We start from the raw sequence: 144,179 nt of genomic DNA, 5'->3' as shown, positions 1-144,179 counted from the left end.
TCCGCATGTTATCTATGAAATGGAATTAAGTTAATGAATTTGGTAATACTTCGAGTACTAAAAAGTGGGGTGTGACAACTTGGTATCAGAGCGAGCCGGGTTTGAATACTTTGGGCTCGTGAGAAGTGGTTTTTACCACAGTGGGTTTACTATGTATAGTGAGGATGTTGCATATAGATATCATGAAAGTTAGGATTTGTTGTTGCATTTATGTGAGCATGGGATTCAGTCTCCTGGGTAGTATTCATAGCCAGTGAACTTGCTTTGAGGTCCTTTCGGAAACATGCCTGATCAACGTGGTTTCTGATGGGAATTCCTTGAGAGTTCCGGGATGAGTGGCTATCTTTGTGGACTTGATTCGATTATGTGTTTATATGTTTAGATGATTATATGCAATAGAGATGTATATTTTGTGACTAAGTGAGTCTTGTGACTTAATAGTAGTGGTGTGTGCCTCGGAGGAGGCTATTGTGTTGTGCACTAAGCGTGGTATTTGCTTTTGTGCTTTAAAGGATGTCTACGCAAGGAAGTAGAGGACGGTTGAGTAGTAGGAGTGTCGGTAGGGGCGTAGCAGTTCCTTTAGCACCCGCCGTTGCAACATCGGCTGTCGGCGAGGATGTTGCATGTGAGATTGTGAGGGTAGTGCAAGACGCCCTAGCTTGCACTAAGGGCGGCAGCGGGCATGCTCTCAAGCTTACTAAAGAGTTTTTCCGCTCCGGCCCACCAGAGTTTGTGGGGGAGGCTAAACCGTTGGAGGCAGAGAGTTAGTTGGAGCAGATTACCAAGACTCTTGATATACTCAGAGTCGAAGAGGAGGAGTTGAGGGTTTCTTTGGCAACTTTTCAATTGAAGAGCGATGCGAGTTATTGGTGAAAGTATGCTAAGAATACCGTAGGTAGCACGTGGGTTGCTTTTACCGAGGCCTTTTGGGCCAAGTATTTCCCTCCTTCTGCTCGGGAAAGGTTAAGGGATCAGTTTTTGGAGTTGCGTCAGGATGATACTCCTGTGGCATAGTTTGAGATGCGGTTTACTAGTTTGTCGAGGTTTGCTCCAGAGTTGGTGGCAATAGAGGAGCGTCGTTGTTATGAGTTTGAAAGGCGGTTGTGTTTCGATATTCGGGAGAAGGTAGCTGGATCCTTTTGGAAGGATTATTATAATTTAGTCGAGGCAGCGGCCTATGTGGAGGCCATGGTTGTGAGTGATGATCGGGATAGGGAAGAGACCATCTCGGTAAGTCCTTCGGTTCCTAAGCGCTCTAGGCTTGGTAAGGGGTGGAGGCGGAAACATGCTCAGTCAGGGGCTAATTCCTTTCTTTCGCCTGGGGTTTTAGACTCTTCTGTTGGGGGGTCCGGGGAGATGCAGGTTTCAGACCAGTCTCAGAGTAGGGGGTCTGGTGGTTGTTTTGTTTGTGGTCAGCTGGGCCATGGTAGACGTTTTTGTCCTTTGCGTGTAAATTCTTCGGGTGGTTTAAAACCCAGCCAGACTCAGTTGTACCCGTCCAGTCAAGGGCGCTATCGGTACTAGAAACGGGCAGGCCAGGCTTCGAGAGCCTCTCGAAGGGCGACTTATTAGCTAGCCCTGTATTATTACCCTAGAGGGGGGACTTTTGTGTTGTTGACCGGTGATGTATTATATGAATCGTTTTGTGGTTGATCGGTATACTGTTGGATGCTGAGGCACCATGTTTATGTATCGCATATGTATGCATAGTGTTGTTTGTTTAATCCTTATGTATTGGGGAGTATGTATGGAATTTTGAAACCCCTATAATATCTATTGAGAAGTTGTTAATGGGATCAATGATCCTGATGTTGTTACATGCTTGGTACTGTATGTTGAGATAGTCTGGTGACGGCCTGTGGGCCTTGTTCACTTTTAGAGATTATTTGTTGAGATCGGAAACCCGTGGGTGAATGTGACTGATGTGATGGTTTTGAGAGTTATGTAGTATTGATAAGTTATGTGAGAATGTTCGAGGGAATGTGAGATTTGTATCTCGGGTTAGCGGGAATAGTATCTGTATGTTGATTAGGAAAAACTGAAACTAATCGAACATGTTATGCCATTGCATCTGACGGTTGGAATAATACATCAAGTTTTGTATTGATTGATTGAACTTGTATATGATAATTGCTTATATACATTGTATTGTGTGGGAGGAGATGAGGGATGTACTCCACGGTTTATTGGAAGATGGGGGATGAACCTCTAAACCGGATTTGTTTGATTTGATATAGCACTAAAATGTATATCGTTATCAATTGTGAAGTATAGAAGTGTTTCTATGTTATATTGATACAACACCAAAATGTGTATCATTTGTGTGTTAAGGAGGTATTGTTGATGTGAGATGTGATCTCTTTTAATTGTTGGCCAGGTTCTGAGCCATGTATATGATTTTAAATTGGTTAAGTAAAGGAAGGTGGAATGAAATTGTAAAATCATGAATTTCTTACGCCTTGTGTGTTGATAGCACTGCTGTTATTTCTATTAACTATCATTATAGAAATGTTATGTTTTGTGTTGGTTTTGGCCTCACTGTGTGAGTGATGGTTGTTGATAGTGTTTTTCTTTGGAAAGAAATGGAAAACAAAATTTTCCTAGTGTTTGGGCCATCTAAAGGCGTTGTTGAGAAATTGATTTAATTCAAAGGTTTTGAGGAATTCCAAATGGATCTTTTGGCAAATAAACTGTGGATGACTATGTATTTTGGATAACACCGTGTTTGTGAAAAACGTTTACAAAACGTTTACAAAACTTTTGAGTTTCGCATAGAAAATGAAAGATGTATTTCGGAATGTCAACATTGAAAATTTGACTATCTTTGTGAAATGTCTCATGAAAAAGAAAATGTTTTCCTTATATTAATGCAAAAGATTTGCTTTGCTTACCATTTTATCAGAAATTATGGTTGTTGAGTAGTGACTTAGCTTGAAACACTAGTTAGATGTTGGTAAACTGTTTCGGGGAAGGTTTGGTTTTGTTGTAGCTTTTGTGCCTACAGTGTTGTCGTTTGGAATGTGTTCCCTCGGTTAGTCTCTTCCTTGGTAAGAGTGAATCGAAGGTTTGTAGGGAGAATAGTTCCTCTCCTAGTACTCGGGTGTTGGTGTTGTGCGATCAGTTGGCCTTGTGTTTTGGCATATCCTTAATTTTGGGGACGAAATTCTTTAAGGGGGGGAGGTTATAGCGATCTCGATTTTCTCTGTTGTTGTTGAACTGTAATCCGGACTTGGTTCCGTAGATCTGTTGTTGTCTTATCCTCATTTCTATCCCTTACTCTTTGTTTTAGAGTTTTGGTTTGTGTTGGGCGTGTTTCGAACGGGTTGGTTGAGCCTTAGTCCCATTCCTTGTCGCCCAAATTTTTTGGTGGTACGCTCGAGCGGGGTTTTCATAGTTCCAGTATTTCGTGCCTCTGCAAAACTTCTGCAGGTGTGTTTTTCACGCTCGAGCGAGTTTCCTTACGCTTGAGCGGGTTGCGCTCGAGCGAGTCTGTTGGCACTCGAGCGGGGTGAGCATTGTCGGTGAAGATACTGAGAGAGAAGAATCTACGCTCGAGCGGACTGGTTCTCGCGCTCGAGCGGGTGTGTTTTGTTCTTGTATCTTGGAGTTCGAGCGGGACTTCTTGCGCTCGAGCGGGTCCAGTTTCTGTACTTGACCCTCGAGCATCCTTTTATCTGCTCGAGCGGGAGAGTCGTATATCAGTTGGCAGCTAGGCTATTTTAGATCACTTTTTACATCCTCTCTCTCTCTTACTTTTCTAAAACTCCATTAGAGAGCCTCTCTCACTAGAAACCCACATTCTCTCTAGGGATTGATCTAGTTACAGTATTCTCTACCCTTTGGCCTTTACAAAAAATGTGTTGATCATTGAGGGTTACATTTTGATCCAAGAAATTTGGTTCTTCTCCTTGGGTTCTACATTTGAGGTAGGGATTTCCTTGTTCTTTTTCAATACTTCGTCTATAGATAGATATGTGGTAGTTTTGTATTGCATGAAAATCATATCCTCGTTGGATTTGTTTGAAATCATGAGAAGGAACTTAGGGTTGGTTGTTTAAAAAATGGTTATTTTATCAGTGATGGTTGTTTTGGGCTAATTAAAATGTAATTAGCATGTTATAGTTGAAAGAAGAAAAAGCTCTAAATTATATTTTGATTTGGTAAATTAAAATGGAGGGTAGTTAACCTATGTTGTAATTCTCTATTGTTAACGTGAGTTGGGTGAAGGTGTTAATGCCTAAGGGGTTAACTTTGGCTTTGGAATGGTTTTGAAATGAATGTAGTGGACTAATGTGAGTTATAGCTTTATTATCCACGGATTTGGTTTTGTGATAACAAAAGGGACGGAGTTGGTTTTGTGAAAACGAAAGGAAATGGAACTTGTTTTGTGAAATGGGAAAAGTATTTTTGAAATACGTATGAAAATTGGATTGTTGTTTCTTGAGTGTTGAGCACACACATGTGAGGGATTGTATCTTTAACTACCATGTTAATGTTGTTGTTGGGTTTGTGGTCTCATAGTGATTGAGTCTTTAATAGATGTACTAAATATTTGCATCTAGAGGTTTTGTCCTTGGTCATCGGTGGAGGATGACATGGATGTGTTGGATTGTTGTGTATGCATTACACCACTGTTGATTGAACATTGTATGTGAGGAAGTGCTGAGATACATTATATATGTATACTTGCTCGGGGGGAATTAATTATGTGTTCATATACTTTAACACATTGCTTGTATCTTGATGGTTTATGTATATGTGTTATACATGTTAGTTGTGCCCTGTTGTATTTTGGTTGGTGGTGTTATACCTTGCGCTAAGAATCAGAGGTACCGAGACCTTCCAGCTAGCGCCTGGAGAACTGACTGTGCTGAGAATCTAAGGTACCACACCCTTCCAGCTAGCGCCTGGTAAACTGGTATGTTGTTGTGAGAGATGTATCTTTGGCTTACTACGCACATAGCTGGTAGAGCAAAGTTTTGTTGTTGTAGTTCCATTGTATCTGTGGATATCATGGATTTGGTTGGTTATAGTTTCGGAGGGCCAAGTTACCTCATTGGTTGATTATATACATGTTAGTGAGTTGTTATCTCCCTTTTTATAAAAGTATGCATGTATAGTTATGATTGTATTGGAAACGAACCAAAATGTCTTTTTGTCATTTGGAAAGTGTGAGGGAGATCGAACATCTTTAAAAAAAAAAAGTTTTGAAAAGGCACATCTGTTGTATGTATGGAAAATGGAAGAAAGTAATGGGCTTAGTGAAATTATTTCCTAAGTAATTGTTAATGTTAAGAAAGATTGGGAACGAGGATTAATGAAAAGAAAAAGGAAAGATGAATCGCCTATGGCGTTGATTGGTATGGTTGTTTTCGAGAAAGTTCATACTTATGTATATTTTGTATAAACTGCCACATTACTATTCTAGTATAAGATTGAGCATCCATGATCATGGCTATCGGTAAGTTGTTATTGTTGAGGGCCATGTTGAGATCCTTACTGGACTATATGTTCATCTCACATTGTTGAATTGTTTTCAGGTGCAAAGCAGGATGTGCTACAAGATTTGGATCTTCTTATTTATTGGCCACGGGGCCTCTATTGTGTTGGCGGAATGCCATATGTGTAAAAGGGTTGTACCTTTCTTCTTGATTAATTAAGTGATGTAAGCCCAAGGGCAATTTATTCAGCATGCTCATGTTCGATTAACTTTGCATACGAATGAGAGTGTTGTTATTCACGTCTACGAGTTGAATGTATGAGTTTATTTCAGCATGTTATCTGTGAAATGGAATTAAGTTAATGAATTTGGTAATACTTCGAGTACTAAAAAGTGGGGCGTGACAATTCGGACCCTCTTGCATGAGGGCAAACGTGTAATAATCTGTGTATGTTTTCCAACCTCCATTTATTTCTCCCTTTTATTTATCCGCTTATGATGGATTGCATATAGCAGAATATTTTCCTAAAGCATTTTTCATGACTTGCATCCATTCGTCTTGCATGCATAAGGGTTTGGCTCATCATACTAATCAATGTCACTTTCAAATTTCTTATTCGAATACGTGCTTTGTCGTATGCCTTAAATTGACTCGCATGCCATCCTAGTAGCCGAGCCTAGTAGTTGCATTTTGTATGTATTGCATTAGTCACTTGCATATTAGAGCTTGCATTTTTCTAATTGTTTTATTTCTTTTGGCTTGCCTTGAAATACTAGGTGAGCATTTCTTATTTTAGCATATTGCATGTATGTTCGTATTGCTATATCAAGCGTATTTATCATGAGGCTAAGTGCTTAGTTGATATACCTATTTGAATGCCAGTGGATGAAGGCTTTTTCGCTTAAGTTGAAATGATTTGATTAATGCACATATGAGATCACTTTTTCAAGTGGTACATATTCAAGCACTTTTCAAAACAAACATGAAATCAAAATATTCTAAATTGGGCGAATTAGTCTATACTTGTTTGACATCACACAAAAACGATAGCATAATAACCGGAACAAGAGCATATAATGTAGATAAAAATCACATCATCATTAGTAGAGGCTGATCTTTGATCGGGTGAGTGGGGTGCTCAATTCATGACCTTTCCCTTTTATACCTAAGTTCCCGAGCCGAGACACTTCGGTGATGACGGACACGTGGCCTTTGGCACAAGTCACGGGTTTCCTAAATTTTTCAAAAATATTTAGATGGCAACTCTGAAATTTGGCAATGCAGTCCATTTTTGACATTTTTTATTCAAAATCGATTTTTCAAAAAATTTACCGGATTTAGACTCATTTGAATTGCACTTTTGAAATCAGATTTAGAACCACGGGAGTACGAACTGTAGAGCTAATCGTATCCGAGAAGAGCACGAAAACCAAGCTACACCTCCTAAATTTTTAGGAGTGGTTAAGGCTTGCCTTATCTATCAAATCTAAATTAGTTTATTTAATTAATTAATCAACCAATCAATTTAGTTAATTAATAAAATAAAATAAAATAATTCCCTTTTGCTCCACCAACATTTGACTTCGATGATAGGTCTCACAAAATTATTGGCTTTTCATCTTCCATCGCTACATGGCACAAATAATTTAGGAAAATTGCTATGTGGCAGTTTTGCCGAAAAAGGTTCAAACAAAACCTTAATCTTTTGACGTGCTTTTATTTTAAATCATTTGCATATTTTTGTTTGGAAAAATTGAAGGAAAGAAAGTATTTTAGTCATTAAAGTCAATAAAAAAAAATAATGGTTAATTGGTGAAAAGTCTAATTTCAAGAGGGGGTAAGGCATTAGATCTAATGAAAATTCTTTTTTTTTTTGGTGATAAGGACATTTGTTGGTTAAAAGGACATTACTACCTATATGTTGAAAATTTTATTTTAACCTATCTGCTTAAATCTTTTTTTTTATCTGTTCAATTTTTTGAAACTATATGTTTAAATTTGTATCTATCTATCAAAATTGTTTAATATTTTTAATCTATCTGTTGAAATTCACTGAGCCTATTTTTCTTATCTGTTTAATATTTGGGGAATTGGTCCGTAAATCCAATTTTGAATTTTTTTCGGCCAAAGGTCTACACTCTAAAATACTAACAAGTTGTTGCAAAATGACTAAACTACCCTGTATATGTATATAGTTTTCCAAGCAAAACCCTAACCAAACCCCTCTCTCTCGCCTCATCTTCTCTCTCTCTCTCTCTCTGTCTCTGTCTCTCTCTCTCTCTCTCTCTCTCTCTCTCTCTCTCCCCTCTTATCTTCACCACGCCGATCATAACCTTTACAGTGGTGGTGCCGCTGCCACCATCGTCGTCCCTTCCTCCACCGCGCAGCCTCAACTTTTTCATGCTGGTCGTGGAGTAATTCTTCTACTAGACTACCGCCTACTCTCTCGATTGCCACTGCCTCCGATATGAACCCAAGCCCTCTTTCTCTGTCGCTGTCGCCACTTCTGGCATTGCTCTGAGAGAGACCGACAATCATGAACTGATCGTGAATTGTCAGTGACACCGATGATCTCGCCGAGTGAACTATAAATGACACCGACGATCTCGACAATCTCGATAGTATCTTTCTTCAACCCTAGCTGACTCTAACTCCCTCTGGTAATTTATTTTCACATTCTTTGTTTAATTGCTTAGAAAATCTCAAAAGTCTGCTAGCTTTCCTTTTGTTTTCTTCAATTTTCTCACATATTAAAATGATTTTAGTTTTTATTTTTTTATTCACTATGTATTTAGGGCTACGCTCCACTACTTCAGTATTGATTATTCCGGAGAGGGGTTTGGGCTATTCGATGTATTATGATACTTCATGGGAAGGTTTGAGTTGTGTATTGATGCAAGAGGGGAAATTAGTAGCTTATGGCTCACGGCAGTTGAAAACACATGAGAAGAACTACCCTACTCATGACCTAGAGTTTGCAGTAATGATCTTTGCTTTGAAAATTTGAAGGCATTATTTGTATGGTGAGAAGTTTGAAGTATTTTCTGATCACAAGAGTCTGAAATATCTGTTTACACAGAAAGACTTGAATCTGAGGCAGATGAGGTGGATGGAGTTTATAAAAGATTATGACTTCGAGTTGCATTATCATCTGGGGAAGGCCAATGTTGTGGCCGATGTCTTAAATAGGAAATCCATTAGTAGTGTAGTTTGTATTGTCATCCAGGAATGGGAGATGTTAGGTGCTATTGGCGAGGTAGACTTGCATCTTGGCGAGTGCATTGAATCTGCAGTTTTGTTTTCAGTAGTTGCACAAACTACGCTTGTGAGCCGAGTTATAGAAGCACAAATGTGTGACCTTGAGGTAAAATCCCTCCGGGAGAAGATCTCTAGTGAGAAAATAGAGAAGGGCTTGAACGTGTATTCTGACTCGACTGTTAGATACCTTGACCGTCTTTTCATACCAGAGTCTTGCCAAGAGAAAGTACTCCGAGAGTTTCACCATTCACGCCTTGCAGTGTATTCGGGAGGCACAAAGATGTATCATGATCTTAGTCGTCAGTTTTGGTAAAAGGGGGTGGAAAATGATATAGTTGTGTTCGTGTTAAAGTGTCATACTTGTCAACAAGTGAAGGCCGAGCATCAGAGACCAGCGGGTTTGTTGCAACCCTTACTTATGGCCGAGTAAAAGTGGGAGCATGTCATGATGGATTTTGTGGTGGGTTTTCCAAGGACTCAACAAAGTAATGGCGCCATTTGGGTGGTAGTTGATTGATTGACCAAGTTAGCGCACTTTGTACCTATGCGCACAAATGACTCGGTAGATTTTCTAGCCGACCTTTACATTAAGGACATTGTTCGACTTCATAGGGTCCATGTGACTATCATTTCAGATAGAGATCTACGTTTTATGGATCGATTGTGGCGGAGCCTACATAATGCCTTGGACGGTAGGTTGACTTGTAGTACCACCTATCATCCTCAGATTGACAGGAAGTCTAAGCATACTATTCAAATCATTAAGGATATGTTTTGGGGTTGTGTTCTTGACTTTAAGGGGTTGTGAGAGAGACACTTGCCCTTAGTGGAGTTTGCCTATAATAACAGTTTTTAGTCGAGTATTGGTATGGCACCGTTTGAGGCCTTATATGGCCGACCGTGTAGATCTCCTGTGTGTTGGGCCGAGGTAGGCGATGCACCTATGTTGGGTCCATAATTAGTCCGGAAAATGATGGAGAAAGTTACACTTATCCATAAGAGGTTGGTCACGGCTCAGAGTTGTCAAAAGAGCTATGCCGACCGTAGAAGGAGACCGTTATCCTTTGAGGTAGAAGATCATGTCTTCTTGAAGATATCATCTAGACGGGGATTGATGAGATTTGGGAAGAGTGGAAAGTTATCCCCCAGATTTATCGGCCCTTTTGAGATCCTAGAGTGGATTGGAGAGGTAGATTATTGCTTGGCCTTGCCGCCATGGTTTTCCGGGGTTCTTGACGTGTTTCATATCTGCATGCTCCAGAAGTATGAGCCAGATCCATCACACATGTTAAACTGGACTGAGTTAGAGATAGATGAGAATGCATCGTATGAGAAGAGGCCGGTGAGAGTCTTGGATACTCGAGATCATGTCTTGCAAGACAAGACAATTCTTTTGGTGAAAGTGTTATGAAAACATCATGGAGTTAGGGAAGCAACTTGGAAACGTGAGTTGGAAGTCTGTGAGAAGTATCTGAACCTATTTGTTGGTACTTGAGCATGTTTTGAGAGCTTTGTTGTGTTAATATAAAGTGAACATTGTGTATGTTTTGAAATTGTGGATTGTATATTCAATATTGAGGACATGTCTATTATTGTATTGCGAATGAAAGATCGGTGGATGGGTAAAGATGATAAATTTGATTTACTATCATTTTTATAATTATTTTAAAGACGGTTTTGTCATTGAAAGTTTAGGGAATGAAATTCCTTAAGGGATGGAGATTATAGTGATCCTGATTTAGACCTGACCCATTTAATACTTTTGAATCCGGAAAACCATATTCGTGATGGTCGTTCATTTCTCTTTATGTTTGGTTTTGGCTTCAGGGGTCGACACCATCCTTGTTAGTGTCGACACTGCCTCATTTTCTTTGTCTTATTCTGTTTCTAGGGTCGATACCAGCTTTGGAGGTGTTGACACTATCTTACTGCTTTGTTCTTGGTATAGCCACTGAAATTTGGGGTCGACACTAGCCTTGGTGGTGTTGACACTTGTCTTTTATTGTTGGCCTCAAGGGTTGACACCAGTCTAGGAAGGGTCGACCCTTGTCCACTGCAGAATCTAGGTTTAGTTACTGAAATTTAGTGTCGACACCTTTGGTCTAAGGTTTGACACCTTGTCTATTGCCAGCATTGTCAATTTTTGTCAATTCTTCTTGAAGAGTCGACACCACCGATATAAGAGTCGACCTCTGTGAGTTTTTTCTAGATTATAGTTCGGTTTTGGGCCCTACTTCTTAGGGATTTTGACTCGTTCTTTTGGGTTGACTTTGGAACTTTATTTCACTTTAATCTAGCACTATAGATAGGGCCCTCACTTACCATTTTCTTTACTTTATCTTCTCTTTCCCCTCTCTAAACCGTGAGTCACTCTTCTCTCTCTCTCTCTCTCTCTCTAAACTCACTTTTTCGCTTAAAGATCTTCAGATCTACTCACTTAGAAGTATCTCCTCACCTTGCTCCTTTGAGATTAAGTGTAGAGGTTGTCGAGGGTTTTGTTTTGATCAGAGAAAATCGTTGTTTGGTCACCATTAACTTTTGGGCTTTTCTTCTTTCTTTCTTTTCTAAATTTGAGGTAGGGATTCTTCACACTTTTGTATGAGTTTTACCTTAGCTATTTGCTATTCTAAAATATTATGGTGTTTTGGGAGTTTTTGTCAAAAACCTAGGGTTTTCAAATGGTTTTAAGAAAAAGGTTGTGACTATGAATTTGGGGTTTATATATGTCAAAATGAGATATTTCCTACATTGAAATGGATGTTCAAAGAGAAATGGGGTTTTTGTCCTAAAATGATAATGTTTGAGATTGTAAAGAGAAAGTGGAATTGATATGGAAATTGTGAAATTGAAATGATGATAATGATGAGGGTAGAGTTGGATACGTATTATTATTACCATTTTGAAATTTTGGAAAAGTGTATCATTAATGAAAATTATCTATCTGTTTAAAAATATTTGTTTTGGGCTATCGGTGGAGGATAGCTATGAGTATTGTAGAAATTGTATGAGAATTAGGTGAACTAAAACTAATTTCTCATCCATATGCATTGAACATTTTGTTTATTTAATATATTGAAAATGTATGTGATTTTGAGAAAAATGGGTGAACGTTAGAAAGAAGTGTATATTACCAAATCAAGTTAACTTGTGTGTCCGGGGTGAAAGTCTCGAAAAACATGCGTATACATGGGTGTCAGTTCTCGCGGACGAAATATCCATAAAATGGTAATAGTAGCACTTGTATATGCTACGTTTACATGGGTGTCATTTGACGGTTTTTTGCGGACGAAATATCCGTGAAAGGTTGTACTGGTTTGAGATTTCCCTCTTGTTTTTCTATTGTAAAGGACATGATTCGAGAATTATGATATAAACTTGGCATGGCATGGTTTTGGAGAGAATTATAAAAACATTTTGGTACTGGGTATGCATAAAACCTTATGGCTTTGTTAAGATTTATACATTGTGTTATAGTCTTTTTACTGGGCTTTGGCGCACCCTATGTGGGAAAACCATTTTCAAGTGCTGGTGATATGCCTCTACCAAGGACTTAGCTTAGGAGGACTATGGAGCTGAAGGCTCAGTGTTGTATTTTGTGTGTAATTTTGTGTAAGCCTAGAGCTTTATATGTATTGAGCTTAAGACTCACTTTTGATGTACCTAAGTACTGACTTCGAAAGATGTAAGCCTTTAAGGCATATGATTATCTTTTTAGCTTTTATTTCTTTTCACCATCTGGTAACACATGCTATAGATTTAGGATGTACTGTTTATCGCATGTGTCACTTTTTGCATATCAAACTCTAATTAATGAAAACTTATCAATTCATTTATATTGCTACTCATGGGTTATTATGAGATGAGTATATTGTATTTATTTCGGGACGTTACAACTTGGTTTTAGAGCATACCGGGTTTGAATAATTTGGGTACGTGAGAAGTGGTTCTTGCCACAATGGGTTTATCTTGCTTGATAGAGATGTTTGTATGTTTGTAATGCTATGTGATAACATGCTTATATTATATAAGTATGGGATTTCATTCCTAAGATATTGATTGTGTCTACGGGTTCCTAGAAGTCCTATTAGAAGAGCACTTGATCACTGTTGTTTCTAATGAGAACTCTGGCAATGCCGCGGGACGACCATTATCTAGGAAAGAAATTCGTATGTGTTTATGAGATTATGTGCTTATGTGGATTGAATTACTGTTATCCACCACATTAGAATGCAAGTGAGTTAGCTTGGATACATTTGTAAATATGCTAATCTCATTTGTTACCTTTATTAAGATGTCAGGACGTGGTCACGGTGATAGGCGTGGTAGGCCTAGACGGTAAGAGGTGCCGATACCGGATGATATTTGGCACACGAGAAGGGAGTTGATCAGGCCAATGTGGTCGAGCCGACAAGTCAGCAGGCCATGGGTGCTTTAGCCTGCGAGATGGCTAGAGTATTACAAGAATCCATAGATATTCTCAGAGCTGAGAATCAAGTCCAGGCCCATGTCTTTGAGACAGGGCCATCTTTTCTGAAGCGAGAGTTTTTTCGATCAAATCTGGATGAGTTTTTGGGTGATCCTAAGGAGCCACTGAAGGCGGATGAGTGGCTAGAGCAGATAGTGAAGACATTTGAGATGCTTGGCATCGAGGGCGATAGACTAAGAGTGACCTTGGCATCCTTCTGGCTGAAAGGGGATGCAGGTCAATAGTGGAAGTATGCGCGTGGGCGCATTGGAGTGACTTGGAAGGCTTTTGTCAACACCTTCCAGACCTCCCACAATTAGGGAGAAGTTTAAGGAACAGTTCTCAAAGCCCAAGCAGCTCAACATACCTGTCGCCGAGTTTGAGGTAGCCTTTATTAGCCTTTCTAGGTTTTCACCGGAGTTAGTGGCGACAGAGGAGCACCGTTGTGTGGAGTTCGAGAAAAGGTTAAGGATCGGTCTTCTTTTCAAGGTAGCTGGTTCAATGATTAGAGATTACGGGCAACTTGTAGAGTTGACGGCTCATCTTTAAACCACAATGCAAATGAAGAAGGAGCCGATGAGGGGCTCTAAGAGGAGTTAGGATGTTCAGGGGGACAATAAGAGGCAGAGGGGTTCTACCCCACAGTAGTCCCAGGGAGCTCAGTCGAGGTTCACTTTTCCAGTATCGAGTTTGGCTTCTAGGAGAGGTGGTCAGGGAGATTTCACTTGCTTTAAGCTGGCCAGTTAGGCCACAAGTCTCCAACTTGCCCATAGAGGGGAGGAGAGTCGCGGTCTACATCATCTTCAGCTCGTTCTCAGAGCCAAAGTTAGGGGAGAAGGTAGCCACCTATTTGCTACCAGTATAGGCAGTCAGGGCACATGAAGAGGTTTTGTCCACAGTTGGATAGCACACCCGGTGCGTCTGGTACGAGGCAGACATAGAGCCACTAGTCTGCACAGTCAGTACAGGTCTCGAGGGTCAATTAGGGAGCCTCTTCTACTCAGTCAATACATCAGACGTATGCTCTGAGGAGTAAGCAAGTAGAGCAGAAACCTACAAGGCGTGTGTATGCTATTACTATGCCAGGCTTAGTGCCAGCACCTTCAGCTGTGAGAGGTACTTTCTTATTATGCAATTATATTGCCACTGTGTTAATTGATACGTGTGCATCCCATTCATTCATGTCATCTACATTTGCATCGGCATTGGGGGTTAGAGTTGGCTCGATTAGCATCTCCACTCAGTGTAAAGTCACCTATTGGTGGTGAGATTGTTTTGGAACAGGGGTGTCGGGGTTGTGACATAGAGGTTGCCGGTCGCCGACTTTCTTTTGCATTTGTGTTAATTGATATGTCGAGTTTTGATGCTATATTGGGTATGGACTGGTTGTTATCGTATCGGGCTGTCATAGATTGTTACTGCCAAAGGATCACTGTATGTACCTTGAGCGGTGATTGTTTTTATTTCATGGGGGATAAAGCTGATAGAGCTTGATCACCAATGTATGATTTGCATGGTCGGAGTGAGCTTAGTTGTCTTCTTGCGACGTTCTTGGGTTGTGAGTGTAACAAAATCCAAGTTGATTTGCTGAGGGTAGTTTATGAATATCCGAATGTTTTTCTTGAGTATCTCACTAAATTACCACCTCACTGTGAGATTAAGTTGTCAATTGATTTAGTGCTTGGCACGACATTGATCTCTATGGCACCGATCTCTATGGCACCGTATAGATTTGCACCCATTGAGCTGAGTGAGTTGAAGATTCAACTCCAGGAATTGTTGGACAAGGGTTTCATCTGCCCTAGTACGTTGCTTTGGGGAGCACCGATTCTCTTTGCTAAGAAAAAAGATGGTGCCTTACAAATTTGTATTGATTACCGAAAGTTGAATCGAATAACTGTTAAGAACAAGTACCTAATGCCTCGTGTAGATGACTTGTTTGATCAGTTGAAGGGGTCTTGTTGTTTCTCTAAGATAGACCTAAGATCGGGTTATCACCAGTTGAAGGTAAGAGAGGAAGATATCCAGAAGACGACATTCCGTATGCGATATGTCCATTATGAGTTCCTAGTGATGCCCTTTGGGCTAACTAATGCACCCGCCGTGTTTATGGATTTGATGAATCAGATCTTTCACAAGTTCCTAGACCGTTTTGTAGTGGTCTTTGCTGATGACATTCTGATTTACTCACCTTTCGAGAAGGAACACGAGGAACACTTACGAGTTGTGCTCAAGTTACTTAGAGCCCACAAACTGTATGTTGTTAAGTTCAAGAAGTGTGAATTATGGTTGAAAGAATTTAAGTTCTTAGGCCACGTGGTATCCGGAGAAGGAGTGACTGTAGATTCATCCAAGATAGAAGTCGTACAAGATTGGGAACAACCTAAGAGTGCCTTTGAGATCCGTAATCTCTTGGGATTGGCTAAGTATTACCGTCAGTTTGTGAAGGATTTCTCTAGATTAGCTTCACCATTGACTAGACTGACAAGAAAATGAATTAGGTTTGTGTGGAGTGAGACCTGTGAGAAGTCATTTCAAGAGCTTAAGGTTAGACTTACCACTGCTCCAATATTCATTATTTCAGAGAGGGATTTGGGCTATTCAATGTATTGTGATGCTTTACGGGAAGGTTTGGGTTGTGTATTGATGCAAGAGAGGAAAGTAGTAACTTATAGCTCACAGCAGTTGAAAACACATTAGAGGAACTACCTTACTCATGACCTAGAGTTAGCAGCAGTGATCTTTGCCTTGAAAATTTGGAGTCATTATTTGTATGGTGAGAAGTTTGAAGTATTTTTTGATTACAAGAGTCTAAAGTATCTGTTTGCACAGAAAGACTTAAATCTGAGACAGATAAGGTAGATGGAGTTTATAGAAGATTATGACTTCGAGTTGCATTATCATCCGGGGAAGTCTAATGTTGTGGCCGATGCCTTAAGTAGGAAATCCATTAGCAGTGTAGCTTGTATTTCCATCATAGAATGGGAGATGTTGGGTGCTATTGGCGAGTTTGACTTGCATCTTGGTGAGTCCGTTGAATTTGTAACTTTTTTTTTCAGTAGTTGCACAACCTACGCTTGTGAGCCAAGTTATAGAAGCACAGAGGGGTGACTTTGAGGTAGAACCCCTCTGGGAGAAGATCTCTAATGGAAAGGTAGAGAAGGGCTTGAACGTGTATTCTGACTCGAGTGCTAGATACCTTGACCGTTTTTTCATGCCAGAGTCTTTTCGTGTTTGACAATTTTTCGCGGACGAAATATCCGTGAAAGGTTGTATTGGTTTGAGATTTTCTCATTATTTTTTTATTGTAAAGGACATGATTCGAGAATTGTGATATAAACTTGGCATGGCATGATTTTGGAAAGAAATGTAAAAGCGTTTTGGCACTGGCATTGCATACGCATAAAACCTTATGGCTTTGTTAAGATTTATACATTGTGTTGTAGTCTTTCTACTAGGCTTTGGCTCACCCTATGTGGGAAAACCATTTTCAAGTGCTGGTGATATGCCTCCACCAAGGACTTAGCTTGGAAGGATTGTAAAGCTGAAGGCTTAATGTTATATTTTGTGTGTAATTTTGTACAAGCTTAGGGCTTTATATATATTGAGCTTAAGACTCACTTTTGATGTACCCAAGCATTGACTTGGAAGATGTAAGCCTTTAAGGCATATGATTATCTGTTTAGCTTTCATTTCTTTTCACTATCTTGTAACACATGCTGTAGATTCAAGATGTACTGTTTATGAATGTGTATCGCATGTATCACCTTTTGTATATCAAACTTTGATTAATGAAAGCTTATCAATTCATTTATATTGCTACTCATGGGTTGTTATGGGATGGGTATATTGTATTTATTTCGGGCGTTACACATACTCCGTTTTTGAAAGAACAATGTGACACTTGAATCTAGCTCTCTTGAACCTTGTAATGTTAGCTTCTACCGTCTTGCTAGGAACTTGGATGATTCTTGACAAGTTGGACATGATAATCTCTGGTTTGGTTCTAAAGAATTGTTGGTGGAACATCTCTTCCATCTGCTACCAAGAAAGGCCGTTCCAGTTAAGGAATTAGCGAAAAACTTCAACTTCAAGAAGTCATTCTTTCCTACCTTGCCACATTGTACAGTAAACCTAGCAGCATGCTTAACAGTGGAATAATAATATTCACTAGAAAATAAAATAAAATCAGGAACTTTATACCCTCTAGGAAAAATTGTAATTTCTGTTTATTTCTTCTGGATAAGGCTTTCAATAGATGGGCCTGCCAACACGTCTAAGTACAAGACCGCATTGTTCCTTGATGAGATCCATAACCTAATCCTTGTTCATGGCCGAATTTGGTTGATGTGCCCCCTGATAAGCTCCAGGAGGTGGTTGGTTATAGAAATTCTGACCCCTTTCTTCAGGAATTGACGCAAAGTTCTGTCTTCTCTGTTCTAGAATTAGAGCAAAGTTCTGGCCTCGTGGATTTGGACAAAAATTATGCACTCCTTGTTCAGGAATGGGAGTGAAGTTCTGTCTCATCGGTTTAGGAATCAGAACATAATTATGGTTTCTTTATTTAAGAATTAGAATAAAATTATACCTTCTTTGTTCAAGAGTCGGAGCAAAATTCTACCCTCTCAATTGCGGAATCGAAGCATAGGGATGCCCTCTATGTTCAGAAATCAAAGCAAAGTTCTGCTCTCTCAGTTATGGAATCAGAGTGTAATTTAATTCTCTCTGTTCTGGAACAGTGAATAGAGGGTTAACTTTTGACCAACCTCGTTGGAACTCAGGCTGATCGCTCAACATAGGCCTATGACCAACATCTTAGACGTTCTGCAGATTTTGGTTCTGAAGGTTCTGGTTGTAAAAGCTCTAGTTTCGAGGATCCTAAAGTTGTAGATTCTGCGAGTTTTGAAGATTCTGAGGAATCTGGCTGTCCTTGATTTTGAACGATTGAAACCCAAGAAGTTGCCCCACAGTCTCAATGAAGATAACTTTTAACAAATTTATAGTGCCAAAGATAATTAGACTAAAATTGTGACTTGCATTGATTGAAAATAAAGTACAATTGATAATCTAAGATAACTAAGCTATGAAACTAAAAGAACCAAACTATGAAGCTATGATAAATAAGCTATGACGCTAAGCTAAGATATTAATCTATGAAGCTAAGCTAAGATAATTAATCTATGAAGCTAAGATAAATAAGCCATGAAGTTGAGATAAATGTATTGAAAGACTCTTGGTCAAGTGTTTGGTCGGGTATCCCTTCAAATGTTGCTCTTGGAGCCCTTTATATAGTGTTGGTAAAGCCCTTATTTCTGCTCAATTGTCAGGAACATGACAGCTCCTTCTGGTGACATGTGTCTTTGATCCATAACTTGATCCCCCAAGAGTAGGAACAATTTTGATCTTCAAAGGCTAATGCCTATCTCCATCACTTTGAGTTGGTCCATTGAGTTTCCATAGGCCGCCACGTGTCCTTCCATATTTGAATTTGAATTTATTCTGCTTGATTTGTGGAAAAAATCTCCTCTGTTGTTACATGGATCCTTTTCTCTTTAGTGTGCATGTTTATCTTCAAGAAATTCAAAGACCCAATTTTGCTTCATTTGGGAAAATAATTCCTTGATTGTAGCATCTTGTTGATCTTGCACATCTTCATAGGTTAACATGTGTCCCATCAAAAACCTCTTTTGACTTGAGTCGGAGAAAATAGTTCCATTGCTGTAGCCTTATTGTTGATTTGCAAAATCCTTAAATCCCATATGCAATCTTTATACTTATCAATGATTTACCAACAATCTATGAGATAAGACACTTTTTAGGAGATAAGCCTCAACAACCTTCTAATTTTTTTGGAGTGGTTAAGGCTTGCCTTATTTATCAAATCTAAATTATTTTATTTAATTAATTAATCAACCAATCAACTTAGTTAATTAATAAAATAAAATAAAATAATTCCCCTTTGCTCCACCACCATTTGACTTCGATGGTGGGTCTCAAAAAATTATTGGCTCTTCATCTTCCATCGTTACGTGGCACAAATAATTTAGGGAAATTGCCACGTGGCAATTTTGCCAAAAAGGGTTCAAACAAAACCTTAACCTTTTGACTTGCTTCTAATTTAAATCATTTGCATATTTTTGTTAGGAAAAATTGAAGGAAAAAAATATTTTAGTCATGAAAGTCAATAAAAAATAATGGTTAATTGGTGAAAAGTCTAATTTCAAGAGGGGGGGTAAGGCATTAGATCTAACGATTTTTTATTTTTTTATTTTTCATTTTTTTTGTTTTGTTGAAGGACATTTGTTGGTTAAAAGGACATTGCTACCTATATGTTGAAATTTTTATTTTAACCTATCTATTTAAATCTTTTTTTATCTGTTCAATTTTTTGAAGCTATCTATTTAAATTTGTCTCTATCTATCAAAATTGTTTTATATTTTTTAATCTATTTGTTGAAATTTTCCGATACTATTTTTCTTATCTGCTTAATATTTAGGCACTTGGTCCATAAATCCAATTTTGAATTTTTTTCGGCCAAAGGTCTACACTCTAAAATATTGACAAGCTGTTGCAAAATGACTAAACTATCCTGTATATATATAGTTTTCCAAGAAAAACCCTAACCAAACCCCTCTCTCTCTTTCTTTTCTCTTCTATCTCTCTCCTCTCGTCTTCACCACACCGATTAGAACTTTTAGGTGGCGCTGCCACAACCGCTGTCCCTTCCTCTACCGTACAGCCTCAACCTCTTCGTAGAGGTTGTGAAGTAATTCTTTTACTAGACCACTGCCTACTCTCTCAGTTGCCACCGCCTCCAATATGAACCCTAACCCTCTCTCTCTGTCGCTATCACCACCTCTAACATTGCTCCGAGAGAGACCGACGATCATAAACAAATTGTGAACTATCAGTGGCACTGATGATCTCACCGAGTGAACTATCAATGACACTGACGATCTCGATGATCTCTTTCTTCAACCTTAGCCAACTCTAACTCCCCCAAACAACCATTTGTCATCGGTAATTTATTTTCACATTCTTTGTTTGATTGCTTAGAAAATCTCAAAAGTCTGCTAGCTTTCTTTCTATTTTCTTCAATTTTCTCACATATTAAAATGATTTTAGTTTTTATTTTTTTTATTCACTATATATTTAGGGCTACGCTCTTGCTACGATTGATGCGAAATAAATTTTAGTTTGATGAAGTGGTATTTTGATTTTTCATGTTTTGTGAAAATTGAGTAGGAGTTTCGAGAGGTACTGCTTCTGGTAAGACCACAATGTGTGACATGATCATTCAACAACTTCATGATCATTGAGTGATTTAGATCTTGCCTACCATGGTGCTTAGTAAAGCTGCACATCTCCAGCAGTTAATCTTAGCCTCATAGGAAGGAGTAGTCGCTGTTGAAGCAAAACTTGTTGCCAATTCGGACGATCTTGTCGAGCTTGTTTCAGATTGTGAAGTCCCACAGAACTAAAAGTGTATCCACAGTGAGAAAGAAATGTTGATTTAGGAAGACATGAAAGATTTGATGAGTTGAAGAATAGTGTTCTTGTTTATCTCTCTGTCTCTCTCTATGATTTCTTTGTGTTTCTTTGCTCCAAATCAGATCCGAACCTTTTTTTTTTTGTAATTGTTAATCTATTGTTGTTGTTGTTGATGACGATGATAATGATTATGATAATCAAACAAATAATTTTTTTTTTTTTTTTTTTGTGTGTGTTGAACAAATAAGGATGAAAAAAAGAAAGAGAGAGAAGAAAGATTTGAACAGATAATAAAATATATTTAAAATTCGAACAGATAAAAAAATTAAATAGATAAAAAATTAAACATATAGTTTTAAACAAATAAGTTAAAAAAATTTGAACAGATAAGGGGGAAAATTTGAACAGATAGAATTTTTTTGAACAGATAAGGAAAAACTTTGAACAAATACGAAAAAAATTTGAACAGATAGTCAACGAAAGTCAACAGATAAATTAAGATGTAAAATTAAAAACAAAATGTCCTCCAAAATTGACAAAAGGACTTCTTTCCAAATTATTTCACAAATGGTGGACTTTTTACCAACAAAAAATATCCACTATACCTACTGTCTTATACCTTTCTTACATTGGACTTTTCAATAATTATCTCTTAATATTTTTATATTCCACGTGTCCCAAATCTCCTCACTCCATATTTAATATTTTTATATTTCACTATCTGTATGCCAAATCTCTTCACCCTCAAAAGCCATAGCAACAAAGTTAGGATGATGGAGTAAGTGACGTAGGGAGATCTTAGTAATGAAGATGGTGAAGCATCCCAACATCGTCGAGATCAAGATCTACTTCACCATGGATGCCACAACCTTTAACTTTATTTTCAGATATAATCAAATACATAATAGTTATAATCAATGCCACTATTTCACTCTCGATCTTATCACTTCCTACGAAGCCGCTTGTAAGTTCGATCCAAACTTTAAATCCTTCAATTCGACCCTTCAAGAGCGCACTAGCAAAGTCATTTCTACTATCGTCATCAATGTCGAGGTCAGATCACTCTCCGCCAACTCCCTTTGTGAAGTCAGTGATTGTTTGCTCAAGATTCATATATGAGGTCTTCAGATTTGAAGGTAGCGATGAAGGCGAGCACTGACAGAGAAGGAAGAAAGAGAAAAAGAAACAAGAGGAAGAAGTACAAGAGAGTAAGAGAAATAGCGTCACGATTGGCCAACGCCGGACGGCGCTTCGATGGTGATTAAGTCTTCCATTCGTTCTCCATTGGAGAGAGAGAGGGAGAAATAGAGAGAGATGGGTTTGTTTGTACAGCTAAAGAATGGTATCCTTAGAGCATCTCTAACGGTGTATCAAATTTTTCATCAAATTTGAATAAAAATTTGAGTAAAAGTTTCATTTGATATCAAGTGCTCTAATAGAGGTTTTTGAAGCTTCATCAGAATGCTAGTCGACCGAGTGGACGACCGAACAGATATCCAGCCAGTCAACCAGCCAGTGTAAATTTTTTACAAATTTTTACCTTGAGGTGGTCATCTGAGGGATCCATTGGGTGGATGACCAGGGAGACGACTGGGATCGATCGGTCACTGTAACTTTTTCACAAATTTTTGCCTTGAGGTGGTCATCCAAGGGGACATCTGGTGGTGAAAATTAAACGACTATGAATAATGATTTGATGAAAGGCACATTGGTCCTCAGTTTGATAAACGAAAAGTGAAATTTTGGATTCGATACCTATTTGATGAAACTGTTGGAACAGGAAAATGAGTGATTTTTTGCCAAATTCAAATTTGATAATAGATTTGAGTAACCATTGGAGATGGTCTTATGGACGTAAAAATGCCCCCATGGATTTAGGCTATGTTTGGCACAAGTTTTTTCTGGCTATTTTAGCCATAAAAGATAAAATATGCTAAAAAGTTAATAAGACAAAATATCATATCCTAACTATAATCATTTCATTTTTTCTCTCACAAAAGTCAAAAAAGCTAAAAAGCCCATCCCAAACAAGGCTTTTTAACCCCAAGCTAAAAAAGCTAAAAAATCAAAAAATCAAAAAGTTAACTCACATCCCAAACAAAGGGTTAATAGTTTCGCGTGTGGGTTTCTGGATAAAATAAATCTAAATTTGAATTTTTATGGGTTGAGCGTCCTAAAAAAAATGATATTTTAAACATTTTTTATATACTTATATTGAGTATAATATAATAATTAAAATATTATTTTCTCATCAATTTTAGTTAATAGAAATAGAGAAATGATTTAGAATGAAAATAAGTTTACATTGATAAAATAAAATAAAAAAACTCAAAATTTATTTTGTTATAGGGGTCAAATGCTAAAAAATTTTATAATTTTTTTTTCTAAATAATTTATCAATATTTATTATGACTATATTTTATCAAATTTATTATGGATTTTGTTAAAATTCCGACAAGGCTCAAGAAATTTTAAAATGTTGCACATGTTGTATGAAATAAAATAAAATAAAATATATGTAATATTTTAAAATTATTTTAACATGGGTTATCAACGTAGATGTTAGGGCATCTCCAATGAAATTGTCAAAGGAGCTGCCAAAGTTATAATTTGGCAAGAGTGACAAAAAAAGGTTCTCCAATGGCCTATTATTCTTCTTGCCAAAGATAGTAGATGCCATTTCTGTTCTCAAATTTGATAGGTTGAATAGAAGGTGCCAAACATGCCACATCATTAAATATCAATAGATTTTTGGCTTCAAATTCAGTTGAAAAAATAGAATTCATTCAGTAGAAAAACCTCCCAAATTTCAAAATTAAACCCAAATTTCATAATCAAACTCAAATTTGAAAGGAGTTGCCAAATTCACAAATTTCATAAATAGTAGAAAATATTTAAAATAAATAACACAAATTTTAGAATCAATTTAGAACAAATCAAACCCAAAAATTAGTCAAGAACAAATCAACCCAAATTTCACAAATTTATATAAATCTCATAAACAAATTTAAAAAATAAATACCTAGATCGACCTCTAGGGTTTCTTCTTCATCGACTTGTAAGGCTTGTTCCTAGACCAATCGAGCTCCATTGAAGTCCAAACAGCGGTGTTCATTCAAACACTGGAGTTCCATTGAGAGAGAGAGAGAGAGAGAGAGAGAGAGAGAGAGAGAGAGAGAGAGAAAATTGGTTTCAGAGATCGGAGATCGGCGTTGGTGGTGGTGATACAAATCACAGATAGAGTGACAGAGACAGAGACAGAGACAGAGAGAGAGAGAAGACTGGTTTTGGAGATCAAAGATCAATGATCGGTTTGAGGACACAGAGAGAAAGAGAGAAAATATACCATCTTAGCCGACTAGTTTGAGGACAGAGAGAGAGAGAGAGAGAGAGAGAGAGAAAGAGAAAGATGCTCTTGAGATCAAAGACGGAGACAGAGAGATGAGAAGACACTATCTCAGCTGACTAGGTTGAGGACAGAGAGAGATGCTCTTGAGATCCAAGACAGAGACAGAGACAAAGAGAGAAGACACCATCTCAGCACCGATCAGTTTGAGGATAGAGAAAGAGAAAGGCTTCTATTTTGAGTTGATATAGGATCGTTCTAGAGGGAAGATCTCAGCCGTTGAATTGTTATGCAATCAACGAATGAGATCTTGTTCAATAATCAATGACTGAGATGATTATTATTGTGCAATTTTGTTCATTAAAAAAATAAATAAATAAAACACAAGTGAAACAGGAAAAAAATGGTCAAATTTTATTAACGGTCAAATTTTTGAAAATTCTCAACGGCTATATTTAGAAAAAAAAGAAGAAGTCATATTTTATAATTCTATAAATATAAACCCTTTTGCTCAATTTCATTTCACAACAAACCTCCCAAATTACATTTTTATTTATAGTTTTTTTCCACATAATCACTATAGAAGGTTCATCAAAAATAAAGGGAGAATAATCATTCACCATTGGTGAAGATGTGGCACTTTATAAAGCTTGGTGTTACATTTTTGAATATCCAATTGTTGGCAATTCACAATCTTATGCTCACTTTTGAGAGAGAATTTATGAAAATTATTGCTCACTTCAGAATGATTAGTTAAGAACATAAGTGTCTATCCAATCTCAATGAGGTATAATGATAAATTTTTCCAACAAATTTCGTGGGTATTTAGCGCAAGTCGAAAATCTACACCCAAGTGGGATGCCTCAAGTTGATATAGTAAGATTTTATTTTCATTTATTATGTTAGTTTTTTGTTTATTTTATTTTGTCTCATGTAAAAATTAACTAATTAATTAATTTAATATTTTATTGATACAAATGCTTCAAGCAAACAAACATTTGCTTTTGAATATTGTTACCAAATCTTGCAAAATAATATTTGGTGGCAAGATGTAACTCCTACGAACGCAGTGAAGTCAAGGATACATGCACCGTTTTCTCCTAATTCAAGGATACATACACCGTTTTCTCCTAATTCAGCCCTCGAATCCCTTATGGATAACTGCATTTCTCTTAAAGACAACAACAATCCAAGTGTTGGTAATAATCCAATCAGTGAGAGTAGTGTCTCTGCAAGGGGTAAAAGGCCTATGGGTAGAAAATTTGAAAAAGAATTGGTTCGGAAAAGTGAAACTGTTCACACTGAAATCCACAAGTATAACAATTTGTTAGAGACATTTAACCAATACCTTACTGAGAAGGAAATGAAAAAGGTTGAAAGAGAAGAAAAAAAGATTCAAGCATTGCAGGAGATGAAAGAACTGAACATCAAAAAGGAAGAATGTTTGATAATGACTACAAATATTTTTCATTTAAACCCTCAAACGAAAGCATATTAAATGTGCAAAAATGAGATTTTCGTCAAGTGGTCCGCACATGTCAGCAACTCAAATTACTATTTTTCCCTGCATCCTAATGAATAATTACGGGAGAATATATTTTTTAATTTTGCAATGTCATTTATTTTTCAATGCAATTTTGTGTATTTTAATGCAGTTAATAATTTTATTTTTTTTGGTGAATAATAGATGGTTGTTGGTGGGTAGTTGATAATTGTTTATTTTTTTAATGTAGTTAATATATATATATATATATATATATTTAGTGGTATGTTTTTTGGTGGGGTGAATTATATTTAAATTTTTTTTTGAAAATTTTTCAATTCTTTTTTTTATCTATTTATTTATTTTATATTTGTCTAGTCGAGTATAATCTGAATGTATAATATTTTTTTACAAAGAGTTGAACAAACGTCACAAAAAAAAAAAAAAAAGATTTACTAAAAAACCTATATCTAAATAACACCTACAAATTTAAAGAGAAAGTTGGTTGAAATTTGTCAAAATAGTATGTGACCATTGAAGCGTCATTGTTATAATGTGGTAAAAAAACACTCTATTCATTGCCAAATTATAACAATGGCAATACTATTTTAGCGAACACCATTGGAGATGCTTTTTTTTTTTTTTTTTAGGTCTCCCACGGTATCCCCAGATTAAAGCCTCGAACTCGAGACATTTGCTTAAACGACCCAAGTCCCTTTCCACTTGAACCAACCCCCATTGGTATTGGAGATGCTTTTAAGGGCATCATAAAATGTATAATTTTATTATCAAATTTTATAATATCAATTATAATATGTGAAACTTTATAACAAATTGATGTAACAAAAAATGTGGTAACAAATTTTTACAACATTAACTACAAAATTTTAGATATTTTTATTATTCCAATTTATGCTAAAATTGCACATTTTATAATTAATATTATTAGACTTCATGATAGTACATTTTTGTGATAGTATATACCCTAAAGAAGTACACACCATAAAATTTCCCGTTAAAGAATACCCATGACAAAAATGAGTCCCATTAAGATTGTAAATGTGTGGTTAAATCTAGCGTGTGCTCTACAATAGACAAATTAGCAACTCATTGTCAGACCCCTCCAACCCACATAAATTGCTTTTTGGTTTTTTTCCTCATTCATCATAAATTGCTTCAAAATTCTAGCCAAATTGTAAAAAATAAAAAATAAAAAAAAGATGTAACATTTCTTTGGTTTGCCATCATTGAAAATACCAAATTTGAAAAAATAAACTAATTTGAGCAAATGAAACTTCAACTCAAAACCAATTTTTGATGAAAATCTACAAAGTAAACTTGGAACATTTGGAAGTCCCCAAAAAGATTTTCTTCTGTTTATTCCAAAGATATATGTCTTGCACAACCACGGTTCATTCACACAAACACCAAAATAAAAATAAAAAATGACAGACATGTCAACATTAAAGCAACTTTGAAGGCATGGAATAACATAGATAATGACATAACAACAATTCCATCACCAATTTTAAAAATCTAAACTGACAATAAATTCATAAAAAGAAAATTCTGATAAGCAATCTCTCATCAAAAATAAGAGAAACAAATCTCCAGGAATCATTTAAGAGATCATAATTTGCTGCAAACAGTATAGGAAAAAACATACTTGTAATGCTATATGCCTATAAACTGAGTGGATCAAATCTTCAGTGGGTACAGAGACTATAAGAATACCAAGTATATATTGTTTCTACCAAGAAAAATATAGTTACATTTAGAATCATTGCAAATGCAAAAGGTCTGAGTTACTCCCATGCACCCTCTGATTGATGGTCAATCAGTTTAGTATTAATGCTTGTTCTCCTATTTGTGTAGAAACCCGGGAACGTTTATTTACAAGATGGAGCTGTTGAAGGATGTTGCCGTAAAGCTTTTATCAACATCAACCTGCAAACACCAATTTCACCTCTCTTCCCTGCACAAAATAGATGTATGTTTTCCGGCAGTAGCTGCATCTATATTTATTATTTAATGATGTATCAAGTAAGCATTTGCATTGAACTTGGCAATCTTCTGGGGGAGAATGAAGGAGAAGACTAGCCTATTTGCAATTATAAATAAACATACAGGAGTTTAGTATGAAGTCCACTAGCTCTGAGTCAAAAGGGTGGCTAATAATGATCACACTTTCTTTCTTTTTTTTGATAAATGGCCAGCAACGTTACCTTTAAGCCAATCGTAACATTATTACATCACAAAACCTCTACTACGAAGGAAACTCTCACAATTAGACACATATTGACTAGACATTCAAATGAAATCTGAAGGGTTTTTATTCATCTCTAGAACATACCTAATGAAACACCAAACCCTGATGGTAAATTTGCAGCTAAATGTGCAAATTTTCTTCCTAGCATGACGGAATATTTCTACAGTTGATAAACCACCGATGCATCCCTTCAATTACAGCAGCAACACCACATGAACTAATAATCATCATAGTCACCAGCACAAGCAAACATACAAAGAATGTCAATAAATATCAAAAGAATGATATGGAAATACTACAATATATGAATTGTTTAGAAGAAAAGGAACGGTTGTAAATTCATCAGATTATATGAATTGAAATTTATTCTCTCTGTTCTTACCTGCAGAGAGAGAAATCAAATTACTAAATACATAGACTTGATTCTTATTATGCAGAGAGAGAAATCAAATTTCTAAATACAGATTTGAAAGTGTCAGAAACCTCAATGTGTAATTTACTCAAATAAAAATAAGAATAATTTGATGCTTGTTGTGCTGAAAAAGGCTGCTTCCCTTGGGATGTAATGATTAGGTATTAAGCTACACTTGCCTTGTATGAGGAAACAAACAGCAGAGATCAAGCTCCTGCAGTTGCAGGTACTTCACAAATTCCTTGATTCCATAAGGAATCCTTCCCAGTCCAAGGTGATACAGCCTTTAAAACTCCATCAAGGATTTGAATAATCTCCATAATCAGCACCCGGGTCCTTTAACAAAGTCCCCGCACCATTATCAGAATGAGGGTGCAAATTAAAACTAGATCGATGAGTCCAAACCTGATCCTTAAGGGCCCTTTGCTTTAGCTTTGTAGAGCATGCTGACACTCTATTTGATCAAGTCAATTACCAGTACATGACCTTCAATTGGAGCAAAAACATGAATGACCTTCTGATAGTCATCACAATCAACACAAGAATATATAGTGTGCTAATAAATACCAATAGAATAAGATAAAAATAATATTGTATTTGAAATAGCTTAGAAGAAAAGGAACAGTTGTCAATTCAACAGGAATTTTCTGTTGCCATTGAATTATGTCAGCACCGGCGTATGTGAGTGGGGTTGCTTAGCGCAGCAGCGGCGATATGAACCTTCAAAAGAGGGGAATCAAAACTTTTGACAGGGTGAAAGAATTATGAAGCATTATGCACAAGATACATAAATGGAAATTATAAATCAACAATAGGCATTCGAACAATGCAAGAATTGCCTCACCCACTACTGGGAAGAGTATCAACTTCTGAATGGTTTATTCATTGATCTTTTTATTTTTATTTTTTTTCTTCCATTTAACAATGAAAATCTTATCTATCATGTAAAGCCTCTCAAGCTTTGTATAGATCTCATAGAGCACAAAGACCAACCATTACCGTAATTTGTAACCAATTTACCATACCACAACAGTTATGCCTCTTCCAACACCACATTCAGAGATATTTAATCTTCTACACTACTAATACCATAAATTCTCCTTCAGAGAACTAGTTGATGACCATATACCTAAGAAAGAAATCTCCAAAAGTACCACTGGCTGTCATTTGTCCTAAATCCCTAAGAAATGACCACTTGTACATAATTCAGTGGAGACTGAAAAAGAATCTACTTGAATTTGTTACATGTGAATTAAAATCCTGCAGAGAGAGAGAGGTAACTAACGAATAGTCTACAAGAATCTACAACATGTGAAAATAATGTTGCAAAGTCATGTAGCAACAAGTCCAAAATAGTTGATGGAGATGCATAAGCCCATGCCAATCCATAACAAAAAAAAGAAAAAAGAAAAAAGAAAGGCGCTTCACTTAATAATATATAATTTAATATGTGTGTAGCACTATGAAGCACGGACACGGACATGGACACGGACACGGGACACGGCAATTTTAAAAAAATGGGGACACGGACAAGGCTGGGGACACGGCAAATTTTTTTTTATATAAATATTTTTATTTTAATACAAGTTAATTATTTTATTTAATTATTATATTTTTAAATAAATATGATTCTATTAATTTTTTATTTTATTTTATCTACTTTTTTTTTTGATTAATATATATATATATATATTATATAAAATATAAGATATAAGATATGTTTTTTTATTAATATTAAATAAATACATATATATATATATATATATTATACCTAATAGATACATTAATATTAAACCTAATAAATATATATATATATATATATTATATGAATCAGATTAGATTAGAGCAGAGAGAGCGATCGACGCGAGAGCGAGAGCGAGAGCGAGAGACGCGAGCGAGAGGGAAGGCGAGAGAGAGGGACGAGAGAGAGAGAGAGACTTACGGATGGAGGTCGACAGGCGAGTCAAGGTCGAGGTCATGGATGGAGGTCGACAGGCGAGAGAGAGAGAGAGAGACTCACGGTGGTCGACTGGATGGAGGTCGACAGGCGAGTCGACTGGATCGCAGACTAGGTTTGTCTCTTGACCTTTGCTCTTCTCCTTTACTCTTCTCTTTTGCTCTTTGTGTCCAGATTTGAACACGCGTGTTCCCGCCGTGTCTCCGCTGTGTCCCTGCAAAAAAAAACAATTAAATTAAAGGGACACGCCATCCGGCGTGTCCCCGTGTCAGACACCGCCACGGCATGAAATCTGGCGTGTCCATGTTTCATAGGTGTAGCATTACCTTCATAGCTTAAGAAATTTACTCTATATCATGCACATTCCATGACTATCTTTTGCCATGAACTTCTTTATCACTTCTCGGAGAGCAGGATCTTGTCCTATAGTTGAGAGTATATCTACGATCAAGGAAGAATTGGATGCATCAACCAAAATACCCCTTTGAACCATTTCCTCAATATGTATTAATGCCTCATAGCACTTGTGTTGTCCAATAAATCCTCGGATAATAGTGTTGAATTTGAAAACATACAGAAGCCTAGCCCTGAGACAAAGCTAATAAAGATCATATTTTTCTTTGACTAGACATTCAAATGATATCTGAAGGGTTTTCTTCTTCTTTTTTTTCCATCTTTTGAACATACTAGCAATGAAATCTGGTGTTCTACACCTACAACTAGTAACATAGTTCAAACTGAAAGCAATGCAAAAGGGGAATGCCAAAATGAACTAGGATTAAGGAGATCATAAGGTGTATATCGTTTATAATTCACCATACACCACAACTAGCCCACAAGTTGGCCTCCTACAGTTGAGCAGCCACTATCCACTTTGTTAGTACTTGTGCCTTGATAGTTCACTTCCACTTTAGCCACGTCGCAGTTCCATATCAGTATCTTTTAGACTCAACAGCCCCAATATCAAAAGGATACATACCAAAAAACTTTAAAAATCACCCCAAGGGTCATATGAGAACAACCGAATCTGCAGTTAGCTCAATAAATGCAAGCTATATATAACCAAATCTTATCATAGTGCCATATAGCACTACTAGAACCCCTTAGTTGCAAACCAATCTTTCCTTCCAAAGAGTACTTAATAGGTAACATCAAAATATGGGCTAATTAACCAAGCAAGCTAAAAACCTAGTCAAACATTTTAAAAATACACTTGCAAAAGGGGCTCACTAAGTTATCTTAATCCATCTTAATCCGCATTCCATTAAAAAACAGTGACGTATGAAAAGAATGAAAGATAAAACTATGAAAATGGTGACTAGCAAAAATGTATCCATGTTATAGAACTAAAGTAATTTAGGTTACATGGTTCTCAAGCTGGGTTTTCTGATTTGCACATTGCAAAAAGAATTCAAAAGCTGGTAGAAGCCAGACTTTATGTAACTTTGAGTCATTTATTGAAACAAGACAATGGCTCTGTCTTCTATTTCATGCAAAGAGCAACTAATATAGCACTGTAGGAATTACACAAGAAACAATTCCATGACCAATCTTCTTTCCATAGAGATCAGTCTCAACCCATTTAATTTTTACCAATAATTTCATCCTAGTGTAAGAGAAGAGGTGTAATAAAACATAACCAATGTCGTTAATATTGTACCGCTTAGTGTACTGCATTTGTCACCAGTGTAGTACATACCGGTACAGGCAAGACGCAACATCCATGCACATATTTAAAAGAGTTTCACCAAATGACAAAAATTTATGAGCATAAAAGGCTACACGTTTAGTATAATGTAGATTTACCTTCACAGCTTAAGCACTTTATTCAATCTCTTGCATTCCATGACTATCTTTGGGCATAAACTTCTTTATCACTTCCTGGAGAGCAGGATCTTGTCCTTTAGTTGAGATTATATTTATGACAAAGGAAGAATTGGATGCATCTGCTGAAAAACCACTTTGAACCATTTCCTCAACCAGTATTAATGCCTCATAGCACTTGTGTTGTCCAATAAATCCTCGAATAATAGTGTTGTAAGTTACATCATTTGGCAAACAACCATTCGGTACCATTTTAACAAACAACTCTTTGGCTTCATGCAGTAGGCCTTCTTCACAAAGACCTTGTATCATCGTATTGTATGTCTTAACATTAGGTTGTAATCCCTTGGAAGAAAGGTTATTGAAAAAGGCCCTTGCAGTATCAAGCTTTTTATCCTTGCAGAATGCATCAATAAGAATATTGTACTTAACAATATCAAGATGTAAACTGTTGCTTTCCATCATGTGGAATAATGACAATGCTTTAGAAATATGCCTGTTTTTGCATAGCCCATCCAACACGATACCATAAGTTTGAGAATCTGGATTTATGCCTGCAACTTGCATATCATTAAAAAGTTTTTGAGCAGCTCCACATCTACCTGTTTGAAACAAACCCTGTAACAAAGCACTGAAAGTTCCATTGTCGGGTTTTAACCCCCTTTGAGGCAATTCTCGAAAGAGATGCATGGCCTCATCTATTTTCATTTTCTTGCAATATCCATTGATTAGAATGTTATAGCTAAAAACATTGGGGTGAAGGCCCCTAGCCACCATGGTATTGAACACTCCAATTGCTTCATCCATTTGGCCTTGCAAACAATATCCATCCATTAAAGCACTGTATGTGACTACATTAGGATCTACATTTCTTTGTATCATGACTTCAAGTACCCCCTCTGCCTCTTTCATCTTCCCTTCCTTGGTACACGCATCCAGCAACACACTATACATATGAACATCCGGAGCAATACCACTATCCAACATTTCTCTAAACATTCCGGTAGCCTCCTTCCACCGGCCAAAATTACATAGGCCATGAATCAAAGAAGTATAAGTGACAACATTTGGGAAAATACCCTTTTCATCCATTGTAGAAAAGAGTTTGAGAGCATCATCCAGCATTCTATCCTTGCAAAGACTGTCAATGATCGTGCTATACACTACGGTGTTAGGTTTACAACTTCCCTCTTCCATTATCCTAAGCAAAGTAACAGCCCTGATAGTGTTCCCCGTTCTGCAGAGCCCATTGACAATGGTTCCATACATAACCACGTCGGGTTCAATTTCTCTAGTTCTCATTAATTTCTTAAATAACTCCACAGCTAGAGGAGTTTTATCTTGCAAAATAAGTCCATTAATCAGAGTTGTGAAGGTAGTTACATCAGGTGTATAACCGCGTTTGAAGAGGGTACCCAGAAGAGACAACCCAAAATCGACTCGACCAAGGTGGCAGTAACAGTTAATAGCAATGCTGAAGGTGCAGATATTGACCTGAATGCCTTGGAACTGTTGCAACTTGTTATGAATAAGAGAAAGAGCAGTGGCGTAATGACCCATTTTCAAAATAGAGCCTAAAGCTTTGTTGAATTGAGAAATTGGGGGCAAAGGTCGCATTCGGAGCATGCGATTGAAGGAGATTAAAGCAGAATGAAGATGATTGGGACCCAAATTGCATGGTTGTTTGGGTAAGGCTTCAGGTTTAGGTTCGCGTCCTTGAGGAGGAGAAGTAGGGTTTTTGGTGGTGTTAGAGAGAGAACGAAACAGAACAAATAAGAAACAAGAGGGTTGATTAACCTTAAAAAATTTCGATTTCGATTTGGAAGTACCTTCTAAAAGCCAATTATTGCAGTAAGCTATTCTTGGTCCAATAATGGAAGAGATAGAAATTCTTCCTCTTCTGCTTGACATATTCTTCAAGCTCACTCTGTGTGTGTGCGAGGAGAGAGAGAGAGCAGTAGATACTGAACTGTGGGCCAATTTCCCTCATTGTTGCATTTTGAATATTGAAAAATGTTTGAGGGTCACAATTTGACTTAAAATTGTTAAAATGATATTGTTTTAGGTGTAAAACACGTCAAAATAATGTCGTTTTGATAATTTTGAGCCATTGTAACCACAAAAATTATAATCCTCTAACATTATTGTTGAATATTTTAGTCTGAGTCTAGGGCGCGTTTTCTACTTTATTCCCAATAAAGGCTGAACTCGTTTTCATTAAAACAACATTGGTAAAGCCGTTTTTTATGAATAAAAAATTAATAAAATTTTTCTTTATAAAAATGATTTTTGTAAAATCGTTTTTACTTAACACTTCATTAATTTTAAGTTTATATAAAAAGATTTTTGTAAAATCGTTTTTATTTTTTTTCAATTTATAAATATTGTTTGCCTAAAATATTAATTTGAAAATAAATAGAAAACGGTTTTATTTTATTATTTTTTTTTTTCAATTTAGAAATATTGTTTGCCTAATTTAATATTTTTATCATAAATAGAAAACAATTTTCGAAAAGCCGTTTCATTTTAAACAAAACCCATCTTTTTCTTCTTCTCCCTTTACGAAAGTCGTTTCTTCTTTTCCAGCCCATCTTCTTCTCCCTCACTCAGCCGAACTCCGAAGGGAAGACTGACGACGAAGAGGAAGCAACGAACAACAGCCAACAATACACCACCGAGAAAACGAGGAACACCTTCATCAAACACCCACATTCAGGTTGTATCGCATAAATTAGGGTTTTCATTTCAAATTAGGGATTTTAAATTTCGAAATTAGGGATTGCTGAATCTAGGGCATTGAAAAGTTACAAATTTTGTTATTCGTAGGATATAGTTTACGATTTTCTGTATCTCTGTTCACTCCTTTTTTGTTTATCATATAATATCCTTATTTTCCTCTTTTTCAATACACTCTTAGCCACAAGATGTAGTGGAATTTTGAAATATTGAAATCTTGAGACATAATCTTGTGTTTGGAAATGTATTGGGAATATAGGGCTAAATTTTAGAACAAAAGTAGGAATAGCAATGAAGTAGAGTGGGATTGGATTTGTGGTGTTTTATTCCTACACCATTCCTAGTTAGGGCAATACTACTGGCCTTGGCTCATTATTAGGATCCTTGGGGCATCTCCAATGGAGATGCTGAGCATACTACACACAGATTTATACAAGTATACACACCACACGTTTGGCCATAAGCTAATATACCTAAAAAGTCACTTTTTTTAAGGTCTCTGATATTAAGATTTTATAGCATAAAGAACATTCAATATTCGCATAATGTCTAAGGTCCCTCAACAATATTTTCATATTGTCTAAGGTCTCTCAACCTTGATCCAGAGAAATTTCAGTGCAGAGAAAATTGATTCAGAGAAATTCTGAATTTCTCAGAATTTCTCTGGTCCAATTATTCTTAGAATTTCTCTGGCCCAATTCTTCCTAAAATTTCTCAATATTTCTCTAATGCATTGGCTGAGTCCAGAGAAATTTTGAATTTCTCTAGTCCAATTCTTTTCAAATTTCTCTGATTTGCAAATTTCTTTAGTTTTTCTCCCAAGAAATTTCTAGAATTTCTCTAGACTCCAAACCAGAGAAAAGCAATGCACACACAAACACATTAAATAGAGAAAGAAAGAGAGGTGTTAAACAAATGTTGATACCTGGAGAACAAATAGAAGAGACCCAACTAACCTGGAGACATGAAAGCAAATAGCACTCAGGAGAACAAATGGTCTTACTTTATTTATGGTTTGGTTGAGGAGACGATAGTGTAGTAAGTTTGGAGAAAAGCCAAGACAAGAAGACAAGTTGCAGAAGCGAAAATTCAGTTTAAAAACCAGAGAATTTCTCTGGTAGACCCAAATCTTCATTACATACTATTTTTGCTGAATCTTCCTCCAATCCAAGCTGCCTGGACAAATCCTCCAGCAAACTTCTTCTCACGGATGGTTCGGGTTCTTTTTTACTACTGTCAACCTTTGATGGGAACGGGTCAGATTCAGTTCTAGATAGACTCACTCTCACTTTTTTCGACCAACCTTTTTTTTGGTTAGGCACTTGTTTTTCTAAACTACTTTGCTTAAGTTGTTCTACCTTGTGCAGATCTCTCTACTTTTCTTCCCAATAGCTGTCGGGTACCAAACTCAGAGGAGTTCTTGGAGAAGTAGAACCTGATGATAGGCTATGACCTCTCTTCTGGTGTGTATGTGAATGTTAGTAAATTGATTTTTCGGAGGATGTCCGGGTTCGGAATATGGAGATGGAAGACCAAGCTTAGAGAAATGACAGTCACATCGTCAACATCTTGGGTATCTTCAGCATCAACGTTGAATCATCATCGGTTGTCTCAGATACCGAATCGATCCTCGAATTGTCTTCTTCACATGGGTTCGTATCAGATTCAGCCGACGAGGACGAGGACGAGGACGAAGATGTCGGAGTCTTTGATCGGAGGAGTTCAGGCGCAGAGGTACAAATGGATGTCAGAGTCTGAGAATCGAGAAGTTTAGAGAGAGAGAGAGAGATGAGTTTTGATTTGGTAAGGTCAAATTTCTCTGTGATATGTTTAGGGACCTTAGACATCAAAAAATAATTTTGTGGATCTCTTCCATTACGAAAAGTGGGAGAGGGACCCTAGACTAATTTTTCCTAGTTTTTTTTACATCATATTTTAGCCAAAAAATTAAAAAATTACTAAAAAAACATGTTCCGAAACAGGGCCTTCGAATTTTTTAGTGTGTTGCATTAAAGTTACGTTATTGGAGTGTTACATTGAAGTGTTATGTTCTTATTCGTAATGTGAGATTTGTTCTAGAATATTGCCCAAATGTATAATTTCACATTTAGATAAACTCATTTTTATCCCTCAAAAATTAAACCCAAACGTGTAAGTGACTACTCTTTTTGTGTAATTTCTATTTTAATGGGACCTTTGGGTTCATGAGAAGAAAAAAAAGGAGGACTAAATAATTTACAAGATCATATTTGAGATTTATTGGTGTTTTACTAAAATATAAATATTATTTTTTAAAAAAATTAAAAATTATTTCTACCTTAAGAAATATAATATAATATGAAATTTATGAATGTTTTTAAATTTTAAATTTTTATAAAAATATTTCAAAAAAATATATTCCAAAAATTAAACCAGACAATATCTCTCTCTCACACACACACACACACACACACACACACACACACACACACATACATATATATAATAAAAGTAGTGTTTTTCTAAATTAAACCAGACAATATCTCTCACACACACACACACACACACACACATATATATATATATATATATATAATAAAAGTAGTGTTTTTCTTGTTCTTATGTGACAAATTTCTAAAGGCTTATTTTTTACATTTTATAGACTTCTTTTTTAATAAAAAAAAAAGTGACATCATCATGTCTTTTTTATTTTCTACACAAACTCAATTTTAATTATAATAACCAAATTTATATGGATTATATATGAGGAATACTTTTTTTTTATATATATAATATTATAATTTAATTATTATGATATTTGAAAAAAAAAATATTAGCTTGACATACAAATAAATCTATATAATAAAGCAGGACTATTTTTGAAAATGTGTCAAAATGTCTAAGTCACCCCTTTTATGCATTCTCTCTCCTGCCCACCTTACTCCCTCCCTCTTTCTTTTTTATTTTTATTTTTTTATTTTCTCCTTTTTATTTCCTTATTGTATTTACACTGTGCCTTTAGACACACGCATACACTTTAAACAAAAAAGACAAAATGTGCTTAATTATGTACATCACATGGATCAAATTAATTTTTTTTTGTATTTTTTAATTTTTGTCTATCTTATTGATATCTTAATATTAATTTATATTTAATTTTTTATTTAACATGAAATTATTTATTACAAAATATTTATATTTTATATACTTACACATAATATCTATAAATAATTCAAAAAGAATATTAAAGAAAAAATCAAAATGGTAGCTAAGACGGAGAAGAGGCAACTGGAGTGAGCAGTCGTTGCCATTATTGGGCCATGAAAGCAGGATGAAGGTAGAGATGGATCGCCGATGTTGTAAATGGTAAGAGAAAGTGTGTCAGAGTTGGTAGTGACTCGTTTGGTACAATGGGAGTGAGAGTAGGGTTAGGGTTAGGATTTGGATATGTTTTTCGGAGGTTAGAAATGATAGGAATAAAATTGAAATTTTGTATTGGGTTAAATTTGTAACAAAAAAATGAAAGAAATTGGGATCTAAAAGGAAAAAAATGAGATGCTGATGGTAACACCCTTCATAAAATAATGATTTAAATTTTACTTACCTATTAACCCATTAAATAACGGATCAAATTGAGTTTGCAAGTAGGTGGATAAATTCTAAACCATTGAATAAAAATACCAAAGTGGCACACATTTGAAACCCGGACTAGACATCCAGTTCAGTTCCTAACAGCAAATTCATGATTTATAGGGGATTAGTAAAGAACTTAATCCCTTGCTGGAGACTTGCATAGCTTTGGCCACCATGCAATTCTATCCGTCCTTTAGAGAGAGAGAGAGAGAGAGAGAGAGAGAGAGAGGGGAGGAGGGGGAGGAAAAATTAAGAATCACAAAATCCCAAACTTCATCCACAATTCTATGGCCATTATCCTATTACTTCTCAGGAATATCAATCAACTAGAAATACAAAAATGAATTACATACTACACAAAGTACAAACATTACAACTGGAGAAATTTCTCCCAGTGCACACTGCACAACCTCACTTACTATCAACAAATACTAATAAATCAGCACAATTCTATCAAATTTAGATTTCCAGTAGAAGCGATCAACATACTTTGCAATAAAACCGAGATTTCCTTAAGTTTAATTCGGGCTGAAGGAAGATTTTCCAGGATCCAAACATACTAGAAAGTCATCATTAATTTGTCTTTTATGATGCAGTATAACCAGCAAGAAAATCAAGAAGTCGAAGGTGGCCCTTACATATAACAACAACAACAAAACCATGCGCTTAAAGATCAAGAAAGCAAAACCATCATTATTACAACCCCGATTCTTAAAGTTACATTGCCTTGGCAAATTGTACTACACAAAACTGAGACTGACATTATATTTTCAAGACAGCTAAAATTGCCACCGACAGATCATGAGACATACATACAATCTGCTAACAGACCCAGATCAGTAAAACAGGTACAAAACATTGCCATTCAGCCTTTGGATATTTATATCATTAAAGGCATGAAAATCAGAGGATGTTATCCTTTCATCTGGCAATACTCTCCGATTCTACAGCTGTAGCGACATTTCTATATCCTTGAACTAGTGAATTTCGGAGCATGCCGTGAGAGCACTGTCAGACTTCTCATCTATAATGCTGATGAAGAAACACAGATATTCAAGTCAGATGTCAACCCAGTAACCACAAATTGGAGATCTTACTTGTTGAGGGGATAAAAGAAAGATACATGCTACATGGCAGCTTATACGTGGTGCTCAACACTACAACACAAAAGCTCATTTTTCTTGGTTCTTCATGACATTTCCTGCAGCAATTCCTACAGTTTTGGAATTGACATCATATGACGACAGGACCTCTCTCTGAAACAGTCAATGAAAATAACTTTACTTAAGAAATACACGGTCACAGCAAGCTAGAACTTTTTAGAAGAGTGACAAGCAAAATATTAAACATTAACAGTACTGCCAGAGTTGTCACATGAAGCATTTCACCATATCATTGAAGCAGAAGAATACTTACAATTGGCTCAAAATCAGGGCTAGACAAGTTGATGGTGAGGTTCCTCATCGGCAACAAAGCCTGTACGTAGACAGAACCCAAAAGGACAAAGATGTTCAGTTGCAAAGCAATATCCTTCCAATTGAATGACATTAATAAAATCCACATTGACCCAACTGATGTCAAAACACTTAATCATGTAACTAACAAATACAAGGAAAATCATCCATAGACAAGAAGCTTAAGGTTTCATGCCAGAGATCAAAGGGGCCACTGTGCAAATGCGAGCAATAGAGAGTGCATGAGTACCTGCCATTGCTAAGAATCATTTGCCTGTTTGGTTTTTAAATTAAAAAAACTGTTTTTTGAGTTTTTTGCTTTTTGTTTTTTTGTCATTTTTAAAATATTTTCATCAATTATTTTAACTTATTAGATACGCTTAATCTAGATGCTCCTAAAAGTAAAATATTTCTAAAAAAAAGTTCATTAAAGACCAAATAAAAACCACCGCATTTTTGCTATTTTTTTTTTCCCTTTCCTTTTTTGGGTTAATTACATTTTACCTCCTTGTTTAGCCAAAAAAACACATTAGTTCCTTGAAGTTTAAAGATATACACTTAACCTCCTTATCATCTAAGGTAAAATGCAAAGCTAAACTCCGTTAAAGAAATTTTACAAAATGTCTATACTGCCCTTTTTTTTTCCTCCAATTTTCTTATAAATGCCAACGTCACTACAAACTCTCTCTCTCTCTCAAAATTATACAGCATCAAAAACCCACACCCATCTTGTTCTTTCCCTTAAGAAATAATCCATATAGGCACTTATGGCATTTCCATTAACTTCTCCAAATGGTACAATTTTGGATTTGATGGTTTTGAATCTCTAACTTTACAAATAAACAACAGCTGCCGCATTGAAAGATGCTCCTGTGTGTTTAGTTAACATTCTAAAAAAAATTATTGAAAAAAAAAAAAACGCTTAGCTTTTATCTGCACGTCATTGTCAAAGAGAAAGTTATCTTCACAAGTGTGTGAAGGTACATGTGCAATTGAAAAAAGTATTGGCTCCTTTGGGTTACTTGATTGAGAAAGGTGGGAGTTGTGTGTAAGTGCCTCTGTACACGTGTGTGTAATGACAAGGAAAAATGATGGTTTCAGCAATGGTGGGCTTGGGTTGTTGGAGGAAGTGAGGGAGACTAGGAGAAGAAAGAGAGGAGATGGAGCGTGAACTGTGCAACAGTGAAGGGGAGGAGGTGGAAGGAACAAGAAAATGAAGAAAAGAAGGGAAAATAATGGGGCAAAAGCTCGTATATCACTCATGTCCTGTCACATGCACTTAATTTAGTGCATGTTACACAAACAGTTAAGTTTGACAGAATTTGTTACTCTTGCATTTTACTCTGAACTGCAAGGAGGTTATATGTATATTTCAAAAACCATAGGGAGGTAATGTGTTTCCAAGCTAAACCACAAGGAGGTAAAGTGTAATTAACACACCCCCCCCCCCTCCTTTTTTGGTCTTCAATTAACATTTTTAGTCAAATATGAAAAAGTTTACTAAAGACAACTAGAAAAATGAAAACTCAAAAAAGTTATCAAAAACTAACCAAACACACTTTCTTCCTATGATGCACGGACACGGACATGGGACAGGACATGACACGGACACTCGGACATGCAAATTTTCAAAAAATGGGAGACACAACAGGCTGGGGACACGTTTAATATATATAATTTTATTCATCTATTATATATCTAAAATTAAAAAAAAAAATCATTGGTTCCTATAAAAAGAAAATAAAGGAAGGGAAATAGACATCAAAAAAAAAGGGAGGGGAGAGGAAAAAAAAGGAAAAAGAAAAACGAAAGAGGGGAGAGAAAAAGAAAAAAAAAAAGAAAAGAAAAATGAAAGAGGGGAGAGACACAGAATTAGAAGAGGGAGGAGGACGAGAAGAAAACAAACATAAGAAGAAGACAAAAGATGAAGAGAAGAACAAAGAAGAAGACAAAGAGGAGAAGAAGAAGAACAGAGAAGACCAAGTCGCGAAATAGGTTAGGATTTCTTTGATCTCTAACCTCGATCTATCTCTCTTTCTCTCAATCTGACTCTCTCTCTCTCCTCTCCAACAGGTTTAGGGATTCTTCGATTCATCTCATGCGTGTCTGAAACGTGTCATCGCATGTCTGACGGGAAAAATTTCAAAAAAAAGGGAGACACATAGGGGAGAGTGTTGGACACGTGTCCATAGCGTGTCCAACACATGTCCGTGTCCGACACTCGTACACAGGGCAGATAAATTCTGGTAATAGTCACGAATATAATTAAGACTACCTAAAAACCTCTGTAATTGAGTTTTGTCTTTAATTTCATCTGGAAATTTAGAGGCAAACTCCATGCTTCTGTTAATGGGAATAATACTACCATTACAAATATTATGTCCTAAATATCTGATGGTGGTTTGAAATAATTGCATTTTTGGTGCAGATAAGACTAAACCATTTCTGATTATAACATTCTTAAAAATATTAAGATGTTTCATATGCTGGTCAATTGATGAAGAGAAAATTAAAACATCATCAATATAAGAAAGAGTAAATTCTGTAAACGGATTAAAAATATCATTCATAATATGTTGAAATTTTGAAGGTGCATTTTTTAGTCCAAATGGCATAACATTCCATTCATAATGCCCAAAGGGTACGGTAAAGGCTGTTTTATAGCGATCCTGTTCAGCAATCTCAACTTGCCAATATCCTGATTTAAGATCAAATTTGGAAAAAATTATGGCATCCTGGAGACGATCTAAAAGATCTTTTTTGTTCGGAATAGGATATCGGATCCATTTTAATTTTTCATTTAACGGTTTATAGTTAATCACAAGGCGTGGAACACCTCGCTCTAACTCTGCATTTTTATTAACATAAAAAGCGGTACAACTCCACGGGGAGTGACTAGGACGGATGAGTTTCTTCATAAGAAGATCTTGAATTTCTGTTTTACACATTTCCATATATTCCTTTTTCATTTGACTAGGGCGAGCTCTAGTTGGAATATATTTTTCATCAAAATCTGGTTCATATGGTAATGTTACAATATATTTTTTGCGATTCCAGAAAGCATTAGGAACAGTACCACAAACTTCTGTTTGAAATTCTTTTTCAATTAATTTAATTTTCTGTTGAAAAGAAGATTGTTGTAATCTTTGTTCTGTTGTCAAAAAGGAGACTTCTTTTTGAATCAAATTTATCTGGTTTTGTTTAACAGAAATTAAATCACGAATTTGATCTAATTCTTTTGTATACGGTTGAGTGATAAATTCAAAAATTACTGATTTTCCTTGTAATTGGGAGTAAATACCTGTTGAATCAATTTTCTGGATAGGCATTAAAAGACAAAGAAAAGGTGTGCCTAAAATGATATTTGTAGCAAGATTTCTGACTAGCACAAATGATGTAGGAAGACAGAGATCTTCATTACAAATATAAGCTTCTGGAATTTTATACCTGATTTGGAGAGAATTCCCACTTGCACTGGTAAGACTCTGGGTAGTTTTTGCAAAATACCTGGTTGGGACTATACCTTCTTGAATACAGTTCATATCAGCTCCACTATCAACTAAGGCAATAGCATCCTTAATGATAAAATCCGGTTTGATCATGAAAGAGATTTTTATGTACCATTTCTGGAAAGTAACTTGATTAACTAACAACAAATAAGGAGTCGAAGATTCGGGTTCTTGTTTGTTAAAATCAAGTTTTTGTTCAGTTTCTTTTTCTTTCTGTTTAGGAATTTGGGTATGAAGATACTTAATATCTTTAATAGCAGCTTCACTAGCAGTTTGCAAGTGTTTAACTTCTGTTTTAAGGACATTAATTTCCATTTTTAAATCCTGTAGAGTAGTTGGTTGTTCTACTACTGATTTGGTCTGAATTCGGTTAATAACTGTTTGGAGATTATAAGAATAATCTGGAATGGGTGGAGTGTCTGTTATTGTCTCCTCTCTAGCCGAAGCTGCAGAATTAGTTGCATATCAGGATGTTAAACAGGCCCTTGATAAATGGACCATACCAGCTGTAGATCCCTACACCATATACAGAAAAGGAAAATTTCAATTTCTTAGCCGAACAATAATCAAGACATTTGAACATGCATCTTGTATTCAGAATAATGATGAAATTATTAGATTAATTCATGTTAATGATTTTGTCCCCTTTCTGAAAGATTATAAGTACATCCATATAGGATTGGTACAAATTACTTTTAAACCCTTGACCCTTCTTGGTCAAAACACCAGTATCCAATGCACCCTTCGTGATGGGCGCTGCCTTGATTGGCGAGCCTCACTTATGGGAGCAATTGAGACAAGTTTGTCTCATGGACCAGTATATTTTGATATATATCCAAATCTCAGTGTTGCACTTTGTGACGCTAATTTATCCAATGTTTTAGAACTTAGAGTTCTAACCCATGGATATAATTATAAACCAGGTACTCCACTCTTTTCTGTACACTCCCGAATCTACATAAAGGCTTTAACAACTTTAAATCCTTATGTAAAGAAGAAAACAGAAACAGGCCAGACAGTCTTAATTGAGACTAACCTCTACAGTAGCCAAGTTGCTGTCCCCAAGATGATTGCTTGGAAAGACATCACTTTTCCAGATAGGTGGGAAATTCCTAACGCCGTACCACCCAAACCAATGATTCAACACAACATCGATGATGTTATTCAAACTCAAGGAGGTAATGTTTATCTCCAATTCCAGAAACCTTTGCTTACTCGAAGCAATTCTTCTAATGCCAGTTTCCGAACAGCACCCAGAAGCTTTTCTAACAACAGCTTTAGATCTATCCCTCCTTACCAAGTGGACTATCCAGAATCTAGCCGTCAATCTGTTGACAATGCTCCAACCAGAAGACAAATAGAAAATATACTTCAACAAATACCCTCTAGGCCTCCTAGTAGACCACCTAGTGATCCACAGGAAGATCCTATGACATCAGAAATTCAAGGAATCCGTCTTTCCCAAAATAAAATTCCACATGGTGTTTATACTGCACCCCCAGTTCCAACACCTTCTCCAGATAGCCCTACGGCCAGTGATATGAATTTTGATCTTTAATGGATTTTACACCAGGAAGTGAAAATAGAAAAATCTTAAACCAGGAATTTAACCAGGAAAAATATAAAGAATTTCGAGATTGGTATTTTACCAACCATACCCCTGACCAGTTAGCTAATTATAAAACTCAATACTACCAACATCTTGAGTTACACCAGACATTAATACCGTTTGTAGAATGGTATAATACGGTTACCCAACCAAAACTAATAGTTATTGAAGACCAGTACAAAGCTTGGACCACAACTGAAGGCCAAGTCATCCATTCTCTTCATCCACCTGCTCAATCCTTAGAGTTGGTACCTAACGGTGAACTTACCAAACAACCTTTATCAGCCACCGCATACATAGATGCACAATCCACTAAACTTAGTCGAGCTGAATCCTCTTTAGCCAGACAAAATAATTATACCAATCTTATCTGCCAAACTATCAGTAAGCAGCTGACTCGAATTGAAGAAGCTGTGTCTACTTTCAAGGATCGAACCCTTGCTCCACCTGTTACAGGAGTCTCTACTCTCCATCCAGTATCCATTAAACCTTCTTTAGACATTACTAACTTTAAGTTAAAATCGTCTAATATTGAGTTTATGGACACCCTCTTGCAGCGAATGCAAAATTTAAATGTTCGTCCTCCTGAACCTCCTAAGCCTCCTACCGGACAAACCAGCAGTGGATCTATCCACATGCTTAGAGCTGACACCAGCCCTGACCAGGATATTTTATCTCCAGACCAAATTCAAGAAATTCAAATGAATTTTCAGGAACCTTCATCAGTCAACAAGCTTAACTATTATAGTTCTGCTAAACCAGGATTTTTACCTCATACCAGAAATTACTATTCCCGACCTACTCCTCCAGATATTCTTTATGAAGAAGCTTATCTGAATGAACAGAATAGTTACCATGGTAAAACTATTTATGAATGGAATATTGATGGTGAATCAGAATTTGGTATTTATAAAAAACTCCACCAGATGATGATGTATGCTACTGTATGTCGTCAATACAGTAATAATGATCAGGCCATAGCTAAGTTTATTATCAATGGCTTTACCGGAATCCTTAAAGGTTGGTGGGATAATATTATCACTCCCCTACAACAAACTGAAATCTTGACCGCTGTCAAAGTAGAACTTGATCCTACTACCAACCAGCAGGTCCAACAGTCTGATGCAGTGTACACCCTCATCCAAACAATTATCTACCATTTTGTTGGCACCAGTACCTCTACTCAGGACCGTGGTCGTGAGTTACTCCAGAATTTGCGTTGTCCTTCCTTAACCCATTTCCGATGGTATAAGGATGTTTTCCTTCTTAAGGTAACCCAACGCTCTGACGCTAACAGTACTCATTGGAAAGCTAAATTTATTGATGGCCTTCCTACTCTCTTTGCCGAACGTGTTAGGAAAAAACTTCGGGACCGCCATGACCGGATGTCTATTCCTTATGACCAGTACACTTATGGACAACTTGTGTCCATTGTTACAGATGAAGGTCTTTCTTTGTGTAATGACCTCAAACTCCAGTATCAAATGAAACAACAAAACGTAACCCAACTTTCCTTTTTCAGAATAACGACCACGGTCCTGAGTTACTCCAGAATTTGCGTTGTCCTTCCTTAACCCATTTCCGATGGTATAAGGATGTTTTCCTTCTTAAGGTAACCCAACGCTCTGACGCTAACAGTACTCATTGGAAAGCTAAATTTATTGATGGCCTTCCTACTCTCTTTGCCGAACGTGTTAGGAAAAAACTTCGGGACCGCCATGACCGGATGTCTATTCCTTATGACCAGTACACTTATGGACAACTTGTGTCCATTGTTACAGATGAAGGTCTTTCTTTGTGTAATGACCTCAAACTCCAGTATCAAATGAAACAACAAAATTTAACAGGCAGAAAAGAATTAGGAGAATTCTGTGACCAGTTTGCTTATGAGCCAGGAATTAAATACCCTGCTAAAACCAGAAAGATATCTCATAAGAAATCCTCTAAACCTTACAGAAAAAAGTCTTATCCCAAGACTAGCCATCCGAAACCTACCAAGAAGTTTTATCCGAAGAAATCTACCAGTAAACCCAAAGGTAAATCTAAATCAGAAGTTAAGTGCTATAAATGTGGCCAAACAGGACATTATGCTAATAGATGTAGATCTAAAGCTAAATCTAAGGTTAATGAATTAAACCTTGATCCAGACATTAAAGACCAGTTAATCCAAGCCTTAGAAGCTGAAGAAATCTCAACTGAAGATGAAATCCCTTCTGATGATGAGCTTAACCAGTTATACTCTTCCTCCTCGGATGAAGATAATCCAGAAGCGCTATGTCCCTGTAGTACAAATCAGGAACAAATATCAGAAATTAATTACTGGAAATCCATAGTGGAAATGAATGGTTTACACTTAGGAGAACCAAGTAGTATAAATGTTTTAACAGATACCCAAAAGGATATGCTTGCTGTAGCAGATCAGATCCAGGATCCAGAAATAAAAATCAAGTATTTAAAAATGTGCTATGAACACCAACAAACAATAACAGACACTCCACCCATTCCGGAGATCAATATCCCGGGTAGTATGCGGATGGATGCCCCAAGTAGCAATGGGCATAATATTACGGATAACCATTTTACTGAATTGGATTGGACTGGCAGTCTTGTTGGCATCATGCAAAGTATGCTTGATTTCAACGGCTCCAGTTTCAACGAGTATTTGTTCGTAAATATATCTGTATTGATCAAAATGAGGAGGTGACTGTTGGGTGGTGAGATAACGACGTTTAATCTCCCACGGGTCTGTCATCCACTGTTCATCTGACGGTTCGATCCAAAGGACCGTTTCATCAGAAAGACTGTTAGGAGTATACGGGTCTTCTGGCCTCAGGAGAACATCCCTTGCCGTTGGATTACTGGTTTGACCTCCTCCACGAGAGAGGGGTGGATATTCGGATGGATCATAGCGAGGATTAGAACCCCGGCCACGACCTCGACCTCTTTGGCCTCTACTGGTCATTTGCTGATTTCTGCAAGTATTCACGGGTCAAAAAGTCAGGCAAAGAGTTAGTTTCTCCTTTAATATATTCAATATCAAAATCAAAATTGGATAAATAACCCTGCCAGCTTACGAATATCTGTTTTGAAACAAGATTTTTAACATCTTGTTTAAATATCTGTCTAGCAGCAGAGCAATCAACTCTGATGATAAAATGCTGGTTTAATAAGTCATCCTGGAATTTCATAACACATTTTACAATGGCTAAACATTCCTGTTTAATGGTCGGATAGTTTAAAGCAGCTGGATTCCAATGCCCAGAATGAAAACGTAAAAGTTCTTCTTTCTGAGTCTTGGGATTAAACTGTTTTAAAATACCACCAAATCCTTCATTGGACGCATCGGTTTCAACAATTTTCTTCCACTCAGGATTAGGTAAATTTAAACAAGGTAACTGTTGGACTTTAGCTTTAATTTTCTGAACAGCTAAAGTATGTTCTGGAGACCATGGAGGTGGATTCTTTTTTAACCTGGTATACAAGATGTTAGCATCTGCAGATAAATTCTGGTAATAGTCACGAATATAATTAAGACTACCTAAAAACCTCTGTAATTGAGTTTTGTCTTTAATTTCATCTGGAAATTTAGAGGCAAACTCCATGCTTCTGTTAATGGGAATAATACTACCATTACAAATATTATGTCCTAAATATCTGATGGTGGTTTGAAATAATTGCATTTTTGGTGCAGATAAGACTAAACCATTTCTGATTATAACATTCTTAAAAATATTAAGATGTTTCATATGCTGGTCAATTGATGAAGAGAAAATTAAAACATCATCAATATAAGAAAGAGTAAATTCTGTAAACGGATTAAAAATATCATTCATAATATGTTGAAATTCTGAAGGTGCATTTTTTAGTCCAAATGGCATAACATTCCATTCATAATGCCCAAAGGGTACGGTAAAGGCTGTTTTATAGCGATCCTGTTCAGCAATCTCAACTTGCCAATATCCTGATTTAAGATCAAATTTGGAAAAAATTATGGCATCCTGGAGACGATCTAAAAGATCTTTTTTGTTCGGAATAGGATATCGGATCCATTTTAATTTTTCATTTAACGGTTTATAGTTAATCACAAGGCGTGGAACACCTCGCTCTAACTCTGCATTTTTATTAACATAAAAAGCGGTACAACTCCACGGGGAGTGACTAGGACGGATGAGTTTCTTCATAAGAAGATCTTGAATTTCTGTTTTACACATTTCCATATATTCCTTTTTCATTTGACTAGGGCGAGCTCTAGTTGGAATATATTTTTCATCAAAATCTGGTTCATATGGTAATGTTACAATATATTTTTTGCGATTCCAGAAAGCATTAGGAACAGTACCACAAACTTCTGTTTGAAATTCTTTTTCAATTAATTTAATTTTCTGTTGAAAAGAAGATTGTTGTAATCTTTGTTCTGTTGTCAAAAAGGAGACTTCTTTTTGAATCAAATTTATCTGGTTTTGTTTAACAGAAATTAAATCACGAATTTGATCTAATTCTTTTGTATACGGTTGAGTGATAAATTCAAAAATTACTGATTTTCCTTGTAATTGGGAGTAAATACCTGTTGAATCAATTTTCTGGATAGGCATTAAAAGACAAAGAAAAGGTGTGCCTAAAATGATATTTGTAGCAAGATTTCTGACTAGCACAAATGATGTAGGAAGACAGAGATCTTCATTACAAATATAAGCTTCTGGAATTTTATACCTGATTTGGAGAGAATTCCCACTTGCACTGGTAAGACTCTGGGTAGTTTTTGCAAAATACCTGGTTGGGACTATACCTTCTTGAATACAGTTCATATCAGCTCCACTATCAACTAAGGCAATAGCATCCTTAATGATAAAATCCGGTTTGATCATGAAAGAGATTTTTATGTACCATTTCTGGAAAGTAACTTGATTAACTAACAACAAATAAGGAGTCGAAGATTCGGGTTCTTGTTTGTTAAAATCAAGTTTTTGTTCAGTTTCTTTTTCTTTCTGTTTAGGAATTTGGGTATGAAGATACTTAATATCTTTAATAGCAGCTTCACTAGCAGTTTGCAAGTGTTTAACTTCTGTTTTAAGGACATTAATTTCCATTTTTAAATCCTGTAGAGTAGTTGGTTGTTCTACTACTGATTTGGTCTGAATTCGGTTAATAACTGTTTGGAGATTATAAGAATAATCTGGAATGGGTGGAGTGTCTGTTATTGTCTCCTCTCTAGCCGAAGCTGCAGAATTAGTTGCATATCAGGATGTTAAACAGGCCCTTGATAAATGGACCATACCAGCTGTAGATCCCTACACCATATACAGAAAAGGAAAATTTCAATTTCTTAGCCGAACAATAATCAAGACATTTGAACATGCATCTTGTATTCAGAATAATGATGAAATTATTAGATTAATTCATGTTAATGATTTTGTCCCCTTTCTGAAAGATTATAAGTACATCCATATAGGATTGGTACAAATTACTTTTAAACCCTTGACCCTTCTTGGTCAAAACACCAGTATCCAATGCACCCTTCGTGATGGGCGCTGCCTTGATTGGCGAGCCTCACTTATGGGAGCAATTGAGACAAGTTTGTCTCATGGACCAGTATATTTTGATATATATCCAAATCTCAGTGTTGCACTTTGTGACGCTAATTTATCCAATGTTTTAGAACTTAGAGTTCTAACCCATGGATATAATTATAAACCAGGTACTCCACTCTTTTCTGTACACTCCCGAATCTACATAAAGGCTTTAACAACTTTAAATCCTTATGTAAAGAAGAAAACAGAAACAGGCCAGACAGTCTTAATTGAGACTAACCTCTACAGTAGCCAAGTTGCTGTCCCCAAGATGATTGCTTGGAAAGACATCACTTTTCCAGATAGGTGGGAAATTCCTAACGCCGTACCACCCAAACCAATGATTCAACACAACATCGATGATGTTATTCAAACTCAAGGAGGTAATGTTTATCTCCAATTCCAGAAACCTTTGCTTACTCGAAGCAATTCTTCTAATGCCAGTTTCCGAACAGCACCCAGAAGCTTTTCTAACAACAGCTTTAGATCTATCCCTCCTTACCAAGTGGACTATCCAGAATCTAGCCGTCAATCTGTTGACAATGCTCCAACCAGAAGACAAATAGAAAATATACTTCAACAAATACCCTCTAGGCCTCCTAGTAGACCACCTAGTGATCCACAGGAAGATCCTATGACATCAGAAATTCAAGGAATCCGTCTTTCCCAAAATAAAATTCCACATGGTGTTTATACTGCACCCCCAGTTCCAACACCTTCTCCAGATAGCCCTACGGCCAGTGATATGAATTTTGATCTTTAATGGATTTTACACCAGGAAGTGAAAATAGAAAAATCTTAAACCAGGAATTTAACCAGGAAAAATATAAAGAATTTCGAGATTGGTATTTTACCAACCATACCCCTGACCAGTTAGCTAATTATAAAACTCAATACTACCAACATCTTGAGTTACACCAGACATTAATACCGTTTGTAGAATGGTATAATACGGTTACCCAACCAAAACTAATAGTTATTGAAGACCAGTACAAAGCTTGGACCACAACTGAAGGCCAAGTCATCCATTCTCTTCATCCACCTGCTCAATCCTTAGAGTTGGTACCTAACGGTGAACTTACCAAACAACCTTTATCAGCCACCGCATACATAGATGCACAATCCACTAAACTTAGTCGAGCTGAATCCTCTTTAGCCAGACAAAATAATTATACCAATCTTATCTGCCAAACTATCAGTAAGCAGCTGACTCGAATTGAAGAAGCTGTGTCTACTTTCAAGGATCGAACCCTTGCTCCACCTGTTACAGGAGTCTCTACTCTCCATCCAGTATCCATTAAACCTTCTTTAGACATTACTAACTTTAAGTTAAAATCGTCTAATATTGAGTTTATGGACACCCTCTTGCAGCGAATGCAAAATTTAAATGTTCGTCCTCCTGAACCTCCTAAGCCTCCTACCGGACAAACCAGCAGTGGATCTATCCACATGCTTAGAGCTGACACCAGCCCTGACCAGGATATTTTATCTCCAGACCAAATTCAAGAAATTCAAATGAATTTTCAGGAACCTTCATCAGTCAACAAGCTTAACTATTATAGTTCTGCTAAACCAGGATTTTTACCTCATACCAGAAATTACTATTCCCGACCTACTCCTCCAGATATTCTTTATGAAGAAGCTTATCTGAATGAACAGAATAGTTACCATGGTAAAACTATTTATGAATGGAATATTGATGGTGAATCAGAATTTGGTATTTATAAAAAACTCCACCAGATGATGATGTATGCTACTGTATGTCGTCAATACAGTAATAATGATCAGGCCATAGCTAAGTTTATTATCAATGGCTTTACCGGAATCCTTAAAGGTTGGTGGGATAATATTATCACTCCCCTACAACAAACTGAAATCTTGACCGCTGTCAAAGTAGAACTTGATCCTACTACCAACCAGCAGGTCCAACAGTCTGATGCAGTGTACACCCTCATCCAAACAATTATCTACCATTTTGTTGGCACCAGTACCTCTACTCAGGACCGTGGTCGTGAGTTACTCCAGAATTTGCGTTGTCCTTCCTTAACCCATTTCCGATGGTATAAGGATGTTTTCCTTCTTAAGGTAACCCAACGCTCTGACGCTAACAGTACTCATTGGAAAGCTAAATTTATTGATGGCCTTCCTACTCTCTTTGCCGAACGTGTTAGGAAAAAACTTCGGGACCGCCATGACCGGATGTCTATTCCTTATGACCAGTACACTTATGGACAACTTGTGTCCATTGTTACAGATGAAGGTCTTTCTTTGTGTAATGACCTCAAACTCCAGTATCAAATGAAACAACAAAACGTAACCCAACTTTCCTTTTTCAGAATAACGACCACGGTCCTGAGTTACTCCAGAATTTGCGTTGTCCTTCCTTAACCCATTTCCGATGGTATAAGGATGTTTTCCTTCTTAAGGTAACCCAACGCTCTGACGCTAACAGTACTCATTGGAAAGCTAAATTTATTGATGGCCTTCCTACTCTCTTTGCCGAACGTGTTAGGAAAAAACTTCGGGACCGCCATGACCGGATGTCTATTCCTTATGACCAGTACACTTATGGACAACTTGTGTCCATTGTTACAGATGAAGGTCTTTCTTTGTGTAATGACCTCAAACTCCAGTATCAAATGAAACAACAAAATTTAACAGGCAGAAAAGAATTAGGAGAATTCTGTGACCAGTTTGCTTATGAGCCAGGAATTAAATACCCTGCTAAAACCAGAAAGATATCTCATAAGAAATCCTCTAAACCTTACAGAAAAAAGTCTTATCCCAAGACTAGCCATCCGAAACCTACCAAGAAGTTTTATCCGAAGAAATCTACCAGTAAACCCAAAGGTAAATCTAAATCAGAAGTTAAGTGCTATAAATGTGGCCAAACAGGACATTATGCTAATAGATGTAGATCTAAAGCTAAATCTAAGGTTAATGAATTAAACCTTGATCCAGACATTAAAGACCAGTTAATCCAAGCCTTAGAAGCTGAAGAAATCTCAACTGAAGATGAAATCCCTTCTGATGATGAGCTTAACCAGTTATACTCTTCCTCCTCGGATGAAGATAATCCAGAAGCGCTATGTCCCTGTAGTACAAATCAGGAACAAATATCAGAAATTAATTACTGGAAATCCATAGTGGAAATGAATGGTTTACACTTAGGAGAACCAAGTAGTATAAATGTTTTAACAGATACCCAAAAGGATATGCTTGCTGTAGCAGATCAGATCCAGGATCCAGAAATAAAAATCAAGTATTTAAAAATGTGCTATGAACACCAACAAACAATAACAGACACTCCACCCATTCCGGAGATCAATATCCCGGGTAGTATGCGGATGGATGCCCCAAGTAGCAATGGGCATAATATTACGGATAACCATTTTACTGAATTGGATTGGACTGGCAGTCTTGTTGGCATCATGCAAAGTATGCTTGATTTCAACGGCTCCAGTTTCAACGAGTATTTGTTCGTAAATATATCTGTATTGATCAAAATGAGGAGGTGACTGTTGGGTGGTGAGATAACGACGTTTAATCTCCCACGGGTCTGTCATCCACTGTTCATCTGACGGTTCGATCCAAAGGACCGTTTCATCAGAAAGACTGTTAGGAGTATACGGGTCTTCTGGCCTCAGGAGAACATCCCTTGCCGTTGGATTACTGGTTTGACCTCCTCCACGAGAGAGGGGTGGATATTCGGATGGATCATAGCGAGGATTAGAACCCCGGCCACGACCTCGACCTCTTTGGCCTCTACTGGTCATTTGCTGATTTCTGCAAGTATTCACGGGTCAAAAAGTCAGGCAAAGAGTTAGTTTCTCCTTTAATATATTCAATATCAAAATCAAAATTGGATAAATAACCCTGCCAGCTTACGAATATCTGTTTTGAAACAAGATTTTTAACATCTTGTTTAAATATCTGTCTAGCAGCAGAGCAATCAACTCTGATGATAAAATGCTGGTTTAATAAGTCATCCTGGAATTTCATAACACATTTTACAATGGCTAAACATTCCTGTTTAATGGTCGGATAGTTTAAAGCAGCTGGATTCCAATGCCCAGAATGAAAACGTAAAAGTTCTTCTTTCTGAGTCTTGGGATTAAACTGTTTTAAAATACCACCAAATCCTTCATTGGACGCATCGGTTTCAACAATTTTCTTCCACTCAGGATTAGGTAAATTTAAACAAGGTAACTGTTGGACTTTAGCTTTAATTTTCTGAACAGCTAAAGTATGTTCTGGAGACCATGGAGGTGGATTCTTTTTTAACCTGGTATACAAGATGTTAGCATCTGCAGATAAATTCTGGTAATAGTCACGAATATAATTAAGACTACCTAAAAACCTCTGTAATTGAGTTTTGTCTTTAATTTCATCTGGAAATTTAGAGGCAAACTCCATGCTTCTGTTAATGGGAATAATACTACCATTACAAATATTATGTCCTAAATATCTGATGGTGGTTTGAAATAATTGCATTTTTGGTGCAGATAAGACTAAACCATTTCTGATTATAACATTCTTAAAAATATTAAGATGTTTCATATGCTGGTCAATTGATGAAGAGAAAATTAAAACATCATCAATATAAGAAAGAGTAAATTCTGTAAACGGATTAAAAATATCATTCATAATATGTTGAAATTCTGAAGGTGCATTTTTTAGTCCAAATGGCATAACATTCCATTCATAATGCCCAAAGGGTACGGTAAAGGCTGTTTTATAGCGATCCTGTTCAGCAATCTCAACTTGCCAATATCCTGATTTAAGATCAAATTTGGAAAAAATTATGGCATCCTGGAGACGATCTAAAAGATCTTTTTTGTTCGGAATAGGATATCGGATCCATTTTAATTTTTCATTTAACGGTTTATAGTTAATCACAAGGCGTGGAACACCTCGCTCTAACTCTGCATTTTTATTAACATAAAAAGCGGTACAACTCCACGGGGAGTGACTAGGACGGATGAGTTTCTTCATAAGAAGATCTTGAATTTCTGTTTTACACATTTCCATATATTCCTTTTTCATTTGACTAGGGCGAGCTCTAGTTGGAATATATTTTTCATCAAAATCTGGTTCATATGGTAATGTTACAATATATTTTTTGCGATTCCAGAAAGCATTAGGAACAGTACCACAAACTTCTGTTTGAAATTCTTTTTCAATTAATTTAATTTTCTGTTGAAAAGAAGATTGTTGTAATCTTTGTTCTGTTGTCAAAAAGGAGACTTCTTTTTGAATCAAATTTATCTGGTTTTGTTTAACAGAAATTAAATCACGAATTTGATCTAATTCTTTTGTATACGGTTGAGTGATAAATTCAAAAATTACTGATTTTCCTTGTAATTGGGAGTAAATACCTGTTGAATCAATTTTCTGGATAGGCATTAAAAGACAAAGAAAAGGTGTGCCTAAAATGATATTTGTAGCAAGATTTCTGACTAGCACAAATGATGTAGGAAGACAGAGATCTTCATTACAAATATAAGCTTCTGGAATTTTATACCTGATTTGGAGAGAATTCCCACTTGCACTGGTAAGACTCTGGGTAGTTTTTGCAAAATACCTGGTTGGGACTATACCTTCTTGAATACAGTTCATATCAGCTCCACTATCAACTAAGGCAATAGCATCCTTAATGATAAAATCCGGTTTGATCATGAAAGAGATTTTTATGTACCATTTCTGGAAAGTAACTTGATTAACTAACAACAAATAAGGAGTCGAAGATTCGGGTTCTTGTTTGTTAAAATCAAGTTTTTGTTCAGTTTCTTTTTCTTTCTGTTTAGGAATTTGGGTATGAAGATACTTAATATCTTTAATAGCAGCTTCACTAGCAGTTTGCAAGTGTTTAACTTCTGTTTTAAGGACATTAATTTCCATTTTTAAATCCTGTAGAGTAGTTGGTTGTTCTACTACTGATTTGGTCTGAATTCGGTTAATAACTGTTTGGAGATTATAAGAATAATCTGGAATGGGTGGAGTGTCTGTTATTGTTTGTTGGTGTTCATAGCACATTTTTAAATACTTGATTTTTATTTCTGGATCCTGGATCTGATCTGCTACAGCAAGCATATCCTTTTGGGTATCTGTTAAAACATTTATACTACTTGGTTCTCCTAAGTGTAAACCATTCATTTCCACTATGGATTTCCAGTAATTAATTTCTGATATTTGTTCCTGATTTGTACTACAGGGACATAGCGCTTCTGGATTATCTTCATCCGAGGAGGAAGAGTATAACTGGTTAAGCTCATCATCAGAAGGGATTTCATCTTCAGTTGAGATTTCTTCAGCTTCTAAGGCTTGGATTAACTGGTCTTTAATGTCTGGATCAAGGTTTAATTCATTAACCTTAGATTTAGCTTTAGATCTACATCTATTAGCATAATGTCCTGTTTGGCCACATTTATAGCACTTAACTTCTGATTTAGATTTACCTTTGGGTTTACTGGTAGATTTCTTCGGATAAAACTTCTTGGTAGGTTTCGGATGGCTAGTCTTGGGATAAGACTTTTTTCTGTAAGGTTTAGAGGATTTCTTATGAGATATCTTTCTGGTTTTAGCAGGGTATTTAATTCCTGGCTCATAAGCAAACTGGTCACAGAATTCTCCTAATTCTTTTCTGCCTGTTAAATTTTGTTGTTTCATTTGATACTGGAGTTTGAGGTCATTACACAAAGAAAGACCTTCATCTGTAACAATGGACACAAGTTGTCCATAAGTGTACTGGTCATAAGGAATAGACATCCGGTCATGGCGGTCCCGAAGTTTTTTCCTAACACGTTCGGCAAAGAGAGTAGGAAGGCCATCAATAAATTTAGCTTTCCAATGAGTACTGTTAGCGTCAGAGCGTTGGGTTACCTTAAGAAGGAAAACATCCTTATACCATCGGAAATGGGTTAAGGAAGGACAACGCAAATTCTGGAGTAACTCACGACCACGGTCCTGAGTAGAGGTACTGGTGCCAACAAAATGGTAGATAATTGTTTGGATGAGGGTGTACACTGCATCAGACTGTTGGACCTGCTGGTTGGTAGTAGGATCAAGTTCTACTTTGACAGCGGTCAAGATTTCAGTTTGTTGTAGGGGAGTGATAATATTATCCCACCAACCTTTAAGGATTCCGGTAAAGCCATTGATAATAAACTTAGCTATGGCCTGATCATTATTACTGTATTGACGACATACAGTAGCATACATCATCATCTGGTGGAGTTTTTTATAAATACCAAATTCTGATTCACCATCAATATTCCATTCATAAATAGTTTTACCATGGTAACTATTCTGTTCATTCAGATAAGCTTCTTCATAAAGAATATCTGGAGGAGTAGGTCGGGAATAGTAATTTCTGGTATGAGGTAAAAATCCTGGTTTAGCAGAACTATAATAGTTAAGCTTGTTGACTGATGAAGGTTCCTGAAAATTCATTTGAATTTCTTGAATTTGGTCTGGAGATAAAATATCCTGGTCAGGGCTGGTGTCAGCTCTAAGCATGTGGATAGATCCACTGCTGGTTTGTCCGGTAGGAGGCTTAGGAGGTTCAGGAGGACGAACATTTAAATTTTGCATTCGCTGCAAGAGGGTGTCCATAAACTCAATATTAGACGATTTTAACTTAAAGTTAGTAATGTCTAAAGAAGGTTTAATGGATACTGGATGGAGAGTAGAGACTCCTGTAACAGGTGGAGCAAGGGTTCGATCCTTGAAAGTAGACACAGCTTCTTCAATTCGAGTCAGCTGCTTACTGATAGTTTGGCAGATAAGATTGGTATAATTATTTTGTCTGGCTAAAGAGGATTCAGCTCGACTAAGTTTAGTGGATTGTGCATCTATGTATGCGGTGGCTGATAAAGGTTGTTTGGTAAGTTCACCGTTAGGTACCAACTCTAAGGATTGAGCAGGTGGATGAAGAGAATGGATGACTTGGCCTTCAGTTGTGGTCCAAGCTTTGTACTGGTCTTCAATAACTATTAGTTTTGGTTGGGTAACCGTATTATACCATTCTACAAACGGTATTAATGTCTGGTGTAACTCAAGATGTTGGTAGTATTGAGTTTTATAATTAGCTAACTGGTCAGGGGTATGGTTGGTAAAATACCAATCTCGAAATTCTTTATATTTTTCCTGGTTAAATTCCTGGTTTAAGATTTTTCTATTTTCACTTCCTGGTGTAAAATCCATTAAAGATCAAAATTCATATCACTGGCCGTAGGGCTATCTGGAGAAGGTGTTGGAACTGGGGGTGCAGTATAAACACCATGTGGAATTTTATTTTGGGAAAGACGGATTCCTTGAATTTCTGATGTCATAGGATCTTCCTGTGGATCACTAGGTGGTCTACTAGGAGGCCTAGAGGGTATTTGTTGAAGTATATTTTCTATTTGTCTTCTGGTTGGAGCATTGTCAACAGATTGACGGCTAGATTCTGGATAGTCCACTTGGTAAGGAGGGATAGATCTAAAGCTGTTGTTAGAAAAGCTTCTGGGTGCTGTTCGGAAACTGGCATTAGAAGAATTGCTTCGAGTAAGCAAAGGTTTCTGGAATTGGAGATAAACATTACCTCCTTGAGTTTGAATAACATCATTGATGTTGTGTTGAATCATTGGTTTGGGTGGTACGGCGTTAGGAATTTCCCACCTATCTGGAAAAGTGATGTCTTTCCAAGCAATCATCTTGGGGACAGCAACTTGGCTACTGTAGAGGTTAGTCTCAATTAAGACTGTCTGGCCTGTTTCTGTTTTCTTCTTTACATAAGGATTTAAAGTTGTTAAAGCCTTTATGTAGATTCGGGAGTGTACAGAAAAGAGTGGAGTACCTGGTTTATAATTATATCCATGGGTTAGAACTCTAAGTTCTAAAACATTGGATAAATTAGCGTCACAAAGTGCAACACTGAGATTTGGATATATATCAAAATATACTGGTCCATGAGACAAACTTGTCTCAATTGCTCCCATAAGTGAGGCTCGCCAATCAAGGCAGCGCCCATCACGAAGGGTGCATTGGATACTGGTGTTTTGACCAAGAAGGGTCAAGGGTTTAAAACCAATTTGTACCAATCCTATATGGATGTACTTATAATCTTTCAGAAAGGGGACAAAATCATTAACATGAATTAATCTAATAATTTCATCATTATTCTGAATACAAGATGCATGTTCAAATGTCTTGATTATTGTTCGGCTAAGAAATTGAAATTTTCCTTTTCTGTATATGGTGTAGGGATCTACAGCTGGTATGGTCCATTTATCAAGGGCCTGTTTAACATCCTGATATGCAACTAATTCTGCAGCTTCGGCTAGAGAGGAGACAGTATTTCCTACAGTGGTTACTGATTCAGTTCCTGGTATTTCTACGGTATTTTCACTTTGTTCTGATATGGTTGTATTGTGATCATATATGTCTAATTTATTAGATTTATATTATTATTATATGTCAATTAAAACTTGGCTCTGATACCATAAAGCAGGACTATTTTTGAAAATGTGTCAAAATGTCTAAGTCACCCCTTTTATGCATTCTCTCTCCTGCCCACCTTACTCCCTCCCTCTTTCTTTTTTATTTTTATTTTTTTATTTTCTCCTTTTTATTTCCTTATTGTATTTACACTGTGCCTTTAGACACACGCATACACTTTAAACAAAAAAGACAAAATGTGCTTAATTATGTACATCACATGGATCAAATTAATTTTTTTTTGTATTTTTTAATTTTTGTCTATCTTATTGATATCTTAATATTAATTTATATTTAATTTTTTATTTAACATGAAATTATTTATTACAAAATATTTATATTTTATATACTTACACATAATATCTATAAATAATTCAAAAAGAATATTAAAGAAAAAATCAAAATGGTAGCTAAGACGGAGAAGAGGCAACTGGAGTGAGCAGTCGTTGCCATTATTGGGCCATGAAAGCAGGATGAAGGTAGAGATGGATCGCCGATGTTGTAAATGGTAAGAGAAAGTGTGTCAGAGTTGGTAGTGACTCGTTTGGTACAATGGGAGTGAGAGTAGGGTTAGGGTTAGGATTTGGATATGTTTTTCGGAGGTTAGAAATGATAGGAATAAAATTGAAATTTTGTATTGGGTTAAATTTGTAACAAAAAAATGAAAGAAATTGGGATCTAAAAGGAAAAAAATGAGATGCTGATGGTAACACCCTTCATAAAATAATGATTTAAATTTTACTTACCTATTAACCCATTAAATAACGGATCAAATTGAGTTTGCAAGTAGGTGGATAAATTCTAAACCATTGAATAAAAATACCAAAGTGGCACACATTTGAAACCCGGACTAGACATCCAGTTCAGTTCCTAACAGCAAATTCATGATTTATAGGGGATTAGTAAAGAACTTAATCCCTTGCTGGAGACTTGCATAGCTTTGGCCACCATGCAATTCTATCCGTCCTTTAGAGAGAGAGAGAGAGAGAGAGAGAGAGAGAGAGGGGAGGAGGGGGAGGAAAAATTAAGAATCACAAAATCCCAAACTTCATCCACAATTCTATGGCCATTATCCTATTACTTCTCAGGAATATCAATCAACTAGAAATACAAAAATGAATTACATACTACACAAAGTACAAACATTACAACTGGAGAAATTTCTCCCAGTGCACACTGCACAACCTCACTTACTATCAACAAATACTAATAAATCAGCACAATTCTATCAAATTTAGATTTCCAGTAGAAGCGATCAACATACTTTGCAATAAAACCGAGATTTCCTTAAGTTTAATTCGGGCTGAAGGAAGATTTTCCAGGATCCAAACATACTAGAAAGTCATCATTAATTTGTCTTTTATGATGCAGTATAACCAGCAAGAAAATCAAGAAGTCGAAGGTGGCCCTTACATATAACAACAACAACAAAACCATGCGCTTAAAGATCAAGAAAGCAAAACCATCATTATTACAACCCCGATTCTTAAAGTTACATTGCCTTGGCAAATTGTACTACACAAAACTGAGACTGACATTATATTTTCAAGACAGCTAAAATTGCCACCGACAGATCATGAGACATACATACAATCTGCTAACAGACCCAGATCAGTAAAACAGGTACAAAACATTGCCATTCAGCCTTTGGATATTTATATCATTAAAGGCATGAAAATCAGAGGATGTTATCCTTTCATCTGGCAATACTCTCCGATTCTACAGCTGTAGCGACATTTCTATATCCTTGAACTAGTGAATTTCGGAGCATGCCGTGAGAGCACTGTCAGACTTCTCATCTATAATGCTGATGAAGAAACACAGATATTCAAGTCAGATGTCAACCCAGTAACCACAAATTGGAGATCTTACTTGTTGAGGGGATAAAAGAAAGATACATGCTACATGGCAGCTTATACGTGGTGCTCAACACTACAACACAAAAGCTCATTTTTCTTGGTTCTTCATGACATTTCCTGCAGCAATTCCTACAGTTTTGGAATTGACATCATATGACGACAGGACCTCTCTCTGAAACAGTCAATGAAAATAACTTTACTTAAGAAATACACGGTCACAGCAAGCTAGAACTTTTTAGAAGAGTGACAAGCAAAATATTAAACATTAACAGTACTGCCAGAGTTGTCACATGAAGCATTTCACCATATCATTGAAGCAGAAGAATACTTACAATTGGCTCAAAATCAGGGCTAGACAAGTTGATGGTGAGGTTCCTCATCGGCAACAAAGCCTGTACGTAGACAGAACCCAAAAGGACAAAGATGTTCAGTTGCAAAGCAATATCCTTCCAATTGAATGACATTAATAAAATCCACATTGACCCAACTGATGTCAAAACACTTAATCATGTAACTAACAAATACAAGGAAAATCATCCATAGACAAGAAGCTTAAGGTTTCATGCCAGAGATCAAAGGGGCCACTGTGCAAATGCGAGCAATAGAGAGTGCATGAGTACCTGCCATTGCTAAGAATCATTTGCCTGTTTGGTTTTTAAATTAAAAAAACTGTTTTTTGAGTTTTTTGCTTTTTGTTTTTTTGTCATTTTTAAAATATTTTCATCAATTATTTTAACTTATTAGATACGCTTAATCTAGATGCACCTAAAAGTAAAATATTTCTAAAAAAAAGTTCATTAAAGACCAAATAAAAACCACCGCATTTTTGCTATTTTTTTTTTCCCTTTCCTTTTTTGGGTTAATTACATTTTACCTCCTTGTTTAGCCAAAAAAACACATTAGTTCCTTGAAGTTTAAAGATATACACTTAACCTCCTTATCATCTAAGGTAAAATGCAAAGCTAAACTCCGTTAAAGAAATTTTACAAAATGTCTATACTGCCCTTTTTTTTTCCTCCAATTTTCTTATAAATGCCAACGTCACTACAAACTCTCTCTCTCTCTCAAAATTATACAGCATCAAAAACCCACACCCATCTTGTTCTTTCCCTTAAGAAATAATCCATATAGGCACTTATGGCATTTCCATTAACTTCTCCAAATGGTACAATTTTGGATTTGATGGTTTTGAATCTCTAACTTTACAAATAAACAACAGCTGCCGCATTGAAAGATGCTCCTGTGTGTTTAGTTAACATTCTAAAAAAAATTATTGAAAAAAAAAAAAACGCTTAGCTTTTATCTGCACGTCATTGTCAAAGAGAAAGTTATCTTCACAAGTGTGTGAAGGTACATGTGCAATTGAAAAAAGTATTGGCTCCTTTGGGTTACTTGATTGAGAAAGGTGGGAGTTGTGTGTAAGTGCCTCTGTACACGTGTGTGTAATGACAAGGAAAAATGATGGTTTCAGCAATGGTGGGCTTGGGTTGTTGGAGGAAGTGAGGGAGACTAGGAGAAGAAAGAGAGGAGATGGAGCGTGAACTGTGCAACAGTGAAGGGGAGGAGGTGGAAGGAACAAGAAAATGAAGAAAAGAAGGGAAAATAATGGGGCAAAAGCTCGTATATCACTCATGTCCTGTCACATGCACTTAATTTAGTGCATGTTACACAAACAGTTAAGTTTGACAGAATTTGTTACTCTTGCATTTTACTCTGAACTGCAAGGAGGTTATATGTATATTTCAAAAACCATAGGGAGGTAATGTGTTTCCAAGCTAAACCACAAGGAGGTAAAGTGTAATTAACACACCCCCCCCCCCCCCCCCCCCTCCTTTTTTGGTCTTCAATTAACATTTTTAGTCAAATATGAAAAAGTTTACTAAAGACAACTAGAAAAATGAAAACTCAAAAAAGTTATCAAAAACTAACCAAACACACTTTCTTCCTATGATGCACGGACACGGACATGGGACAGGACATGACACGGACACTCGGACATGCAAATTTTCAAAAAATGGGAGACACAACAGGCTGGGGACACGTTTAATATATATAATTTTATTCATCTATTATATATCTAAAATTAAAAAAAAAAATCATTGGTTCCTATAAAAAGAAAATAAAGGAAGGGAAATAGACATCAAAAAAAAAGGGAGGGGAGAGGAAAAAAAAGGAAAAAGAAAAACGAAAGAGGGGAGAGAAAAAGAAAAAAAAAAAGAAAAGAAAAATGAAAGAGGGGAGAGACACAGAATTAGAAGAGGGAGGAGGACGAGAAGAAAACAAACATAAGAAGAAGACAAAAGATGAAGAGAAGAACAAAGAAGAAGACAAAGAGGAGAAGAAGAAGAACAGAGAAGACCAAGTCGCGAAATAGGTTAGGATTTCTTTGATCTCTAACCTCGATCTATCTCTCTTTCTCTCAATCTGACTCTCTCTCTCTCCTCTCCAACAGGTTTAGGGATTCTTCGATTCATCTCATGCGTGTCTGAAACGTGTCATCGCATGTCTGACGGGAAAAATTTCAAAAAAAAGGGAGACACATAGGGGAGAGTGTTGGACACGTGTCCATAGCGTGTCCAACACATGTCCGTGTCCGACACTCGTACACAGGCCTCGGAGAGGTGTACGTGCTTCATAGCTTTCTTCTATGTCTCCATTAAATATTGGTTTTTTGGTGAGAATGTAAAAGAAGTATACAAAATCCCATTGGGCTGTCCAAAATACTATTGTGATGACTAACAGGAGGAGACGCCATCAAACTATAAGAATGGCAAGGTATTACAAACCAGCAATTACCATTCAGCAAAAGCTCTTATAGAGGTCCACCTTATATAAGAACCTCTAAGGGCTAGAACAAGGATTTAATGCATTATCTTTTTATACAATATCCATCAGGGGATGCTGTATCCAATGCGGAGAGGACTAAAAAGAGAGAGAACAAGGCCGAGCCAACTATCAATCCAGAGATTGTGTAGTGCTACATAATATTGTTGACGCCTTTATAAATTATGAAGTCATTATACTTATTGTTAAAAGCATGAAATTTTACAAACATCAAAAGCTTTTTCTAGTTTTTCGGTTTTTATTATTCTACTTTAGTGACTTGTGTGCCTTGAAAATCCAAAAGCATCAACCAATTATTCAAGATTTGTTATCCCATATCTTTAAATGCAAGTGTAACATTGAACATATATTAGAGGATCCCTCAAATAAATCATACATTGACATGCCTTCTCTATTGCCTCCAACCCTAAAAAGCACTGACACAGACACGTAAATTTTCGAAAAACGCAGGAAACGGCATGTTGGGAACACGTGCAAAATATATAATTTTATATATTTATTACATGTCGTATTTTAAATATTTAATATTAATTTTATGTCAAATATTTAATTTTATCAAATCTATCAACCTTAAGTATGCTATTTTAGTAAAAATATATATAATTTAATTTTTTTTTGAAAAAAATGGTCCCCAACGTGTCCTTAGCGTGTTGCAACGCATCCATAGCGTGTCCCAAGCATCTCAGCATGTCCAATATGTGTTTGGAACATGTCCTGTGTGTGTCCATGTCCGACACCTATAGATCATCTCCAGAGAGGTGTCCATGCTTCATATCTCCAATCTAAATTATTGTCAGCCTTCTTTTTCTTCTAACAATACCTTCACCTTGAATTAAGTCAACACTGTATGGGCAGCCATTGGTTTTGTTTCACTTGGTAAAATGCAAATCATATTAGATGCTTGAACACATTTTTTCTCCATCTGCTACAAGTGATAACTACCATTTCTCATTTTAGCAACACCATTTTCTTCAAGCTCTTTCTTTACTGCCCAAAAACCTATGTCACAGCATTGCCACTAGTTTAAAAAATATTTCGCCTCATTTAACATGAGGTACAACAACAATACTCCATAGTGCATATGCCCATTTCATCCAAAACCATCAATCAGGTCCTCTTTTATACCCTGTCCTTATAGATGATTTATTAGCTATGTCATTTTATCAACCACAAACACACATCCTATGAATAAGAGGCATCATCTGCTTGAAAAATAGACAATCGAGACTGGCAAAATCTGAATTTAGTCACAGTTTCAAAGTTGATAGGATCCATCTCCTTGAGCTTCTGCACATGGCCTTGTGTGTCTGGATCAAAGACACTTCCCATGAAGCTATAGACTTCAGCAAAATCTGGTATACCTAAGGTATACCTAAAAATAATTTAACTGAAAAGCACAATTGTATGAGAGGAATAACAAATGAGTTATTTTATTCATGAGTTTTATGGGCATGCTTGCTAATACTAAAAAATAATGGATATTTTCAAAAAGTGGATGCACCTGCACCCAAGTCCATGTAACATAGTAGGGTGAGGAAGAAGGAGAAATTCATAATTGATATATGAATGAGCAATATAATTAAGTGGACTCAATACTGATAAAAACTCACAGATCAAACTACCCCAATAAACCAAAGAGAAACAATCCAAAACCAGTATGTTATCACCATGGAAAATTCTTTCAGAGTAACATTTTCCAGTATTGCCAAATCTTAGGAACTGAAAAACAAAAAAGTTCCCTATGACACATGTTGCACTACAAGTACATCAATACAAATAGGGCAAGTAAGATAGGAGAGCACTAACAAACAAATTAGATAACAAGTATCTAAAGCGCAAATATAAATATAAAAACATTGTGAAGAGAGCAAGTTGCGCCACTTTAGCATAGAGCTGCAAGTCTGAAACTTCACCACGATCGACTAATTTAAACCAATTATCAATACAGTTGAGAAGATTACCCTGAAACAATGAACCTGGTTTCCCCTGCTTTGATAATTCAGAACTTGATATTGTTCTACACAAGCTTCCGATGCCATCAATGCCGCTGTTACTAATCCTTGCTACCCCCTTCGATCCAATAGCAGCTGAAGCAGTAACATTTTATGCCAATAATAAGCACAAGACAGTTCTCTCAAATAAAAAATATACATATATCTATGAACGAGGGAGAAATAACACATAAAAAAACTTATGCATGCCTTCAACTCCATGAAGATTGTATTCATCCTGGGATAGCATGATTCCACCTGATGGAGAGTGTATGAGCATGGAAGTGTCATCCTATGGAGAATATCAAGGTGCACGGGAATTCAACGAAGAAGGATAAGCCATGAAAGCTTGCAATGGTGCTAAAACTGCCAATTTTTAAAAGAAATAGCATGTTAGAATAACAAAAATTCAAATAAAATCCTCTGCCATATGTACTTTCATCGTCATCATGGGACAAACCATTTTTGGTGCCTTTTGCAGGTAAGGATGAGCAGCTTTGCGCTTAGGTCAAGGTGGTGGCACATGTGCTATAGTCCCATTTTTTTGGACCTTCAAAAGTATTTTTGGGCATGACTTCGGATCTGCAAATGGAATTATTTAGCCCAGATATATAAAGAGCCAGAACTGATAAATTGAATAAATGAACATTCTTCAGATGATTTAAATTCAAAACAAATAAAAAGTTTAAAGTCTAAATTGACAAAATTAAAAATTTTAGATTTTAATAAATTACAACTAACATTACTTCAAAATATAATCAAACACCATAACAAGTCCTAACCAATTTTATTTCAATAATTTGCTTGCTCCACCACCATAATACCCCATAACCTATCACTGCAATAGTTTAAAACCAATACCAAAATTGATTATAACCTACATATGGTATGTATGACAAGTATTAAAGCCTGACCTTTTCAAGTATTGTGTTTGGATCACAAAATTGAGATTTGAAAAGGAGGAGAAATGAAAGAAACTTTTAATTTATATTTCATCCACAATGTTTCAACCTCACATTCTCTTTTCTTTTCCAAATCATTGTTTAAATCTATTATCCAAACACAGTATAAGTAGGGCAGAAAATTTGTTTCCATCAACCCCACAGAGGACATAAAAAGCTTCCATCACCAATTTAATTATCAAACTGACAATAAATTCATAAAAGAAAATGCTTACATAATACTCAGTAACTCTTACTCATAAAAAATAAGAGAGAAAGATCTCCAGCAAGCATTTGAGATCATAATTTGCTACAGGGACATACAAAGAGAAACATGTAATGCTATGCCAGTAAGAAGATTGGCTAAAAACTTGAGTTGTACAAAGACTTTTAAGAATACCAAGTACAACTTGTTTATGCTATGGAAAATAGTAACATATAGGATCAAAGCAAATGCAAAAGGTCTGAGTTTGGTCTGGTTAGGAATTCAATTTCATGTTGAGTTTGTCGCTGAGTATATTTCACAGACCCTTCAAAGCTTGCTTCATATGACGTGTGATCAAAAGGATAGGATACCTCCACACACCCTCTAATTGATGGTCAATTAGTTTAGTAAACAATCTTTTTCTCCTATTTCTTTACAAGACAGAGCAGTTGAAGGACGTTGCCATAAAGTTGTTATCAACATTGGTTTATATATACTAGTTACAGGGAGTCATGCGTTGCATGATGACCCGTGCCCATGGTCCAAGTCACTGCATAATCATCAAGTCGTAGATGAATTTCAACCAATTATTTGAGCTTGAAATTAGAATTAGCCATGGCAATTGTAAGTAGTTCATTTTCATGATTTTTTTTTCCCCAGCAGTAAGGTAATAATATTTCACAAAACAAAGGTGAAAAGAACACTACTATTAAGCATTAAATCCAAAAGGGGGAAAACATGATTTACTCTGACAAACAACAACATAAACATTACAAGAATACAAAGTGAACCCCAGCCTAAAATTAAATCTCCATTTTAACATTCCTCAAATTGATAAATCTGAAAGCCGCAACATCATCTAGCAACAAACTCTTCAATCAAGCAACCATCTATTCCTCTATGCATGAGAAAACCTTTTCCATCAGCAAGTCATCCCGCTTGAAATGCGCACATAGCAACCAAAATATGTGGAGCACTAAAGTCCAACAGCATAAAACAAAATAAATTATAAATAAAACAAACAACAACACAACTTCTCAACTACACCCCAAAAACAGAGCAGCATCACAAAACAAGTTATTCATGATCTCCAAATTAACCTTAACCCAAAAGGCCACTCTTACCTTTGATCAAATCAAATGTACTTTGGCAAAATAGGTTATTCTATTATAGTCTACAACCAAAAGGTTTGTCACTTCACATTGAGATGCAAGTCATGAAGTAAAAAAAACATGATTCACTATTAAGGAAAAAGGGAAAATTCAAAAAATTTTAAGAAAAAAGAAAAGAAAATAGTGCAAGGTGAGTAAATCCTAAGACCAAATGCTATCCCAAAAGATTCGGGCATTTCCGTATGTCAGTAAAGCACACTGATCTGCGTGAAGTAGCTGCTAGGCAAGTAGTTTTCTGCTCATCCCCTCCATTGCTGTCATATTCATATCTATATCAAAAGTTTTAGATATTTAAATGTGAAACCTAACCTTGCATCTTTGATGCAAAAAGTAACACCTAGAGTCAAGAGGTTTAGAAACAAGTAATGTAATGTCAGTATGACAATGAATAATATGTTATGAATTAAAGAGAGAATTATTAGTAGTGGATGAAGAAATATTTGGAGTTAATTTTCCAGAAAATCTGAATCCCCAAGCCTGGTATCCCACAGAGTTTGTTCTAATTCCATTCTCTCATTTTCACGTTTGGCAAGTTAACATTTTAGTCAAAAAGTTACTAAAAAAGCCAAAAAGTCTATAACCTATACCAAAAAGTCAAAGATTATATTATCTCTACTTTTTGCACATCTTTTCGTAAAAAGCCAAAAAGTCACCCCAAGCATACTAGTTTTTTTTATCTCATATTTTAGCCAAAAAGCCAAAAAGTTACTAAAATAGCCTGTTGCCTAAGTATGCCCCCTTCATAACCACCTGTAGATGAGTACAACTATTAAGGATCAATAATTGAATTAGGAATAGAATGTGAGACAATATTTTCTACGGCTGAAATATATATGTATTTTTTTGATTGCTTTTTACTTTTTGTTGTATAACTGCCACTTATTTGTGGTTGAGGTTTTTTGTTTGTTCATTCATGTATACTCTTTGAGTAAGTCCTAATATTTTACTATCTGGAAATATTTCATCATGATACATCATGAAATTATCTTGGTTTTGTTTTTGTTTCCTAATATTTTACTATCTGGAAATATTTCATCATGATACATCATGAAATTATCTTGGTTTTGTTTTTGAACACCAATAGATTTCAAATAGTACATCAAAATTTATGCCTTGTCCGTCCAACTGTTGTACCAAATTTAAAACTTGTGTCATTCAGCGATTTAGCCAATTGTGAAAACCAACTCTAAAATCTAAGTGCACATCCTGTGTGAACAAATCAACTTCAGTTGCTACTTATCTCATGCAAAAGAAATGACAAAGTTGCAACATTATTGGCTTGCAAAAAGGCATGGATAAATTGTTTAGAGGAAGGTGCATCTGGTTGCAACAACATAGGTACAAATGTGTCAGATAACATTGCCAGGAAAAAGAAATTTAAGGTCACAAGAAATCTTCTACATCTTTACTGATAGCAAGATCCAAGGTTTAAGCATTTTGAGTTTCTTCCTTTTTTAGTACTCCAAAACAATTGACTTACTGAAATGACTGAATGGACCAAGAGGACACAATTTTTACTTTTATGAGCTTGCTGAAACAGCAATCACAAAACCAACCAAAGGAAAAGGTATGATATAACTAATGTGAACAACAAAAATGTAAATACACTATGGTGAGACTGAATAAACAATATATTTTTTATTATTAACCAGCATGTGGACAGACAAATAAAAGGAGTATTCGAAATTGAAGAGTTAATAGGAAGACAAATTTTCAGAACAAATATTTTTTTTTGAAAGTGTATAAAATAATATGTATGAGAAACCCTGTCAAAGCTATAAATCGAAATATGTCATATTTGAAAAGATTGGGCATGGCAGAGCCCTTATAAAAAGCACAGGACCAATAAAGGGAAATATATAAACTAGCAAAATGGTGGCCTTGAACTACTCCATGCATGTATATAAATATTATGCTCAGTGGATGATTCCATCAACCCCAACACCCCCTCCAAAAAAGAAAAGAGGGAGTGAAATGGAAACAAAAATTGTAAAATATTGATTTGAGAAAAAGAATAGACACATGGATAAGAAAAAGAATAACCACAGATCTGTACACTTTGAAAACACTTTTTCCTCACATAGCTAAATAAAATTTGTAGTTTGAGCCATAACTAAAACATGTAACTTTAAAGAATATTAAAACTCATTTACAAAGGCTCATGGATCAGAAATTCATACCCAAAGATGCCAAAAGAGCACAATATGTGCACACAAAGAACATTTATCTATAAGCATTAACAAAACCGAAAATCAAGTAAAAATAAGAAAAAGTAAGTGGACAAAAGGAATTGTGTTCCTTATCCCTACTGAAGAGAATCTCAGTTGGACTCTTAACTGCTTAAAAAAACTAAAAGGAAATTAAAATAATTATGTTAAATTTAAACAAAATAGTGATCTGAACTATGAATTTAATCATCTGAACACCGTATAGTAGACATTCAACATTGGTCTTACCAAAAACAAAATGACCAACATTGGTCCAATTCTAGAGAATCGTGCTAAAATAGAAAAGTAAAGCAAGTATCTAACCTTTTGACGAGAATGGAGAGTGTACTCCTTCATGAGTGATGTAAAACTTTAGGATATTTGGCGAAAGATTTTGGGGATAACCGAAGTCCATGATCTCTACTATTTTTGATGAAAAAGTATATCAAGTATTAATGTAGGTAGCTAGAAAGAAGAGCCCAATCTAGCACACATTAAACATTTCAAAAGTACAAATATCATAAAGTCCAGCTTCGAAGATGAAGATTGTGGACTAGAAAGATCATACAACAATAGTGCATAATTTGCAATAAACGCATGGACAAAAGCAATTTTGTCTATGCATTAGTATGTACACATATGCATATGATTATATCGAATCAAGTGGCCATCAAATGTATCGTATATTGTTGAAAATATGCAGAGAAGCACGATGAAAAAGGGCGAGACACAAAAAAGAAACACAGGATAATTCACAAACAAAAGATAGATGCTTGTTTTGAAGATTTTGTCTCAAAGGCAGGGCCATGCTTATATTGAAATAACTAATTCACCATACAAAGATACTTGACTCAACCAACACATATGCTCGATTCACCAAAATTGGGAAGAATTTAGGTTAGTTTGGTCTCACATTAGTGGCTGCAAGATATCAAAATTATCTAAGAAATTTTAAAGGATACATTCAGTCCATTTCTTAGATCAAGTTTAAGCATATGCTTAATCATGATCTCAAGTAATAATAGTAAATTTATGCAAAACCAAGATTAATTTTCTACAAAATCTATGACCAAGACGATGTGAAAGTGGCAATTTTTAAAATTACAAAGCACCTTTCATTTATTTTTTAAGAAACATTTCAAAAATCCCGAATTTGTAAATAAGAATTGATGTCAAAACCACATTTTTTAAAGCACAAAATTCAAAATAATGCTTGGCATAAAAAGAATGAAGAAGGTAAATTTATTGTTTGCAAAACACAAAATACACAAGTGATATTTCTGCATTTCCACATTTCCTTTTTTAAGTCATTTATACTTTCCATGACTTTCTGCAAACTATTAATTTAGAGTGGCTAAAAAATGATAAAATTTTAGCTTATGTTGAACAAAATTGCCATCAGGTGTACTAAAAATCTAAAAAATGTGATGACAGGTATTGAATAGTTTACTATAGAAGTAGATTCCATCAACATTTTAAATGATCATAAAGTATTTTAGGTTACACTTCAAATTGTATAGCAATTACAATGATCAATTGAGATTCATTTCAGAATGGAGGTTTGAGACTTGTTACAATAAACTTCTAAATCTCTCAAGACATCAATGTAAAAAAATAGTTTAACACCTGAGGAACTACATGTCTTAGTTGTATAAGATGCAACCACTATGCAATTAGTAATGCACAAGTTTGCTTCAGAAGACTCCAGGCCAATTAAAATAAGGGTAAGAGGCCATTTCAGGATCAACTTATTAAAAAACAAAAGAAGCCAATAATCAAACATTATGGATCATTTTCCCTTTGTAGCAGCTTTCTGAGGGAGTTCAGCACAAGGCAGAAAGCCCAAAGATGTTATTGGAGGATTCTAAAGATACCATTTATCAAAGGTTGAACACATAGAAACTATGACTTAAAAAAATAACAGTTAATCATTACAAGTGAGTGAGTAATGAGGAATCTCATTATCCTTCTACTAAAGAGGGATATTTTTGCTTTTAGGTATCTACGTGCTACAAACTAACATATGTTGTAACTGCCAGAAAAAGAACAATTAAATAAAGTTATCAAACTTCAAGCAGCTATGATAGAGCTATTTTGATACAAGGTGTTTGATGGCTTCTTACTCTTCTATGATATATGACGATCACCCTAGAAAGTACAAAAACTAGATGTAGAATGCCGATCAATTTTAGATCCTGCATGGTCAGCATCAGTGAAACAAGAGAGCCTAGATTGAGGAGTGATTGTAAAGAATAATCCCAAGCCAGGAGAGGTCTTCAAATATCTCAAAATGTGATGAACCACATCAAGATTTCTGTACGAGGTGCATGCATGAGTTGACTAACAACACTGACTGCAAATGTCAAGTCAGGTCTAGTGTTGGTCAAATAAATTAGACGTCCAACAAGATGTTGATACATGCCTGGGTCCCTCTAACAACTCGCCAGACTCTGATGTGAGACATTAGGGTCCATAGGAGTAGAAGCAAGTTTACACCCGAACATACCAGTATCTTTAAGGAAGTCAAGAGTGTACTTTCTCTGAGATAAGGGAATTCCCTGCCGTGAGCGAGCCACCTCAATCCCAAGAAAATACTTGAGACTCCCCAAATCCTTAATATCAAAGGTGTGTTCCAAATCCCTTTTTACTTGATCAATGCCTACAGAATCATTATCTGTGAGGATAATATCATCCACATAAACCAACAAGACTATACACTGACTGGTTGAATTACAACGGATGCAGCAAGTATGGTCGGAGTGGCACTGAACAAACCCCATGGAGATGATGACAGAACTGAAACGACCAAACCAAACTCATGGAGACTGTTTCAAGCCATACAAAGACTTGCGCAATCAACACACTTTTCCCAAATACTCCCTCTCAGCCCGAAAACCAAGAGGAGGTGCCATATAAATCGTTTCAAGAAGACCCCCATGAAGAAAGGCATTCTTGACATCAAACTAATGAAGAGACTAAGAATGGGATGCTACAAGAGAGATAAGAAGACGAATCGAGGTAAGCTTGGCAACAGGTGCAAAAGTGGCTCCAAAATCCTTGCCAAGAACCTGGGTGAAGCCCTTGGCCACCAAGCGAGCTTTGTAACGGACAACGAAGCCATCAGCTAGATACTTAATAGTGAATACCCATTTGCAACCCATAGTACTCTCATCAGAAGGTAAAAGAACCAGATCCCAAGTATGATTCTGTTCTAAAGCTGTCATCTCAACCTGCATAGCCTCCACCCATTTTGGATTTTGAAGGGCCTCTGACACAGAACGAAGAATGGCCTCGGATTCAAGCTTGCCAAGAAAAGAGTGATAGGTAGGGGAGATTCTGTCATATGAAAGATACTGGGAAATGGGATGATTAGTACTACTCAAATAACCCCAATGGTTTGAAGGATGTCGATCCTGAGGGGGATTACAACAAGGAGGTGGAGGGGATGTATGTAAAGGAGAAGTACCTGACCCAAAGACCGGAGAGGCGACAAGGGGGAGCTAAGAGCGAGGGTGACGAGAGTATACCCGCAATTAGGGGGGAGGGGGGTGAAGGAGGCAAATGTGGAGAATAAGGAGAGAGGACAACCTCATCTGTAACCTCGTCCAAAATAAGAATAGGGCGAACACTAGAAGGAATGGGGGTGGAAGCCTGCAAACGAGGGTTAGTACCTAAAAAAGAGAGATCCTCACAAAAAGTAACATCCAAAGTGAGGTGAAAGTGATGAGACACATTGACATGGAAGAATAACCCAAAAAGACACAACGAATAGACGTGTCATCTAACTTGGTACGAGCGGGACTCCAATCACGAACAAAACAAGTACACCCTACTACACGGGGTAGGAGAGGAAATAGAGTAGTGTGGGGCATAAGAACATGAAACAGAGTAAGACCCTGCAACACATGACTAGGGGTCCTATTAATAAGATAGACAATAGGACTTAGGACACTCATACCATGAAGGAGACCGCACAACAGAGTCCGTGGACACGTAAGTTGTTGAAGAATACCAGTCTGATTAAGATGGGAGCGAAAAGCATTGGAAATATATTCCCCACCATTATCAGAACAGATATTCCTAACAATTGTACAAAACTGAGTCTTAACCATTTGCAAAAACTGAACAAAAATAAAAAACACATCAGACTTACGACAGAGCAAATATACCCAAGTGCATCTAGTGTGGTCATCAATAAAGGTGACATAATGCCGATGGCCAGAAAAAGCAGGAACAAGAGATGGACCCTAAACATCGGAATGTATAAGGTCAAAAGCACTAGGGGCACGAGTCATATGAGGTATGTAACTGGTACGAGTATGTTTAGATAATTGGCAAACCACACAATGAAATTTAGAATCTTTGCAAAGTTTATTTAATAAAGAAAAAAGTTGACATAAATTTTAAAAATTGACGTGACCTATACATGCATGCCCAGTGTTATTAAAGGCGCGCCTAGGCGTGCGCCTTGGCTCAAGTCCCATCCAGGCCCAAGGTTTGCACCTTGTAGTGTTCCAGGCTAGGCGACTTCGATAAAGCGTGCGCCTAGGCCCAAGTCCTGTCCAAGCCCAAGGTTTGTGCCTTGTAGTGTTCCAGACTAGACGACTGTAATAAGGTGCCTGATTGGCCCAAGGCTTGCATCTTGAAAGCTTTTTTTAATGTTGCTTTAATTGGTTTTGTTTAAAATCTAGCCATTGATTTAATATGGTGCAACTATAGAAGATCCCTACTCTTATTACAGATGCCAATACATCGGGCATTCAACCCCAAATCAATGATAGAAAAAAAATTAGCCCAAATTCCTAATCTCTAAAAAACACTAAATGTTTAACATTTCATTTTGTTTATATTGAATCCTAAATTATTTACTAATATTAAATTTTTTTTTTTTTTCCGTACAAGGTGCGCCTCACTTCGGTGAAGCTTGCGCCTTGCCTTGCACCTTGAACCTAGGCCTAAGGAGACATTGGCGCCTTGGTGTGCCTATTGCCTTTAATAACACTACTCATGACTCATGTTTTTTAGTTGTGACTAAAAAATTTTAGTTATGACATTTGTGATAATTAAGACCACAAATGTCATAACTTATATATGGTACACATAAAATGGTGTGTATTATAGAATAACCTATTATTGTGACAAAAGTGATGATGAAACAAATTAGAAAATTAATTACACAATAAAATAAGTTATTTGCTATTTTTTAATCTATATTTGACATCAATTCAGTTATCCTAAAAAAACAAGAAAAAAATTGATGAGTCTCACTATCTAAATTAATAAAAATCAAATCGGTATACTACATATATTTATTAGAGTAGTATTAAATTATATTTCCAAAAACTCACATAGTTTGATTATATATATAAATTATTGCATTAACTACATACAAGTTCTTGTATTTCTCATTTGGCTTCAATAATTCATACAAACTTGTTTACCTAAAAAATAATTAATTAATTCTTTTTATTCTTAATTTATAGATAATCACTTCAAATGTAATGCAAATCAAATTTAAATCCCCAATGTGCTAATTTAACAATTAATCACTATGCTTCACCCAAAAAAAAAAAAATTTGTTAGTCAAACTAATGGTCAACTAACGAAAAGGGACAGAAAGTGCAAATCAAAAGTCAACCTTAAAGGACGTCAGTGTAATTTAAAAAAAAGAATAGGAGGTCGGTGTAATTGTCAAAAACCTTAAGAGAGGTGAGTATAATTCACTTCTTAATAATTAAAAAAATTGATACATTTAATGGTTGTTTTTCTTTTGTTTTTTTGGACGCTCAAGCGATAAATCTAATTTTAGATTTTTTTTGCCCAACTCTGTAAACTGTCCCGACATTGATTCCAGTTAGCTCCTTTAAGGGTCCGACAAGACTCTGTAAACTGTCCCGACATTGATTCCGGTTAGCTCCTTTATGGGTCCGACAAGACTCTGTAAACTGTCCCGACATAGATTCCGGTTAGTTTCTACAAGGGTCCAGCAAGACTCCGTAAACTGTCACAACAACTGTCACAACATTGTCTGCTACAACGGTCCGACATGACCCCATAAACTGTCTTCTACATCGGTCTGACACCGCCATCCAGTGTCCTCTACATGGTTATGACACCACCATACAGTGTCCTCTACCACGTTATGGCACCACCTTTCAGTGTCTTCACCAACGGTCTGACACGACCATACAGTGTCTCCTATCTTTATTTTATTTTTTATGTATTTTCTTGTTTTGTTCCTCTCTCCAAACTCAAGTTGGTTACCATCACCTACCACACACTTACCTACTACACTCACCTACTCCTCACCTACCATCACCTAACCTACATCTATATAATCAATCAATTGTAACAGAATCAAACATCAATCATCAACTCATCAATCAATAATATACATCATTTTATTTTACAGGTTTAGACGTTAAAATATTTTGTTCATAAGGACAAACTCCTGTAAAATAACCAAACTACCCATATATATATAATTTTCTAAACCAAACCCTAACCAAACCATTCTCTTTCACAGCGTCTCTCTCTGTCCTGTAAAATAACCAAACTATCCATATATATATAATTTTCTAAACCAAACCCTAACCAAACCATTCTCTTTCACAGCATCTCTCTCTCTCTCTCTCTCTCTCTCTCTCTCTCTCTCTCTTTGCAGCTCTTCTCCCCTTCCCTCTCACCACCACTTCCCCTCATCCTCCACCGCTCAACCACCGCCGCCGCCGCCGCCTCCGGCACCTCCTTCCATAACCTCTGCTACGTCGTCAGCGACAACCAAACCGTCCAAACCGTAACCCAAACTGCTTCTCTCTTCTCTCTCTATCGCCGTCGACACCACCACCTTTGTCGCCATCACTGACCTTGATCTCGCAATCGACCTGTCTTTTCTCTCTCTTAAAATCATACCCTTTCTTTCTTCAAACCCCCTCTCTCTTGTAGTCATCGGAGTCGCCATTGACTTCGCGCTGCCGCTTCATACCTCGATGCTGTAGATCGCCAAATCTACAAATATGAGCTTCTCTACCTCAGACGCTGTAAATCTGTATGATCCCTATTACGATCTGGACGTGAAGGAAGCTTTGAATTGTCTTCCTCAAGAGATCATAGACGCGAGGAACCAACGTCTTAAGCGAGCCATGGACCTCTCCATGAAGCACGACTACCTCCCCAATGGTTTGCAGGCATCTCTCTACCTCCCCAATAATTAGCATCTCTCTCTGTGATTCCCTAAACTGCTCGAAAAATGCAAGAATTTATTGTGAGAACATTTTCGATCTTATGTTTTATGATACTTTGGTCTCTGTGTTGTTTTTTTATTTTATTATCTTTTTCATTGATGATAACATTTATTACAGTCCTTTCCCCAACCAAGATTGGCGACAGAGAGCCAAGATCGCCTTTGATTTGAAGATCTATTTCACAAGGGTTTTTATCCGTTGATCTTCCCACACCGATCCAGATCTTGAAGCTCATGATAATCATCGATGCTTCTCCCTCCAAGCCTACAATAGATAGGGAATTGATTGTTGGATAGAGAGAGAGGAGAAATTGTATCTTGCTCCTAAAAAGTAAGATTTCTGTTCTTTTTTTCCTTTTTCTTTTTTTGAAAAAATTATGTTGTTGATGATGATGAAACAGATAAATTTCAATTTTTGTTTTATATTGAACAGATAAAGACGAGAGAGAGAGCAGATAGAAAAAAAAATGTAGAACAGACAGGGTTTGGTTTGGCTTGCTATTGGACAGATATGGTTTAATTTGGTTCTATATTTCAACAGATAGGATTTGATTTGGCTTAGTATTTCAACAGATAGAAAAAATAAAGATAAAATTGAAAAGATAGAATTTTGACATATAGAATTTAAGAGAAAATTGAACAGATAATAAAATTTGGACAGATATTTGAACAGATAGGGGGAAAAAACAAATAGTTACAAAAAATTAAACACAATTATTTAAACAAATAGTCAAAAAATTGAACAAATAGTCAAGGGCTAAACAATATAAAACAGAATTGACAATCTCTTAAAAAAAACCAATGATTTGTTCAGATGGGACAATCCTTCAAATAAAGACAACCACCTTTGCTTTTCTTGAAATTTGTTCTCTGTGCTTTTCCTTGCACAAAGACAGATCAATTTTTTAGATACATGAATTTTATTCTTATTGTTTTTCTTTTTCCTTTTTTCCTTGTATTCTGGGAGTCATAAATAGAAATTCAGAGCATGTATTCATGTGCAAATATGCAGTTATATAGCCTCGCAAGTCCAGACAACATCACCATAAATGGCTATAGATAATCTACTTGGGGCAATTCAAAGTGTTGTCCAAGCTCTAATATTCTGGTCAGATCTTGAGAAGATTTTCAAAGCTAGAACTTAGAAACTACCAATCACTAAGATGTATGGACAGCATAAATGTTTATGAGCACAAGGGGCAACCAGATACAATCAATCAACTAGCATACAGAAGTTCTATTGTTCCAGATGAATGCACTATAAATTATATATATATATATATAAAAACCTCTAAATATAGTCTGAAAAAAATAGATTTAGAATTTCAAACAAAAATATGAAATATCTATATATATTTGTTTTGAGTTTTATTATTGGTTAGATAAGAATATAAATGGATAAAATTTTGCACATCCAGGAAGAAGAATTGGTGTAAATTACAAGGATGCAGACGTATAAAAAACTCAAAGGTACCAATCAGCTTCTTAGCAGACAGATGGTTTCCCACTTCATTGAAATCAACCATGCAACAACTTAGTTGATGGGTTACACTATTGGATATGCCACTTGTGCAGCAGTTCCAAAACATCAATGCCTACATTATGAAAGCTTGCTCTCCTTTTCTATTCCTGGGTGACGAGATCAGTATCATTCTACAGTTTCCGCATACATGAACCACAAAAGTCAATGTTAAGAACCACACGTTGCTTGTAATTAAGAGATCTAGACAACTGTTATCACTACCATACAACATTGAAATATTTAAAAGTAGAATTATTCTCAAGTACTTAGTTGAACAGCTGGGTATCAGCTCAACATCCATCAATAAAGGACTGTGAAACTGAAGGCACAGAAATCAGCATCATAGATCACATTTGCCTCAAATTTAATGAATATTCACAATCATGAGTGTATAGCTCCTTTACATCTTTCATCACAAACAAGAGGGAAATGTGTTTTTTAATTGATAATAAGCAGTCAGCAACATCATAACAGAAGCTATGAATTATTAAGCAACATCTAGCTATTTATAAAACTTCAGTGGAAATTCTCAAACTAAAATAAAAAAATAGTTGATGTACTGAAAAGGGGGGCTAAACACGTACCCAATGGAGATAGCAAAAGGGCAAATTCCTGCGGCAGCTACCAAGTAACAGACCTCAATGCCCCCCCACCCTTGGCCTCACAGGATGGACTTAGCTGGGGCAGTGGTTGGTCATCAAGTTAACCAACCAAAGGCATTCCATCCCAAGGGCATCAGTCAGTTGACAAATTTATCCAGAAAGATTGTCAGCCCTGCACTTCGCGACAAATAGCCTCTGCAGCCTTGTGTTTTGCTATTACAACCCACAATTTAAGAAATTATCGATAGGTTGGGCTATTGCAGTTGCATAGCCACTTCAATAATAATTGAGTCTTGATAATTCAACTTCATGCTGAGTTTGTCGCCAAGTATATTTCACAAGCCCATCAAAGTCACTCTATATGATGTGTGTTCAGAAGGATAGGATACTTCCACACACCCTCTGATTGATGGTCAATTAAGTTTGTATCCAACCTTATTCACCTATTTCTTTACAAACCGGAGCAGTTGAAAGACATTGCCATGAAGCTCTTATCAACATCAACCCAAAAACATCAACTTCACCTTTCCTTACCTGCACAAAATATATAAATATATATATATATTTCCAAGCGGTAGCTACAACAATATTTCAAGTAGCATCAAGTGAGCATTTGCATTGAAAACATGCCAATCTCCTAGAGGGGAATGAAAAAGAAGACTGATATTTGCAATCATAAATAAACATACAGGAACCCAGAGCAAAGCTAATAAAGATCACATTTTTCTTTGACTAGACATTCAAACAATATCTAAAGGGTTATTTATTTATTTATTTTCCATCTCTAGAACATACTGGAAATGAGATCTGGTGTTCTACACCTACAACTAATAACATAGTACAAATTGAAAGCGATGCAAAAGGGGAATGCCAAAAAGAACCAGGATTATGGAGATCATAAAGTGCATATCATTTATAATCCACCATAGCGCCACAACTAGCCCACAGGTTTGCCTCCTACAGTTGAGCAGCCACTAGCCAATTTGTTAGTACTTGAGACTTGATAATTCATTTCCACTGTAGCTATGTCACAGTTCCATGTCAATATCTTTTAGACTCAACAGCCCCAACATCAAAAGGATACATACCAGAAAACTAATAAAATCACCCCAAGGGTCATATGAGAACTACTTAATCTGTAGTTAGCTTAATAAATGCAAGCTATATATAACCGAATCTTATCATAGTCGCATATAGCACTAGTAGAACCCCTTTGTTGTGAAGGTAGTTACATCAGGTGTATAAGCGTTTGAAGAGGGTACCCTAAAGAGACAACCCAAAATCGACTCAATTAAGGCGGCAATGTTGAAGGCGCCGATATTGACTTGAATGCCTTGGAACTGTTGCAACTTGTTCTGAATAAGAGAAAGAGCAGTGGCGTAATGACCCATTTTCAAAATAGACCCTAAAGCTTTGTTGAATTGAGAAATTGGGGGCAAAGGTCGCATTCAGAACATGCAATTGAGTGAAATTAAAGCAGAATGAAGATGATTGGGACCCAAATTGCATGGTTGTTTGGGTAAGGCTTTAGGTTTAGGTACGCCTCCTTGAGGAGGAGATGTAGGGTTTTTGGTGGTGTTAGAGAGAGAATGAATCAGAACAAATAAGAAAGAAGAGGAACGATTAACGAGTAGAGATGGAGATTTCGATTTCGAAGTACCTTTTAATAGCCAATTATTGTAAGCTATTCTTGGTCCAATAATGGAAGAAACATAAATTCTTCTTCTTCTTGACATCTTCTTCAAGCTCAGCTGTGTCCGCGAGGAGAGAGAGAGAGTAATACTGTGTAGCAACTGAATACTTGCTTCTTTTGGTTTTGGTTTGATTTTTAAAAAATTATTTCTACCTTCAAAAAATATAATATCATTTGAAATTATTATCCTTCTCTATCCATTTCAGTTTGACGAATTTTTTCAAAAGCCAAATGTGCCTTCAATGTGTTCTTCCTAATGTAATACTAAGCCCTGATGGTGAATTTGCAGCTAAATGTGCAAATTTTCTTCCTAGTATAATGCAGTATTTCTGCAGTTGATAAACCACCAATGCATGCCCTCCGATTACAGCAGCAACACCACATGAACTAATAATCATCAGTCATCAGCCATCAGCACAAGAAAATATACATAGAACGTCAATAAATATCAACAGAATGATATGGAAATACTTCAGTTTATGAATTGTTTAGAAGAAAAGGAACAGTTGTAAATTCATCACATATTTGCTCTTGCCATTGAGTAATGCTAGCACCGACGAATGTGAATGAGTTTCTAGAAATTGCAGTGAACAGAACCTTTAAAGGAGGTGAATCCAAAATTTTAAATGGCAATTATGTAAGCAAACAACAGGCATCCTAACAAGGCAATAATTGTATCACCCACTCTAGGCAAGACTATCAACTATTAAATTGCTTCATCTATTCATGAATCTTTTTTTTTTCTTCCATCTGGGACTAACGATGACAACCTCATCTATGGATCTAGTGCTAGTATAGAGGTATATGCTACTTAATATAAAACCTATCAAGCTTTGTGCTAGTATGACAAAAGCCTCATGACCAACGACTATTCTAACCAATCCAACTTACTAGTACAGCAATTGTGTCTCCTCCAACACATCATGCTAATATTCCAGAGACATTTAAGGGCCAATGAATCTGGTCTGGAGAACTATTTGATGCACATTGAACTCATAAAGCAATGTCAACAAACGTTACTGGTGGTCATTTGTCTCAAATTCCCAAGGAAATGCCTACTAATACAGAACTTCAGTCCCCTGCACAAGAATCTACTAGAATCTGCAACATGTGAATTACATTTCTGCTAAGAGAGGTAGCAATGAGCCCATAAGAATCCAAAACATAGGAGTAGCATTTTGCTAAGAGACTTACCAACAAGTCCCGAATAAATGAAAGAGAAGCATAAGCCCATGTGTATATAAGGGCTTAAGCCTCTCCCCTTTAGATTCATCGGATCTAACACTGTCCTAAAAAATCCTAAATATCTTATTCCTAAATATAGTGATCATGAGAATTGAGAAAAAATGCATATAAGCCTTTCAAATGGCCACGTGTTTAAGGTGGCAAAAGCTAGGCTTTATGCCCCTTCGAGTCATTTACTGAAACAAGGCAATGGCTCTGTCTTCTATTTCTTGCAAAGAGAAACTAATATTACAGCACTCAAGGATTTACACAAGGAATAATTCCATGAGCATTCTGGTGGTTAATATTTTAGATTTGGTTTTTCATATAAACATGATGATCATTCTCTAATCATTTAAATTTTACCAATTTATTAAGTTCATCCTAGTACAAGAGAAAAGGCATAATAAAACCCAACCAATGTGGTTAATATTATACACCACCAGTTAGTTTACCTTTTTTGTATTAGTATGGTATGTATCAATAAAACATGTTAAAGTTAGTTTTCCCATTGACTAGTAGTTTTGTGCATCATTCCAACTAAAACATATTAAAGTTAGTTTTCTGGAGTGCACACTTGGCTGCGGAGTTGGCTTAACATGCCAAGGTCTCACTTCAATAACAAATTCATCAGGAATCTACATCAGTTTAGGCAAATATTATAGACTAAAACTAAATTACAATCTCTACTGGGAAAAAAAAAACCAAACCAAACCAAACAAAGCCTTAAGTCTCATCAAATGGGATCGGTTACATGAATCCTTCTTCTCCACGTGGCTCTATCAAAGGCCAATCCGTTAGTCATATTAAGTAAGTTCATATCTCTATTTGCTATGCTAGCTAACGTCAATCTAGGTCTACCTCGTCCCCTAACACTTCCTTCCACCGTCACCGCATTGCATCTCTTCACTACTGCCTCTATTGATTTCCGTTGAATATGATCAAATTATCTCAATCTATTTTCTCTCAACTTATCTTCTATCGGTGCTACTCCTACCCATTCCCGAATAAATTCACTCCTAATTTTATCTTTTCTAGTCTTGTCACACATCTATCTTAGCATCCTCATCTCAACAACACTCATCTTATCTACATGTTATTTCTTGGTCGCCCAACACTCCGTCCCTCACAACATCGCTGGTCTAATAGCCATTCTATAGAACTTTCTTTCGCGTTCTTGAGGAGGAGAACTAGGGTTTTTGGTGGTGTTAGAGAGAGAATGAAACAGAACAAATAAGAAACAAGAGGGATGATTACTTTAACAAGTGGAGATGGAGATGGAGATTTTGATTTCGATTTCGAAGTACCTTTTAATAGCCAATTATTGTAGTAAGCTATTCTTGGTCCAATAATGGAAGAAATAGAAATTCTTCTTCTTCTGCTTGACATCTTCAAGCTCAGCTCTGTGCGTGTGCGAGGAGAGAGAGAGTAGTAGATACTGAACCGTGTGGCAAATGAATACTTGCTTCTTTCGGTTTTGGTTTGATTTTTAGAATTGATTTTCTGAGATTTTTTTTTTTTTTTTTAAATTATAAGTTAATTTGATAAAAATAAATATTATTTTTTTATAAAAATTTTAAAAATTATTTCTACCTTAAAAAATATAATATCATATGAAATTTATGTATGTTTTTAAATTTTAAATTTTATAAAAATATTTCAAGAAAACATATTCTAAAAATTAAACCAAACAATAATATCATATACATATATATATATATATATATCTATATTAAGGAAAAGAGGATTTCTAATGAGAAGATTTGTGGGAGTTTCAAAATTCTATCATAAAATTGTTGATTTTTCAATTTACCTATTGGCCAATCTATTTAAATAATTTATACCTATATCTATATATTATTATAAGGGAAAATTGGTCTAAAATCCCTGCCCAACTTTCGATAGGAGAAGAGATCCACAATAATATGTTTTGATAGCTAAGGTCCCTCAACCTTATTTTTATGTTATAAAATACCTAATTTACCCTTCTTTATAACATAAGTTTGTTTGGATTTTGGCAAACTGAATATTCTATTGCTGACTTCACGGTAGAGATTTTGGAAACTGACTTCGCGGTGGAGATTTTGTAGGGATTTTGCAAATGTTGCAGTGGACTTGACGATAGAGATAGCTATGATTGTATCGGTGTTACAGTGTGTTGATTGTGTAGGTTTTTCAATGGAGTTGAATCAGGTATGTTTTCGATGGAGATTCCACATGGATTTCGATTTTTGTTTTGTATTTTATATAAGGATTCCGATTTCATATTAGTTTTTTAAATGTATTTTTGCATTAGGTTTTTGTTTTCAGTTTTGATCAATTTAAAAGAGAGGCTAGCTCAGTGAAGTTGTTTATAATTTTTGAAGTTGATTTTTCATTCTGTATAATTGATCAATTTTAGAGAGAAGTCAGCTTGATAGAGTTGATTTTGACTTTTGGAGTTCATTTTTCGTACTCTGTTTTTCATCAACATGCTTATTAATGATATGTTTTGTTCTCTATATTTTTCAAACCAGAGAAATTTCTTTAAACTAGAGATAAGTGTAAATTTCTTATCATTTTTGTTCTCTAAGTTTTGTTCTTTGCTTTTTCTGCACTTTTGTTGGTATAGTCCAAAGAAAATTGTAAGTTCGTTATTATAATCCTACGAAAATCACAGAGAAAATTATAAGTTCATATGGACATATTATTAGAAGTTTCTAATGTAGAAAGAATCTCAGAGAAAATTGTAAGTTTGTAGTTTAATAAAAATCACAGAGAAAATTGTAAGTTTGTAGTCCAGTGAAAATCACAGAAAAAATTGTAATTTGTTATGGACATGTTATTATAAGTTTGTTATTTTTTATTTCTTATTTTTCTCAATTGAATGTTTTGTAAGCATAATAGATCTTCTTTATGAGTTTCTCTGCGTTTGTGTGGAATAGTTAGCATTTTTGTCAATTTGATGTTAATGTATTTTTGTTTTTGTGATCTTGAAAGTGAATATAAGTTCTTAAATTTCTTTGGACTTTTATTTGTAGTTCAGAGAAAATTATAAGTTCGTAGTTCAAAATGAATATAAGTTTTTGTTTCTCTAAGCAAAAGTAATTTTTTGTGTTTTTTCTTTCAGTTTAGATGGATAGTGCAGTATTTTATGTTATCTTGAAGGTGTATATAAGTTTATAAATTTCTCTGGATTTTGATATGAGTGCAATATTGCACAATCACACAGAGAAAATTGTAAACTTGTAGTTCAGTGAAAATCAAAGAGAAGCTTATAATTTCATAACAAATTCTTTGTGTGATTTTTGTTTATTATTGTGTTTAATAGTTAGTACAAAATTTCTCTGTGATTCTCTCTGAATTCATTAAGTTTTCTATGATTTTATTTTTGTTATCTTGAAGGAGAATATAAGTTTATAAATGTTTCTGGACTTTTATTTGAGTCCGGAGAAAATTACAAGTTTGTTATTATAATCTAGAGAAAATTATAATTATTAGAAATTTCTCTGAATTTTTACGTTGTTCTTGTGAAGTGTTTTTATATTGAACAAATTATTTTTCTTATTTTTTCTTTCAGTTGCGATGGACAGTGCAGTGTTGTTGCTGTGCAAATATGGAAATGATACTATTGTCATTAATGTTTTTTGTAAATTGAATTTTGAGAAATTGGTTGACATTTTGTATAAAACGTGGGAGAATTTGAAACCTGAGACGATGCGTATTTCATATTCTATTGTGGGCTATCCGAATTGTATGGTTTGAAATAATATTGATTTTCTGAATATGTTGAGGGTTGTTTTTGCACGTGGTGTTGATATAGTTGATGTTTCAGTTATTAGGTGTAGTACTTTTGATCTGGTACACCTAAAAAAAATTTAACTGAAAAGCATAAGTGAAGCATAAGCTATAGACTTCAGCAAAATCTGGTATACCTAAAAAAAATTTAACTGAAAAGCATAAGTGTATGAGAGGAATAACAGATGAGTTATTTTGTTCATGAGTTTTGCGTAGTTGAATAAATGAATACTACTTCAGCCAGACAAACAGTACTCATGTTAACATAAACCAAACAGGTATAGGCATGCTTGCTAACACTCCAAAATAATTGATATTTTCAAAAACTGGATGCACCTGCACCCAAGTCATAGTAGGCTGAGGAAGATGGAGAAATTCATAATTGATATATAAATGAGCAATATAATGGCTCCACAACTTCTATAGTTTCTACCAACCATCATTATTGAAAATTTGTTAGGCAATTAAGTGGACTCAATCATACTGATAAAAACTCAGATCAAACTACCCCAATAACCCAAAGAGAAACAATCCAAAACCAGTATGTTGCCACCATGGAAAATTCTTTCAGAGTGACATTTCCAGTATTGCCAAATCTTAGGAACTGAAAAAAAAAGAAAAAGTTCCCTATGACACATGTTGCACTTCAAGTACAACAATACAAATAGGGCAAGTAAGATAGGAGAGCACTAACATACAAATTAGATAACAAGTATCTAAAGCGCATAATATAAATAGAAAAACATTGTGAAGAGAGCAAGTTGTTCCACTTTAGTATTGGGCAGCAAGTCTAAAACTTCACCATGATTGACTAATTTAAACCAATCATCAATACAGTTGAGAAGATTACCTTGAAACAATTAACCTGGTTTCCCTTGCTTCGATAATTCAGAACTTGATATTGTTCTACTCAAGCTTCCGATGCCATCAATGCCGCTGTTACTAATCCTAGCTACCCCCTTTGATCCAATATCAGCTGAAGCAGTAACATTGTATGCCATAATAAGTACAAGAAAGTTCTCTCAAATAAAAAATATACATATATCTATGAACAAGGGAGAAATAACACAAATAAAAACACTTATGCATGCCTTCGACTCCATGAAGATTGTATTCATCCTGGGATAGCATGATTCCACCTGATGGAGAATGTATGAGCATGGAAGTGTCATCCCATGGAGAATATCCAGGTGTAAGGGCATTCAACAAGGATGGATAACCATGAAAGCTTGTAATGGTGCTAAAACTGCCAATTTTTAAAAGAAATAGCATGTCAGAATGACCAAAATTCAAACAAAATCCTCTGCCATATGTACTTTCATTGTCATCACAGGCCAAACCATTTTTTGGTTCCTTTCGAGGTGGTGGCACATGTGCTATAGTATCATTTTTTGGACCTTCAAAAAGTATTTTGGGCACGACTTCGGGTCTGCTAATGGAATTATTTAGCCAAGATATATAAAGAGCCTGCACTGATAAATTGCATAAATGAACATTCTTCAGATGTTTGGAATTGAAAATATCCAAAAGCTAATAACAGATGTTAGGCAACAAAAAGAACAAGTGGTTACACAGAACAATGACAGAAAAAAAAAAAAAAAGACAGGGAGAAGAACAATAACATCCAACCACAAAAGAGTAGAAGAAAGAAAGTAATGAAGTTCCTCATCGAGGATAATTAAGTTTTAGGGACTGATAAGTTCTGAAAATCAAATGATTTAAAAGCAGTTTCAGATCATTTGGTCACGCTGATTCTTGGACTAAAGCTTCCCACTTAAGAACTAATCAGTTGCTGGACAGAAAAACTTTAAATGTGGGGGAAATATCAGATAAATGGGAATTGGAGAAAGTAATTGCAAATCAGTTTGCACTAGGCATATGTCTCACTTGCACTCTTTTGCATTCCATATATTTACAATTACTTTCCCCATTTCCCATTTCTTCGATATTTACTCTTAAATGTGTCTTATCTATTACACTGTAATTAGAATGCTAAAGCCACCCCCAACCAAACAACACAGCATGGTGGCAACTATTTACTTTATTGCCCAGACTGTCCAGTAGACCCATGCAACAATAAGCTACCACAACTTGCACCATGCTAAGGTACCATTGTCTAACCCTATGCCGGGACAGGCCATAACTGGTTGCCTAATACCTACATAAGCTATCGATAATCCAGAACGGCAAGGAAACACCTAAACTGTACCAGAGGCAACACACAAGCATAGACTAAAATTCACTAAGTAAACTTCATTCAAAGAGAAAAACTAAATTACTAATGTGAGGTGTTCTATTGCACGACATAAAAGCACTTATATGTGCAGCCTATTCAAAGTTGTTAAGGACATAAATAAATAATACAGTAAGGTCTGTAAAGATAAACAAGTGCAAAGTACCAAACACAAATAAATAAACAAAGAAAATGCACTAATTGTGGCATGAGGCAATAGATGAAGTATAATAGAGAAACCACAATCACCGACTGTCTAGCTTGAATGGAAAGCTGTCAATATTGGCTAAACTCATGCATAGGAATAAGAAATACAGGGTAAAGATAAAGATAGTCAATGAAGCATAGTTCCATTAATATAGAGGATGCCAACATGTGAGTCGATAAAGATTAGAAGGAAAAAAAAAATCAAATTAACGCAAGGATGATGCGAACTAAAAGTGCAATATATTGAGTCGACCAATTACCTAAAAGCAAAAAGAAAAAAAAAAAAGAAAAAAAAGAAGAAAGAAACAGATAAAAAAAAAAAACCCCCCAGAACATTTCAAAGAGAGTCATGAGCTTCATTAATACTCAATCAGATCCCAACAATTTTTACATTAACCGGATACTCAACAAATTCATATAATGACATCTTCAATTTAAAAATAAGAAAGTCCTTATAGACTTCACAACATGATGATACAAGCACCTGAATCACTGTCTTTGAACCAACAAAATCTTCAATTTTTTTCCAGTCACGGTCAAACCTGAATAACCCAAACGATATGTCAAATAATTGAATTCAAAACATAATTTATGCAGTAAAGGTTATAATAGCCCAAGAAAAACAAAGGACATATAGGTCATGTTTCTTTCAAGTTCCCACAAATTATAAAACAGCAACAATTCACCCCATTATAATCGTAAAAACAATGGCCAAAGCAAAGGAGAAATTGGAAGTGAACCTTGCACTACAATGGTTCCCAACAGAACTAATCAACCCAATGGATGCCTCATGTGCCAATTAGTTCAAATAATAGTGCACTAGACTTTGTGAGTTGTGTGACAATCAACTTTTAATTTATTCAAAGCCGCAAACACTTTGAAGGCGACATTTTATTCAATTTCTACTGATCTAATAAAATTTATCTCTGATTCAAAACTATGAATGATATGAATGCAACATTTTATTCAATTTCCAATGACCCAATAAAAATTCATTATTTAGCCAAGACATCCAATCCAAATTTACTGAACAACCTATACCAAATTCGCAAAATTGATGTTCAAACAATCCAAATTAGAGTGGTCAAGACTAAAATCATCTACACCACTCAACCATTTAATCCCTCTCAATGTACAAACAACCAAACAGAACAACTAAATTATGAAATCAACCAAAAGAAACACATATATATACTAATATATAAAGGCAGCAATCCAATTTGATGTAGACCTCATTTTGAAGCTATGTCATGCTAAAAATGAATCCATATTAATTACTTTGGAAAAATTAACATCATCCTGAAAACTACACCCACCCCACCCATAACTCTCTAATGTCTCATATAACTCCTTCCAATTGCACTGTCTAAAAAAATAAAAATAAAAAACTCCTTTCAGTTATAACCTCATCTCTCATGAACCAAAGCCACAGGAATTCACCATAAGGTATTCTCCGTGCATGTCCATAATGGTAACTATTCAATAAAGTACATAATCTTTGCTTCGAGGTGAAAATTCAATGGGTGCCTTCATAGATCTCCTACATTGGGATAGGGGTACCTCTACTGTAAACATTGCAACGGCAAGCATCGTGAAGGAATCCAATAGACAATATGTGTGTAGTGTGGCAAATGGTAGTTGAATGTTATGTTACACGGACTCGGGTACGGTATCAGGTGCGGGTGTGTGGAGTCGGACACTTCAAAATTGAAAATTAAGAATACGTAGATATGGATCTAAATTTGGATACAGGTATGGGGATACGTTAAATAGTTTTTTTTTATAAATATATTTATTTTATGAAGATGAGTTAAAAAAAAAAAAAAGGGGAATAAATAAAAGATTTTGTTAAATAAAACAAATAAAATATAAATAACAAATAAAAATTATAAAAATTATTTTAAATATAAAATAAATTATATTATATATGATAAAATAAGTTATTTTTATTTTAATAAAAATGTTGGCCAAATACAAAACACTAAAAAAATAGACCCAAACTTATTTTATTTAGGCCCAAAAATTTAAATAAGTCAGAATAAAACACTGTAGGCCCAGACAAAATAAGGCAGATACAAAACACTAAATAGGCCTAAATTGTTATTTTATATATTTGGGTCTAGCCCATTAGCCAAACCTAGCAAATGCTTTCCGGCTATATACAGCCAGTCAAACTCTCTCTCTTCTCTCACCCTTTTTCTCCTCTTTCCTCTCTCTGAACTACGCACAACAGAGTTAAAAAAAAAAAAAAACAGAAGAAGAAGAAATACGCACAGCACGATCGAAGCTCTCTTCTCTTTCTTTTCCTTCCCACTTGGTGATTATGACTCTCTCTCTCTCTCTCTGGGTTCTAACTCTAGATGATGTGGTTATTGTAGCCGACATTCACTCGTCGATGAAGCTATGATCCAACAAATCCAGATCTCGAACCCAACACATCCCTATAAGTATCTCAATCTTCTTTCTTTTCGATTAGCCGTGTTCGAGAGAGAGGAGGCGAATCCGACACAGATCCCATACTCGCACCCGTGTCATGTCGTGTCGTGTCGTGTCGTGTCGACACGGGATACTTCACCTTCAACTGCCGAGTCCATGTAACACAGGTTGAATGATGTGCCTCATGTCAATAGTGAGTTTAGTCTTTGGATAATTACCAGTACATGAGCTTCAATTGGAGCAAAACATGAACAAACTTCTGATAGTCATCACAATCAACACAAAAATATATTGTGCTAATAAATACCAATAGAATAATATAAGAATAATATAAAAATAATATTACATTTGAAATAGCTTAGAAGAAAAGGAACAATTGTTAATTCAACAAGAATTTTCTGTTGCCACTGAATTATGTCAGCACCGAGGTATGTGAGTGGGGTTGCTTAGCGTGGCAGCAGCGATATGAACCTTCAAAAGAGGGGAATCAAAAATTTTGACAGGGTGAAAGAATTATGAGGCATTATGCACAAGATACATAAATGAAAATTATAAATCAACAATAGGCATTCGAACAAGGCGATAATTGCCTCACCCACTACTGGGAAGAGTATACTTCTAAATGGTTTATTCATCGATCTTTTTATTTTTATTTTTTTTCTTCCATTTAACAATGACAATCTTATCTATGATGTAAAGCCTCTCAAGCTTTGTATAAATCTCATAGAGCATAAAGACCAACCATTATTGTAATTTCTAACCAATTTAGCATACTACAACAGTTGTGCCTCTTCCAACAAAACCACATTCAGAGATATTTAATCATCTACACTACTAATACCATAAATTCTCCTTCAGAGAACTAGTTGATGACCACATACCTAAGAAAGAAATCTCCAAAAGTACCACTGGAGGTCATTTGTCCTAAATCCCTAAGAAATGACCACTTGTACATAATTCAGGGGACTGAAAAAGAATCTATTTGAATTTGTAACATGTGAATTAAAATACTACAGAGAGAGAGAGGTAACAAATAGTCTACAAGAATCTACGACATGTGAAAATAATGTTGCAAAGTCATGTAGCAACAAGTCCAAACTTATTGATGGAGAAGTATGAGCCCATGCCAATATATAACAAAAGAACAAAAAAAGAAAAAAAAAAGAAAAAAGAAAAAAAAGGGAGCTTCACCTAATAATATATATTATATTATGTACGTAGCTTTACCTTCACACCTTAAGCACTTTACTCAATCTCTTGCATTTCCATGACTATCTTTGGGCATGAACTTCTTTATCACTTCTTGGACAGCAGGATCTTGTCCTTTAGTTGAGAGTATATCTATGACCAAGGAAGAATTGGATGCATCTGCTGAAAAACCCCTTTGAACCATTTCCTCAACCAGTATTAATGCCTCATAGCACTTGTGTTGTCCAATAAATCCTCGGATAATAGTGTTGTAAGTGACATCATTTGGCAAACAACCATTATGTTCCATTTTAACAAACAACTCTTTAGCTTCAAGCAGTAGGCCTTCTTCACAAAAACCTTGTATCATTGTATTGTATGTCTTAACATCAGGTTGCAATCCCTTGGAAGAAAGGTTACTGAAAAGGGCCCTTGCAATATCAAGCTTTTTATCCTTGCAGAATGCATCAATAAGAATATTGTACTTAACAATATCAAGATGTAAACTGTTGCTTTCCATCACGTGGAATAATGACAATGCTTCAGAAATATGCCCATTTTTGCACAACCCATCCAATAAGATACCATAAGTTAGAGAATTTGGAATTATGCCTGCAGCTTGCATATCATTAAAAAGTTTTTGAGCAGCTCCACATCTACCTGTTTGAAATAAACCTCGTAACATAGCACCGAAAGTTCCATTGTCGGGTTTCAACCCCCTTCGAGGCAATTCTCGAAAGAGATGCATGGCCTCATCTATTTTCATTTTCTTGCAATATCCATTGATTAGAATGTTATAGCTAAAAACATTGGGGTGAAGGCCCCTTTCCACCATGTTATTCAACACTCTGATTGCTTCATCCATTTGGCCTTGCAAACAATATCCATCCATTAGAGTACTGTATGTGACTACATTAGGAGCCACACCTCTTTGTATCATGACTTCAATTACCCCCTCTGCCTCTTTCATCTTCCCTTCCTTGGTACATGCATCCAGCAACACATTATACGTATGAACATTTGGAGCAATACCATTATCCAACATTTCTCTGAACATTCCAGTAGCCTCCTTCCACCGGCCAAAATTACATAGGCCATGAATCAAAGAAGTATAAGTGACAACATCTGGGAAAATACCCTTTTCATCCATTTTAGAAAAGAGTTTGAGAGCATCATCCACCATTCTATCCTTGCAAAGACTGTCAATGATCGTGGTATACACTACGGTGTCAGGTTTACAACTTCCCTCTTCCATAATCCTAAGCAAACTAACAGCCCTGACAGTGTTCCCCGTTCTGCAGAGCCCATTGACAATGGTTCCATACATAACCACGTTGGGTTCAATTTCTCTACTCCTCATTAATTTCTTAAACAACTCCACAGCTTGAGGAGTTTTATCTTGCAAAATAAGTCCATTAATCAGAGTTGTAAAGGTAATTACATTGGGTGTATAGCCGCGTTTGAAGAGGGTACCCAAAAGAGACAACCCAAAATCAACTCTATTAAGGTGGCAGTAACAGTTAATAGCAATGTTGAAGGTGTAGATATCGACCTGAATGCCTTGGAGCTGTTGCAACTTGTTATGAATAAGAGAAAGCGCAGTGGCGTAATGACCCATTTTCAAAATAGGGCCTAAAGCTTTGTTGAATTGAGAAATTGGGGGCAAAGGTCGTATTCGGAGCATGCGATTGAAGGAAATTAAAGCAGAATGAAGATGATTGGGACCCAAATTGCATGGTTGTTTGGGTATGGCTTCAGGTTTAGGTTCGCGTCCTTGAGGAGGAGAAGTAGGGTTTTTGGTGGTGTTAGAGAGAGAACGAAACAGAACAAATAAGAAACAAGAGGGTTGATTAACTATAGCAAGTAGAGATAGAGATGGAGATGGAGATGGAGATGGAGATTTGGAAGTACCTTTTAATAGCCTATTATTGTAGTAAGCTATTCTTGGTCCAATAATGGAAGAAATAGAAATTCTTCCCCTTCTGCTTGACATCTTCTTCAAGCTCAGCTCTGTGCGTGCGAGGGGAGTGAGAGAGAGAGAGAGTAGATACTGAACTGTGTAGCAAATGAATTCTGAGCCTTTTCCCAATATAAGCCGTTTTTACATTGTATTTCTAAAACTAGGCTAACTTCTGACGGAATTCCAAAACTAAGCTAAAGTGCCATTACTATTCGCGCTTTTACTGTTAGGAACGCGAAAGTAGATGAACAGGAAAATCGCTATTACAAATAGCGACTTTGATTAATAAGTCGCTGTTACTAATAGCGCTTATAGCGTTCCTTTTTTTCCCAATAAAAACGCTGTTCTTAACAGCGCTTTTTACACAAAATTTTGTTCCCAAAAAAAAGCTATTGCTAATAGCGATTTTAACAAAAAAAAATTTGCAGAAAAAACGCTATTTATAATAGCGATTTCAGTTAAATGAAAACACCATTTCTAATAGCGATTTCAGTCCTCATATATACGAAGCCCCCCCTTTGCATACGTTTTTCAGCAGAACACGTTTTTCAGACTTAGGTTTTTCGGCATCTCGCTCTCAGCTCACTCTCCATCTCTCAGCCTCTCCATCTATCAGCCTCTCCATCTCTCACCCTCCTTCATCTCAGCTCGCTCTCGCTCTCTGCTCTCGGTCTCTGCTCTCACTCTCTGTCTCTGCTCTCTCTCTCTCCGTGGTATGACATTAACCCTAATTTTATGTATTTAGTTTTTGTGTTTGTAAATATGTTGTATTTTTCTGTCAATGTTAGGGTTTTACATGTGAATTATTAAATGTGTTAGGGATTTTATCATTGTGGTTATGAAATTAGGTTTGGAATTTTTTGAAATCAGGGTTAGGGTTTTTCTATCAATGTTAGGGTTTTTAAATGTATTTGAATTTTTTGGAATCAGGGTTAGTTTTTGAATTTTTTGGAATTATTAAATGTATTTTTCTGTCAATGTTAGGGTTTTTATCATTGTGGTTATGAAATTGAATATGGTTATGAATGTTTATGCTTTGTCAGTGTGGTTGTGGTGATGAAATTAGGGTTCGATATCAGATTGTTCACATTATTAGGATTGTTCAAATTAGGATGTCATTTTAGGGTTCACATTATTAAGGGTTGTAATGCTTTTGAATCATAAATCGGGTTTGGAATTTATTTAATTTTTTGAATTTTTTAAATAAATCATAAATATGAGAATTGAGAATTGAGAATTGAGAATTGAAATTTGGAATGATGAAATTCGTAAATCATCAATTTATATAATTGATAATTGTTAATGTCATATTATGAAATTCATATAATTGAGAATTGAGAATTGAGAATTGAAATTTGGAATGATGAAATTCGTAAATCATCAATTCATATAATTGATAATTGTTAATGTCATATTATGAAATTCATATAATTGAGAATTGAAATGACGAAATGTTTATATTTTTAAATTTGAAATCAGGAATTAGAATTTTGAAATTATGCTTGTGAATCAAAATGTCTATATTTTGAATATTGAACAAACCAACGTACATTTGTTGAATTGGAAATTGTTTTTTTTTTGCTTGTGAAGAGGAATTAAAAGGAAATTAGGGTTTTAAAAGTAATTTTTTTTAATTAAGAATTGCGATTAAAAAATCCGAAATTCATATAATTGATAATTGTTAATGTCATATTATGAAATTCATGTATTTGAGAATTGTTGATTTCAAATTATGAAATGTGTATATTTTGAAATTTGAAATTTGAAATCAGAAAATGGAATTTTGAAATGATGCTTGTGAGTTTTTTTTTTTTTTTGCTTGTTAACAGGAATTAAAAGGAAATTAGGGTTTCAAATTATGGTTTTAAAAGTAATTTTGTTTAATTAAGAATAAAAATAGTAAAAATTGTAATTCATATAATTCGTAATTGTTAATGTCATATTACGAAATTCATGTAATTGAGAATTGTTGAATTGGAATTATGAAATGTCTATATTTTGAAATTTGAAATCAGAAATTGGAATTTTCAAATTATGCTTGTGAATCAAAATGTCTACATTTGTTGAATCAAATTATGGTTCAGAAATTGTTAATGTCTAATTTCTACAAAATATAATTATTAAACAAAAAAAATATTTAATTTTGAATGTATCATGTATTAAAAAAATATTTAATTTTCTCTCCATGAAAAGATCATGTTCTCTCAAATAAAATATCATGTTCTCTGAAATATTTAATTTTGACTCTATTTGATTAAAAAGAAATATTTTTATTGGTTTCTCAAAATATTTAATTTTGACTCTATTTTATTGAAAAGAAATATTTTTATTGGTTTCTCAAAATATTTAATTTTGACTCTATTTTATTAAAAAGAAATATTTTTATTGGTTTATCAAAATATTTAATTTTGACTCTATTTTATTGAAAAGAAATATTTTTATTGGTTTATCAAAATATTTAATTTTGACTCTATTTTATTGAAAATAAATATTTTTATTGGTTTCTCAAAATATTTAAATTTGACTCTATTTGATTTAAAAAAAAAAAAATTTTGGTTTAATTTCGTTTGGTTTATTTCACTATATTTGGGGTCAGGCAGCCAAAATATGATTAAAACATTTAATGAGCTGAATTTGTAATACATATAATAGTATTCTAGTACAAATTAAAATTTTCTGAGAAAACTGAAGAAAATTTGAAAAAGTTTTTGAAATGGGTATTGAACGAACTGACTTATCGCCTTTTTCACTTTGTGATTGTCCACTACCATTGAAAAGGAAAATCTAAACATTATGTTTTAATAATGTTTATTCATGTTTGTATAATATATGCATGAAAAGAGTAATAAATTTAGAGTAGTTACAATATATGCATGAAAAGAGTAATAAATTATTTTAATTAATAGTCCATAGCAATTTCGTACGTAAGAAGGGAAAAAAAAAATTGGCACTTTGATGGGTAAGCATGTGTTTTGTAATACCAAATAATTGGTACGGATGGCCCGATAGATTCACATGGATAACTATCCAAAATGTAGTCCATACATTTAACCACCAACTTCAATTTAATTATTTCTAATTTTTGGCCATTATAAATTATCTCTGTAATTATTTTTTTGTTTTTGTATGTGTAAGAAAAAAAAGGAATAAATAAATTTAATTTTTTTCTTACTTTTCAGAACGATCCAAAATGATCCAAAATCAGGTTTTCTTACTTTTCAGAACGATCCAAAATGATCCAAAATGATCCAACATGGAAACACTTCAAATAATTTTTCAGTTTCTAGCATCAAAGGATTCAATCACATCATCACTTCTTGTTCTCTCCATTTGCTATAGGTAAATAGAGCACTAATAAACATAGGCAAATAGCTCGTTTATAGTTTTGACAATGCTCAATTTCATTTCATGTCTAATTGTTTAAGACATGTCGTATAATTTCACATACACTAACACATCCTAATTCTTTCTAGGACATCTTGTAGCTTATATGGACTCATGTGTACGGTATAACTCGTGCTCTGATACCACTCTATGACGACCCAAACCCGCTACTATAGGTATGACCGGCCAGTAATCCTAAGATTACCGAAGGCCAGTTAAATAGATTTACAAAATTAGGGGTTGGCGGAAGCAAATATCAGAATTATTCTGTCCATAGAGGTGTGCAGACATATATGCATGAAAAAAGTAATAAATTATTTTAATTAATAGTCCATAGCAATTTCGTACGTAAGAAGGGAAAAAAAAAAATTGGCACTTTGATGGGTAAGCATGTGTTTTGTAATACCAAATAATTGGTACGGATGGCCCGATAGATTCACATGGATAACTATCCAAAATGTAGTCCATACATTTAACCACCAACTTCAATTTAATTATCTCTAATTTTTGGCCATTATAAATTATCTCTGTAATTATTTTTTTGTTTTTGTATGTGTAAGAAAAAAAAGGAGTAAATAAATTTAATTTTTTTCTTACTTTTCAGAACAATCCAAAATGATCCAAAATCAGTTTGTTGTTTTAATTTTATAAGAAAGCCTCTATGCCCTCTACAAAATGGACGAGGGTTACTAGTTCACATAGGAAATAACTTTGTCATTAAGGTCCGTAATGGCACAAGTTGGAGCAAATCAAATTAACTTATATTTTCCATAAATCTGAACAATTACATCACCAGGTTAAAAAAATCTTTCTCAATGTTTGCACCCTGTATTTTATATTGTCCAAATCAATCGCGTCACCCTCTACTAAATATCTCTCAACCTATTTTATTTTTCGCCACTAATTCGAAAGAATTAAGACAACAAGTATACTTCTTCTTATGTGTTTTTTAGATTAAGACAATAGAGCAATGACAACAAAGAACATTCACGTTGAAAAGATAAGAGTCTTCACATAGGAAGTAAATGAGACACAATCTATAACTCCACGTATAGATGAAATCTCAGCTGTTCTGTTATACGAATAAAAATAAGTGAAAAAAATGAGAAAATAAACACTAATAATCAAGTTGAGACACAAATATATAGTTGACAAAATACAAATTGAATTAATGTTTCACCTCTACAGTTCCTTCAACCCTGGAAAATATAAATTGATAAAAAATTAGAGGGTTGCTTTTATTTGTGGCTTCTGCAAATTTTAATGTTTATTTTACAAGTACAATTCGATATATGTATATTGTTGATATTTTAATATTTATTGTTTCATTGAAGCAAGTATATGGCAACTGTTCCAATTATCTTTTACTGGGGGGGAAACATAATTCGGGATCCCGATGAAGGTGTGTCATATGATGCTGAGCCGAAAGGGATATATATGGTGCAACTTGGCACCACACTTGGCAATTTGGAGGAGATGTTTATGTCCAAGGTCGCAAGTTACGGGGAAACAGTCCGATTGATCTTCAAATGTAGATATCCTTATCGCCAGTGGCAAGTAACCAGCAAATACAAAATATTACCGATAAATGACGATGAGGCGTTGAACACCGTTTTAAGTATCGGTGGAAATTTCGAACCACCAAATTGTTTGGAAGTGTACATTCAGAAAGAGGTTGTACAGAATCTTCCGAATATAACACAGATGGATTCGCATCCGTTCACTACATTGCTGACACATGGGGTTGACACGACAGCATTTCAGTCTCCTATGTATGAATCAAATGAATGTTATGCAGCTGGCTACACACAACAGACATTTCATGGCCATGGTGGAGAATCAAGTTCACATGGTGGATACGAGACTGAATTTCACAATAACACCCAAGATGTGCCCACCTATAGCTATCATACGACTCCAGTTGAAGTTGCTGGTAATATGGCTGAAACGATTAATTTTGTGCAGTTTGCTGACAGTGACATGTACGGTCCTGATGTCGCCTTAGACAATGATGAGAATGAAATGTGTGATGAAGAAAATTTATTGGGCGGATCAGATGATGATGATGATGATGAAGAAGATGATGTCGACGCTCCCGTTAATATTCAGAATGCCCCCATTCCACCTAGACCTGAAATCCCTTTCTTTGAAAACATTCACATGGGTGGTGATTTTGACATTAGTAACCGCGATGTCGTTCCCCGTAACCGAATCTGGAATGCTGAAAATCCAGAGTTGGACAAAGGGATGGTTTTCGTTGATAAGAAGCAACTCGTACATGCTGTGAAATTGTACCATGCAACAAATAATCGAGAGTACAAAGTTGTAACCTCCAAGCGAGACGTTTGGGTGTGTGCTTGCAAGCACGACTGTAGATGGTGGTTGCGTGCATCTCTTAGTAAGAGACATGGGCTTTTTGAAATAAAGCAGTATAGGGGTCCTCACCATTGTTTATACCCACGAACGAATAGGGACCACACAAATATTAGCTCCAGTTACATTGTTTCTCATCTTTTGGGACAAGTTGCGGTGAGTATACAAAATAAATGTTTACATTTATATACACATTGTTTATTTAAAGTGTTCACACCAAAATTGTGTCTTTAAAGTTTTCACACCAAAATAATCTGACTCATAGGTATTGTTGTATGCAGAACGAACCTGATATGTTCATTAAGAATGTCATCGAAGACATAAAAAAGTCCATGAACTATACTATACATTACAAGAAGGCGTGGCATGCAAGGGCAAAGGCAATTAGAATGGTATTCGGAGATTGGGATGAATCATATATGATGTTGCCTATATTTATGTATGCATTACAAACATCTAATCCTGGCACCATCGTGCAATGGAAGCATAGATATACCGAAAATACAACCATTATGCTCGTCTTCCACTTTGTGTTTTTGGTCTTTCAAACCCGTCATCGATGGATTCAGACATTGTAGGCCTGTTATAACCATAGATGGTACATTCTTATACAGGAAATACACTGGTGTATTGCTTGTAGCAACGATTGTCACCGCCAATGGCAAAGTACTACCGCTTGCATTTGCTGTTGTCGACAAGGAGAGTTTGGAGTCTTGGTCGTTCTTCATTTCAAATATCAAGGAACATATTGTCATGGACCGACAGGGAGTGACTTTGATATCCGATCAAGCTGAGAGTATTTTAGCTGCTGTGAGGCGGCATTGGTTGAATCCCTCGCTCCAATTTGTTGGATATCATCGGCACTGTCTTCGACATGTTTGTAGTAACTTTAACACTATGTTCAGAAATAAGGAGCTGAAACAACTTCTATGGAAAGCAGGAAGTGCTCATCAACGACGAAAGTGTAATGGTTACTTACAACAAATACAGGCTATTGACCAAGAAGCCATCACTTGGGTTTACAAGATGAATCCTGAGGAGTGGGCCCTTTCGTATGACGGTGGACATCGCTGGGGGGTATTGACTAGCAATGATGCAGAGTGCTTCAATAGCGTCTTGAAAGGTACAAGGAACTTACCTATCTCAACTATGGTTGAATTTACATTTCGGCAGCTTGTAAAATATTTTGACGAGATGGGAGCCCAAGCTGAACTAGATGTACGAAATGAGTTCCAATACCCTAGACAGATGCAAAAAACTATTGAGGATGGCATCGCAAGGGCAAATACTTTCAAGTTGATATCATATGACAGGTTAGTTTGTAATATAAATTAAATTATTGTTATTATGTTGTCAATTTAACTACACCTAAAAACATGAACTTCATTAGTTTCTATTACAATTTTTTTATAGGCCACGCCGCGTGTTTGAGGTGCAAACATCTTTTCGCCATGGACGAGGTCGCAATACACAAATTGTGCGGATGAATCAACCCACGTGCAGTTGTGGGAAATATGAGATACGACACTATCCATGTTCTCATATGCTCGCTGTAATGTCTGAATGCGGTGACAATCCATTCGAGTACGTTGATCTAGTATATAGGCTTCCTGTATACATGAGGGTTTGGGAAACTAAATTCAATCCAATACCGCATCAAGATTATTGGGCTGATCCGCAGTGGACTTTAATGCCTAATGTACTGCGTCTGCGACAAGTGAAACGGGGTCGTGCATCTATGTCTCGTATTCCGAATGAGATGGACATATCAGATAGGCGTTTGACCGCTCGTTGCAGTGAGTGCCAGCAGACAGGTCATGACAGGCGAACATGTCCGGCGCGACTTGGTCGATGAAGACTATGTAATACTTACATATTGTAATAGATCTTTTTGTAATTCTTTATTTGTAATAGATCATTTTCTTTTCTTTTGTAATTCATTATTTGTAAACGGGGTCATACATTTAATAGAACATTTTTTATTTGTAATAGATCATTTCTGTTGTTTAATTCTTTATATATTGTAATTGTTTTATTTGCTTGACAAAATTTACAACTATCATAGTTTTTATTCTCTACTTCATTCAAAATGTTTATTACAGAATTTTATTTAAAATCACATAGTTCTTCTTTCATTTTAAGATTTTAATATTTCGACTGATTCAAGCATTTTGTACATTTAGAATTTATGAATTATATGTACGTAATTTACAATTTTTTTACTTTATTGCAAAACAAAAATTACAAAATCAATAATGAAGTTGTCGAATATGCCATAAATGTAACGAATTTTGTCAAATATGTCAAAATCAATAATGAGGTTATGTCAAATATGCCAAAATCAATAATGAAGTTTTGAAAAAAAAATGATCATTCCATTTTGTTTGTAAATATTGACATACAAAAACTATCCACATGTTATTGGTCATTATTAAGCTTATGTAACTGAGATCGTAAAATGACTTTGTAAAAGATTTTTATATTAGTCCGAAGCATAGATAACGATAGGTTATGTTGAATTGCTTATCATATTTAATGGCACATAATATGCAAAATTTTGATTTTAGTTAATTGCTTCCATGTTAATGGCACACAAATTTATACTTTTAAAATAATCAACCACATTTATTTTCCAAGTCGTCATGTACATAATAATTTGAGCTTAATTGATATAGTTAAATTACATGCTCACCAATACAGTTTTTCAAAATGTATTTGTTTTTCAACTGTACAGGCTTCATGGCACATCTACCTGATGAGGTCCCCCTTTTGAGTCATCCACATCGGGCTGACAGTATATGGGAGGACCCGGTATGCAATAACGTTTGTTGGACTTTACGCGTACAATGAAAATACACTGCATTTTGTTTTTCATTTCCTTGATAATGCTATAATTTAAAATACTCATTCTGTTATGCAGGACTAGTCACGCACCGTGGTGGCATGCCGACAGGGAGATTCCGGCCTGTGGGATCGTCCATTGGACCATAGAGTCTTGCAGTGTCTACTACGCGCGGGATTCTATGGTGTATATCGTATAGGCCATATCAGACTGGACCACCCACTCATTACTGCTCTCGTCGAGAGATGGCGCACAGAGACTCATACATTTCATTTCCCGACCGGTGAGGCCACCGTCACATTGCAGGACGTATCTGTCCTATACGGTCTACGGATTGATGGGAGAGCAGTTACTGGACTTGACCCATCATTGACGATGGAGCAGTGGATAGCGCTATGTGCTGAGCTATTGGGAGTAGCACCTACACCTGTAGACTTACAGGCAGGTAGAGTGAGGGTGAGGTGGCTGTCGGAGCATTTTCAAGGCGATTTTCTAGATGATGCTGCAGATGAGTTAGTACAGCAGCATGCGCGAGCATATATTCTGTGGCTTATTGGGGGGGTACTTCTCCCTGATAAGTCACAGAACCTGCTCAAGCTGATGTATTTGCCACTATTGAGAGACATTGACGTCATCGGCCAGTACAGCTGGGGCGCCGCGGCTTTGGCATGCTTGTATAGGATGTTATGTCGAGCCACTCAGGTGGGTGTGACTCAGATCGGAGGACCCCTTGTCTTGCTACAGGTTAGTAAGAATTTTATTACATGTCAATTCATATTGTATGGCATATTTCAGTATTGTAATTGCGTTCAAACTATTGCAGATTTGGGCGTGGGAGAGATTGATTCGCATTGCCTCGTCTAGGCGGCAACTAATTGGTCCTGGTGAGCTTCCCATCGGGCAGGGAGACATGCAGATGCCGGCCGGACCTCGAGGTAGCCGGTGGAGGGTTGACATGAGCCACGAGGTCGTATCGACCCACGTAGTGGTTGTGTATAGAGACCAGCTTGACCGGATGATAGACGGCGAGGTATCAAATTTAAAGACCTAAATTTTAATTATCATATGGACAGTATATGTTTATGAGCGATTTTTAATAGACTTGTCGTTATTGTAGTTTATCTGGCAGCCTTATGCTGATGTCCTCCACACGCTCCCAGACTACTGCCGCCTAGGTGAGGATATATGGATGGCGAGAGTACCACTCATTTGTTTTGACGTGGTTGAGTGGCATCTCCCTGATCGTGTCCTCCGACAGTTTGGTCGGGTCCAGGCTGTGCCGGATCGGTGTGACACCGAGTGGCGGTTGCATGCGACGGATAGACGTGGTCGAGCCAGCACTGACTGGAGTCAGCATCATATGCGATACATACAGTTGTGGGATGCCCGTCGCGACACTATTGTACAGGCTGACTGGAGCGATGGGGTCCTCCCCTCTCCCGACCCTTACATGTTGTGGTATCGGCGACATACACACCTACTTGTCGGTAATCCGAGCCACTTGTCCGAGGCCGGATATCAGGGAGTTGGGCCTTCTCTCGAGTCATTGGTGAGTAGCGTACTATATCTCCGATAATTGTTAATATCATAATTGATTATTTTCAGTCAACTATAACCTAATATATCTGATTTTTTTTACAGGTGGTTCGAGCTGGGAGGTCATATCACTTGGCTGAGGACGCCATTTTCAGACGTGATGGACAGCTTGGTCTGCAGGCCCTTGTAGAGATTAGAGAGTTATTGTACGAGGGGATCCAGCATGCCCATCGGGTAGATCGTCTGCATTTTGGGGACTACGGTGTACACACTGCAGCAGCTGCTCCAGACACATCAGTCCCGTCCACGTCAGTGCCTTCCAGTTCAGCGCCAGCCACAGCAGGTCCTTCGACTTCAGTCACCCCACCACATGATACCCCATACATTTCTCCATATTCCCCACACGTACATCTTACCCAGCATGCTGACCCTGACCCTGATTGGTCACCGCCCCGCTTCATGCATGATGTTATTACCCCACCCACCCAGTTACATCCTACTTTTCTGGGGAGTACTTCGACCGCGCCCCGGTTCATGCATGATGTTGCTACCCCACCCACCCAGTTACCACCTGCTTTTATGGGGACTACTTCGACCGCGCCCAGGAGTACACATGATGCAGTTCTCACTGACATCTCACACATTGATGATGAGGGCCATATTGAGCCCCCCCAGAGCGCGAGGGAGAGGTTATGGTCGTGGGGGACGTCGCGGCCGAGGTCGGGGTGCGGGCAGAGGCAGAGGTCGGGGTCCAGCTGCAGATCGTGATACAGTTGCACCAGACGAGGGAGTGGGAGTTTCACAGCTCACAGCAGTATCTGATCTACAGGCACAGGCAGGATCAGGGGCATCAGATGCAGGAGAGGGGGGGTCACACTCACACTCACAGGCTCCACAGGCAGTCAGTGGAGGGCCGCATGCAGGGGAGAGAGTGCCAGATATTCAGAGAGTCTACCGTAGGAGACCGAGGAGGGAGATCCACAGTCGGGGTTGTGGGACTGGGGGCAGGTTAGGGCATTAGCGGTTGCGATATGGACTATATAGGTTTTTTTTTCTTCTTTTTTTTGGTTGTATGTGTCAAACTTGTACAGCTGATGTAAGTGTCATATTTATTTATTCGCAATTATAATTTCACAATTTTTTATTCTTATTTATATTGATGAATCACACAAATCTGTTTCACATCTCTACCCCTCTCTCATTATCCGTAATTTAGGAGAACATAAATTACAAATGCGTTTGGTTTGAACAAAACGTGTAAAGAAGCTATAAAAATATGTTTGTTCAAGCCTAAAAATAATTGAAATATCTCGCTTCATTGATAAGTCATGGATAAGCATTACAAATTGCATGCATTACAGAAATGCCCTGGGCGTTCATCTAAACAATTTCATTCATTATCATCATCATCTGACATCTCAATATCAGATTCATACATAACATCCATGCTCCAGGCGTAGTACTGGTGTGCATCATCCATTAACCCATCTTCGGCACGCTCATTTGTGGTCTTCATTAGTCCGGACCTCTGCAAACGTTGGGTCATGCGATTAACCTCGTCGCGGATACGATGCAATGCCCTTTGCAACAACTGTGGAGTGTCAGTTGGCATACGCATGGCTAACCGGCGAGGAAATTTAAGATTAACTTCACGACATAGCTCAACGAGAACGTTTGCTCGAGTTTTGCGAAATTCCCACTCAGCTCTCATGGTATTGACGGTGGCACGTGAGTAACGCAAATTTGGATTTAATGGGTATTGAAATTCATCTCCATCTGCAACCCAATAGTGACCCATTGCTGAATATAGATCAACCACCGTATATGTCATGATGATATCGGTAGAAATGGCTGTAAAACTTTTGTTGTTGTATGCTACGATATTTATACCATATATACACATGGTAGCTGTATGTATGCAATTTCCTGTTCGATCACATGCATGCCACTGACCTTATCCAGTGCATATGGCTGTCAGGACTCGACTTTGTGCAGTCATGAACGAATCAACGGCCTGTAGCATCGGCTATTGTGCCGCAGATGCAGTGATGCCTGTGACTTTGTGCATAATTGCAATGGGCACAGTACGTAGGAGGTATGTGACTTTGTGCAGCGATGTAGGGATGCATCTGACTTTGTGCAGTGATACAGTGATGCGTGTGACTTTGTGCATCACTGCATCACTGCATGTGACTTTGTGCAGTGATGCAATGCTGCATGTCACTTTATTCAGTGATGCAGTAATGCATGTGACTTTCTTACTTTGCCATGCTTGTATACGTTGTGACTTTTTTCTTGACATTACGTGATGCATGTGACTTCTGCAGTGCAACTTACATGCTTTGTTTTTTCCGCACATTTCAGAATTCATCTAAGTCACATTATTACGACTGTGAAAAGAAGCAGAAAATGCTATTATGTTGGTAAAAAAATATGATGGACGATTGTGTAATGACAATAAAAATCGGATGACTGTGAAGTTCATTAACTGAAAATAAGATAAAATATAGGCACCAAAGTTCCAATCGTGTTTACCTAGCAGGTGACCATTTTATTATGTTGGTGAGAAAAACAATGATAGTTTATGAACAATATTACTTTAATACAAAGAAAATTTCATTTTTCGATTTCATTTATAATTTCTCGAAAACACTTATACGTACTGAAATCGTCAATTCCAAGTGAGTACTTATTATATTACAAAAGTAAGCATGACAAAATAGTTTCATGTGCCGATGTGACAACTCACTGCATTTTGTTTTATTTGACAACGCACTGCTCGAATATGAAGGGATAGCATTGTGATTCTATGGCCTACAATTATTATTTTATCTTACAACCACGTCCGTGACTACATCACAGGTACACAAAGTCACGGGTAATCAAAATTACATGAAATGAATAACATCAAATAATATCACGTGTATCACTTATTCCATAGTGCCCTAGCACCACTATCATGTCTATAAATACCCCAGTATGATATTTGTTGAAGGCATAACAATAGTAATAGATATACAATTACTATTATTATTATTTTTTTTAATTTTATTAACAGTGTCTTCAAGAGGTGCAGGAAGTTCACGCCGGCAAAGAAATCCGAAAGTGTGGCTGCTACCTCCATTTATGTATGACTACAAGAGCGAAAAGTACTCAAGTCCGAAGGATTATTATGCTGGTATCCGAGCAGAATGGGCGTTCAGGGTAACGGAGCAAGAAGGATTGTATAATGATCTACGTAACTTTGGGGCACCGGTACCTCATCGTCGTTCATTGACCATGGCTAGACGAAATGTGAGTGACTATGAAAAAGTAGTTGGCAGAATTAAGAAGGAGAACAACAGGATGTTGATGCGGAGATGTCGACATTTCATGCTTCAGCTAGCCACTGAAATGGCAGAAGCAAGCAACAGAGATTTGACAATGGTTGAGCGAAATAATGTCTTCAACAATGAAAAATATCTCTTTGACTACTACATGTCAGATGACGAATAAGAAATCAAACACCGTTATCTTTCATATGTTCGTTCCTGGAGTGTAAGACAACGTTGTTGTTGGTGTAACGTACGGATGTATTTCAAGTATTTTTGTTATGAACCTGAAGTTTATGAAATACCTTCATTTATAAGTACACATTTATGAGTTCATGACTTTCTTTATTGAATTGCAATTTGTTAATGAATGTTCTGGATTAATTAATGGATTAATGTATGTTCAATTATGTGAATACTTAAAACACATAAAATAGATCAGGCAACTCGGAGAAAAGGTTCCCTTAACTGGGGCTGCTGAAATAGGGATGAAATTACAACGAATTTCAATCTCCATCAGGAAAGAAGAAAGAGTCACCTTCCAATTCTTGAAAGTCCAGTAAAAATTATGACTCCGGTAATGAATGAGGGGTTGACAAAAAACTAAACTCGGTGAATCGAACTACCGCCTTCAACAACACATAAAACATAACAGGTAGGTCGGTGAATAGCTTCCCAAATGACAAGAACAATTCAAATAGTCATACTTTTCAATGAAATACAAATAGCGGGCCGTAAGCTTCATAAGCTTCATTTTTTCACACATTGAGTAGTCAAATCGTGGAGAGACTTGTCAGTACATGTAGATAGATTGTGAAGTCATGTGACCTGGTGCACAGTCTTCGGTTTTATTGATTTGTTTATTACAGTGACAACTCATCTCTTATTTACATATGTGGGATTCTCAACTCAGAAAGTCACATGGCAACAGTGAATTCACTGATTTACCTTACTGTCAGCCTGCCTTTATTTTGTCTGTATATGCAGATGGATTGTGAAGTCATGTGACTTGGTGCAGAGGCTTTGGTTTTCTCGATTTTTTGCTCGATTTGTTTTATTACAACTCATCTGTTATTGATATATGTGGGATTCTCAACTCAGAAAGTCACATGGCAACAGTGAATTCACTGATTTACCTTAACAACAGCATGCCTTTATTTTGTCCTTATATGCAGATGGATGGTCAAGTCATGTGAATTGGTGTACAGGCTTTGGTTTCCTCGATTTGTTGCTCGATTTTTTTTATTACAGTGACAACTCATCTGTTATTGATATATGTGGGATTCTCAACTTAGAAAGTCACATGGCAACAGTGAATTCACTGAATTACCTTACAGTCACCATGCCCTTATTTTGTTCGTATATGCAGATGGATTGTGAAGTCATGTGACTTGGTGCACATGCTTTGGTTTTCTCCATTTTTTGCTCGACTTTTTTGTTACAGTGACAACTCATCTCGTATTGATATATGTGGGATTCTCAATTTAGAAAGTCACATGGCAACAGTGAATCTACTGATTTACCTTACAGTCAGCATGCATTTACCTTACAGTCAGCATGCATATATGTGGGATTCTCATTTATCCGTTCATAATCAACTATATAAACGAGTAAAGGTGAAGACACAACCTTACAACTCAAGGTGAAGACACAACCTTACAACTCATTTCGCCCTACGAAATTATTATTCATTTGTTTTAAAAAATTAGCATGGCTACATGGTTCATAGGAGGGAGTGGGGGTCGCAGAGGTGGTAGGAACTTGCAAAGGGGTGAAAGTTCACGACGAGGAGGGGGAAGGGGAAGTGGCGATGCTGAAGATGAAACACCATTTCCTTTCTTGGATGCCTCTTGTGCTTATCATGATAGGTTTGGGAAGCGACATTTTGTCATGCCCAAGTACTATCGAGATCCATGTGGTTTGGTGGAGGATCCATCAGAAAATCAAACAGGATATGGTTATGCAAAGGCTAGACTTCTTAAGTGGCCCGCACTATTTATAGAGCGAGTGCAAAACGAAAGATTATGTCGGGAAAGAGGACTGAAGGTGCCAAAAGCACGTTCTGTTGAGATCCAAAAGGAAGATCCTGATAATGTTGATCGACTATGTCAAACACTAGAATGTGAGATTTCTCAAATGGGTCGTAGATTGGCCCGTGATATGCAGCTACTCATACTTAAGAAGGATGCCCAGAAGAACAAAACAGAACCAAATGTTGCGGCTATCAAGGCTATCATGGAGGATCCTGAACTTGTCTCTGACGCTGAGCTTTCGGATTGTTCAGACTCTGAGCCACCTGCCGATTTAAGCGCGAATTAGGTGTTAATGTCTACACTTCGGCAATATAACAACTTGCATTAATATGTAATGTCTGTGTTAGAGTAAGTATAACTGTTATGTTATGTTATGTTTATGTTTAAGTTTATGTTTATGTATTGTGTCTGTCAAATGTTACGGCTATTAATATGCAATATTAGGTCATGAATTAGGTGTTTCTCTATCTAACTGTTATGTTTATGTATTGTGTGTTCAGTTAAGAGTGTCCAGGATGTATGTAATGTGTGTTCAGTTCATGGTGTCCATAATGTATTTTTGTGGGAGAATTATGTCTGTACTACCTACGTAACTGAAAACTATTACATTTGCAACTTCAGTTATGTTGTTTTCATACCCCGTATGAGTATTTTGTAAAGTACTGACTTCGTATATTATGTATTAAGTATTATTACAAAAATGTTGAGAAAATTTATTTTAGGAGCTCTCGCTGTGGCCTTTGTCTTCTTGGCCTACTCTGCGGTGGTCTTCGCGTCTCACCCTTCGTCGTTGCTCGTCGAGTTGCACAATGTGTGGGTGTGCTTCGAACTGTACAGCATGCATATCACATTCTAACCCATAACAAAGACGATACAAAAAAATAAATTTTATAAATGAAAACGGGTACAAAACGGTTTTACTAAACTGGTTTACTAAACTGATTTTCTGAATTACATTCTCACCTTCTAACCCAAAAGAAAAGAATAAATATATATTTATGTTTAAATGAAAACGGCTTTCGTAAAGCCAAAATAATTTCTAAATAACACCTTCCAACGCAAAACAAAAACAAAAGAAAAAAAAAATTTACATGAAAACGACTTTAGTAAAGCGAAAAAAAAAATAATTAATTACACAAAACAATAAGCAAAAAAAATATTTACATGAAAACAACTTTAGTGAAGACGAAAAAAAATTTTTAATTACATTTTCTAAATCAAAACAAAGACAAAAGAAAAAATGAAAAATGTAACATGACAACGGCTTTAGTAAAGCCAAATAAATGAACATGATTGGCTTAATAATATCTACATGAATATGATTTTGAAATTATATATATGAAAAATAGTATGTAAAATTAATATATGAAAAGAGGTTTTTTTTCATATTATGTAAAATTTATGAATTACACATTCTAAACAAAAACAAAAGAAAAAAAAAAACATATTTTAACATGATAATTGCTTTAGTAAAGCCAAGTACTAAAATATACAGTGTAAATATGTTTTTTAAAATATGTTTTATGTTTTTTTCTTTTGTTTTATCTTGAAAATAGCGTTTTATTCCAACAAAGTTTATGTTAAAAATGCTGGGCGGAAAAAAAATTTCTGTTAAAATCGCTATTAGAAATAGCGTTTTTTTGGCAACAAAATTTGAACTGAAATCGCTATTATAAATAGCGTTTTTTCTGCAAAATTTTTTTTGTTAAAATCGCTATTATAAATAGCGTTTTTTTGGCAAAAATTTTTTTGTTAAAATCGCTATTAGCAATAGCGTTTTTTTGGCAACAAAATTTTGTGTGAAAAGCGCTGTTAAGAACAGCGTTTTTATTGGGAAAAAAAGTAACGCTATAAGCGCTATTCGTAACAGCGACTTATTAATCAAAGTCGCTATTTGTAATAGCGATTTTTCTGTTCATCTACTTTTGCGCTCCTAACAGTAAAAGCGCGAATAGTAATGGCGCTTTAGCTTAGTTTTGGAATTCCGTCAGAAGTTGGCCTAGTTTTGGAAATGCAATGTAAAAAAGGCTTATATTGGGAAAAGACCCATGAATTCTTGCTTCCTCTGGTTTTGGTTTGATTTATAGAAAAAAAAATGCTTTGAGCTGAAGTCTTGTAGCTCAAAAATCAGCTCTGATCAGTTGGTAGTAAGTGTTATTAATTGCGTTGTGATTATTTATTTTTTTTCTTTTCATGTCATTTGTGTTCTATTACATCATCAAAATTAGTATTATAAGGGCATCTCTAACGATTCACCTAATGTTTTATTAAATTTGAATAAAAAAATAGTCATTTTTTCAATTTGATACTGAATGCTCCAACGGTTTACCTTTATCAAATCTCCTTCAGGACAACCAGATGGTCGACTGGCAGGTCGACCGATTGGTCGACCGGTTAGGTGAATTTTTTTTTTTTTTATTACCTTTTTGAACTGTTTGAACCTACAACCGTGGGTCAACCGATGAAGGCAAATTTTTTTTTTTAAAACCTTTTTGAACTATTTGAACCTATCTTCACAGGCCAATTTTTCATGCACTGGTCGACCGGTTGGTCAACCGGGTGGTCGACCAAGGGGTCGACCAGGTGGTCATCCAGGTGGTCGACCACCATGTGTAAAATTCTGAACCTTTTCTGCTCCAATGGTCACACACAATGATTTGCTGAAATCAGCTCATTTTGATATCAATTTCGTGCAACCGTTGGAGCACCAAACAGTAACTTTTCATCAAAATTTAAATTTGATGTCAAGTTTGATGAACCGTTGGAGATGGTTTAAATCATTGTTATTTATAGAATTGGTTTTCTAAGATTTTTTTGTTAGATTATAAATTAATTTGATAAAAATAAAGAAAAATTAATCTATAAATCTTATCTCGAGGAATAATGATCTGATTAGTTTTAAGAGTTTTTTAATAAATCAATTAGTACTATTAATTTTAAAAAGATAAATTTAATACATTATTTGAAAATTAGATTTACGATTATAATTTTATTTCTATTATGTTTTATTTTATTTTATTTTATTTTATTTTATTTTATTTTATTTTATTTTATTTTTTGGTGCTAGAAAGGTAAGATACCTAATTTATGAGAATCAAATTTGAGATGAATTTTTATATGAGATTCTTTTTTATTTAGAATGACTTGAAATGAAAGATTTTTCAAACATTTCAAAAGAATACAAAAATAACTTGAAATAAGAGATTCTTCAAACATTTAAAAGGATGCGAGATTCTTCAAATATTTCAAAAATGTACAAAAACTCCTTAATAAGGTTTGAACAAATGTATAATTTCAATATGTAATACTCCAATATAACACTTTCAGAAAACTTCTTAGTATACATTTTTTAAATGTAATACTCTAATGTAACACTCCAAAAAAACTCATTGGTGTAACACTCTAATGTAACACACACAAAAAAAAAATTAATATATATTTTTTAAATGTAATACTCCAATATAACATTCTAAAAAAAAGATATGAGATTCTTCAAACTATTCGAAAAGGGTGTGAGATTTTTCAAACCATTCCAAAAGAAGTACAAAAATTTCTTAATAAGCTTTGGATAAATGTATAATTTCAAACTAAGAGTATTATGTTTAAAAAAAAATACACTAATTAGTTTTTTTAGTATTTTTATGTGTGTTATATTGGAGTGTTACATTTGAGATTACATTGATGAGAGTGTTATGTTTGGGAAAAGTACATTAAGGAGTGTTTTTAGTGTGTTACATTGGAGTATTATATTTGAGAAAAGTTTGGAGCGTTACATTGTTATGTTTTAAAAAAGTACACTAAAGAATTTTTAGTGTGCTACGTTATTGGAGTGTTATATTGAAGTGTTACATGCTTATTCGTAATTTGAGATTTGTTCTAGAATGAAAGAAAATCCAAAACCTCTATAGTGCCTATTGCCCAAATGTGTAATTTCACATTTAAATAAACTCATTTTTATCCTTCAAAAATTAAACCGAAATGTGTAAGTGACTATCTTTTGTGTAATTTTCAATTCAATGAGACCCCTGGGTTCATGAGAAAAAAAAAAAGAAGAAGAGAGAACTAAATAATTTTCAAGATCATATTTTGAGATTTATTGATGCTTCACTCAAAAATAAACATTATTTTTTAAAAAAATTTAAAGATTATTTCTACCTTAAGAAATATAATATCATATGAAATTTATGAATGTTTTTAAATTTTAAATTTTTATAAAAATATTTCAAAAAATTTTATATTTCAGAAAAACATATTTCGAAAATTAAACTAGACAATATCACATACACATACACACGCATATATATATATGTAATAAAAGTAGTGTTTTTCTTTTTCTTTTTCTTTTGTGACACATTTTTTAAAGGCTTATTTTTTACATTGTAAAGACTTATATATATATATATATATATACATATAAAAGTGATATCAGAATGTCTTTTCTATTTTCTACACAAACTCAATTTTAATTATAATAACCAATTTTGTATGGATTATATTTGAGGAATACTTATTTTATATATATATAAAATTGTAATTTAATTATTATGATATTTGGGAAAAAAAATTAGCTCCACATACAAATAAATCTATATAATAAAGCAAGACTATTTTTGAAAATGTGCCAAAATGTCTAAGAGATACATTTTGTATCAATGGCAGAGATTAATTCCCAAATTTTTCTCAATGTCAATATTTCTTTAATTCTCACCCACCCACATTCTTTTCCTCCTTTTTTGTTCACTCATGCATTCTCTCTCTCCTGCACACTTTCCTCCCTCTTTCCTTTTTTATTAATTTTTTTATTTTTCTTCTTTTTTTTTTTTATTTTCATCCATATTTTTTTATTTTCTCATTTCCCCCCCTTATTTTATTTACACCATGCCTTCAGCTACACGCATACAATATTAAATAAAAAAGACAGAATGTGCATAATTATGTACATCACATGGATCAAAGTAATTTTTTTTTTTGTATTTTTTAATTTTTGTCTATCTTATTGGTATCTTAGTATTAATTTATATTTAATTTTTTATTTAACGTGAAATTATTTATATTTAATTTAAATTTTATATACATAAATACAATATCTATAAATAATTCAAAAAGAATATTAAAGAAAAAATCAAAGTGGTGGCTAAGACGCAGAAGAGGCGACTAGAGTGGGAAGTTGTTGCCGTTATTGGGTCATGAAAGCGGGACGACGTTAGAGATGAGTCGCCGATGTTGTAAATGGTGAGGAAAAGTGTGTCAGAGTTGATAGTGACTCGTTTGGTACAATGGGGGTGAGAGTAGGATTGGGGTTAGCGTTAGGATTTGGATATGTTTTTCCGGGGGTTAGAGATGATAGAAATAAAATTAAAATTTTGTATTGGATTAAAATTGTAATAAAAAAAACAAAAGAAATTGGAGTCTAAAAGGAAAAAATAAGGTGCTAATAGTAGCACCCTTTGTAAATTAGTTATTTAAATTTTACTTACCTATCAACCCATTAAACAATAGATCAAATTGAGTTTGTAAGTGGGTGAATAAATTCTAAGTCATTGAATAAAAATACCAAAGTGGCACACATTTGAAACCCGAACTAGACATCCAGTTCAGTTCCTAATAGCAAATTCATGATTTATGGGGGAATAGTAAAGAATTTAATCCCTTGATAGAGACTTGCATAGCTTTGGCCACCATGCAATTCTATCTCTCCTTTAGAGAGAGAGAGAGAGAGAGAGAGAGAGAGAGAGAGAAAAGGGGGGAAGAAAAATTAACAATCACAAAATCCCAAGCTTCATCTGCAATTCTATGGCCATTATCCTATTACTTCTTAGGAATATCAGTCAACTAGAACTACAAAAATGAATTACATATTACACAAAGTACAAACATCACAACTGGAGAAATTTCCCCTAGTGCACACTGCACAATCTCACATACTATCAACAAATACTAATAAATCAGCACAATTCTATCAAATTTAGATCTCCAGTAGAAGCGATCAACATACTTTGCAATAAAACCCGGATTTCCTAAAGTCCAATTTGGGCTAAAGGGAGATTTTTAGAGATCCAAACACACAATAGAAAGTCATCATTAATTTGTCTTTTATGATGCAGTATAACCAGCAAGAAAATCAAGAAGTCGAAGGTGGCTCTCACATATAACAATAACAACAACAACAACAAAACCATGCTCTTAAAGATCAAGAAAGCATAACCATCATTATTACAACCCCAATTCTTAAAGCTATGTTGCCTTGGCAAATTATACTACACAAAACTGAGACTGACATTATATTTTCAAGAAAGCTAAAATTGCCACCAACAGATCCTACGAGACATACATACAATCTGCTAACAGACCCAGATCAGTAAAACAGGTACAAAACATTGCCATTCAGCCCAGGGATATTTATATCATTTAATGCATGACAATCAGAGGATGTTATCCTTTCATCTGGCAATACTCTCTGATTCTACAGCTGTAGCGACATTTCCATATCCTTGAACTAGTGAATTTCAGAGCATGCCATGAGAGCACTGTCAGACTTCTCATCTATAATGCTGATGAAGAAACACAGATATTCAAGTCAGATGTCAACCCAGTAACCACAAATTGGAGATCTTACTTGTTGACGGGATTAAAGAAAGATACATACTACATGGTAGCTTATGAGTAGTGCTCAACACTACAGCACAAAAGCTCATTTTTCTTGGTTCTTCACGATATTTCCTGTAGCAATTCCTACAGTTTTGGAATTGACATCACATGATGACAGGACCTCTCTCTGCAACAGTCAATGAAAATAACTTAAATTAAGAAATACACGGTCACAGCAAGCTAGAACTTCTTAGAAGAGTGATAAGCAAAATATTAAACATTAACAGTTTGCAAGAGTTGTCACGTGAAGCGTTTCACCATATCATTGAAGCAGAAGAATACTTACAATTGGCTCAAAATCAGGGCTAGACAAGTTGATGGTGAGGTTCCTCATCAGCAACAAAGCCTCTACATAGACAGAACCCAAAAAGACAAAGATGTTCAGTTGCAAAGCAATATCCTTCCAATTGAATGACATTAATAAAATCCACATTGACCCAACTGACGTCAAAACACTTCATCATGTCACTAATAAATACAAGGAAAATCATCCATAGACAAGAAGCTTAAGGTTTCATGTTAGAGATCAAAGGGGCCACTGTGCAAGTGCGAGCAATAGAGAGTGCATGCGTACCTGCCATTGCTAAGAATCATTTGCCTGTTCGGTTTTTAAAATTAAAAAACTATTTTTTGAGTCTTTTGCTTTTTGTATTTTTGTCTTTTATAATTTTTAAAATATTTTCATCAATTTTTTTAACTTATTAGATATGCTTAATCTAGATGCACCTAAAGAGAAGGTTGCTATCGTTTGCTGGGAGGCTGACTTTAATTAAATCCGTTATGAGCAACTTGCCTACTTATTATCTATCATTGTTCAAAATACCCGAGGGGGTGGCAAAGGAAATTGACAAAATTCAAGCTAAGTTTCTTTGGGGGGGATCAGATTTAAGAAGGAAAGTTCACATGGTTAGTTGGGAGAATATTACCAAGAGCAAAACTTTGGGAGGTTTGGGAATCAGAAGAATCACTGATATGAATAAGTGCCTCCTACTGAAATGGTGGTGGAGGTTTGGGGTGGAAAATCACTCGCTATGGAAGGAAGTCATATGCTCAAAATATAACATGGGGGGTGGAAGATGGCTGCCAGTTTTGGAAGGAAGAGGTAGAGGCTCAAAAATTTGGTCTGGCATAGTTACTGCAATTATCTCTAAGCCTGTATTACATAATTTCTATCTTGAAAACTCTGCAATTATTTTGGGGAATGGTAGGCGAGCACAATTCTGGAGGGATAAATGGGTAGGGGAGTTGTGTTTAAAGGATGAATTTCCCAGACTGTTCTCTCTCTCTACTGTCAAAGATAGAGTAGTGGCTGACTTCTATACCAGTAGTGGAGGGATCCAGGACTGGCTTTTCGAGTTTAGGAGACCTCTGTTGGCTTGGGAAGAGGAGGAGGTGAATAGGTTACATACCGTACTCAAGAGTGCACCGGCTGTGAGGGTCATGTTGCCCGATATATGGATGTGGAGGGCTAATTCCTCTGGGATGTACTCTGTTGCTTCAGGTTATAGAAAATGCGAATCATTATTGGGTCCTGATAGGAAAGTGACAAGGGAAGTTTGGAACAACTGTGCACCACTAAAAGTTAAATTCTTTGGGTGGTTGGCTTGGTTAGGCAAGTTGAAAACATCCAGCTATCTCCAAAGAATTGGGATTCTAGATGAGGCTGCCAATGTTAGCTGTGCTTTCTGTCAAAATGAGGTGGAATCGGTCAACCATATCTTGCTCTTTTGCCCATTTGTCTGGCTACTGTGGTCTCAGATTATGAAGTGGTGGGGTGTTCAGTGGGTGATGCCAAACTCAGTGGAAGGGCTATTGCAGTGGTGGTCATTTTGCAAGATGAAGAAGCTTGAGAAAGTGATGTGGAAGGTTGTGCCTATGGCTGTCCTTTGGTCCATTTGGAAGCATCGGAATGATTGCATCTTTAATGGTGCTCAACCAAATTTAGAAGATTTATGTGAGGTTGTCAAAGTAAGAATCGCTTTGTGGGTAAAATCCTCCCCAGGCAAAGTAGAGTTCTCCATTAATGATGTAGTTTTTAATTTGCACCAGGTTCATTATTGTTTAAGGCAGGGGAGCTGGGTATAGGCTGTCTTGATGCATTCACTGGACAGTGGTATTGAGGATGAATGTTGCTGTCTGCTGTATGCTGCTGCCTTGATGCATTCACCAGGTTCAGTATGTTGCTGTCTGCTATATGTTGCTGTCTGTTGGGTTGCTAATCTGGTTGCTAATCTGCTAGAGTGCAGAGGACAGTGGTTTTGGAGGATGTTCATATGTTAGAGTGCTTGGGCAGTCCTCAGTGTGCTTTTCATCTGTTATGCTACTCATATGCTAGAGTGCAGTGGATAGTGGTCTTAAGTGTGCCTCTGTTCAGTTGTTCATCTGCTAGTAATCAGGAGTGATGCATCAGAAATGGAATGCTGCTCTGTTGGGTGCTGAGAAGTGATGTATTACCTCATGGCACTCTCCTAAGGCAGCATACAATAGCTGTTGAATGACTCTAGTGTTGCTAAGAGATTGCAGTTATTCTTGGATATAAATTGCTTGGTAGAGTGCATAGCTACAGTGGAGTTCTGGTGTGGATGCTCTGTTGTTGGATGCTTAAAGTCTGGTTGATGCTTTGGGAGAGTATATGTTTGCTTGTTCTTTCTCTGTAGGCTGGGTGGTGTTTAGTTTGCTACTGCTGCTGTCAGCTAAGTGGGTCTGTTACTGGTCTGTTGGTTTTTTTTTTTTTTTTTTTTTGTGGTTGTTGTTCTCTTCTGTGTTCTCTTCTTCTTGGGTTTGGTTCCTCACCAAACTCCTGGGGAGAGCAAGCTTGCTGCTTTTCCCCTCCTTTTTTGATGTAATCTCTGGTTTTGTTTGGTTTTTGCATCAATAAAGGTTCTCTTTTGCTGATAAAAAAAAAAAGTAAAATATTTTTAAAAAAAGTTAATTGAAGATAGAAAAAAAAAAACTACCACATTTTTGCTTCTTTTTTTTTTTTTTTCTTTCCTTTTTTAGGTTAATTAGATTTTACCTCCTTGTAGTTTATCCAAAAAACACATTAGCCCCTTGAAGTTTAAAAATATACACTTAACCTCCTTATGGTCGAAGGTAAAATGCAAAGCTAAACTCTGTTAAAGAAATTTTACAAAATGTCTATACTGCCCCTTTTTTTTCCTCCAATTTTCTTATAAATGCCAGCATCACTACAAACTCTTTCTCTCTAAAAATTGTACGGCATCACAAACCCTTTCCAAAGCCAAATCCATTACCAATTGCACTTACACCTATCTTGTTCTTTCCCTTATGAAATAATCCATATAGACGCTTGTGGCATTTCCGTAAACTTCTCCAAATGGTACAATTTTGGATTTGATGGTTTTGGGTTTCAATAGATGACTTAAAATAATAAACCAAGAAAAAATTTGAATATCTAACTTCACAAATAAACAACAGCTGCCGGACTGAAAGACGCTCCAGTGTGATTAGTTAACATTCTAAAAAAAATTATTAAAAAAAAAAAGCTCTTAGCTTTTATCTGCATTGTCAAAGAGGAAGTTATCTTCACAAGTGTGTGAAGGTACATGTGCAATTGAAAAAAGTATTGGCTCCTTTGGGTTACTTGATTGAGAAAGGTGGGAGTTGTGTGTAAGTGCCTCTGTACACGTGTGTAATGACAAGGAAAAATGGTGGTTTCAGCCATGGTGGGCTTGGGTTGTCGGAGGAAGTGAGGGAGACAAGGAGATGAAAGAGAGGGGATGGAGTGTGAACTGTGTAATGGTGAAGGGGAGGAGGTGGAATGAACAAGAAAATGAAGAAAAGAAGGGAAAATAAAAGGGCAAAAGACTCGTATATCACTCATGTCCTGTCACATGCACTTAATTAGTGGATGTTACACAAACAGTTAAGTTTGACAGAATTCGTTACTTTTGCATTTTACTCTGAACTGCAAGGAGGCTATATGTATATTTCAAAAACCATAGGGAGGTAATGGGTTTCCAAGCAACCACAAGGGCATACATATCACACCCTTATTCAACCTCCCCTTAATGAAATGTCTGTCACTAATTACTCTAAATTTGATAATAAATCAAGTATTAAACACACATCCTATGAGTAAGAGGCATCATCTACTTGAAAAATAGACAATCTGAGACAGGCAAAATTTGAATTTACTCACAGTTTCAATGTTGATAGGATCCATCTCCTTGAGCTTCTGCACATGGCCTTGTGTGTCTGGATCAAAGACACTTCCCATGAAGCTATAGACTTCAGCAAAATCTGGTATACCTAAAAAAATTTAACTGAAAAGCGTAAGTGTATGAGAGGAATAACAAATGAGTTATTTTATTCATGAGTTTTACGTAGTTGAATAAATGAATACTACTTCAGCGAGACAAACGGTACTCATGTTAACATAAACCAAACGGGTATGGGCATCCTTGCTAATACTCCTAAATAATGGATATTTTCAAAAAGTGGATGCACCTACACCCAAGTCCATGTAACATAGTAGGGTGAGGAAGGAGAAATTCATAATTGATATATAAATGAGCAATATAATTGCTTCACAACTTTTATAGTTTCTACCAACCATCACTATTGAAAATTTGGTTAGGCAATTAAGTGGACTCATACTGATAAAAACTCACAGATCAAACTAGCCCAATAACCCAAAGAGAAACAATCCAAAACCAGAATGTTATCACCATGGAAAATTCTTTCAGAGTAACATTTTCCAGTATTGCCAAATCTTAGGAAAAAGTTCCCTATGACACATGTTGCACTACAAGTACAACAATACAAATAGGGCAAGTAAGATAGGAGAGCACTAACATACAAATTAGATAACAAGTATCTAAAGCGCAAATATAAATAGAAAAACATTGTGAAGAGAGCAAGTTGTGCCACTTTAGTATAGAGCTGAAAGTCTAAAACTTCACCATGATTGACTAATTTAAACCAATTATCAATACAGTTGAGAAGATTACCATGAAACAATGAACCTGGTTTCCTTTGCTTCGATAATTCAGACCTTGATATTGTTCTACACAAGCTTCCGATGCCATGAATGCCACTGTTGATAATCCTTGCTACCCCCTTCGATCCAATATCAGTTGAAGCAGTAACATTTTATGCCATAATATGTATTAGAAAGTTCTCTCAAATAAAAAATATACATATATCTATGAACAAGGGAGAAATAACACAAATAAAAACACTTATGCATGCCTTCGACTCCATGAAGATTGTATTCATCCTGGGATAGCATGATTCCACTTGATGGAGAGTGTATGAGCATGGAAGTGTCATCCCATGGAGAATATCAAGGTGCAAGGGAATTAAACGAAGAAGGATAAGCCATGAAAGCTTGTAATGGTGCTAAAACTGCCAATTTTTAAAAGAAATGCATGTCAGAATGACAAAAATTCAAATAAAATCCTCTGCCATATGTACTTTCATCGTCATCATGAGACAAACCATTTTTTGGTGCCTTTTGCAGGTAAGGATGAGCAGCTTTGTGCTTAAGTCAAGGTGGTGGCACATGCGCTATAGTCCCATTTTTTTGGACCTTCAAAAGTATTTTTGGGCATGACTTCGGATCTGCAAATGGAATTATTTAGCCCAGATATATAAAGAGCCAAAACTGATAAATTGCATAAATGAACATTCTTCAAATGATTTAAATTCAAAACAAATAAAAAGTTTAAAATTTAAATTGACAAAATTAAAAATTTTATATTTTAATAAATTACAACTAACATTACTTTAAAATATAATCAAACACCATAACAAGTCCTAACCAATTTTATTTCAATAATTTGCTTGCTCCACCACCATAATACCCCATAACCTATCACTGCAATAGTTTAAAACCAATACCAAATTGATTATAATCTACATATGGTATGTATGACAAATATTTTAGCCTGACCTTTTCAAGTATTGTGTTTGGATCATAAATTTAAGTTAAGATTTGAGAAGGAGATGAGAAATGAAAGAAAATTTTAATTTATATTTCATCCACAATTTTCCAACCTCATATTCTCTTTTCTTTTCCAAATCATTGTTTAAATCTATTATCCAAACACAGTATAGGTAGGGCAGATAATTTGCTTCCATCAACCCCACAGAGGACATAAAAAGCTTCCATCACCAATTTATTATCAAACTGACAATAAATTCATAAAAGAAAATGCTTACATAATTGTCATGACCCGAACCCGCCCCTATGGGTTAAGGACATAACCGGCCAGCAATCTTGAGATTACCTACGGCCTCAGACCAAAACAGACATAACTTGTCAGAGTAAAGGGGCCAAACGGAAGCAATAAATAAAAACTTTGTCCATAGAGCCGTGCTTATATGCACATTAACAGACCATATTCAGTTACGTTAATAACCCACATCAAAAGTACAGTTCCACAAAATTCATTACAGACAGGATCATCCAAAACGAGTCAACCTATGACAGACTATTTACAGATATACATAAAGTCATTGCCAACAAGACAAAATATAATTACATAGCAAAAAGGCAAGGGTAGGTCTCAAGAGTGAGACGCAAGGCTGACTTCCGCAAAACTCGGATTTTTTCCTAGCAGACTTCACTGGGGCTGGGTTTGGACTTCCCTTGGCTTACCTACAAACACATGAATGAGCGTAAGCGATAGCCCAGTGAATAATATCAAATATGACAATTACATAACAATGTAGAACAACATGTTCCAAACGGCCTTTGGCCCAATTCGGGTTTCTGTTCTTGTCAAAACGGCCTCCGGCCCATTCATTTATGTCAAACGGCCTTCGGCCCATCCATTTTTGTCAAAACGGCTTTTAGCCCATTCATTTACGTCAAAACGGCCTTCGGCCCACTCATTCATGACAGAACGACCTTCGGTCCATTCATATTCATCTAAACGACCTTTGGTCCATTCATATACATCAAAACGACCTTCGGTCCATTCATTCTTATCAAAACGACCTTCGGTCCATTCATATTCATCTAAACGACCTTTGGTCCATTCATATACATCCAAACGACCTTCGGTCCATTCATTGATCCCTGTCAAACTTTTGTCCACAATCCCAATTAACAACCCATAAAGTTTATAAGGGAATAACAATTGGACATTGACAAGCTTTCAAATATTGATATTACTCACAGTGATCGGCTTGTGGATTCGCCCTGGAGCTTGACCCTACACATTCCATGCACACAAAAGGGTCATTTAACCATTCAATCCGTCCCTTAATTCACATATTCCTCTTTAGGCTTTATTTTTATCTCATTAACTCATTTATAATGTTTAACACACGCCGAAGAGTGATTACAAGTGAAAGAGAACGGAAAACGAAACACAGAACGCATGAACAAAATTCCAGAAATTAGGGTCCCCGCTCGAGCGTCAATTTACCCGCTCGAGCGGACCCTCAAAGCCTGCAAAAGTACTGGTTGCATGAAAAATACGCTCGAGCGTTAAATAGGGCGCTCGAGCGGAAGGCCTGACAAAATAGCTCCCACGCTCGAGCGTCAACTTCCCCGCTCGAGCGGGAACCATGTCTGCAAAAACTGCTGGGAGCTCGATTTCTCCGCTCGAGCGTCACTTCACTCGCTCGAGCGGACATCGAAAATCTGGGTTTTCCAGATTGAGTTCTTGAGCTTCATCTTGACATTCAAAGGCTCTAAATGCATGATTTCGGTCCAAACTTCACATAATCATATACTAACATGGTACAAACATAGAATTACAACATATTGAAGCTCAATTTCATAATTTATCTACATGCATGTCCCCAAATATGTCAAACTCAATCATTAACATAACCAATTCATGCATTCAAGCTCATGTCTTCTCAATTTGTACATGCATGTGATGGATTAGCCACATTCTCAACTTAGATAACACAAATGGTGATCAAAACATGAGTTTCCTTTTAACATTTCACATGGGTTATACACATTTGTGCTTAAACATGCAAATTTCAAGGTATTTCTTACATGCATGCACATATTAAGCCTCAATTCAACAAACACAACTCAACTTCATCACAATCTTGTTCTTGATCACCAAGATAGCTTGGACATGCACAAAATTACAATTATAATCCAAGAATCACTCACCTAGGAGCTTGATTCTCACAATCTATGATCAAATCTTGACTTAGGCTTCCAATCTCCAAGTTTCAAGACCAAAGTTGCACAATCCCTCTTTCTCCCTCCCTATAGTCGGCTCTCCCTCTCAAATTGAGTTCAAGAATCAGCCAAAATAAGCTAAGGGAGAGAAATAAGGTGTAGTGCTCAAATATGGCAAGTCCCACTAAGTCAATATAATATTAGCAAATAATTGGGCACCAATTTACTAATTTAATCAACTTAATCTGGTCCGAATCAATTTTTCAATTAAATTTCACCGTAGGCTCTAAAAAATTATGCCAATCACAATGGCGTAATCAATTTCGGGTTCTGTGGCCGATAAGGCCCTCGATTAAATTTCCAAAGTTGATTAGTCAAACAGATATTCCTACGGTGAACAAATAAAACTTCAAAATCGCATATATTCACATAATGGCACATAAAATCATGATAAACACATAATCCTACTCAATTTAAGGACCAATTAGCATACTACGGAACAGGGGTTTCACAATAATACTCAGTAACTCCTACTATTTGCTATGGCGATATACAAAGAGAAACATGTAATGCTATGCCAGTAAGCAGATTAGTTAAAAACTTCAGCTGTACAAAGACTTTGAAGAATACCAAGTACATCTTGTTTATGCTAAGGAAAATAGTAACATATAGAATCAAAGCAAATGCAAAAGGTCTGAGTTTGGTCTGGTTAGGAATTCAATTTCATGTTGAGTTTGTCGCCGAGTTTATTTCATAGACCCTTAAAAGCTCGCTTCATATGATGTGTGATCAAAAGGATAGGATACCTCCATATACCCTCTACTTGATGGTCAATTAGTTTAGTATCCAATCTTTTTCACCTATTTCTTTACAAGACAAAGTAGTTGAAGGATGTTGCCATAAAGCTGTTATCAACATCGGTTTATATATACTAGTTACGGGGAGTCATGCGTTGCATGATGACCCGTGCCCATGGTCCAAGTCAGTGCATAATCATCAAGTCGTAGATGAATTTCAACCAATTATTTGAGCTTGAAATTAGAATTAGCCATGGCAATTGTAAGTAGTTCATTATCATGATTTTTTTTTTTTTTTTTTTTCCAGCAGTAAGGTAATAACATTTTACAAAACGAAGGTGAAAAGAACACTACTATTAGTCATTAAATCCAAAAGGGGGAAAACATGATTGGCTCAGACCAACTGACAAACAACATCATAAGCATTACAAAAAAACAAAGTGAACCCCAGCCTAAAATTAAATCTCCATTTTAACATTCCTCAAATTGATAAATCCGAAAGCTGCAACATCATCTAGCAACAAACTCTTCAATCAATCGACCATCTACTCCTCTATGCATGAGAAAACCTTTCCTATCAGCAAGTCATCCTGCTTGAAGTGCGCACATAGCAACCAAAATATGTGGAGCACTAAAGTCCAACATCATAAAACAAAATAAATTAAATTAAATTATAAATAAAAAAAAAAACAACAACACAACTTCTCAAGTACACCCCAAAACAGAGCAGCATCACAAAACCAGTTGTTCATGATCTCCAAATTAACCTTAACCCAAAAGGCCACTCTTACCTTTGATCAAATCAAATGTACCTTGGCAAAATTGGTTATTCTATTATAGTTTACAACCAAAAGGTTTGTCACTTCACATTGAGATGCAAGTCATGAAGTATAAAAAACATGATTCACTATTAAGGAAAAAGGGAAAATTCAAAAAAAACTTATGAAAAAAGAAAAGAAAATAGTGCAAGGTGAGTAAATCCTAAGACCAAATGCTATCCCAAAAGATCGGGCATTTCCGTCTCTCTGTAAGCACACTGATCTGCGTGAGGTAGCTGCTAGATAAGTAGTTTTCTGCTCATCCCCTCCATTGCTGTCATATTCATATCTATATCAAAAGTTTTAGATATTTAAATGTGAAACCTAACCTTGCATCTTTGATGCAAAAAGTAACACCTAGAGTCAAGAGTTTTAGAAACAAGTAATGCAATGTCAGTACGACAAGGACTAATATGTTACAAATTAAAGAGAGAATTATTAGTAGTGGATGAAGAAATATATTTTGGAGTTAGTTTTCCAGAAAATCTGAAATCCCCAAGCTTAGTATCCCACATAGTTTGTTCTAATTCCATTCTCTCATTTTGATACTGAGTATGCGCCCTTCATAACTACCTGTAGATGAGTACAACTATTGAGGATCAATAATTGAATTGGGAAAAGAATGTGAAATAATATTTTCTATGGCTGAAATATATATGTATTTTTTTTTTATTGCTTTTAACCTTTTGTTGTATAATTTGTGGTTGAGGTTTTCTGTTTGTTCATTCATGTATACTTAGAGTAAGCCCTAGTATTTTACTATCTGAAAATATTTCATCATGATACATCATGAAATTATCTTGGTTTTGTTTTTGAACACCAAAAGATTTCAAATAGTACATCAAAATTTATGCCTTGTCCTTCCAACTGTTGTACCAAATTTAAAACTTGTGTCATTCAATGATTTAGCCAATTGTGAAAACCAACTCTAAAATCCATGTGCACATCCGGTGTGAACAAATCAACTTTAGTTGCTACTTATCTCATGCAAAAGAAATGACAAAATTGCAACATTATTGGCCTGCAAAAATGCATGGATAAACTGTTTAGAGGAAGGTGCATCTGATTGCAACAACATAGGTACAAATGTGTCAGATAGCATTGCCAGGAAAAAGAAATTTAAGGTCACAAGAAATCTTCTGCATCTTTACTGATAGCAAGATCCAAGGTTTAAGCATTTTGAGAATGAATAAATGTGAAGAACAAAAATGTATATACACTCTGGTAAGACTGAATAAATAATATATTTTTTATTATTAACCAGCCTGTGGACAGACAAATAAAAGGAGTATTTGAAATTGAAGAGTTAATAAGAAGACAAATTTTCAGAACATTTTTTTTTTGAAAGTGTATAAAATAATATGTGTGAGAAACCCCTGCTGAAGCTATAAATCGAAATATGTCATATTTGAAAAGATTGGGCATGGCAAAACCCTTATAAAAAGTACAATACAAATAAAAGGGAAATATATAAACTAGCAAAAAAAATCCGTGGTGGCTCTGGACTACGCCATTCATGTATATAAATATTATGCTCAGTGGACGATTCCATCAACCCCAACACCCCCTCCAAAAAAGAAAACAGGGAGTGAAATGGAAACAAAAATTGTAAAATATTAATTGAGAAAAAGAATAGACACATGGATAAGAAAAAGAATAACCACATATCTATGCACTTTGAAAACACTTCTTCCTCACATAGCTAAATAAAATTTATAGTTTGGGCCATAACTAAAACATGTACCTTTAAAGAAAATCAAAACTCATTTACAAAGCCGCATGGATAAAAAATTCATACCCAAAGACGCCAAAAGAGCACAATATCTGCACACAAAGAACATTTATCTATAAGTATTAGCAAAACCGAAAATCAAGTAAAAATAAGAAAAAGTCAGTGGGCAATAATTTTTTTTTTTTTTTTTTGGGGGGGGGGCTTGGGGGACCAATTTCTATCTGGAAGGTTTGAAAAGGAAACTGTGTTCCTTATCCCTACTGAAGAGAATCTCAGTTGGACTCTTAACTGCTTCAAAAACTAAAAGGAAATTGAAATAATTATGTTAAATTTAAACAAAATAGTGACCTGAACTATGAATTTAATCATCTGACCACCGTTTTACCAAAAAACAAAACGACCAACATTGATCCAATTCTAGAGAATCGTGCTAAAATAGAAAAGTAAAGCAAGCATCTAACCTTTTGACAAGAATGGTGAGTGTACTCCTTCATGAGTGATGTAAAACTTTAGGATATTTGGCAAAAGATTTTGGGGATAACCAAAGTCCATGATCTTTGCAATTTTTTATGAAAAAGTATATCAAATATTAATGTAGGTAGCTAGAAAAAAGAGCCCAATCTAGCACACATTAAGCATTTCAAAAGTACAAATATCATAAAGTCCGGCTTCGAAGATGAAGAGTGTGGACCAGAAAGATCATACAACAATAGTGCATAATTTGCAATAAATGCATGGACAAAAGCAATTTTGTCTATGCATTAGTATGTACACATGTGCACATGATTATATCAAATCAGGTGGCCATCAAATGTATCATATATGGTTGCAAATATGCAGCAAAGCCCGATGAAAAAGGGCAAGACACAAATAAGAATTACAAGATAGTTCACAAACAAAAAGATAGATGCTTGTTTTGAAGATTTCATCTCGAAGGCAGGGCCATGCTTATATTGAAATAACTAATTCACCACACAAAGATACTTGACTCAACAAACACATATGCTTGATTCACCAAAATTGGGAAGAATTTAGGTTAGTTTGGTCTCACATTAATGGCTATAAGATATCAAAATTATCTAAGAAATTTTAAAGGATACATGCAGTCCATTTCTTAGATCAAGTTTAATCATATGCTTAATCATGATATCAAGTAATAATAGTAAATTTATGCAAAACCGAGATTAATTTTCTACGAAATCTATGACCAAGACAATGTGAAAGTGGCAATTTTTAAAATTACAAAGCACCTTTCATTTATTTTTTAAGAAACATTTCAAAAATCCTAACTTTGTAAATAAGAATTGATGTCAAAACCACATTTTTTGAAGCACAAAATTCAAAATAATGCTTGGCATAACAAGAATGAAAAAGGTAAATTTATTGTTTGCAAAACACAAAATACACAAGTGATGTTTCTGCATTTCCACATTTCCTTTTTTAAGTCATTTATACTTACCATGACTTTTTGCAAACTATTAATTTAGAGTGGTTAAAAAATGATAAAATGTCAGCTTATGTTGAACAAAATTGCCATCAGGTGTACTTAAAAATCTAAAAAATGTGATGACAATTATTGAATAGTTTACTACATAAGTAGATTCCATCAGCATTTTAAATGATCATAAAAATATTTTAGGTTATACTTCAAATTGTATAGCAATTACAATGATCAATTGAGATTCATTTCAGAATGGAGGTTTGTTACAATAAACTTCTAAATTTCTCAAGACATCAATGTAAAAAAATAGTTTAACACCCAAGGATCTACATGTCTTAGATTGGATAAGATGCAACCACTATGCATTTAGTAATGCACAAGTTTGCTTCAGAAGACTCCAGGCTAATTAAAATAAGGGTAAGAGGCCATTTCAGGAACAACTTATTAAAAAACAAAAGAAGCCAATAATCAAACATTATGGGTCCTTTTCCCTTTTTAGCAGCTTTCTGAGGGAGTTCAACACAAGGCAGAAAGCCCAAAGATATTACTGGAGGATTCTAAAGATACCATTTATCAAAGGTTGAACACATAGAAACTATGACTCAAAAAGAAAAAACAGTTAATCATTACAAGTGAGTGAGTAATGTGGAATCGCATTATCCTTCTTACTAAAGAGGAATATTTTTGCTTTTAGGTATCTATGTGCTGCAAACTAACATATGTTCTAACTATCAGAAAAACAACAATTAAATAAAGTTATCGAACTCCATGAAGCTATGACAAAGCTATTTTGATACAAGGTGTTTGATGGCTTCATACCCTTCCATGATATAAGATGATCACCATAGAAAGTACAAAAACCATAAGTAGAACGCCGATCAATTCTTGATCCTGCATAATCAGCATCAGTGAAACAAGAGAGCCCAGATTGAGGAGCGGCTGTCAAGAATAATCCTAAGCCAGGAGAGGTCTTCAAATATCTCAAAATGTGATGAACCGCATCAAGATGTTTTGTATGAGGTGCATGCATGAATTGACTAACAACACTGACTGCAAATGTCAAGTCAGGTCTAGTGTTGGGCAAATAAATTAGACGTCCAACAAGACGCTGATACATGCCTGGGTCCTCTAACAACTCGCCAGACTCTAATGTGAGCTAGACATTGGGATCCATAGAAGTAGAAGCACGTTTACACCCTAACGTACCAGTATCCTGAAGTAAGTCAAGAGTGTACTTTCTCTGAGATAAGAAAATTCCCTGCCGTGAGCGAGCCACCTCAATCCCAAGAAAATACTTGAGACTCCCCAAATCCTTAATATCAAAGGTGTCCCAAATCCTTTTTTGCTTGATCAATGCCTACAAAATCATCACCTGTGAGAATAATATCATCCACATAAATCAACAAGACTATACACTGACCGGTTGAATTACGATGGATGAATCAAGTATGGTCGGAGTGGCACTGAACAAACCCCATGGAGATGATAACAGAACTGAAACGACCAAACAAAGCTCGTGGAGACTATTTTAAGCCATACAAAGACTTGCGCAATTGACACTCTTTTTTTGAATACTCCCTCTCAGCCAGAAAATCAGGAGGAGGTGCCATATAAATCGTCTCAAGAAGATCTCCATGAAGAAAAGCATTCTTGAGATCAAGCTGATGAAGAGGTTAAGAATGGGATGCTTCAAGAGAGATGAGAAGACAAACCGAGGTAAGCTTGGCAACAGGTGCAAAAGTGGCTCCAAAATCTTTGCCAGGAACCTGGGTGAAGCCCTTGGCCACCAAGCGGGCTTTGTAATTGTCAACGGAGCCATCAGCTAGATACTTAATAGTGAATACCCATTTGCAACCCACAATACTCTCACAAAAAGGTAAAAGAACCAGATCCCAAGTATGATTCTGTTCTAAAGCTATCATCTCAACCTGCATAGCCTCTACGCATTTTGGATTTTGAAGGGCCTCTGACATAGAACGAGGAATAACCTCGAATTCAAGCTTGCCAAGAAAAAAGCGATAGGTAGGGGAGACTCTGTCTTATGAAAGATACTGGGAAATGAGATAATTAGTACTACTCAAATAACTCCAACGGTTTGGAGGATGTCGATCCCGAGGGGGATTACGACGAAGAGGTGGAAGGGATGTATGTAAAGCAGAAGAAGTACTTGACCCAAAGACCAGAGAAGCGGCAAGCGGGAGCTGAGAGCGAGGGCGACGAAAGTATACCTGCAATAGGGGAGTAAAGGAGGCAACAGTGGAGAATGAGGGAAGAGGACAACCTCATCCGTAACCTCGTCCAAAATAGGAGTTGGGCGAACACTAGAAGGAACGGGAGTGGAAGCTTGCAAAGGAGGGGTACTACCAAAAAAAAAGAGATCCTCACAAAAAGTAACATCCAAAGTGTGGTCAAAGTGACGAGACATAGGATCAAAACACCTATACCCTTTTGACATGGAAGAATACCCCAAAAAAACACAACGAATAGACGTGTCATCTAACTTGGTACGAGCGGGACTCTGATCCTGAATAAAACAAGTACACCCTAAGACACGGGGTAGGAGAGGAAATAGAGTAGTGTGGGGCATAAGAACATGAAATGGAGTAAGACCCTGCAACACACGACTACGGGTCCTATTAATAAAATAGACAGTGGTGAGGATAGCCATATACTTATAGGACTTAGGGACACTCATAACATGAAGGAGACACTACACAACAGATATAATATGACGATTGTGGACACGTAAGTTGTTGAAGAATACCAATCTGATTAAGATAGGAGCGAAAAGCATTGGAAATACATTTCACACCATTATCAGAATGGATATTTCTAACAACTGTACAAAACTGAGTCTTAACCATTTGCAAAAACTGAACAAAAATGGGAAACATGTCAGATTCACGATGGAGCAAATATACCCAAGTACATCCAGTGTGGTCATTAATAAAGGTGACAAAATACCGATGGCCAAAAAAAGCAGGAACAAGAGACGGACCCTAAACATCGGAATGCATTAGGTCAAAAGCACTAGGGGCACGAGTCATATGAGGTATGTAACTGGTACGAATATGTTTAGATAATTCGCAAACCACACAATGAAACTTAGAATCTTTGCAAGCTTTATTTAATAAAGAAAAAAGTTGACATAAGTATTGAAAATTGACATGACCCGTATGTGCATGCCGCAATTCTAAAGTTTGAACATTAAAAACACAAGATATAGAAGCAGGCAAAACAAATGCCTGGAAACTAGCTAAAGTAGAAGGAGGTTGGTCTAGTGGATCCCCAAAGTAGTAGAGTCCATCGTGCTCATATCTCTTGCAAAAAATCCTCTTTGAACTCAAGTCTTGTAACAGACACGAAGAAGATAAAAAAATAACAGCACAATTGAAGGACTTGGCAAGCCGACTAACAAATAGTAGATTATATGCAAAATTAGGAATATGCAAACAGATGATAGAGTAATATCAGGAGATAAAGACACTTGAACCTTATGACGAACTGAGGAGAAAGACCCATCAGCAAGACAAATAGATTGGTTTATAGTAGCAGGAACTAGAGATGAAAGAAGGGAAAACTTACCCGTCATATGATCATTAGCCCTAGAATCTAAAACCCATGAGGGACCAACAGACTGAACATGAAAAGCAGTACAAGTACCTGTAACGAGTAGCAGTAGTAGAGGAGGATGGGCTAGAAGAGCTAGTAGTCAAAGTCCCAAATTTAGTCTGAAGTTGGCCAATCTAAGTCTGTAACTGCTGTAAAATAGGAATACTCGAAGACCCAAAAGCATGAGAGGCCTCCACTAAAGCAGCAGTGCGAAGTGTGCCAGAACCACGAGGGCGAGAAGATCGTTGCCTCAACTCAAGATGAAGTTTGAAGCAGCGAGCCTTGACATGACCAGGAGCCCCACAATGATGACAGGTAACTGAACCAGTAGAACCCCGGGAACTAGAGTTTGCGGCAAGGGCCATCTGGTCAGATAAGACAATAGTCACTAGAGTAGTGGTGTGTAGAACCAAACGCCGACGCTCATCACTATCAATGGTGGCAAAGGCCTCATAAAGGGATGGCATGGGCGATGTGTTTAAAATTTGAGTTCGAAGAGATTCAATTTCAGAGTTTAAACCCATCAGAAACTGGTAAGTGTGCTGGTTGGCAAGGCGGCTGGACACAATAACAACGACATCTACTGGTAACTCAATCAAGGGTTCATATTGAGCCAATTCCTCCCAACGAGCCTGAAGGTATCCAAAGAACTCTGATACAAAGAAACCCAAAGCAGACTAGGAGGCACGAACAATGTCTTGATAGAGCTCAAAGATGCGAGCATCATTATGAGCATGGGCATACATCAGAGACAAGGCACACCAAAGACTCGAAACAGTGTCAAAATAAAGAAACATGTGGTAAATATGGTCATCCATAAAGTTAAGCATCCATCATAGAATAGTGCAATTATCTATGTCCCACAAGGCACGTGTAGGATCAGTTGTTGCAGGCCGAATAAAAGATGAGAGCTAATGGGCCTTTCCCTTTCCCCCTAAATAGAGTTTAAGGGAGTGGCCCCAAGCAGCAAAATTTTTCCCATTTAACACCACGCTCGTAATACGATGAACAGGAGTGTGATGAGAAAGAGAGAAATCAGAAGTCACTGGTACAAGTTTGGTGGGCATATTGGAATCAACATGAGATGGGTCAGTCATGGTGGATTAATAATGGCTAGAAAACACAAAATCACAACAACGCAGTCCAGAAAAATATAAGAAGCCAGAAAAACCTCAACTGCTAGTCCAAATAAATGTTGCCGAACAAATATGGTAGTCCACTAAATAAAATAGGTCAAAAAGTGCTTAAACATCAACACCACACCCTAGAAAGGGAAAAAACAGGGACTGAACTGCCCTAGAAGAGTTGTCGAAGCATCTATGGCCAGGAAACACCCTGGTCGGCAGCCAACAAGACCCTCGGCAGCGCTAGGGCAGCTTGTTGAGGGGTGTAGAGGGTTGGGTAGGTGGTTTTGGGGGGTCTAGGCTGGCTAAGTGGGGCTGTCGGGTGAAATGAAGGGTAGAAAGGGGACTGTCGACACTCGAGGAGGAAGAAAGAAGATGAGACAGTGGCTGGGTAGAGAACTAGGGTTTCTGTGCTCTGACTCTGATACCAAAAAGGATGAAAAGAATGATTTGGCTTACCTACGAATGAGGTAGAGGCCATGTATATATAATAGATTCATGATACAATTTAGGAAATGATTGTTATAAATAAGGAAACAATACTAAATTAGTGATTGACACAATCACAAATTATATACATAATATTAAAAATAAAAAAGATTTTATGTACTTTAATTTCAATATTCAACAGGCAACACCTCCTAACAGATTTATTGGGGGAAAGAAAAAAAAACCACCACCACCAAGAATCTACTGAACCTAGATTTAAATGTAATATCAAAAGGAATCAAGCTATTGCTTAAAAGTAGCCCTTTTGACCATAACAATGAGAGAAAGTGAGTACCTCAATCACTACCCAAAAAAGCCAAAAAATCCCATAATGATGAAATTATTAATTATCCATATGAAATGACAAACTCAAAAACTTTGTAAATCTATCATTCAAAAGCCAACAAAAAGTTAGCCCACAAATATAACAAATTCAACCACCAAGCTAATGCAATCCTAAACATTTAAAAATAAAAAAGATTAGAAAGCATCCATCAATACTGGCACACAAAAATAAAACATATATTTAAAAAATACACAAAGAAAGAAATTACAATAATAAGAAATAAAGGGTTGCCCATGAAAGAAGAGAAACCATTTTTATTTATTTATTTTGGGAATAAGATATTCAATAAAATAAAATTAAAAAAAAAAAAACCCATACAAACAGTGAAGAGGTGGTCACAACCGAGATTGCAAAAAGATCTAACTATCACATTAGCATTAAAAGGCTGTATGTTTAGAAACTACTTGAATTGTGTGGTTGGCTTCATAAATACCTAATTTGCAAAGTTCACTGAAAAGATTAAAGTGGCCTTCCCTTGGTTCTAATTACTTGATAAAAAGTAACCAAGAGTGAAACTTCTGAACGTTCATAAGTTCTATCTATATCCATTGTATAACATTGAAGCTAAAAAAACATGAAACCAAAATATATAAATATATATATATATATGGAAAACAAATTTGTGGGCAAAAGAAAGCAAAATCCGGGACTTCGGTTGACTTCCCTTGAAAAAAAAAAATTAAATAAAATAGAGCAAGGAATAACAAACCAAAGAAATAAAAGTAGAGAAAAAAGATAATAGAAGTAAGAACAAGAAAGAAAACTCTACAAAGAAAGAAGAATCAATGATAATATTTGTTTAGCTCTTAAAAAATAAGATTGTTAGTTATTCTAGTTGTGTTTCAACTTCGAAGATTGACCCTTGGAAATCAGGAGGAAAAAAGAAACATTAAGTTACAACAAATTAAAACAGAAAAGCAAACCCCCCCCCCCCCCCCCCCCCAAAAAAAAAAAAAAAGAAATACCCAAACAAGAGCTTTGGTTGAAGATGATGGCCTTCAATGTGGGAACAATGGCTCGAAAACAAAGGCCTTGTTTGGTTTGTGTTTCTCAAAAAATTTTGGGAAAAATTCTCTACAAATAAGTTTTCAAAAGTAATCAAACCAAACAAATTTTTCCAAATTTTTTTTTCAAAACTTGTTTGGTTTACAAATTTTCCAAACAAATCTCTCTCTCATACACATCAAATCAATAATTTTTTTCAAAACTCTCTCTCAAAATAATTTTTCAAAACATCTTTTGAAAAAAAACCAAACCAAACAAATTTTCGTACTTTTTATCTCAAAACATGTTTCTCAAATACAAACCAAACAAGGCCAAAGGCTCTTTGATACCTCATTTGACATTGGTTGAACGCAGAGTTAAACCCATAGATCTGGTCCAACACAGCTTCGAGATCGTCGTACAAATCACAAACCCATCGTCATCCAAATCGCCTACATTTAACCCATCTCTAGTACAATTTTCATCGTGAGCCATTGACCGTCGTCCATAATGTGATCTCACTGTCATTGTCGAGAGATAGAAAGAGAGATGTAAGGACTGAGAGAAAGAGAGTGAGACGACATAATGAGAGAGAAGAGGCAGACGGTAGACGTGGTTAGGAAGAGGGAGATGTGCTGGTTCTCCGACACACACAGTGAGTAATCTGTGTATTTACCAATTAATCTAAAACTCTTCAATAAAACAAAAGCTGAACAGAATAAAGGAGGACAAAAATGGAAAGCAAAAAGAGAGCCATGTTTACTGGAGCAACTACTAACTCCCTCTTATATATAAGTGCACAGATATATATATATATATACCAATCTCCTAGAAAAGAATGAAGAAGACTGATATTTGCAATCATAAATAAATATACAAGAGCCTAGTGCTGAGTCAAAGCTAATAAAGATCACACTTCATTTCATGTTTTTAATGAAATTTTTACTTTACTGATAAAAAAACTAGGTGAAAAATGAAAGGGTGACTATTTTTTTTGGAAATGTGACAATATAAAATAAACTAGCCAAGATTTATTTTAACTTTTTTTTCCATTGACAGGTAGTTTTGTGCATTGTTTAAGCTTAAACAAATTAAAGTTGGTTTCTGGAAGCCACACATGGTTGCAAAGATGGCTTAACATGCCAAGATCGCACTTCAACAACAAATTCATCACGAATGAGCATATGTTATATCATAGAGTAGAACTTGATTTCAAAACAAATGATTTTATTATTAGATATGCCTCTAGTGTAGCTAGAATGAATATGTCATTGCTATATTTTTTTTCCTTATTCTGTTCTTGCAGAAGTAGCCAATATCATTTACCATAGCTACAGGACCAAGGAAAGAAAACAAATACCTAAACCCACCCTCTTTCTTGAATGCCACATACACTGTAGGATGTTCTTACCAACATTACAATTATCTTTTGAAGAATCAAGTGGAAGAAGTGATTTTTAGAGCTGGCTATCGGTTGATCAACAAGGTGAGCCTGTACTTCTTCCCATTTTCCCTTTTTGGTGGTGATTGTCTCCACACACAGGTGAAAGTAATGTTAAGGGATTGGGGCGGGGGTGTTTCAGGTCAAATATATTCGCAAGAATTATCCAAAAACAACTATAAAATGGGCATACTAAGGCACAACCACAACACATAAATCCAATGTAAAACTCTTTAATTGCTACTTCGATCTTTGCAACGCCTGAGCTTCGTCTGCATTGGACTTCAGTTCTTGTACAACTTTGTTCCTGAAAAATGCTTCTAGCTTTATTGGTAGCTATGCCTCGGTAATTAGCTTCTCACCGCGTGCATTAGAGGTCAAACGGCTAACCATGAAACTGTATTTAGAATCTCATATAGAAAACAGTGGTTTGTTTAGATGGGAAAATCCTTAATACTAATTTGTCAACCACTATCAGGTAAGCAGCCAGCCATTGCTTTTCGAGAAATCGTTTCTCTGTTCTTACCAGCAAGAGAGAGAGAGAGAGAGAGAGAGAGAGAGAGAGAGAGAGATTTCCTAGATACATGGACTTTATTCTTATACCACACAAAATTGAAAGGTTGACAAGTAGAATTATTCTCAAATACTACAGGTAAATTGCTGGGTGTTGGCTCAACTCAACATCCATCAGGAAAAGAGCACCATTTAGGCCACTTCAGCCTAAATAATATCCATCGGGCTGCATTTGGTATTGTGAACAAAAGATATAGAAATCAGCAGCATAGATCACTTTTGCCTCATTTTAACAAATTTAGCCCATAGACAAAATTGTATAGTTTAGCTGCTTTACCTTGTTCATCAAAAACAACAGGTAAATATATTCAAACATTGATAATAAGTACTAAATTAGTGAGCAACATCATAAGAGAATCTATAAGTTATTAGCAACATCTAACCATTAATAAAACTCAAAAATTCTCGAAAACATAAATGATGCTTACCTTGCTGAAAAGGCTGCTACGACACTATAGTAGTGAACATTCAGCAACATCTAGTTATTACGCAACATGTTGTTAATAAAACTTTTAATTTTATTATTATTATTATTATTATTATTATTATTATTATTATATGTAAACGTAGTGATCATTCCCTAAGCATTTAATTTTTACCATTTTTTTCAAATGACAATTCAATAAGTTCAGCCTAGTGTAAGAGAAGAGGTATAATAAAACCCAACCAATTTTGTTAATATCATACCACTTCGTGTACCATTTTTGTAGTAAGTTTGGTACATATCAGTACAAGAAAGAATATCATAATGCAACATCTATAAATGAGTTTCACCTAATAACACACTTTTTGTGAGCATAGGCCTATACGAGGACGTGCTAGTATAAATATATTTATTTGGGATAAAATACACGTTTTAGTATAATGTAGAATTACCTTCACAGCTTAAAAAATTTACTCAATATCATGCATTCCATGATTATCTTTTGGCATGAACTTCTTTATCACTTCTCGAAGAGCGGGATCTTGTCCTTTAGTTGAGAGTATATCCACAATCAAGAGAAAAGTGGATGCATCTGCTGAGAAACCCCTTTGAACCATTTCCTCAACAAGTATTAATGCCTCATAGCACTTGTGTTGTCCAATAAATCCTCGGATAATAGTGTTGTAAGTGACATCATCTGCCAAGCAACCATTCTGTTCCATTTTAACAAACAACTCTTTAGCTTCATGTAGTAGGCCTTCTTCACAAAGACCTTGTATCATGATAGTGTATGTCTTAACATCAGGTTGTAATCCCTTGGAAGAAAGGTAACTGAAAATGTCCCTTGCAGTGTCAAACTTTTTATCTTTGCAGAATGCATCAATGAGGATATTATACTTAACAATATCAAGAAGTAAACCGTAGCTTTCCATCATGTGGAATAATGACAATGCTTCAGAAATATGCCCATTTTTGCACAACCCGTCCAATAAGATACCATAAGTTCGAGAATCTGGATTTATGCCTGCAGTTTGCATATCGTCAAAAAGTTTTTGAGCAGCTCCACATCTACCTGTTTGAAACAAACCCCATAAAATAGCGTTGAAAGTTCCACTGTCGGGTTTCAGCCCCCTTCGAGGCAATTCTCGAAAGAGAAGCATCGCCTCATCTATTTTCATTTTCTTGCAATATCCATTGATTAGAATGGTATAGCTAAACACATTAGGTTGAAGGCCCCTCTCCACCATGGCATTGAACACTCTAATTGCTTCATCCATGTGGCCTTGCAGACAATATCCATCCATTAGAGTACTGTATGTGACTACATTAGGATCCACACCCCTTTGTATCATGACTTCAAGTACCCCCTCTGCCTCTTTCATCTTCCCTTCCTTGGTACATGCATCTAGCAACACACTATACGTATGAACATCTGGAGCAATATCACTATCCAACATTTCTCTAAACATTCCGGTAGCCTCCTTCCACCAACCAAAATTACATAGACCATGAATCAAGGAGGTATAAGTGACAACATCTCGATGAATGCCTTGTTGATTCATCTTAGAAAAGAGTTTCATAGCATCATCCACCATTCTATCCTTGCAAAGACTGTCAATGATCGTGTTATACACTATGGTGTCAGGTTTACAGCTTCCCTCTTCCATTATCCTAAGCAAACTAACAGCCCTGATAGTGTTCCCCGTTCTGCAGAGCCCATTAACAATGGTTCCATACATAACCACATCGGGTTCAATTTCTCTCATTCTCATTAATTTCTTAAATAACGCTACAGCTTCAGGGGTTTTATCATCCAAAATAAGTCCATTTAACAGAGTGTTGAAGGTAGTTACATCAGGTGTATAACCGCGTTTGAAGAGGGTACCCAAAAGAGAGAACCCAAAATGGACTTGATTCAGGCGGCAATAACAGTTAATAGCAATGTTAAAGGTGCAGATATCGACCTGAATGCCTAGAAAATGCAATTTCCCAATAAGAGGAAGTGCAAGGTCGTAATGACCCATTTTCAAAAGAGGACCTACAGCTTTGTTGAATTGAGAAATGGAGGGGAAAGGTCGCATTTGGATCATGCGATTGAACAAATTTACAGCGTCTTGGAGATCATTGCATCGCAGTGTTGGTAAAGTTTTAGGGTTTCGGGTAGTAGTAGAGAGAGAACAACGAAACAGAACAAATAAGAAAGAAGAGGGATGATTAATTAGAGAGGGAAATATTGTACCTTTTTGACAATTATGATCGGCAATTCTTCTTCTTCTTCGTCCAATAATCGAAGAAACAGAAACTCTTCTTCTTAACATCTTCTTCAAACTCTGTCACTGTGTGTCCGAGAGGAGAGATAAAGAGAGATAAGTGAGAGAGAGAGGAAGAGAGGAGTACAGACTGTAGTAGTGCACAATTATTTTTGAAAACATACACTCATTTGTAATTTTTCCATACAAAATTGAGAAAATTAATGAAAATAATAATAAATTTAACTTTTATAAATCTTTAATTTTAGTTCTAGGAAAATTAACCAAACATCTTTCTCCAACTTTTACTAATGGGAAAGATTTATAATTTTTTTTAGCGTAAGATCCCTCACCCACACCCATTTATCACACCTACTTCTCTTTTCTCTCTCTCCTCTCTTCCGTCATAGCCTTTCCCACCGCCGTGACTCTCTCTCTAAATTGAGAACAATAACAAAATTAAAGCAAATAATAATGGCTTCTTCAATCTTAGGATTCTCTTCTTTGAATTTGTTTTGATTTTCACTGATTAGTTTTTTTCATGTAATGAATTTTCTCTAGAATTTGAATTTTCTCTAACCACAATTATAATCACATTACCTTATGTACCTTGATTGATTTTCTCTAGCATCTAAATGTTTCCTGACCCATCCAATTATGTTTCTTGTTTGATTTTCACTGGTTAGTTGTCACATTGTGTATATTTTTCCTATTGAAATGAATTTTCTCTGTCATCACAATTTTCTCTAAACACATTGGATTCACTTTACTCTATGTGCTTGCTTGATATTATTGAAGCTAGTAGTTTGGTTGAGATTGATTTTCTTTGCAACTTCTTTTTTCCTTTGAGCTTGAGACTTTTAGAGTTGGTGTCTTCTTGATGCTAGTTGCCTCTTGGGTTTGGACTTTCTATTTTTGTTTATGGTGTTTTGCTGATGCCTTTAGGTCTCAGCTCATAACTAGTAGTGACAGAGACTTTTTGTTTTGTTTGCAGTGTTTCTGGTGTTTTGCCATTGTTACATTTTGATCTTAGCCCATAACTAGAAGACTCAATAACTTTTTGTTTCTTTCGTGGTGCTTCAAGTGTTTTGCTACGACTGCGTTTTGCCATTTTTAGACAATGAAAACATAAAGATGTCAATAGGAAATTCAGCACAATGATAGAAAATTCAGCATTAAAGATGTCAAATCCTTGAAATTTTTTCAAACAGAGAAAATTACACACCTAAGTATACAACTAGATAGAGAAAATCAAGAAGCCACAAAAAGAAATTGGACTTTATTATAGTCAAAGAAAATACAGATGCTAGAGAAAATTTAGCATATGGAGGCAACAAACTAATGAAAATCAAACAAGCAGCATAAATTAGTGGGAGTTTAATGTGGGCAGAGAAAATTCTAATACTAGAGAAAATTTGAGAGAAAATCAAGCAAGGCGCAAAGAAAAAAGGAAGACCAGTGTTTTCAGAGAAAATTCATCTCAAAGAAGAAATTATACATAAGGAGACAACTAATCAGTGAAAATCAAACAAGTAACCTAAATTAGTAACCTAATTGTGAGCAAACTACGGAAATTTCAAACCAGAGAAAATTTGAAAATACAGAGAAATTGAGCAAACTAGAGAAATCTCAAATCAGAGAAATTTAAAACTGACAAATTTTAGACAAATTTATGTGTGTTGAAATTTCTTTGGATCGAAATTTCTCTTTAAAAATTGAGGGACCCTAATTACTATGAAAATATTTCTTGTCCTTTATACTATAAAATCTTAATATGAGGAACCTTAAAAAAAAATTCATTTTTAGTTTTATCAATTAAATTCTTAATCTTTTAATTTATTTTTACTGTAAACGATTTGTACATTTTGATAAAGTAAAATATGAAGAAAAATAATATTTTATTATATATAAAATGTCTAAAGTCCAAGCTCAATAACTACTAATCACCTACAACCCCATAATAATGGGGAACAAATAAATATCACCACAAAAGATATAAAATTCTTTTCCACTATACAACCATTAGGCTAAATGCCTGATTCTTTTCATTCAATTTAATGATTAAATACTTTCTTGTTTCATGAAAATAAGCAAATGATTTAAATTCAAAACAAATCAAAATTTAGAATTTAAATTAATGAAATTAAAAAAAAAGCTTTATTTTGGTACAAAAGTCAAACCTTAATTTTATTTTTTTTATACTAACAAAATTTTAGATAAGAAAAGCGAAATTTTTGTAAAAATATAATAGTAAGTAATTAACTCATTGTTAAATTAACGGAGTATTTTTTTTAAGGTCCCTGATATTATGATTTTATAGTATAAAGGACATCAAATATTTTTCATGATGTCTAAGGTCCTTCAACATCAATCCAGAGAAATTTCAGTCCCAGAGAAAATTGGTCCAGAGAAAATTCACGTCACAGAGAAAATTGGTCCAGAGAAAATTTAGTTCAAAAACCAGAGAATTTCTCTGGTTTCAACTTCAAATGAAACAAAATACTTAATTGATCCCAATTACTTAACTGAAACAAAATACTCATAACCTACCAGTTTTCAATATACAACAAATGGCATATTCATTCGATATATAAGATCATTCAATGCAGTTTACAGGTTAACAAAGAAAAATAATAATAAAAAAGAAATGACTGGCAGATTCATATCAAATCTCCTAATCATTAGT

General features: G+C 35.7%; 4 protein-coding genes and 1 pseudogene across 23 annotated transcripts; 1 reads left to right on the top strand and 4 right to left on the bottom strand.

Moving 5' to 3' along the window:
* Nucleotides 1-27,135: 27,135 nt before the first annotated feature.
* On the bottom strand, nt 27,136-33,928 carry LOC114320308 (uncharacterized). Of its 5 annotated transcripts, none has more exons than XR_014342086.1 (3): nt 31,929-33,928; nt 28,345-28,651; nt 27,136-27,970 (listed from the first exon to the last, which is right to left on the bottom strand). XR_014342086.1 is itself a non-coding variant. In XM_028267476.2 (2 exons), the coding sequence occupies exon 1, from the start codon at nt 33,855-33,857 to the stop codon at nt 31,947-31,949; it is 1,911 nt and encodes a 636-aa protein (XP_028123277.2). In that variant the 5' UTR covers nt 33,858-33,918; the 3' UTR covers nt 27,136-28,885; nt 31,929-31,946. The 5 variants fall into 5 exon arrangements, 2 of the variants coding, with proteins under 2 accessions (XP_028123277.2, XP_028123276.2); XR_003649781.2 differs by having other exon boundaries at nt 27,136-27,459; nt 27,838-28,651; nt 31,929-33,918; XR_014342085.1 differs by having other exon boundaries at nt 27,136-28,651; nt 30,108-33,918.
* A 27,401-nt stretch (nt 33,929-61,329) lies between these two features.
* On the bottom strand, nt 61,330-90,324 carry LOC114320313 (protein REVEILLE 8-like; annotated as a pseudogene). Its single transcript, XR_014341462.1, has 10 exons — nt 90,320-90,324; nt 90,118-90,175; nt 67,068-67,189; nt 66,818-66,899; nt 66,472-66,703; nt 66,227-66,372; nt 65,868-65,977; nt 62,105-62,164; nt 61,816-61,944; nt 61,330-61,720 (listed from the first exon to the last, which is right to left on the bottom strand). The product of XR_014341462.1 is annotated as a protein REVEILLE 8-like (transcript).
* LOC114320321 (uncharacterized) lies at nt 80,575-95,330 on the bottom strand. Of its 5 annotated transcripts, none has more exons than XR_014342078.1 (5): nt 93,297-95,326; nt 88,534-88,665; nt 88,285-88,439; nt 88,044-88,169; nt 80,575-81,033 (listed from the first exon to the last, which is right to left on the bottom strand). XR_014342078.1 is itself a non-coding variant. In XM_082891505.1 (2 exons), exon 1 carries the CDS (start codon nt 95,248-95,250, stop codon nt 93,319-93,321), a length of 1,932 nt encoding a protein of 643 aa, XP_082747631.1. In that variant the 5' UTR covers nt 95,251-95,330; the 3' UTR covers nt 89,969-90,175; nt 93,297-93,318. The 5 variants fall into 5 exon arrangements, 2 of the variants coding, with proteins under 2 accessions (XP_082747631.1, XP_082747632.1); XR_014342079.1 differs by having other exon boundaries at nt 88,534-88,660; XR_014342080.1 differs by lacking the exon at nt 88,534-88,665.
* Nucleotides 95,331-101,869: 6,539 nt separating this feature from the next.
* On the top strand, nt 101,870-102,965 carry LOC145801636 (uncharacterized). Its single transcript, XM_082893379.1, has 2 exons — nt 101,870-102,287; nt 102,388-102,965. The coding sequence occupies exons 1-2, from the start codon at nt 101,872-101,874 to the stop codon at nt 102,827-102,829; spliced, it is 858 nt and encodes a 285-aa protein (XP_082749505.1). The 5' UTR covers nt 101,870-101,871; the 3' UTR covers nt 102,830-102,965.
* Nucleotides 102,966-116,822: 13,857 nt separating this feature from the next.
* Nucleotides 116,823-141,799, bottom strand: LOC114320311 (uncharacterized). 11 transcript variants are annotated; one of them, XM_082891509.1, is made up of 9 exons: nt 139,697-141,477; nt 123,854-123,969; nt 123,531-123,598; nt 122,808-122,930; nt 122,318-122,714; nt 121,507-121,616; nt 117,631-117,692; nt 117,343-117,471; nt 116,823-117,247 (listed from the first exon to the last, which is right to left on the bottom strand). In XM_082891509.1, exon 1 carries the CDS (start codon nt 141,332-141,334, stop codon nt 139,715-139,717), a length of 1,620 nt encoding a protein of 539 aa, XP_082747635.1. In that variant the 5' UTR covers nt 141,335-141,477; the 3' UTR covers nt 116,823-117,247; nt 117,343-117,471; nt 117,631-117,692; nt 121,507-121,616; nt 122,318-122,714; nt 122,808-122,930; nt 123,531-123,598; nt 123,854-123,969; nt 139,697-139,714. The 11 variants fall into 11 exon arrangements, 8 of the variants coding, with proteins under 8 accessions (XP_082747635.1, XP_082747640.1, XP_082747633.1 ...); XM_082891514.1 differs by lacking the exon at nt 123,531-123,598 and having other exon boundaries at nt 122,318-122,426; nt 122,559-122,714; XR_014342083.1 differs by lacking the exons at nt 123,531-123,598; nt 139,697-141,477 and adding an exon at nt 141,484-141,681.
* Between the last annotated feature and the right edge of the window lie 2,380 nt (nt 141,800-144,179).

The sequence above is a fragment of the Camellia sinensis genome, chromosome 10 (assembly GCF_055761805.1).
Source record: "Camellia sinensis isolate YWXY chromosome 10, ASM5576180v1, whole genome shotgun sequence".
Classification (NCBI taxonomy): Eukaryota; Viridiplantae; Streptophyta; class Magnoliopsida; order Ericales; family Theaceae; genus Camellia; species Camellia sinensis.
This window is presented reverse-complemented; position numbering and strand designations above follow the sequence as displayed.

Excerpts from the sequence above, each read along its gene's own strand:
- LOC114320308 (XM_028267476.2), bottom strand. The coding sequence starts at position 33,857 with ATGTCAAGCAGAAGAGGAAGAATTTCTATCTCTTCCATTATTGGACCA.
- LOC114320321 (XM_082891505.1), bottom strand. The coding sequence starts at position 95,250 with ATGTCAAGCAGAAGGGGAAGAATTTCTATTTCTTCCATTATTGGACCA.
- LOC145801636 (XM_082893379.1), top strand. The coding sequence starts at position 101,872 with ATGTTCAGAAATAAGGAGCTGAAACAACTTCTATGGAAAGCAGGAAGT. Across the intron at positions 102,288-102,387 it reads AAGTTGATATCATATGACAG|GCCACGCCGCGTGTTTGAGG; the intron begins GTTAGTTTGTAA and ends ATTTTTTTATAG.
- LOC114320311 (XM_082891507.1), bottom strand. The coding sequence starts at position 141,562 with ATGTTAAGAAGAAGAGTTTCTGTTTCTTCGATTATTGGACGAAGAAGA.